This window comes from Ursus maritimus, unplaced genomic scaffold, assembly GCF_017311325.1.
Source record: "Ursus maritimus isolate PB19 unplaced genomic scaffold, ASM1731132v1 scaffold_23, whole genome shotgun sequence".
In the NCBI taxonomy this organism is placed as follows: domain Eukaryota; kingdom Metazoa; phylum Chordata; class Mammalia; order Carnivora; family Ursidae; genus Ursus; species Ursus maritimus.
The window spans coordinates 38,486,149-38,630,327 of record NW_024424786.1 but is presented as its reverse complement, the minus strand read 5'-3'; the positions used below and the strand labels follow the sequence as shown (position 1 = coordinate 38,630,327).

The following is a 144,179-nucleotide window of genomic DNA, read 5'->3' as shown; positions in this document are numbered from 1 at the left end:
GACCTACCGTCTTCTGTTCCCACCAAAACTGCAGTAAAGATGCCGGGCCGCGCATTCACCTCTCTGCTTCCTGAATGACCCTGGTGCTCTCCACATGGCCCTGTCTGGACTGTCATGCCTTCTCTTTCTAGGGATCTGTGGGTATAAACTTCCTTCATGACAATCATTTCCAAGTGTGCCTGTCTCGCCGTACCTGATTAAAACTAATCTCTGGGTACATTTTAAACACACTTTCTTTGCAAGGTAATGATTTAAAAGTTATCATAAAATACTGGTATGATCATGGAGGTTATAATTGTTGATAAGCTTATTGGAGGGGTGGGAAGTTTTGTGGTGGAGGATACATAATGGGACCCTCTAGAGTTTTAGAGTTTTTTCTGATATTTTCCTCTGGGTGATGGTTATGTAGTCACATATGGAAATATTAATTGAGCTGCACTTTACTGTTTATAATTGTACCTCAGTTGAAATGAAAATGAACAAGGGAAGGAACTTAAAGTGAGGTCTGTCCTTGATTGAAGATCTCAGCATCATCTCCAGTGACGAGCCTCATAGGGCCCCGTGATAGAACTCCTCATTATGCAATTTGTTTTGTGTTGGTCTTTTCATTACCTGTTTTCTACCTCCAAACAGCAATTACCTTTGTGGCTTCCTCACATTTTATTTCAAATCTGTCTCTAGAGCATGTTGTATCCTCTGAAATAACAGACAGAAAAATATCTCCAGTATTTGAACATTCCTGCAAAGCCTACCTCACAGAGGACAGGGCACAGATTCCTTTATGCAGGTTGAATGCGTGGACCGAGTCACACATGGAAGGTTTTATCTTTGCTGCCTCCAGGTCCTTCTGCATCTCACAACCTTCAACGACAACAGCAAGAAATCACTCAGTTTTCACAAAAGGTAGGCATCGCGAGGTCCATAATAGAGGATAAGACAGATGGCTTATTTTTCTATATCCTGCAAAATACAGCCATTAAAGACACATTGATAAGTGTAAAAGTGCTATGAAAGGTGAATTGGGGGGTTAGAGGGGACTGAGGGAAATTATGTAGTGACAATGACATTTTAATGTGAGACTCTGGTGGGCTGCAGGGCCTCAGAACGGGTGTATAGGATAGAGATTTAGATCGGGATGGGGACCAAATGAAGAGTAACTAGGATTATGGTCCAATGCTTCATTTTTATCAAATAGGCGTGACAACTGGGCTTGGTTCTCAGTTGACTGCTTTTAGTAAAAAAAAAAAAAAAAGTTTATTTCAGGAAAGAGGATAATTTCCCGAGAGCCTATATTTTGGTTCTTGGGTTTACCTCTTGCAGAGAAATCTTGGCATGCTGTGCTCCATGAATGAGATGGCTAGAATTAAATCTGAGAAAGAGATCAGGGGAGAGCTAGGTGTAGTATGATTTACACCCAGATTTTATAACCTGGCCTTATATGATGGCTCTACAACATGCTAGGTATATACCTTGAGGAAAGTAACAGGACATCTCTAAGCCTCAGCTTCCTTGTCACTAAAAAGATGAATAAGAAGGGATGCGAGAATGCTTTCATATCGCCAAATCAATCAGCATGATACATCACTTTAACAAAGTGAAAGATAAAAACCATATGATTATCTCGGTAGATGCAGAAGCATTTGACGGAATTCAACATTCTTTCATGATAAACATTCTCAGCAAACAAATCCACAGCTAACATCTGTTGCATTTCTGTGCACTAATAATGAAGTAGCAGAAGGAGATATTTAAAAAACAATCCATTTACAATTGTACCAAAAAGAATAAAATACCTTGGAATAAATTTAACAAAGGAAGTGAAAAACTTATACTCTGAAATCTACAGGACATTGATGAAAGAAATTGAAGATGACATAAACAAATGGAAAGATGTATCATGCTCACAGATTGGAAGAATTAATATTGTTAAAATGTCCATACTACACAAAGCAATCCACAGATTCAATGCAATCCCTATCAAAATACCAACCATTTTTCACAGAACTAGAACAAATAATCCTAAAATTTGTATGGAACCACAAAAGACCCCGAGTAGCCAAAGCAATCTTGAGAAAGAAGAACAAAGCTGGAGGTATCACAATCTCGGATTTCAAGATATATTACAAAGATGTAGTAATCAAAACAGTATAGCACAAATATAGACACATAGATCAATAGAACAGAATAGAGAGCTAGAAATAAACCCATGCTTGTCTGGTGAATTCATCTATGACAGATGAAGCAAGAATATACAGTGGGGAAAAGACAGTCTTTTCAATAAATGGTGTTGGGAAAAGATATAAAGAACTCATACAACTCAACATCAAAAAAGCCCCCAAATAATCCAATTAAAAATGGGCAGAAAACATGAACAGGCATTTCTCCAAAGAAGACATCCAGATGGCCAAAAGAAACATGACAAGATGCTCAACACCACTCATCACCGGGGAAATGCAAATCAAAATCACAGTGAGATATCAGCTCACACCTGTCAGAAAGGCTAGTATCAAAAAGATAAGAAATAACAAGTGTTGGCGAGGATGTAGAGAAAACAGAACTCCATGCACTCTTGGTGGGAATGTCAATCAGTGCAACCACTGTGGGAGACAGTGTGAAGTTTCCTCAAAAAATGAAAAATAGAAATACCGTATGCTCCAGTAATTCCACTACTGGGTATTTACCCAAAGAAAACAAAAACACTAATTTGAAAAGATATATGTGCTCCTATGCTCATTGAAGCATTATTTACAACAGGCAAGGTATAAAAGCATCCCAAGTGTCCATCAATAAATGAATGAATAAAGAAGATGTGATATATGTGAGTTATGGAATATTACATATTTCCAGAGATAGAACAAAAGCTGCCATAGGTAGACACTCACTACATATACCATAAATGAGAGTGTGTGGATGAATGAACAAATAGGGAACACTCTTATGCTCTCTTCTATGCAGTCACTAATTCTTCCTTCTACCGGCTTTACTGTTCTGAAAAAATGGCTGCCATACCATTAGTTGGAAAGGCATGGATTAGTTTTTATTACTTTTTCTTACACATAGTGAGACCAATATACACTCTTTAGAATTGTTAATACTCAGTGCTTCCTGCCTCCATTGAGCCAAATGTGTGTTCAATACTTTCAGCAACAGCGTATTCCCTTCTAACATTAACCCACGCGATATTGACACCCATTGAGAACCAGGAAAGTGAGCTTGGAAGACCTGTGAAGGTCCAAGGAAGACCTTCCATTCCCCTTGTGGATAATAACTAATATAGACATCAGGTTATGTCTTCCCATAACCCATATCCAGCTCTCTTCCTCCTCACGCCCATGGCCAGGGCATCACCAGCATTCTACCTTCCATTCCTGCGTGCAGCTTTTCTAAGTTTCTTTAAGCCCTCCTCAGGTTCTTTGGTGATCATCAGCCACAGAGAAGACTCTGTCACCCACCTGAGCAAAGAAGACAGAGGTGCAGCCAATTCTCATGTGCCCATTTTTCACGTATTCTTTGTCTTGAGATGTAGAGGCCCTCAGAACATACCACCCCAAATATGCTGCTCTGGCTTATTGATTATTTTGAGCTGAAGGCACGTGAGAAACAGCAGATGCAGGAAGAGCTCCAACCTCCCTCTTTCTACCTAAAAGTAGGTCGTGAAATTTCCCATGACAAAGATGTCCTTTCTGTGCCAGGAAAAGAAGAACATTTTTATCAGTAGAGACTGGGAGTTGATGCTGAAAAGGACCTGTACAAACTTAATAAAACAAGTCATAATAAAATGACTTTTCCCCTTAGTTTTCCCATACATTTTCTACTCGCTGTCTCACAAATTGCTGCCTCCAGTCCCAGGCCCTTTGTTTTGTCTCATCCCTTACAGTTTACTGTTTGTTTATGTGTGTGTGCATGTGTGCATGTGTGCGTGTGTGTGTGTGCGTGTGTGAAAAAGGTATATAAGCCTTTAGGGCTAATGGCTTCTTTGCATTTTCATTTCCCTTCTTTCTTCTTTTTCTTTTCTTTTCTTTTTTCTTTCTTTCTTTCTTTCTTTCTTTCTCTCTTTCTTTTTTTGCTTTCTTCTTCTTTTTTCTCCTTTTTTCCTTAATTTTTTCTTTTTTTTTCATTTTCCTTCTGAAGACTCCTGTGCACTTGTAAAAATATGAAATGAATTTGTATGTATTTCTCCTGCTCATCTGTCGTATGTCAGTTTAATTCTTAGGCTACCCACAGAACCTAAAAGAGTAGAAGGAAATTTTCTTCCCCTGCAGATAGATGCCTTTCCTCTCCCATCTAATACCCATTGCTGTTCAGTTATACCAGAAAACATTTCATCTTCTTCTTCTTGTACCATAACTAGGAAAATATGAGGATGACCCCCTCCATGCAGTGCACCTTCACTGCCTGGAGTACTGACTTGGAGTTATATTGGTTCCCCTTTTATTTGGGGGAGGTGCCAATTTTAGCAAATATAAGTACAGTGTGCCCAGATTAATTTGTATTCAAATGAACGGTGAACTTTAGTATAACTATGTTCTATGCAATACTTTGGACATACTTACAATAAAATATTCTTTGTTATGTATCAGAAATTTGAATTTAATGGGACATCCTGTATTTTATCCAGGTAGCACATAAAAATACGGAACCTCAAACAAGTAGAAATGTCACACAAGCAAAGAAAAATTTTCAGAGTGACTATGTGCCATGAACCATTTGAGATATTATTATAAAAAATTGTTGTTTGCCTGAAATTCAAATTTAATTTAGTGTCCAGAGATATTACCTGGCAACCCTGTCCGTTCGGCTTCTCAAATCACACAGATCAGTAAAGCACATGCTCTGGTGTTGACCAAGAACAAAACAGAATCCACATACCCTGGCTCCATGCATCTTTCATTCCAGGATCCTCTAAGACTGAGAGCTTATTCCTTAAAGACAGAAAGATGACAAATAATGTCACAGAAACCACCAGCTGGAAAGTACACCAGCCTTGAATGGCAAAAGCCAGACCTCATAAGTTTAAATGTCCGAAACCACTGATACAGATTACCGGAGTCATTCCAGGGCTTGGAATCGGGGCGCTGTCCATTCTACAACTGAAAAAAAAAAAAAAAACACGAAAACACAAACAGGACTCGAAGTTCAAACAAAGGCGGGATGTCAAAGTCAGAGTCAAGGCTTGGAAAGTGCACAAGGCCAAAAGTGTTGACTTACTGAGCATAACACTGTTTGCAAAAATGGTCATGATAGAAAGTCCAGCCAAGAACTGCAGTGAGCAGGAAATGAGGAAGGCGAGCTGGGGGAAACATCGCATGAGAAGTAACCTCCCCAACCTGGGGGACAGGTACAGGTTAGATTATGGGAATAATAACAGCCTTTGGCAAAAAAATAAGTGTGAAGAAAGGGCAGGCTTTGGAATTTAGGTAACGTTTTATCCAGTGAAATTTGACACTTGAAACTTTAAAGAATCAACAGTGAATCAGCAGCTGATCTTCCCAGAAGCCACCCTCCTGTTCATACAGATACTGAGTATAAAAAGTTTCTTCCCCAATCTGTTACCAGGAGATCTTTGACACCAGTTGAAACCAAATAAGAAACAAGTTGCAATAATGGAATTTTAGCCCATAATAAATACTTCTTGTATAAAGAGATGCAGTTAGCACAGGACAAAGTCTGTACAGTGGCTGGCACACAGCAGATCCATATCTGTACTGGGGTCTCTGGGACCCCGCAAGCTAGGGGCTAAGCTGATGCAAACAGTTTCCTTCTGTTACTGATTTCTAGTCTCACACCACTGTGGTCTTGATATGCATTCGATCTTCTCGTACTTGTTTTGTATCCTAACATATGATCTATGCTGGAGAGCATTCCGTATGTGCTTGAGAAGAATGTGTTTTCTGCTGCTGTTGATGGAATGTTCTCCATATGTCTATAAAATACTTAGGTCCATTTTGTATGAAGTATACTCTAAGTTCAATATTTCTTTATTGATTTTCAATCTGGATGATCAACCCATTGTTGAAAATGGGGTGTTTTCACCCCCTGCTATTATGGTATTGTTGTCTTCTTCTCCCTTTGTATTCGTTAGTATTTGCTTAAGATATTTAGGTACTATGATGATTGGCGCATATTTTTTTCCTAGTTTTATTGAGATTTAATTGACAAACAGCACTGTATAAGTTTAAGGTATGTAGCATAAAGACTTGAATTTCATACATTGTGAAATGATTGCCACAATAAATTTAGTTAACAGCAATCATTTCATACAGATACAAAAAGAAAAAAATTTTCTTGGGTTGAGAACCTTTAGGATCTATTTTCTTAGCAACTTTCAAATACATCATACAGCAGTGTTAACTCTAGTCATCCTGTTGTACTTATGTACCCCCAGTACTTATTTATCTTATAACTGGAAATTGTTCCCTTTGACCACCTCCATCCAGTCCCTCCCACTGCCCCACATCTGATAACCACAAATCTGATTTCTTTTTCTATGGGTGTCTTTCTGTTTTGTTTTGTTTTGTTTTGTTTAGAGCCCACATTAAGTGAGATCGTACAGTATTTGTCTTTCCCTGTCTGACTTATTTCACTTAACATAATGCTCTCGATGTCCATTTACATTGTGGTAAATGGTGGGGTTTCCTTCTTTTTTTCCGGCTGAATGGTATTCCATTCAACTTCGTTATCCATTCATCCATTTATTGTGTCTTTGTTTCCTTCAGCTATATACCCAGAAGTAGAATATTTAGATCATATGGTAGTTTTATTTTTAATTTTTTGAGGAATCTCTTTTGCCTCTCTGTATAAACTTTAGAATTAGTGTTGATATTTACAAAATAATTGGCATAGATTTTGATTTTGATGCATTGGGTCTATAGATGAAGTTGGGAAGAACTGACATCTTGAGGGTCCTTTTAATATTGTGTAGGAATAGGGAAGGGCTGTTGTTACCGACATTATGCAGTCTCCAGTAAACTGTTTCTAGTCTGTGACAGTGAGCATGGCTCATTATTTTCTTCTCTTTACCCAATTATTTATTGCTTCTATGATCCTAAAGGGGGCGTGGCAAATAATAATCTGGATGACATTGTATATGACTCAAGGTCAATGTCTCTGATCAGGGTTCATAATAAAATTTTTAATCATCATCAAAAGACTTGAATGCGTCACCAATGATTTCCTTTCTCCAAACTCTGAGATGTAGTGTCTTTCCAGTCAGGAATATGTAGAGTGACCATAAAATTTTCATCCTCAGTGGGATACTTTTTTTTTTTAAAGATTTTATTTATTTATTTGACAGAGAGAGAGACAGCCAGCGAGAGAGGGAACACAAGCAGGGGGAGTGGGAGAGGAAGAAGCAGGCTCATAGCGGAGGAGCCTGATGTGGGGCTCGATCCCATAATGCCGGGATCATGCCCTGAGCCGAAGGCAGACGCTTAACCGCTGTGCCACCCAGGCACCCCGCTCAGTGGGATACTTTTGACATCAAAAGGGGATGTTATTAATTACTAGGCAAATAATTAGGCAAACAGGATTACTGGTCACTCAAAGAATAAAGGAATTCGGGCTATTGCATTAGATATGCAAAGAGAAAGGATTCAAGGAACCGACGCTGAGTGGGTTTGTCTAGGTTCAGACTAGTGTTTAAGTGGCACAAAACTGTGATCGCTAGAGTAGTTGTCTGAGTCCCAGAAGCCCATGTCCACACCCTGAGTCACCCTCACCAGGGTGTTTTAAAACTTGTTTCTACGAGGGCACCAGCATGCGTCTAGTTCCAGCAATGGAGTGAAGGTGGGGTCTGGCTTGTTTGAGGGATTTAAACCATGAAATTTTTAATGGCTTTGTTTCTATCTAAACATTTAACTACTCAACATTTTAAAGAAATGAGAGAAGTATGAGACTACACATTTTTGAATGTTGGATGAAGGGGATGTATTCTGCTGCTGTTGGGTGGAATGTTCTAGTCTACTAGGTCCATTTGTTGTAGAGTGCGGTTCAATTCCAATATTTTCTTGTTGATGTTCTTTTTTTTTTTTTAAGATTTTATTTATTTATTTGACAGAGAGAGAGACAGCCAGCGAGAGAGGGAACACAAGCAGGGGGAGTGGGAGAGGAAGAAGCAGGCTCCCAGCAGAGGAGCCTGATGTGGCGCTCGATCCCAGGCGCCCCTCTTGTTGATGTTCTGTCTGGCTGACCTGTCCCTTGCTGATAGTGGGTTATTGAAAATCTATAGTTACTGTATTGTTGTCTGTTTCTCCCTTAAGACCCGTTATTGTTTCATGTATTTCAATGCTTAGGTGTTGGAAGCGTATATATTTATGATTATTATATCTTCTTGATGTATTGATCCCTTTGATATCATATAATAGCACTTTTTTGGTCTTTTTTTTACCTCTTTGGCTTGAATTCTATTTTGTTTGATATAAGTGTGGCTACACCTGCCTTCTGGTTTCCACTTGCTCAGAATATCATCTTCCACACTTTCACTCTTGCAGGCAGTATACATTTGGGTATTATTTTTTTTAAATCCATTCAGCCACTCTGTGCCTTTTGATTTGTGAGTTCAATCCATTTCATCTAGGGTAATTATCAATAGGTAAGAATTTACTACTGCCATTTCATCTTTTGCTTTCTGGTTATTTTGTTTCTCCCATGTTTCTTTTTCTTGTTTTTGTCTACTTTAGTAAGTTCGTGGTTTTCCATGGCGATTCGTTCAGTTTCCCCTTTTATTTATGTTTTGGGTCTCTGCTCTAGATTTTTGCTTTGTGGTTACCGTGAAGTCCACATAAAACATCTCATAAAATAATCCTTTTTCTGTTGATAGCAATTTAATCTTCATTTACTTATCAAGTTTCCTTCCCTTCACCCTTCCTCTTTTATGTTTTTGATGTCATGGTCATGTCTTTTTTTTTTGAGGGGGGAGGGGCAGAAGGAGAGAGAGAATTTTAAGCAGGCACCATGCCCATCGTGGAGCCCAATGCTGGGTTCGATCTCAGAACCCTAAAATCACCACTGGAGCTGAAACCAGGAGTCTGACACTTACCCTCCTGAGCCATCCAGGCACCTCTCATTTCCTCTTTGTATCCAAGGTTACCAGCAATACTGCTTCGTAACTGTTATATGCTGAATAAATGATTGCTGAATTAATTAAAGATTTTTAGAGCTCTTTATAATGACACCATTCAATGTTTTAAGCAGTTCTACAGCATGTGTTATTTTATAATTCTGCCATTAATTAACAAATTTCTATTTACAAATCTTTGCTCTTTTGGAAAATAGAAGTTGGTATTTTATTTTAGTTTGAATGTCTTTAAATTCCAGTGGTTTTGTACAGTTTTGCATTATTATGAGACTTTTCTTTTGAAAATTATATGCTCCTGTCTTTTGACTATTTAATATTGAATTATGTATTCTTTTCATGAATGTTTATTAGATATACATATTAATATAGAACCATTTTGAAAATTTTTAATTTGGCTTTTGCAATTTTTTAGAGTAGGGAAGGGGCAGAAGGAGAGGGAGAATCTTAAGCAGGCTCCACGCCTAGCTCAGAGCCTGACGCAGGGCTCAATCTCACAACCCTGAGATCATAACCTGAACTGAAATCAAGAGTCGTACGCTTAACTAACTGAGCTACCAGGTGCCCTGCAATTTATTTTTGATGATTCCTTATCATGTTTTAAAATATTGCATTATTCTTTTTAAGCTTAGAATACAGAGACTTATAAAAAAAAAGAAAATAAAAATCTCATAAAGGTACACCATTAGAAGTTAACAGCTTTAATCATTTTTATGAATATTCGTCTAGATTTCTCCTATTTCTCTAGGGCTGGTCCAACAGAGGTTTTAAATGAGCGTTTAGTCCAATCTATCTCTACTTACATTTCTGGCGTTTGCTTTACTATTCAGAACAGGTTTGTAATTCCAAGATTTTATAGCCAGGTTTCATATTGAATAACATGGTTTAATTGTTCTAATATCTTTTCAATCACATGAAGTATCTTTTTTTTTTGGTTCAGAGAATGAAGTTAAATTATTAAGCATTTATTTATAAAGTCAGTTAATGGTACTTATTATGTAATTATTTATTTCTACCACTGATTTATGATGCCCTAAGTATCAAACTTCAAGTGCCCAACATGCTACCATATCATTCTTTTTTTTTTAAAGATTTTATTTATTTATTTGACAGAGACAGCCAGTGAGAGAGGGAACACAAGCAGGGGGAGTGGGAGGAAGAAGCAGGCTCCCAGCAGAGGAACCTGATGTGGGGCTCGATCCCATAACGCCGGGATCACGCCCTGAACCGAAGGCAGACACTTAACGCCTGCGCCACCCAGGCGCCCCTACCATATCATTCTGGACTTATTTGGATTTGTAAATACATCTGCTCTTCATGTTTTAGACCTATTGTCTCTCATTCTAGCATATGCTGCCCCAAAAACCTGCCCCACCCTCCCTCCATGAACCTCATTTTTCTGAATCATTTAGTCTATTATTAATTTGTAGATACATGTGGAACTCTTTTTCGAGTTGTCCCAAAAGAATGGGGTTTTCCATTGTAATAACTCCATCAATTACTCTACCAATTAATTGGGGCAGAATCGAAGTTTTTTAATTCTATTCTACCTTTCTATCCAAAAACATGCTAGAGGTCTACAATTTTACACATATCTTACTATGATTCCTTTTAAAATATTAGGACTTTTAATGTATAGAATTGTCAAGTCACTATGCGGTACACCTGAAACTAATAACATTGTATGTCAAAGAGACTTCGAGAATAAAAAAATGTTTTCAAGTATTATGGCTTTTCTCAAACTTCTCATTATGATTAATTGTAGATATTTTATATATATATTAGTACTGCAATTGTGAATAAGATCCATGATTCCATTATATCTTTTTATTTTATTTATTTTCAGATCTTTCCAATATCTGGGGATGATCCTGATTTTCCTTCCTCTGTCTTGCTCTCTGATTGGCAGTTAGTTCCTGGAACTCCTTAAAACTGTGTCACTTTCATGAAGGTATCTTCTTTCTTTGCTTTGCTTAGACCTTCTCTCCTGGTAAAATACAATGAGACCAACAAACAAGCACAAAAATGAGAAGACATCAAATCAGCATCTACGTGCTGCATTCTTTAGAGAAAACTGATCCTTGACCCATCAGTTTTGATAAAAACCATGACCCCTGCCCCAAGGATTTGAGTTAGTTTTGGGAAGGCAGCTTCCATAGTTTGAACTCTCACTCTCATGTTCGGAGGTCAAGGGATCTGGATGCCAAAGGATTTGGAAGAGGCAAAGGTGATACAAAAAAGTTTAAAAATCCTTTCCAATTCTTAATCATTTAAAAATGGCTATATTTTCTTTCTTCCTTTCTTTCTTTCTTTCTTTCTTTCTTTCTTTCTTTCTTTCTCTCTCTCTCTCTCTCTCTCTCTCTCTCTCTCTCTCTCTCTCTCTCTCTCTCTCTCTCTCTCTCTCTCTCTCTCTCTCTCTCTTTCTTTCTTTCTTTCTTTCTTTCTTTCTTTCTTTCTTTTCGAGTAGGCTCCATGCCCAACATGGAGCCCAATGTGGGGCTTGAACTCATGACCCTGAGATCAAGACCTGAGCTGAGATCAAGAGTGAGATGTTTAACTGATTGAGCCACCCAGGCACCCTTCCACCCTTCCTTCCTTCCTTCCTTCCTTCCTTCCTTCCTTCCTTCCTTCCTTCTTTCCTTCCTCCCTCCCTCCCTTCTTTTCTTTCGTCCTTCCTTCCTTCCTTCCTTCCTTCCTTCCTTTTTTTCTGGAGTAGGCTCCATGCCCCCAAAATACCTATATATATATTTTTAAATTATTTATTTATTTGACAGAGAGAGAGACAGCCAGCGAGAGAGGAAACACAAGCAAGGGGAGTGGGAGGGGAAGAAGCAGGCTCCCAGCGGAAGAGCCTGATGTGGGGCTCGATCCCAGGACTCTGGGATCACGCCCTGAGCCGAAGGCAGACGCTTAACGACTGAGCCACCCAGGCGCCCCAAAATACCTATATTTTAAATTGGGCATTCTTCAGCATCCCAAAAGGTTAAGCAAACCCAAAAAGAAATGTGCATCACGTGTGCTATATCACAAACTATGTTTTCGAGAGCATCTGAAATCTTGTTTGTACATGTATCTTGGTCATCTAGCGCCTACCATTGATCTACAAACCAAGAAAATTCATGGTCTTACCATTTTTAAAAACTCAAAAATTAAGACGTCCAGAAGAAAATTTCAAAGTTAGATATTACCATGTATATGAAAGAACAAGAAAACAAACTCTTTCTAATACTCTTAATATACTGGAGAAATTGTTTCTCTCACTCTCGGGTTTCCATTTAACCTTACAGGTGAAAGACTTTGTTGAACTTCATAACATAACGACTGTTAAAGTGAAAATGTCAAGTAAAAGGGAAGCCCTCCATCTGAAAAAAGACTGAACAATGATGCCCTCAACCTTAAAGGCTTTAAACCTGCCCAGAAATCCACCTCACTAGGTGACGTTTCCCTCTGCCTCCTCCTGATTAAGCTTGCTATTTGTTTGAATGCACGAGGATTCAAGATAATACAATTTCTTGTTCTGTGTAAAACCAAACAACCTATATTTACTCCTCCTTTCCCTCTTTTCTCAGCAGTTGCATTCCCAGTGGGAACCAGCCGGTCTGGATCTCAGAGGCAGCCCAAGGGGACTGCATTGTGCGTAGATTCCAGGACTCCGGGGATGATGACCGCCTGAAGGCAGATGAGACGCACTGCCACCTGGGGGAGGGGCTCCTGTCGACTCCCTGATCCCGTTCAGATCCTTCAGTGACCAGGGAAGTCCTCCGCAGCTCTGGGGAACTTACTGCACTCCCCCACACTCCCCCAGCTGGGGGCTGCCGGGATCTGAGGGGTGACAGTCTGGTGTCTGGGTCTGTATGTGTCTGTGAAATACCTCCAGGGTGTGTTTGTCACATGAAGGCACCTATTTTTTTCACTAACCTACTGATGAGGGCTGGGCAGAGCCGGTCTGTGTGACCTAGGGAGATGCGGGGGAGTCTGAGGTCGGTGGGAGGGGAGGGGAGGCTGTAGCTAAATCATGCCCTGACCACGTGGCCTATGTTTAGGTCTAAATCTTTCCCTGGGAGGGGCAGCGGCTGGCTCCATCCGTAGGGAGGGCCACTTGGTCTTGGGTCATGAGTTCAAGCCCCACATTGGGCATATAGCTCACAAAAAAAAAAAAAAAAAAAAAAAAATCATGGGGGCGCCTGGGTGGCTCAGATGGTTGGACATCTGCCTTCAGCTCCGGTCATCATCTCAGAGTACTGGGAGCGAGCCCCACGTCCGGTTTCCGGCTGGGCAGGAAGTCCGCTTCTCCCTCTCCCTCTGCCTCTCCCCCTGCTGGTGTTCTCTCTCTCTCTCTCTCTCAAATGAATAAATAAAAATTTTTTAAAATTCATTAATCTTTCCCAGGGGAATGGTGTCTTGCTTTCTTCATCAGAGGGCTTACTCACTCCTTTTCCACATCCTGGATGAAGTCAGGCAGAGGCTGATTCCTGGTTTCAGGAAGGAGGAAAACAGCAAGGCCAGAGAGGATGGGGAAGACGCCATACAGGATCCAGGGCAGGTGGGGAGAATACACGGTTAGGATCATCAAGAGGGTGGCCAGGGCTGCCCCAGTATTAGCAGCGATTCCCAGGATTCCTGCAGCTGTTGCCCTTGGAGTGCAAACAATACAAAAATAATTTGGTCTAAATCCACGCAGGTAATTTGTGATTTATTATTTTGCGTCGATTATGGGAGATGTCACAACAGTGTTTAGATCCATGAAGGTTGACCATATATATACTCTTACATTTCAAATGTGCTCTCTTATTTGCTGGCAATTTCTTTCAAGTGCACAAGTGCATTAAGACATACTTCCGTTATTAAAAAAAATACTCTTATCCCTAGCACCTACCATTGAGTGGTTCTGTAGATTATGTGAGGTGATATGTTAAAAAATAACACAGTGCCTTGCCAAAGTCAGATTTTAATAAATTTGGCTCTAATTTTTGTTCCTATTAATACTATTATAATTGGTGCTTTTGATATCACTCCTCAGTGTTCTTCCCACTGTGAGTGTTAATTAGCTGGGAAAGGTCTGTTTTGACCCTCCTAGAGCTTCCATGCGATTTGTACCTGATTATGGTAGGGATTAGCTCATTTCCATGGGCAGAAGAACACATGATCGCTGCTGAACAAACTCCTACTCCCACAGTGGACAAAGTAACGCGCAGGGTCTGCATTTCTGGAAAGGAAGACCAGTGGGACTCAGGAAATCAGAGCTAAAGGAATCACCAGCCGCCAAATTACAAGTGAAAAAGAAGAATTGGAGATGTTTGCATGTGTTAAATACATTGTAGAGAACGTGCACAGAGGCAGAGAACAGTGTAGTGACGAGTAGCTAAGAAATGTGACTTACCTGTATGTTACAACTTAACAGAGAATAAAAAACCTGAGTCATTTTATTACCTCTCCCTTCTACATCAGAGATTTGCCGAAGACGAAGAGGGAAACTTGAGTTTGCTTTCATTTATTTTGTCCAGTGTCTCCTCTGCCTTTCATGTATAAAGTAGGACTCCATGTGAACAGTTACCGGGGGACGTAAAACTCATTGATGCCCTTGAGAAGTTTAAAACCTGAGTGCGTACACGATATCGACGTGGGGCTAGTACTGTGGCAGAGAGTAATAAAACCGTTGTCTTAGGTTATGGGTAAGCTGGACGGTAGCTTGATCTAGAGTAATATTTGAAGATCTAAGAATAAAGACCTGTATCAGGCAAAAAGTGTTGGACTTTGGAAACCTCTGAGGGAAATCTCAGAGTCAGTTTTCTACTCAATAATTAAAAAAAAAAAAATCTCACGAGAGCGTTACAACATTGGAGTATGCTCTGTGGTAAAGGAGGAAACATGCACCCTTTCTGACATCCGAGATGAGGGCAGAGCTACCAGTCTGGGATGCTGTAAGAGACACAGCTATGCTGGGAGTTAAGCAAAGCATGGAACCACCTCTTCATTACATAGGATCATTTAATTTAGTAAAACTGACTCTGAGAGAGGCTTTAACTGCTTCACTCCTTGTTCCTATTGCATACTTCTCTGCTTGAAGACAAGATAGTTTTATTTTCTTGAAATCAAGAAGTCTTCCCTAAACCACGATTGCAGTTACGGTGACCTAATACAAGACACACAAGTGAATATATGTAGACATCAGGAGTAAATTGTCACTGAAGGTGTAGTAATAAGAAAGCAAATGGACCGAGGAAACGACGGTATTGTGTTCTCAGGTGAGATGCAATTAACATATATCGGACACAATACTGTCATTTACAAGTGTGGTTAGGCAAAGCCAAAAGGGCAAGTGATCAATTGCTCTCCTAGAGAAACTTTTAGGAAGAAACGGCACGAGGTACTTCTCAGATGTGATGAGGAAAGCCCTAGAGCTGAACAAGCTTTTACTGAGCTTAGACTCTTTCCCAGCTGCTTAGTGGTAAAATCTGTCCTAAATCTTCAGATCAGTGTCGGGGAATCATTAGAACCATATTCTCACTTTCCTTGTGTGAGTCCAGTCCCCGAGTCCCTGAGATATTTCCTTTTTTTCAACCTGTGCTCTTTTCTCACCTTCAGGGAGAAATGTGGCGGTCAGAATGGAGATTGCAAGTAAGGACACGAAAATCATCTGGCTTACTCGACGGCCCATATGATTCAGTGCCAGAAGTGCAACATAATTGGCGGGGAGGTTGACCATGTTAAAGAGAAACTGGAACAAGAAAACATTGTTCCCAATCTGCTGGAGGTGGAGAAGCAGGCCATAAAAGGGCATGTAGATTGCAAATCTGCAGCGAACAAAAGAAGGATAGATGTCATTACATTTAGACCCTAGCCGCTATAAACGACAATCATAAATATCGTCAGACAGGCGGCCAGTGGTTGGTGTTCAAGTACAAAAGGCATGATCTGTTTTGTAGAATATTCTACCTGGTGATGATTTAAAAACTGTCATTAAATATTGCATAATGATGGAGGTCATAATGGTTACCTTTTTTGGTGGGTGGGGGGTATTGTTCTTAAGAATACATAATGAGGGGGGCGCCTGGGGGGCTCAGTCAGTTAAGCATCTGCCTTCAGCTCAGGTCATGATCCTGGAGTCCCTGGATCGAGCCCCGCATCAGGCTCCATGCTCAGCAGGGAGTCTGCTTCTCCCTCTGCCCCTTACCCTGTTTGTGCTCCCTCTCTCTCTCGATTTCTCTCTCTCAAATAAATAAATAAAATATTTAAAAAAAAAAAAGAATATACTGAGGCCATCTAGGGTTTTAGAGTTTTTTCTATATCCTGATTTGGGTGATGGTTGCATATTTACATATGTAAATATTCATCAAGCTATATACGTTGGTGCACTTAAACAATTTTTTTAAAATTTATTTAATTACGTGATCTTCACACCCAATGTGGAGCTCAAACTCGCAACCCTGAGATCAAGAGTCACATGCTCTTCTGGGGCGCCTGGGTGGCACAGCGGTTAAGCGTCTGCCTTCGGCTCAGGGCGTGATCCCGGCGTTATGGGATCAAGCCCCACATCAGGCTCCTCCATTGTGAGCCTGCTTCTTCCTCTCCCACTCCCCCTGCTTGTGTTCCCTCTCTCACTGGCTGTCTCTATCTCTGTCAAATAAATAAATAAAATCTTTAAAAAAAAAAAAAAAGGAGTCACATGCTCTTCTGACTGAGCCAGCCAGGCGCCCCAACTGCTTGTAATTTTATCTCAGTTGAAGTGGAAACAAACAAGTGAAGAAACTTAAGCGAAAATCTCTACTGTGATTGAAGTTCACAGCCTCCATTTCCAGGTGCTGAGCCTGGTAAGGTGACATAATAAAGAAAACTCATTGCACAATTAGTTCTGGGTCAGTCTTTCTGTAACGAAAAAACGCAATTATCTTTCTGGCTTCCTCATGTTGCATCTCCAAATCTGTCCCTCCAACACGGTGTATCCTTTGACAGGAATAGATTCATGTCTCCACGATCTTAATATTCTTCACGCACGGTGTGAAGCCTACCTCACGAAGGACAGTAAGCAGATCCTTCTGCGCAGGACAGGTGTGCGGAACAAGTCAGGCACGGAAGGTTTTTTCTGTGCTGCCTCCAGCTCCTCCTGCATGACGGTTCTCAAAACCTTCAACAACAACCACCACAAGAAACTGTTGAGTTGTCACGCAATGTGCGCACTGGGAGGTCCCCACGGAGGATGCTCTAGACCACTTGCTGTCATAGTTAGTAGCAAATCGAGACAGCAAAAATGCACTGACATGTGAAAGGTGAATTAGGGAGTTAAAGGAGCCTCAGGAAAATTATGTAGCAGCAAGGACTTTTTAAACACAAGATCTGAGTGGGCTGCAGGGCATCAGAAAGGGTGTGTATGTTCGATATTCAGATCAGGAAGGGAATCAAACGTGAGTTACTTGGATTCAGGTCCAAAGCCCCATTTATGCTAGAGAGACCCGGCAGCTAAGCTTGGTTCCCAGCCAGCCGTCCTTTGCAAAGAAACTGTTTATTTCAGGAAAAATGACATCTCCTGAGAGCCTTTATTTTGGTTCTTCATTCAGTCTCTTGGAGCGAAATCCTGGCATATTGTGCCTCCATGAAGGAGAGGCCTAGAATTCAATCTGAAGATAAAACCAGGGTGGGATCTTGATGTAGAATTATTTATACTCCAGTTGGTTATAATCTGGAGTTACTTAATGGTCCTGCAACATGCTAAGCGCATACCTTGCAGATGGTGATTATTTCTAAACCCCAATTTCCCCATCATAGAAGGAGGAGGAGGAGGAGGAGGAGGAGGAGGAGGAGGAGGAGGGAGGTGGAGGAGGAGGAGATGGAGGGGGAGAAGAAATACATAGAGAAAAATAATAGCACCTTTTTCATGAAGACTTTCTAGCCATACATGAGGTTGTAAATACGCAGACGGAGTTATATCCAGCACGCCTCAGCTACTTATTAATTATTCCAATAATATTGACTTAATTCTCATCCCACCTTTACAAATGAAACAACACCATGGAATCCACTGGAAAAATTCCATGAGGAAGGGACTTTAGAGAAATGTAAGGTCACCTAAGTGAGGACATACCAGATCAAGAGTGTCTTACAGGTGCAGAGCCAGCTCAAGCAGCAAAATGCTGGACTTATGTTTTTGGAAGAGAAGAGTCAAGACAGCATCTCCTTCCTAAAACTAACACCAGAAACCCATGACCAGGGGCCATTGTTATGGGTAGTATTCTAAGAACGGGCTCCAAGGATACCTTAAACACGGGCCAGAGGAGGTCTCCCATGCCTATGAGACTGGCCTCAAATCATATCCAATATCAGGGGAACATTTGGGAGATGCTGAGGTTATTTCACACTGGCCATTCATTCTTGGTGAGCAGGGATGTGAGTTGCATTTCCAGAAGAATTTAGTGAGGTGATACCAGGTCATTTATGGGAACTCAAGGAGCTCCCCCTACCTGCTAAAATTATTATTCAAGGAAGAGGAGGCCTATATTCAAGTTTCCCAGACAAACAAAGCTTTAAAAGTTCGTCAGCACGAGAGGCACCTGGGTGGCACAGTCAGTTAAGTGTCTGACTCTTGGTTTCAGCTCAGGTCATGATCTCAGGGTCATGAGATCGAGCCCTGTGTGAGGCTCTGTGCTCAGTGCAGAGTCTGCTTAAGATTCTCCCTTCCTCTCCTTCTGCCCTCCCCTGCACATGTGCACGCACTCTCTCTCTAAAAGTAATTAATCTTTTTTTTTTTTAAGTTCATCACCATTAAACTGGCCTTGTGAGAAATGTTAAAGGGACTTCTTTAAGTGGAAAAGGAAAGGCCATAGAGGTGAGAAAATTCTGGAAGGAAAAAAATTTCATGAGTAAAACCAAACATACAGTAAAGGCAGTAGAGTGATCACTTACAAAGCTAGTACGAAGGTTAAAAGATAAAAGTAGTAAAATCAATTATATGTAAAGAATCAGTTATGGGGGCTCGCACAGTAATTAGATGGAAAATACGGCAATATGTACATAAAATGGGGAGAGGTAAATAAAAATGAAATTCTTTTAGAATGTGTTCAAACGTAGGTGATCATCACCTTAATACAGACTACTGTATCTTTAGGGGCTATACACGAACCCCACGAAAACCATACACCAAAACCCTGTACTAGATACACAAAAAATAAAGAGAAAGAAAGCCAAGCACATTTAAAAAAAGTCCTCTATTACAAGGAAAGAGAACCAAAGAAGGAGAAAGGAACAGAGAAGGACTACAAAACAACCAGAAAACAATGAACAAAATGGCAATAAGTACGTATCTATCAATAATTACTTTAAATGTGAATGAACTAAATGCTCCAATCAGAAGACGTGGGGGCAGAATGGATCAAGAAAAAAAAAAAAAGGCCCATCCGTATGCTGCTTACAAGAGACTCACTTCAGACCTCAAGAAGCGTGCAGACTGAAAGTGAAAGGATGGAAAAATATTCCATGCAAATGGAAGGGAAAAAAAAAAAGCTGGGGTAGCAATACTTAGATCAGACAAAATAGACTTAAAAACAAAGACTGTAGCAAGGGACAGAGAAGAGCATTACCTAATGGTAAAAGGGGTTCAATGAGAGGATATAACACTGTTAGTGGGAATGTAAATTGGTGCAGAAAACAGCATACAGGTTCCTCACAAATTAAAAATAGAAGGGCACCTGGGTGACTCAGTCAGTAGAGCGTCTGACTCTTGATTTCAGTTCAGAGCATGATTTTAGGGTCCTGGGATTAAGCCCCACATTTGGCTCCATGTTCAGCAGGGAGTCTGCTTGAGGATTTCCCTCCCTCTCCCTCTGCCCCTGCTCTCGCTCACGTGCACCCTCTCTCTCTCTCTCTCTCTCTCAAATAAATAAATAAATAAATAAATCTTTTTTAAAAAATTAAAAGTAGAAATACCATAGGATCCAGTAATTCTACTACTAGATATTTATCCAAAGAAAACAAAAAACACTAATTCAAAAGGATACGCTCCCCTATGTTTATTGCAGCATTATTTACAATAGCCACGATATGGAAGCAACATACTATCCACTGATAGATGAATGGATAAAGAAGATGTGGTGTGTGTATAATATATGTATGTATATAATGTATATCTATAACGGGATATTACTCAGCCATCAAAAAAGAACGAGATCTTGCCATTTGTGGCAATCTGGATGAACCTAGAGGATATTGTGCTAAGTGAAATAAGTCAGACAAAGACAAATACCATACACTTTCACTGACATGTGAAATCTAAATAACCAAACAAAAAGAGAAACAGATCAATAAATACAGAGAAAAAACTGGTGGTTGTCAGAGGAGTGAGAGGTGGGGGGATGGGCAAAATGGAAGAAGGGGAGTGGGAGGTATAGGTTCCCAGTTATGGAATGAATAAGTCATGAAGTAGAAAAGTACAACATGGGGAATATAGTCAATGGTGGTGTACTAGCATCGTGTGGAGACAGTAGCTACACTCGTGAACATAGCATAACGTATAGAGTTGTTGATTCACTATGTTGTATACCTGAAACTAATGTAATGTTGTGTGTCAAATAGTCCTCAATAAAAGAAAGAAAAAGCAAGCACTGGTTGTTATACGCAACTGATAAATTATTGACTACATCTGAAACTAATGATGTACTATATGTTGCCTAATTGAATTTAAATTTAAAAAAGACCATGAGAGACTATGGACTCTGGGAAACAAACTGAGGGCTTCAGAGGGGCGGGGGGTGGGAGAATGGGATAGGCTGGTGATGGGTATCAAGGAGGGCACGTATTGCATGGTGCACTGGGTGTTATATGCAAGTAATGAATCATGGAACTTTATATCAAAAACTAGGGATGTACTGTATGGTGACTAACATAATATAATAAAAAATATTATTATAAAAAATTTAAATAAATAAATTTAAAAAAGAAAGAAAAAGCAATCCTAAAGTTCTTATGGAAACACAGAAGACCCTTACAATCAAAGAATTTTTGAACAGGAACAAAGCTGGAGGCATCACATGTTTTGATGGCAAAATATATTACAAAGCTACAGGATGGTACTGGTATAAAAACAGACATAGCCCAATGGAGCAGAATAGCAATAAACGCAGCACACACAGTCACTTGATCTTGGACAGTGGTGCCAAGAAGTCACAGTGGGGACAGGATAGTGTCTTCCATGAGTGGTGTTTTGGAAAACTAGATATTGACATGTAAAAGAATGAAACCGGGAACTTATCTTATGCTGTACACAAAAATCAACTCACAAAGGGTTAAAGACTAAGATGTAAGACCTGAAACAAGCAGAGAACAGAATGGTATCTGCCAGATGCTGGGGGGTGTGGGAAATGGAGACATATTTGTCAAAGAGTATGAGGTTTCAGTTATATGAGGTCAATCAGTCCTAGGGATCTACTGTATAGCATGGTGTCTATAGTTAGAATACTGTACTATATATTGAAAATTTGCTATTAGTGGGTTTTCTATTGAGTGTTATCACAAAATAATGAATAAAGAGGGCAGGAGGAAGTTTTAGGAGATGATGGATACGTTTTATAGCGTAGGTTGTGGTGCTGACGTTTGGATGGGTACTTATCAGATACATCAACTTGTCTATATTAAATATGTACAGCTCTTTGTATGTTAATCATACCTCAATAAAAATTTTTTTAGATTTTATTTAAATTCAAGTTAGTTAACGTATACTGTATTATTAGTTTCAATGGTAGAATTCCATGATTCATCACTTGCATAAAGTTGTTTCAAGAAAAATCCTTCAGATGTGCCATTGAACATGTTTCCGGAGATGTTTTATTGCTCCTCCTTGACTGTCTAGACCCTAATCCTCTCCTTTTTCAATTAAACAAGGGAGATGATTTTTCCTTGTCTCTATGAGAATCCTTTCCATCTCCCTATCATCGCAAACAGAAAAGTTAAACCCCAAAGAATTATAAACAGGATCTTGAGATATTTGCACCCACGTGTTCACTGCAACACGATTCACAATAGCCAAACCATGGACACAAACTAAATGTCCATCAGTGGATGAATGCATAAAGAAAATGCGGCATATACATACAACAGGATATGATTCATCCATAAACAGAGGAAATCCTGCTAGATGTTACAACAGATGAATCTTGAGGACATTTTGTTATATGAAATAAGGCAGTCACAGAAGGACAAATATTGCATGATTCCATTTATATGAAGTATATAAAATAATAAAACAATAAATTGAATGGTGGTTACCAGGGACCAGGGAGAAGGAATATGGGAGATTGCTGTTCAATGGGTATAGAGTTTTAGTCATGCAAGATGAAAAAGTTTTAGAGATCATTGTACTTATAGTTAATGATACTGTATCGTACAGTTAAAAATTTAAGAAGATAGGGGCGCCTGGGTGGCACAGCGGTTAAGCGTCTGCCTTCAGCTCAGGGCGTGATCCCGGCGTTATGGGATCGAGCCCCACATCAGGCTCCTCCGCTGGGAGCCTGCTTCTTCCTCTCCCACTCCCCCTGCTTGTGTTCCGTCTCTCGCTGGCTGTCTCTATCTCTGTCGAATAAATAAATAAATAAATAAATAAATAAACTTTAAAAAAAAATTTGAGAAGATAGAGCTCATGTGTTAATTTTAAGATGTCTTGATTTTTCTCTTATTAATACTAAAGTTCCTTGAAACGTGGAATTCTGACCCATACTGCCATGCACGGTCAAGCACCATGACTGACACATTATAATTTTTTGATAAATAATGTATATGTTTATGACATGATGAATGCTTTACTTAATGATCCACAGCAGTATCTGCCTTCCAGACCCCGGGCGGGGGGGTTGGGGAGAGGCATTTCCACTCAGTCATGCTCTTGGAACTTGTAATAAGTAGAATGTAAACTCCACAAAGCAGAGATTTGGACTCTTGTGGCCAATACAGTATTTCCTGGAGAGAACAGAAGGGGCCCCGGGAGTCACGCGTAAATACCATTAACGGAAGACTGTATGACCAAGTTAACACACTCTATTCGGCACAGTCCCTAAGCCTCCCTTCTACTGGTCTTACTATACTTGAAAAAGGCCATCAGGATATGAATGGAAAGAAATGGCTTCGTTTGGATTACTTCCTCTAACACATACACAATTTTTTTTTTTGATGTAGTGTTCCATGACTCATTGTTTACGTGTAACACCCAGTGCTCCTGCAATACGTGCCCTCCTTAATACCCATCACTGGGCTAGCCCCTCCTCCACCCCCTCCCCTCTGAAACCCTCAGTTTGTTTCCCGGAGTCCATACACAATCTTTACAATCGTAAACCCTAAGAGCTATCTGCTCCTGTTGAGTAAAAATATCTGTGTTCAGTTCCCAGCAACAGGATATCCTCCCTTTATATTAACTCAGACAACGTGGACAGCCATTGACAACCAGAACAATGAAGTAAGAAGACCCATAGCCAGACTCGTGTCCCCACCCTTTATTCACCTTATGGACACCAACGAATGCCTATGTCAGGTCACAGGTTCCCTACATCCCATAACCCACTCCCATTCCTGTTCACCTCCATGGTGAGGGCTTCTCCCGCATTCTTCCTTCCATTCCTGTGTGCAGCTTTTCTCAGGACCTTTAAGCCCTCCTCGAATTTGTTGGTGGTAACCAGCCATCGAGCAGACTCCACCAGCCACCTGATCAAAGAAGACAGAGGTGCAGCCAAATCTCTCATGAGTCCATATTCTTTGTCCTGAAATGCCTCTCCCCTCCCATCTAATACCTACCTCTTGTTCTGATATACCAGAAAATACAAACTTCTGATCTCTCGTACCCTAACTAGAAAACTGGGAGGATGACCTCTCCCCATGAGGTACATTTCCACTACTGGCGATATAAAGCAGGAGTCACATTGCCCCTTCAGTCTTATGCTGGGGAATATTTCCAGGTTTGGCAAATAAAAATAATGTGCCCAGTTAAATCTGAATTTAAATAAGCAGTGAATAGGAGTAATTCTTGAGCATAACTATGTCCCGTGCGATATTTTGGACCTTCTCCCACTGAAAAAGTATTTGTTGTTTCTTTGAAATTTTACTTGAATGAGACACCCTGTATTCTATCAGGCTAGTAAATAAAAATACAGAACTCTCAGATAAATAGAAATTTCCTATAAACTACGAATAATTTTTAGTGTAGCTATGTGCCATGCAATATTTGGAATAATATACACCAAAAACTGTTGTTTACCTGAAATTCAAACTTAACTGAGTGTCCTTGATATTATCTGGCAACCCTACCTGTTCAGCTTCTTGAGTTGTACATAGGACACTTATTAGGAGAGCATGTGTTCAAGTTCTTCACTAAGAACCAAACAGAATTCTTAGGACCTGACTCCATGGACCTTGCATCCCAGGATCCGCTAAGATAAAGGACAAAAGAAAGCTTATACCTTGACAAAAGAAAAGAGGCAAATAATGGTACAGAAACCACCAGCTGAAGGGTGCGCCAGTCTCGAATGGCAAAAGCCAGTCCTCCCAGGATGATCTGTCCTATGCAAGAAGTACAGATTGCCACTGTTATTCCCAAGGCTTGGAATCGGGGCATGGTCCATTCCACAGCTGAAAGAAAACACAAACAGGATTTTGATGTCAAAGTTGGAATCTCATAATGCTAAGCAAAATAAGTCAAGCAGAGAAAGACAATTATCATAGGGTTTCACTCATTTATGGAACATAAGAAGTAGGAAGATTGGTAGGAGAAGAAAGGGAAGAAGAAAGGGGGGGTAAACAGAAGGGGGAATGAACCATGAGAGACTATGGACTCTGAGAAACAAACTGAGGGCTACAGAGGGGAGGGGGCTGGGGGAATGGGATAGGCCGGTGATGGGTATTAAGGAGGGCACATATTGCATGGTGCACTGGGTGTTATACACAAGTAATGAATCATGGAACATTACATCAAAAACTAGGGATGTACTGTACGGTGACTAACATAATATAATAAAAAATTATTATAAAAAACTTTTTAAAAAAGTTGGAATCTCAAAGTCAAAGTCACGGCTTGGAAAATGTCAAAGATGCAAAGCGCTTACTTACTCAGCATAATAGTGTTGGTTATGATGTTCATGGCAGAGCAGCCAGCCAAGAAACGTAGCACGCAGTAAATGACGAAGGTCGGAGCAAGGACAGTGCAGGTGTCAGCAACGGCCAGCTGGAGGAAACACCAACGGAGAATGAACTTCCTCCCAAACCTGAGGAACGGGAACAGGTTAGATGGGGGGGTAAGAACAACCTGATAGGAAAATTAACAAAAAGAAGGCACACTGGGAAAGTGAGTGCATGTTTCAATGAGGGAACTTTGACCTTGACATTTGAAAGAATCGACAGCTAGTCAACAGGAGATCTTCCCAGAAGCAACCTTCCTGTTTGTAAATAGGTACCAAGTATGTCAATACTTCTTCCCCAGCCTGTCACCAGATCTTTGAGACCAACAGAAGCCGTATGAGACGGGTTGCAATCCTGGAAATTTGAACACATCACAAAGGTCCGTTGTACTAACACAGGCACTTAACACAGCAGAGTCTGTGCAGTGTCTAGAACACGAGGGAGCTGCTATGGGCTGAGCTGCATCCCCTGCCCCCACCCCAATTCATATATTGAAGATCTAATACCCAGTGAAATGGTATTTGGAGATGGGCTTCGAGGGAGCTAATTTGGTTTTGATGAGGTCATGAGGGTGGGGTCCTTATGATGGGGTTAGTGCCCTTTTACGAAGAGCAATTGCTCTCCTCTTTCTGCCATGTGAGGCTATCACAAAAAGACAGCTGCCTTGAAGCCAGGAAGACAGCTCTCACCAGACACCAAATCTCTCTGCACCTAGATCGTGGACCTCCCAGCTTCCAGAACTTGAGAAAAGAAACTTCTGTTGTTTAAGCCATCTGGTCTCCGGTGTTTCATTGTGGTAGCCTGAGCTGACTAAGATAAGCTCTAACTCTGTACTTGGGACTCTGGGACCATGTGGGTCCTGGATAAGTGATATGAAAGGAACACCCAAGGAACAATACAGCAAAGTTGCTGATGGGTTACATTAGAGCCCCTCTCTGCGATGTCTGGCTTTATAGGCCTGGAACAACACACTTCCCTAAAATAAGAACGGAGCCACAACTCGGAGAACTTTGAGTGAGTTCTCAGAGGAGAGGATTCGGTAAGATGAGCATAAAGAAACAGAGAAGGAGAGGGTATTTTTATTTTATTTTTTGAAAGATTTTATTTATTTATTTGAGAGAGAGAGAGAGAGCAAGCAGGGGAAGTGGCAGGTGGAGGAGAAAGGAGAAGCAGACTCCCTGCTGATCAGGGAGCCCAACATGGGGCTCGAGTCTAGGACCCCGGGATCATGACCTAAGCCAAAGGCAGATGCTTAACCAGCTGAGCCACCCAGGCACCCCAGTGAGACGGTATTTTTGAAAAGGAAGGAGGATTCTGTGTTTCACAGTTTTCTGGAAGAGAGGACCTTTCTCTGGACAATGAGGATGAGACACCTGTGCCGATTCTGTTTGACCAGTAGTAGACAAACAGTGGGATTGGACAAAAACCCTGCAATCCTTGCTATGCTTGCAGAATATTTCCATTATAATGCAGTGTTAAATCTTTTATATTCTGAGTATTTATATTAGACACATTTGTAGTTCCACTCAAAATGGAATAAAATCTAGGTAAAGAAATGCTATGATTAATGAAATGACATAATAACAATTATTGGGGAGTCTGGTCCATCACAATGAAAGGCAGCTGTAAGAGGCATCATGCACTGGTATCTCGGGGGCGCCTGGGTGGCTCAGTCAGTTAAGCGTCTGCCTTCAGCTCCAGATCATGATCTTGGGGTCCTGGGATCGAGGCCCGCCATCGGGCTCCCTGCTCAGCAGGGAGTCTGCTTTTCCCTCACCCCCTGCTGGTGCTCTCTCTCTCCCTCAAATAAATAAACAAAATAAAAATCTTTAAAATGTAGTGATATTTAGAGCCACAGGCATTTGGCAACAATCTGGTTGTCCATCACCAAAAAATGAATGAAGAGCTTTGTCATGGATCTTCACTGTGGACACCGTGTAGCAATTAGAAGAATGAACTAGAAGTACACATAGGAACGTATATGCACCTCAAAAAACATTGCATTGGGTGTACCAAAAAAAAGAATGAGATAATAACACATTTACATACATATGTGAATTAAAATATATGTAAACCAATGTCATTTATTTTGAAAAAACACATATGAATTTAAAGAAATATAGCTAGTGAGTTATAATGACCCCTATAGGGAAGAAGGAATTGGGATTGGGGCATAAGGAAAAAATGAAACAGATACATACATACATGAAAGGAATTAGTGGCCAAACTAATGAGGACGCTGTCTCATGAAATGAGTATAGTTCAACCATCTGTGGTTTATAGTCAAAGGAAGAGAAATTTGTGCTGTGCAAAATATTAAGACTATTGTCTCATTAATTATTAATTGTGCAATTTGGCTGTATGTTCACCATTGCTTTTTTTTCTTTTTCCAGATGCAGAGGAAGATGACTCTTCCCAGCCTTATATTTAAGTCAGAGTCATACATCTGCATTCTGACCATGAATTGAGGACAGAAGTGACCAAGGCCACTTCCAGACCTGTCCATACAAGGTCCACTTGGGTCCTGCTCATTCTCTCTGACAACATGGCTGGAAACAAAAAAAAGTGCAGATGAAAAAGTCACACAATGGAAGATTCTGGTTCTCTGAGCCACAACTCAGAGGATGGGGGCCACATGACCCACACCACACTGTGAGGACAGTGAGAATCATGATTTTATTAAAATCCCAATTTTGTGTCTGGGATTCTTACTGTAACTAGCTACCTTGGCCAACACGAGAATGTTTGAATAATTGTGTTTGATAAAGATAACTGGAGAAGCTTCATATGTTTTCTTTTTTGGTATAGGTTTCTCAAATTTATTTTGAGAATAAAAATAAAAAGTATTTTATTTGAGGGGTGCCTGGATGGCTTAGGCAGTTAAGTGTCCCACTCTTGATTTTGGCTCAGTTCATGGTCTCAGAGTCGTGAGATTGAGCCCCAAGTCAGGCTCTCTGCTGGGTGTGGAGTCTGCTTAAGATTCTTTTTCTCCCTCTTCCTCTGCCCCTCCTCCCGAGACTCTGTCTAAAAAAAATTTTTTTTAATTGGAAAAGAAAACATCATGTAGAACTATAAACATATGTATAAAAAGAGGTTACAAAATTACATATGGACTTTTACCAGTTTTATTTAAAACACATATTTCTGATGTATGTGGCTCCCACTTGAGTGGACTTGTTCTTAGCTCTATTTTGAAAGTTGTCAAATATGAAAGTTTAAATGAATACTATAACGGACACTGCTATAAATCTCAAACAGATGCACCACTAGATAGCATTTTGCTATATTTGCTTTATTTCTTTGCCTTTGTGAATACACACACACACACACACACACACACACACCACACACGAACTCTTTTCTGTTGAGCCATCTGAATGGCAGCCACAAATCACGTGACACATCACTTCCATTTTTTTTTTAGCATGCATGTATAAAAAATACAAGTAGTTTCTAGGGGTGCCTGGCTGGCTCAGTTGGTTAAGTGTTCGACTCTTGATTTTGGCTCAGCTCATGATTTCAGGTTCTCGAGATCAAGCCCTGTGGCAGTCTCCGTGCTCATCGGGGAGTCTGCTTGAGATTCTCTATTTCCCTCTCCACCTGCCCTTCCCCCCCCAACTAAATAAATAAATAAATATTTAGCATCTCCTTGCTTGGCCATGTATTACCCTTTAATGGGAGGGTCATGGGAAGAAGGCAGCTTGGGTATTTATTAGCTGAGCGTAATCTTGGCTAGGGGGTTATATTTGGGACAGATTGTTTTCAAGCAGGTCCATACTCAACACTGTTTTCCTCTACTTGAGATCTCCTGCTGCCTGACTAACAGGCACTTCCAGGTTATTACTGTATGTGCTTCATTTCCTATTTTCCTTCATCTCCCTAAATGGTATCAGTGTGTATCCATTTGCTCTGGATGAAGATACAGATACTCCCATCATCTTTCCTAAGGATTATTTTGATAGCCTCTTAGATGCTTTTCCTACCACCACTCTGGCTCTCCCTCCCACTTAATCATCAATGAAGCATCAGGAATGAGGTTTAAAAGATCCTATCATAATAATCATCTTAAAAGGCTCAGATGGGTACATTTCAGGTTCCAGGAGTAAGGTCTTAAACCCTACTGCTTGCCTTTCGCTCCATCAGCAAAGACACATGTACAGAACACAAAAAGCAACTAGCTGAGCTCAGTTGAGAGTGAAGATAGATTGTGGCGGGGAGTGTTTTCTCTCTCCGAAGAGGGCAGATGGACACCAATACAAGGAAGATCCTATTTCCACAGCTATTATCCTGAAGTGAGGTGCAATTCACACGGTAAGTGAAGGGAGTGGCATATATCTTGTGATCTGTGGAACCAGGTTACAGATGGTGGGAAACTGGGAACATCGAAGAGAGTGAGGGTCCCAGCAAGGGAAAGTGACAAAGAGAGCATCCTTAAACTGTGTCTACCACGCATCCCCTAAATAGCCCCTGGAGCATGCATCTGCAGAAAGCAGGTCAATATAGATAAAGATCTGAACTGAGCTTGGAGCTTCTGCATAAGAAATAGATTCCAGGGGCCCCTGGGTGGCTCAGTCGGTTAAGCGTCTGCCTTCGGTTCAGGTCACGATCTCAGGGTCCTTGGATCAAGTCCCGCATCAGGCTCCTTGTTCAGCAGGGAGTCTGCTTCTCCCTCTTCCTCTCCCCCCACTTCTCTCAAATAAATAAATAAATAAATAAATAAATAAATAAAATCTCAAAAAAAAGCCCAAAAATAGATTTTAGTTCAGTCTGAGGCTTGAAAATTATCTGCTAAAATGAAGGAATCAGTATGACTGATGAGTAATAATGGAAAATGGAATCTTCACAACTTCATATTTATAATATTCAAGATATAATTCGTAATATCCCGCTATGTGAAGGACCAAGAAAATGGAACTCCATTTCCTAGAGAATGGAAATCTTTTGGCTCTTCTGCCAAAAGTAGACAAAGTTTGGGACTAAGCAGCAAGGATTTTCAAGTGGTACTATAACTATCCTCAAAGAGAGAAATCAACTATGATTTTAACGTATGAAATTCAAAGCTTAGAAATGGGCTTTCTCAGAGAGACGGCAACACAGGTAAGCTAAAGTTATTGAAATTCAAGAGCTGAAAAAGCAGTTTCTAGTACGAAAATTTACTGGATGGACTTAACAATCCTGTGGACACAAGAGAGAGACCACTTGAAGATAGATCAATAGAGGCTGCAGAAGATGAAGAAGAGAAAGAAATGATGGTTTAAGAAAGTGAAAAAAGAGCCTCAGAGCGCTGTTACACCAGGAGGCGGGACATAGTTCCTGTAAAGAGCCAGGTAATTAGCATTTTAGAAGTTGTAACCCACGTTTTCTTATTTGTCTGTCTTTTTTAAACTACTTTTTGTATTTCTTTTTTTCAGATAGACTATTTTTAGAGCAGTTTTAAGTTGGCTGCAACATTGAGCAGAAAGTACAGAGATTTCCCATATTTCCTGCTCCCATGTACGCACAGCATCCCTACCTATCAATATCCTGCACCAAGTGAGACATTTGATACAATGGAGCCTACAGTGATGCATCATTATCCCCCAAAGTCCATAGTTTACATTGGGGTACATTCTTGGTGTTGTACATTCTATGGTTTTTGACAAATGTATAATGACATGTACCCACCATTACAGTATCCTGCAGAGTAGTTTCACTGCCCTAAAATCTCTGTGATGTGCCTATTAATTTCTCTCTCCCTGCCCACCACTCATCTTTTTACTGTCTGCACAGTTTTTCCTTTTCCAGAATATCATATCGTTGGAATCATGCAGTGTGTAGCTTTTTCCGATTGGCTTTTGCTTGGTATGCATCCAAGATTCCCCCATGCCTTTTCATAGCTAGATTGTTCATTTATTTTTAGCGCTGAACAATATTCCATTGTCTGGATGTATTACGGTTTACTTATGCGTTCACCTACTGAAGGAAATGTTGGTTGCTTCCAAGGTTTGGCAATTATGAAGAAATCTGCCTTTTCAACTACTTTCTTATTTTATCAACTCTTTGTTTTTAAGTCTTTTTTTACTTTCATTTTTACATTTACATATTATAGATATATTTTTCATTTTTGGCTTCCTTTCACTGTATTCAATTTTATTTTTGTATATATATATATATAAATTTTGCTTTCTTTACAATTTTGGGGTTTAGGGTCTTCTAACAAACAGACCAAAATACACCCAGGACCAAGTGGATAACCCTGTTTTGTCCACCTGGGAGATTATATTCTCTCTTTTTCCCCTTTGTTTGTTTGCTTGTTTCTGATCTCTTCGGATTTGTCTAGTGTATATTTCCCTTGGGTTGTGGTTGATATTTTTGATTTTGTTCTCTCATCGATCCATTCTTCTCTGGGCAAAATGACTAGGAGGAATTCACAACAAAAGAAAGAACCAGAGGTAATACTCTCTGCCACAGATGTAATTGATATGGATATAAGTAAAATGTCAGAGCTGGAATTCAGGATAACAATTATAAAGTTACTATCTGGATATGAAAAAAGCATAAAAGACTTTAGGGAATCTCTTAGTGCAGAAGTAAAATCTAATCAGGCCAAAATTTAAAGTGATTTAACTGAGATGCAGTCTAAATTGGATGCTCTAACAGCTAGGGTAAATGAGGCAGAAGAGAGAGTCAGTGACATAGAAGACTAGATAATGGAAAGGAACGAAGCTGAGGAAAATACAGAAAAACAACTAATGGACCATGAGGGGAGGCTTTGAGAAACCAGCAATACCATAAAGCGAAACAATATTAGAATTATTGGGGTCCCAGAGGAAGAAGAGAGGAGGAGAAGGTATAGTTGAGCAAATCATAGCTAAGAACTTCCCTAATCTGGGGAAGGAAACAGGCATTCAAGTCCAAGAGGTAGAGAGAATGCCTGCCAAATCAATAAAATCAATAAAAATAGAAAAATAGAAAAAAGAAAAAAGAAACTAAACAGACCCACAAGAAATATTAAAGGGGATCCTGTAAGTGAAGAGAGCCCCAAAGTAACATAGACCAGAAACAGAAACAATCTACAGAAACAGAGACTTTACACGTAATACAATGGCACTAAATTCATATCTTTCGATAGTTACTCTGAATGTAAATGCACTAAATGCTCCAATCAAAAGACACAGGATATCAGATTGGATAAAAGAGCAAGACCCAGCCATATGCTGTCTACAAGAGACTCATTTTAGACCTAAACACACCTCCAGATTGAAAGTGAGGGGGTGGAAATCCATTTATCATGCCAATGGACATCAAAAGAAAGCTGAGGTACAAATCTTCATCTCAGACAAATTAGATTTTAAACCAAAGACTGTAGTAAGGGATGAATTGGGACTCTATCTCACACTAAAGGGTTTATCCAACAAGCTCTAACAATTATAAATATTTATGCTCCTAAATTGGGAGCAGCCAATTATATAAACCAATTAATAACCAAATTAAAGAAATACATTGATAATAATACAAAAATAGTAGGGGACTTTAATACTCCACTCACAGCAAAGGACAGATTATCTAAGCAGAAGATGAATAAGGAAACAAGGGCTTTGAATGACACACCAGACCAGACGGACTTCACAGATATATACAGAACATTCCATCCCAAAGCAACAGAATACACGTTCTTCTCAAGTGCACATGAAACATTCCCCAGACTAGATCACATACTGGGTCACAAATCAGGTCTCAACAGGTACCAAAAGATTGGGATTATTCCCTGCATATTTTCAGACCACAATGCTTTGAAACTTGAACTCAATCACAAGAGGACATTTGGAAAGAACTCAAACACTTGGAGGTTAAAGAGCATCTTGCTAAAGAACGAATGGGTCAACCAGGAAATTAAAGAAGAATTTTTTTAAATTCATGGAAACAAATTAAAATGAAAAACACAACTGTTCAAAATGTTTGGGATACAGCAAAGGTGGTCCTAAGATGGAAGTATCTAACACTACAAGCCTTTCTCAAGAAACAAGAAAGGTCTCAAATATGCAACCTAACCCTACACCCAAAGGAGTTGGAGAAAAAATAGCAAATAAAGCCTAAACCCAGCGGGAGAAGAGAAATAATAAAGATTGAGCAGACATCAATGAAATAGAAACCATAAGACCACTAGAACAGACCAATGAAACTAGAAGCTGGTTCTCTGAATTAATAAGATCGATAAGCCTCTAGCCAGACTTATCAAAAAGAAAAGAGAAAGGACCCAAATTAACAAAATCATGAATGAAAGAGGAGAGATCACGACCAACACCAAAGAAATACAAACAACGTTAAGAACATATTGTGAGCAACTATATACCAACAAATTAGGTCAACTAGATATTTCATACAAATGAATACAATATCTGTCCTCTTTTGTCTGTCTTATTTTACTCTGCCTAACATTTTCATGGCTCATCCATATTATAGTATGGGCCAAAACTCTATTTCTTTTTATGGCTGAAAAGCATTCCATTGGATGTACAGATCCTATTTTATCCCTCCATCCATTGATGGATACTTGGGTTGTTTCTACTTTCCGGCTGTTGTCAATAGTGCTGCAATGACATTGTTGGATAATTATCTGTTTGAGTCCCTTTTTCAATTCTTTTGGTTTTATACCTAGCAATGGAATTGCTAGGTCATATGGTTACTCTACATTTAACTTTTTAAAGAATTTCCAAAGTATTTTTCACAGTGATTGCACCATCTTACCCTCCTGTCAGTAGACTTCCAATTTCTCTACATCCTTGTGAATGCATGTTATTTTCTGTCTTGTTTTTGTTGTTGTTGTTTTTTGTTTGTTTGTTTATTGTTGTTTTAATATTTTACTTATTTATTTATTTATTTGTTTGAGAGAGCGAGAGAGAGAAAAGAGAGCACAGAGGGAGAGTGAGAAGTGGATTCCCCACTGAGCAGAGAGCCCGACATGGGACTCAATCCCAGGACCCTGGGATCATAAACTAAGCTGAAGGCAGACGCTTAACCAACTGAGCTACCCAGGTGCCCCCATCTTTTTATCGTATTATGGCCGTTCTAGTAGGTATGAAGTGTATTTGACTGTGGCTTTGACTTACATTGCTTTCAATATCATGTTGAACATTTTTTTCGTGTGCTCTCATGCACCATTTGTCCATCTTTTTTAAAGAAATGTATATTTAAGTCCTTTGTTCATTTAAAAATTGGGTTTTTGTCAGTTTGTTGTTGAGGGTGGGGGTTCTTCATATATACTGAATATTAAACCCATTCCATTGGTCTGTTTTCCTATTTTTTGGATTATATATAATTTACAAATATTTTCTCCCCATTACATAAGTTATCATTCTCTTTCTTGATAATGTGCTTTGAAGTACAAAAGTTTTTAATTTTTGATGAAGACTAATCTATCTATCAATTTTTTCATCACTTGTGCTTTTGGTGACATATCAAAGAATTCATTGCCAAACGCAAAGTTATATAGATTCACCCCCCTCCCATTTTCTTTTAAGAGTTTTATGGTTTTAGCTCTTGTATTTAAGTCATTAACCCATTTTTTGTTAATATTTATTATGGCTTTAGGTAAGGATCCAACTTTATTATTTTGCATGTGGATACCCAGTTATCACATTGTCATTTGTGGAAAGGGCTATATTTTACCAACTGAAAGATCTTGGCACCCTTTTCAAAAAATGAATCAGCCACGGAGATATGATATGGCTTTATTTTTATTTCTGTAAGTGGGTGGTTCTGTGTTACGGAACTGTTAGAAATGGACACTCTGACTCGGAACACTTTTATAAGCTACATTTACTGTCATACCTTCAGAGTTCACAGTTTTGAGCTGACATAACAGATGGCATTGTGCTGGTAGGCGGTAAGGGAACCTTAATTCTCCATAACCCCCAGAGGAGACCGGCCTGGTGTTGGCATTTGGCTTTCTAATTTCTAAGTGGTATTGTCAGGCACAAGATACTCCAATTTCTAACACCACAAATGGTGACAGCAGTCGTCATTAGATTAATTACATGGTTGAAAACTTACCTTCAAAGCCCTGTTTTGATGAAAACAAAAATCAAGGTCACTGGAAACATGTTTTCTATACACCATCACGACACGTTGCTATGGACACAACAGTTTAGTAGGAATGTCTGCCCATCACACTTGGGAAACAGGGACATGGTGACCAGGCTCTGGAAATCCATAAGCATTCAGCTCACAGAGGCCAGGAGGGACAGAACACGGCCCCCTGGCCAAAGTCTGAAACACTGTTTTACGTATCTCCGTCTTCAAATACACTGAATCTTATGTCGTGAAACATCCTCTCTGTTCCCATAGGTAACTTTTCCCCATCTTCCTAAACAACGTGCTGTGTCACCTCCTCTCTAAACCCTGTCCTAAAATGTCCCCATGTCTGATGGAGATGCTGTTTCTGTGTCCTGTACATGGATGGCACTCACAGCTGACAAAACAGCACTCGCTACGCTGACTATGATGTCCATGTGTTTCTAGATCCCTGGGGACCAAGAAAGCCCCAAGACAGTGTAATTGACAATAAGTGTGTCTTCATGGAAGAATGATGTGTTAGTTCAACAAAATACCCCAGTGATCCAGAGACACTCACCTGTCTGATAAATGGCCAAATATGATGCCTCCCACCAGCATTCCAGCCATGAATAAGAATTTGGCTATTGATTTCAGTGACTGAGATTCACATATCAGGTCCCACTGGAAGAGAAGAAAACCACCAAAGGAACACTGCATAGCGGCTTATAACCCCTCAGTGGAAACCTGATTGAAAGAACTTGAATGACTTGAAGTTTCTTTATGTCAGGCCCCCTTCTTCCTCTCCAGCTTCCTTTCCTTTGTTTTCTTTTCTTTTTTTTTCTTTCTTTCTTTCTTTTTTTTTTTTTTTTTGCATTAGCTGGCCTTTATCATTCAGCTATCAGCTTAAATACAACTTCCTCCAGGAAGACTCATCTAAACCTGTTGGCTACATTAATGCCTTGCTTTATTTCGTATGAAGTGATTCTCAACCTTGGCCACAGAATGCAATCATCTGAGAAGCTTTAAACATTTCCTGATGGCAGAGTCTTACCGCAGATCTACGGCTGCTCAGGGGCACAGTCTGTGCTAGGAAGTTTTGATCAATATCCTGATGTTTCTAATTCACGAGCGTAACATTTTTAACACATTACATAAATTACTTGCTTAAACTTTGGTCTTCCTAAGAATAAAAGCCATATAATTGCAAGGCCACATCTACTTTTTAGTTCTTGGACTCATTAAATACATAGATTAATGGCATTTAATAAAGACATAGAGAACACTTGCTGAAATAATGAAAAATGACCACCTATATAGTGATTAAAGCCTTGAAGGATGTTCATTATTTGTCTGCCTCTAAACACCCAGACTGTGGACTCACAAGAGGTAAACAGGACCTGTTACCTTAGTCACGATGGTGGAGGGAAAAGAGCTTTGATCGTACACCCAGCCATCCACACAGGGCTCCGTGTCCAGCTCACTTGTGTTGGGGAAGGTCCCATTCAGGTGAAGGAGCTGCCACTGGGGATGGATGAAGCGACGGCATTTCTCTGGCTTCAGGTGTGAGTCCAGTGGGATGGAGATTCTCAGGAGGGCATCTTGGCGGAGGATCCCAGTGCCGTTAGCAGAGACAGTGTCATTGTCGAGGATGTGGACCCAGCAGCGGTGACCAGGGACGGCTGCCGTGAAGTTCTCCAGTGAAACATGAGGGTACACCAAGAGGTTGGAGAGACAAAGGAAAACCATCTGAAGGATCTGGAATCTTCCCAGGCCTCCAACTTGTTCCAGGAGATCCTGAAAGGCCATCAAGGCTGGACAGGCGATCCCCAGTGAAAGGCGAAATGACTTTATTTAGAACAATTCAAAGGGAGAAGGGTCTCCATTCACTACGTCACACCAAGCGTGTGTTGATCCTGACCCCACTTCTTCCTCAATGGGCCCCGCTTCACCTCTACCAGGACCACTGAAGCTGATTCTCCAAATTGTTTGGGGATCAGGTGGGTAGCCGTTTTCTTTAAAGTCCCAGAGAAGTATTTTGCTGAGATGTTTCTAGCAGTTGACCAGCAGCACTGTTTAAAGGTGTACTTTGTGAAAATTCTTTTCGTCAGCAGTGCCCTGAAATGGCACTGGACTTTGACCCCCACATCTGTAAATAACATAAAATAAACCTCCCAGTTCTTTGCAGACCGTGTTGCTAGTGAGACTCAAAAGGGAACCGTTTTTTGATTTTCCTGTGAAAAGTACTGAAGGTTCAGTGCTTGGCTTGTGTAGTACTGAATTTTGATGGAAAGAGTTAATGAAAATGACCCCGAGTAAACGAAAGCACGCGACGTATGGTGCAATCCTTCCCTTGTGGAAAGTGGCATTCTGCTTCACCTCAAATCAGACCACAAATTCACATTAAAAATAAGTTAACTCGAAATGTGGGCAGAGTGGGGCGTGACTGAGGACAGAGGCTAAGCCAGTGGCAAGCTCCTAAAGAAATTGATTTTCACAGGCTTATTGATTCCTTCAGGTAACATATGTGAGGACCTTTTCTGTGCTAGGAATCCAGCAGTGGATAAGACCCTGTCCTGGTCTTATCCTGTGGTGGATGACAGAGGAACAGAAATAATGACCCTCCGACAGACATTATGAAACCTACATGTGGCTATTGGACTCTGGAGGAATTGAAGAGAAAATACCGAAACAGTCATGCTTCTTGGTATTTACCCAAATAAGGTAGAAACTTATGTCCACTCAAAACCCTGCACACGGATGTGCATAGCAGCTTTCTTCCTCACTGCCAAAATCTGGACCCAACCAAGACGTCCTCCAGTGGGCGAAGGGGTAAATAAACTGTGGTCCATCCAGACAAGTGGCTATCACCCTAAAAGAGAAGAAAAGGGGAAAAAATGAGCTATCAAGAGAGGGAAAGATGTCAAACAGAGAAAGACAATTATCATATGGTTTCTTTCATCTATGGAACATAAGAACTAGGAAGATCGGTAGGAGAAGAAAGGGATAAAGAAAGGGGGGGTAATCAGAGGGGGGAATGAAGCATGAGAGACTATGGACTCTGAGAAACAAACTGAGGGCTTCAGAGGGGAGGGGGGTGGGGGAATGGGATGGACTGGTGATGGGTAGTAAGGAGGGCACGTATTGCATGGTGCACTGGGTGTTATACGCGACTAATGAATCATCAAACTTTACATCAAAAACCAGGGATGTACTGTATGGTGACTAACATAAAATAATAAAAAAATATTTTGAAAAAATAAAATAAAATAATTTTTAAAATAATAAATAAATAAATAAATAAATAAATAAATAAATAAATAAATAATACAATTTTGGGGGAAAAAAAAGAGAGGGAAAGACGTGGATGAGCCCTCAATGTAAATTATTACATCAAAGAAGCCAATCTGGAAAGGCTACATTCTGTTCCTTAAAGGCCATTGCGCTGTCTTGGAGAATCCGCCAGCGTGTTTTCTTTCTGCTCGTCCTGTGGCATAAACCCTCGTGCCCCAGCTTCACGGTCGAGGCTTCTGTTTTGCTGCCATTTCAAACCTACCATTGAGATACTTGGTGGGTTTAACACTTCAGCAACTGTACATTCCAAGTCACGCGTTCTCTCTACTGAGACATCCTCTTAAAGAAGTCATTGTTCCCATGTCTGTCTTTCATTCTCAGACGTATTTTGTGAACATATTTAATAGCTGCTTTGGAGTATTTTTTTCTCCTAAGCCTAATATCTGGGAAAACTCAGAAACCATAATGATTACCTCATTTTAGAACATTTTCATCACCTCCCAAAAGAAAGAGTTCTATCGACTATTAACATGCAATCCCTATTACGAGCACCCAAACTCTGGCAACAATGGTATAATTTCTGCCTGGATGCATGTGTCTCTTTTTGAAAGAAATCAATCTCCTTAAGGCCTTTCCACTGTTTTTGATATGGTGTTTGTCCTTAATTTGGGAAGATGTTCAGTCACAGTTACTTTTAAGTTTCTCCTTGTCCTTTCCCTCATTCTTCTCCCTGACATTCCCATTACAAGAATATTACACTATTTGCTGCTGTCTCACAGTTACCTATTTTGTTACATTTTAAAGTTCTATCTTCACTTTGCATCTAAGTTTGGAACGTTTCCACTAACCAGCCTTCGAGCTTAGGGATTTTTTTTAATCAATTAGTTAACATATAGTGTATTATTACTTTCAGAGGTATTATTACTTTTCAGTGATTCATCAGTTGCATATAACACCCAGTGCTCATTCCATCATGTGCCTCCTTAATGCCCATCACCCGGTTACCCCATCCCCCACCTACCTCCCCTCCAGCAACCTTCAGTTTGTTTCCTAGAGTTAAGAGTCTCTCATGGTTGGGGTGCCTGGGTGGCTCAGTCGTAAGCATCTGCCTTCAGCCCAGCACGTGATTCCAGGGTCCTGGGATCGAGCCCTGCATTGGGCTCCCTGCTCTGCTGGGAGCCTGCTTCCTCCTCTCCCACTCCCCCTGCTTGTGTTCCCTCTCTCACTGGCTGTCTCTCTCTGTCAAATAAATAAAATAATAATAATAATAAATAAAATCTTAAAAAAAAAAAAAGAGTCTCTTATGGTGTGCTTTCCTCTCTGATTTCGTCTTATTTCATTCTTCACTTCGCCATGTCCAGGCTGCTGTTGAGCCCATCAAAGGCATTCATCTTTTCCATTACAGAGTTTCTGATTTCTAGCATTTCCATTCCATTGCTTCTTAGAGTTTCCAGCTCTCTGCTGTTATTAGCTGTCTGTTCTAGCCTATTGCCTGCTTTTTTCATTAGAGCCCTTAGCATGTTAATCTCAGTTATTTTACATTCCTGGTCTGATCATTCCAAAAATCTATGCCCTGTCTGAGACTGTCTCTGAGGTTCGCTGTGTCTCTGATCCATCGGGTGGTCAGATTGAGAAAAATAGGCTTTCAGTGTGAGGTTTAATGTCAATCCAGCTAGATGATAGGCTGTGTTTAGTGTTTTCTGTATCTTATGTGCCTGAGGCTTCAATCTGCTCTAGTGTACTTGGTTTTTTTCAGCTTTGTTCTTCTCTCTTATTGCCTTTGGGTCTTCTTATATGGAATCTTCTAGAAACTCCTTATATGGAATCTGTGTCATGCAGCTCTCTCCCTGGTAATCCACTGTTTCTTGGCCCAGAGCCCTGTTGATGTGATGCTTGGATGCTGGGGAGGGAGAACATTATACAATATTATGAATACATTTATTTATTTATTTTTCTTTGGAGGGAGGGCAGTAAGAGTCCCTGTGCTGTGATCTTCAGATGAGTTTCATTATTGGTTGTTTTCTTTCTTCCTTTCTTTCTTTCTTTCTTTCTTTCTTTCTTTCTTTCTTTCTTTCTTTCTTTCTTTCTTTCTTCTTTCTTCTTTCTCCTTTTATATGAGATAGAAAGGCTAGAAGGGCTGAAGCTGATTGATGGCCTTTCTCCACATCAGATAAAGCTTTGGTAACCTAGTTTCTCTTTGGAACCCTCCTTCTTTACCGAGAGTAGAGCCAAGAGCAGTCACTCTGGCTCTGGGTAGATTTCAAAATGTTTACTTTGTTTCTCTTCCTCTTGGAAAGAAAAGGCATTTTATTTTGATCTGCACAAGGAGAACTTGGTGGGGCTCCATGAATCTGTGGGAGCCTCGCAGTCCCAGAGCATTTAAATCCCAAATTGGTTTTACACTGTGGTGATTTTTCAATTAGGGTGTAAATGTTCCTACCAACTCCAGCAGGGAGCTCCTGCTCCTGATAGGTTGTGATTCTGTGTAGCTTTCTGTCTCTCCAGGTTGGGCAAATGGTGGGTGCCTTTGGACTTCAACATTCTCATGGATCCGAGAATAGTTGTTTTTGGTTTATGCAGTTGTTCTTTTCCTTTTTGTGAGGATACAAATGGCATCTTTCGTACCCTTTATAAGCCAGAGCAGAAACCTGAAGCCCTTTCTCTAATTTTGCTAGCCTGAGTTCCAAAAGCACAGTAAAAAACAAAACAAGGCAAAAAACGAAACAAAAAAACACACCAGCCTGTGTGAAATTCAGAGTTGACAACTGTAATGTATTTTGTTCAACAACACAAATAGTAGATTTGGTAATTTTGCAATTTATTTAAAGTAAATGCAATTGTTTGCTCTGTGACATTGAAATCAATCTGACGCTAATCGCCCTATTTAGACAAAATGTTTCTACTAGCTTTTTAGAGATGATTAACATCAGTGCCGTATGTATTTGAAAAGTCAAATAGTTCGTAAGTTTGTAATATTAGATGATTCATTATTACCTCTAAGAATACTTCCTACAACATAAACTCCCAAATGCCTGTAATAGCATTCATGTGAAAATAGTCCTCTATACAGAAACAATCCAGTTTCTCTACCGTGTAAGGTTATGATTAAGTCATCTTAATAGATAACTGAGAAAAAATCGTAGTGCATTAGAAATTGATATATAACTTCAGTTTGTAAGATTTAAATGCGTGCTTTTAGAAAATTAGCCAGAATACATAACATTCTGTGCAAAGAAAACTAGAAAATCTCTGGATGGTCCTAAGAGATCACCCCACAATACATAGAATGAAACTGTGTTATTCAAAGTTACTTTCTACTTCATTCATTCCTTTGACAACATTAATTTGTGAACCAAAGATTAGATTCTGTTCAGCTGCCACCAGTTATATTTAAAAAATATTTATTTTACAGCTGGAAGTATATTTTCTTTATTTATTGCTTACTTATTTTATATCTAGAAGTTTGCTCTTTTTAAGGCAAGCTCGACTTTTCACAAATGTCTATAATCGAGGCACAGAATAAGCCATTGCAACCCCACATTGCTGATTATTGGATGCAGGCAGTGCCCCTGGGGTGTAACGTTGAACAATACACCTTCCTTTGACCGAGGGCAATTCCAGGGGCTGAATCCCGCCATGAGTCATCACCTGCCCAAACTCCCCGCGGGTGGGGGTATCTAGGTGATGTACCGTAACTACCCACACAGTCTATCTCTTGTGCTGGGTCAATGCATATGATTTATGTAATAAATTCGATCACCATGGAATAACTTCAGGGAAAACTTACAAAAGGAAATTAGTCTGTGAACTACAGATCCCATCAATACAGCTAATCTCAGGTCTGTGAGTGTTATTTCTCTCTCTCTCTGCTATAACGTATTCTAGGTACTCCTTACAGTCCTGGCCTGCGAGTCATACCAGGAGCAGTGGCCTAATCTTTGAGAGGTCAGACTTTCTACACACCATGCTCTTTCCAGGGGCTGGCAAGTTCCCATGTCCCTTTACCATCAAAGTTGGGCAGAGAGGTACCACGAGACACACCACAATGGAACAACTCTGGAGGAAAAGAATATGTAGGCATTCTAGAAAGATCAGCTGTACCTCCTGCTGATGTTGAGGGTTTATTAATCAGTTGATGATTCCTTTCTTTGACTTCTGGCCTCTTAGCCCAGGAAATGGACGTGGCAGTGGGGTAGGCATAATTTAATATATGATGCTCTTCCTGTGTTTCCCGGTGGAAATGTTCCCATTCTGGATACCAGGACTTCCATGCTCATATGCATAGCCTGATTTGTGGGGACCAAGGGAACAAAATCCCCAAGTGCAGTACTAGGGGTTTGGTAAATGGGTCTTTTTCAACTTGTACCATTTTGTTCCCAGAACTATTTATTCTACCTCTGGGGAATGAAGAACCATACAGTGGTTATCGATTTAGAGGATGTAATTCAATTTGGAAATAATTTCCAGTTTTTGCATACTATCATCTCCTAGCTGGCTCCTCAGTGTCCTTTAAATTGAACAAAGCCAACCCACTGCTCGACGATCGTGGCAGCTTTTGCGTGGCAGAGTGTGAATTTCAACAAGGGGATCTAGTGGTCATGAACCCACTGCCATGCCTTTTCTTCACACCACATGTCTTCTGTGGCTCAATGAGGTGTTGTGAATAAGTTTATGCTGGTGCATCAAGTGCTCCTCTGGGCCTTTGAACATTTCCTCTAGCTGAGTTGTAAAGGCATGGAAGAGAAATACTTAGCCAGAGTCTGGGTTGACTCTAGTCAGGATGAATCACTGCCCTTTGGTCTTGACAGAGATCTAGTGTGACCAATTTGGCGTCCGGGTTCTCGTTGGTCTCCTGGAGAAATGGCATCGTGTCGTTCATGCAGCATTTTGACACTTAGCTGTGACAGTAGCTAATTCAGACTTAGTCAGTGGGGGCCTGTGTTGTTGGGTTATGTGTAACTTCTATCCCTACTGTTCTTTGTCCTGGGTACTGGTACAGGTTTGGGTACTGTTATATGGGGTCCTACCTCTCGGGAACAAATACCTAAAAACATAGAAGTAAGTGGCCTTAAAACCTAGTAATGGGTAGACGCTGGAAAGGTTTTGGAGTACATGCTAGAAAATGCCTAGATTGCCCTGAAGACCCTGTTGGTAGAAATATGTATGTTAAAGGCAGTCCTTTTGAGACATCAGGAAGAAAAAGAGAGAGAGCTTTCGAGAAAGTTTTTTTGATCTTAGAGAAGACATACACCATCATGAATAGAGTATCAGTAGACACATGACCGTTAAAGATGCTTCTGATGAGGTTTCAGATGGACAGAACGTGTTACTGGAAATTGGAGGAGAAATAACACCTGTGTTATAAAATAGTAATGAATTTGATTGTATCGTATTCAAGTGTTCTGTGAAAAGTAGGACTAGTAAGTGATGAACTTGAATATTTAACTGAGGAGATTTCTTTTTTTTTTTTTTTAAGATTTTATTTATTTATTTGACAGAGTGAGACAGCCAGTGAGAGAGGGAGCACAAGCAGGGGGAGTGGGAGAGGAAGAAGCAGGCTCCCAGCGGAGAAGCCCGATGTGGGGCTCGATGTAGGGCTCGATCCCAGAACGCTGGGATCACGCCCTGAGCTGAAGCAGACGCTTAACCACTGCACCACCCAGGTGCCCCTAACTGAGGAGGTTTCTAGGCAAAGTGTTGAAGGTGTGACCTGGCTCCTATTTGCTTCTTAGAGTGAGAAGAAAGGAAGAGAGAGATACATAGAAGAAGTAGTAAGCCAACAGTAACCAGAACTTGACTACTTGGAAAATTCTTAGCATACACATATGGCAAAAAATGAGAAAGAATGTTCTGGAAAGAACATCAGAAGTGTGGCTGGGCCACCATTTGCTAAAGTGATTTTAAGTGTGACCCATAAAATCAATCACCATCACTGCAGGGGGGGGGGGGGGGGAGATATGGCTAACAGGGAAAGATCTGGGTAGGACGGGTTGTCAAATGGCTTGGGCTCCTGCAAATTGCATGGGAGGCCAACACATTTTTATTTATTTATTTATTTTTATTTTTTTTAAAGATTATTTATTTATTTATTTATTCGACAGAGATAGAGACAGTCAGCGAGAGAGGGAACACAAGCAGGGGGAGTGGGAGAAGAAGAAGCAGGCTCACAGCGGAAGAGCCTGATGTGGGGCTCCATCCCATAACGCTGGGATCACGCCCTGAGCCGAAGGCAGACACTTAACCGCTGTGCCACCCAGGCGCCCCATCAACACATTTTTAAAGAGCGTTATGCTAGAAGAAACATTGCCAGCCTGGACTGAAGACACAAGAAAGAGGGAGAAAAGAAGGAATGCTGTTAGACTTCTGGGATTCTACAGGACGGGTCAATAAAACTCTCTGGCTATGAACATGCATTATACTTAAAGGAAAGGGGAGAATGCCCTGAACTCAGTTCAGAGCCTGGTGGTAGATACGTCTTCTGCTTGCTCATGCCCACAGAGGGCGAATTCCCCCAGCAGAGAATAGACTTTGAGTGTATTTCACAACTCTAAGCAGAGCCAACTATTAGGTAAATTAACTATGATTTTTCTCAAGGTCTTGTTGCATTAGTTCACGGGTGGGACATGTGAGTAGCAACCCGCGTCCAAGCGTGGGCTGCCATATAAAGGTGCCAGGCAGTACCCTTAGAAGGAGAAGAGGAAGACCCCTCTTCCCTGACTGCTGTGTGGGTGGGCTACACGAGGACTCAGAGTCCTGACCAGTATGGTAGGGACACCCTGGTTGGGGAAGGCATGGCTCCTCACAAAGGCGAGTGCAGACTGGGTCTGAAGTCCCTCCGTTGCTATAGACCTTGCTGCTGTCACACCTCAGTCCCCACCCCAGCCCTATGGGATAATACCAGTCCCACTTCCGGGGCATGGTGGCACAAGAGCTCATGGCCCGAGCTATGAATGGCTTGAACACCTGGTGCCGGTATCTAAAACACCCAAGGAAGTTACCATGCTCCCCACAAAATGTACACCGCCCACCCCTTTGTCGTGGTTGTCACTGCAAAGGCTCAAAGCCAATGGAAGACACTAGGGAGGCCCAACGCCTACTCCATAAGATTGGTACGCTCCAGTGGGCTTCTCATTTTTTGGAACATAGCAACCCAGCTGATCTGGATTTTACATCTAATTCTAAAGAGACCCCACAAATCAACCCCAAATCCAGAGGATTCTTCTTACAGGGACCCCTCCTCCCCCTGCAATTACAAGTCTGGGCTCTTTCACTTCATAGGGCCTCCTATTCCATTCAGCAGTCTTGGAGGGAATATACATGTGGTCTGCCGTGAAGGAAACACACAAACTCCCAGAGTTTACAGTGCACACACAGGGAGCCCACAACCCCAATGCCAGCCCTTGGGTGCCGGGTCTTGCAACGCTCCTTGTAGAATACCCTTCCCACTTCCTGGTCCCAGAACCCCATGCTTACCCTATTGGGAAGCATCTTAATCACTTAAGATGATTCTAAACAGCAGAGTGCCTTATTGGTGTTTCTAATGATCTTATATCTGGACGGCCCTGGTGCAAACTCTTCCCCTTAAAACAAACAGTTACCTCACTACAGAACCCAATTTCAATGGCCCAAGGTCTCAAGGTCCCCTCTGTCCCAATAAACGTCCCCAACTGTGGCTTAGCAGTTCCCCAGAACATTACCCCTAGGAACTCAGTGGCCTCCTGGAGCTTGCCCCACTCCTAGGGGCAAACACCCATTTACAACTCTGGTGGTCCTATTAGCCATAGGAGCTCAAGTCATGATAATTCCAAATAACCCTTCTCAATTCCCCAAGCAAACTTCTTACCGTCTACAAGGCACAGCAGGTCAAACTATGAAGGGAGTGAATATTAATCTACATGTGTCTACTGGCACCATATTTCTAGAACAGATGTCAGCGGTGGTGGCCCCCTAGCTCTCTTTCTTCCCATGAGAGGTACAAAGGCCCTCACTCAGTGACATGTCTGGGAATAAACCCAAAGTCCTGGCCTTTCTCTTGGAAGCTGCCCAATGAGAACCCGTCCAGCTGCCTCGTCTAGTGAAAATGTCAAATACACCAAAGTATCGGCTGAAGCAAAGTACAGAAGGCCTTTGGCCCTTCATTAGAGATATGCTTGACCCTGGGGTCATCAGGCCTACCATCTCACCCTTTAAGAGCCCTGGACACTGTTAAAACCGACCGCCACTGAATGGAGACTCAGAATTGACTATCCAACCTTAAACGCACAGGCTCCTGCCATTAAGGCCCCCTTCCCAGTGTTGTAGAAATAACAGCTGGTACGCAAAGGTGCAGGGCCTCTCTCTGCTGTCCTAGCTGTAGCCAACATGATTTATCGGGTTCCAGTTACCGAAGACTCGCAGTCTCCATTTGCTTTCACTTTTGAGGCCACCCAGTATCCCTTTCCTCGGCTGCCCAAGGGGATCTGAATAGCCCTCCGTCGCCATAGCCTCTGCAGACAAGACCCAAATCCACTCTCACTAATCCACTGCCACCTTCGACATCATACAGATGACCTTCTACCACGGGGGTGCTCGGAGAATGCCACTCGGGAAGACCACACTGTCGAGCCTCCTGCTTAAGCAAGCACAACACGCGTGAGGCCTCTTCACCTTTGGGGGGCCACACATTCCACACATGTCCATTCTACGTAGGCCCATTGATGGCCTTGCAAGCAAATCAGCCTCTTTCCGTCGGGGAGAACCTTAGTCGGCTGCCTTACCACAGGCCCTGCCATTAGTCCCTCTGAGCTCAGACTTTGGAGTTGAATTCCTGGCAACACCTGATTATACCCACTGGGTTGCCCATGGGTTCTGGACCAACCGTCTGCCCTAGACAGCAGCCTGGTACGCACCACGCGAGCACCAAATCTTGGCAGCCTACTGGGCCCTTTCACAGAGGCGTTAACGTGCTCGCAGTTCGTACTGCTTCACGCACGGGTGCTATCCTGCTTTGGGTCAGAGACTCAACCCAGCAGAGGCGTGGCACGGCCTCTGCAGCCCACTGGGCCCTTCAGGAAAGGGCTAACCCTCATGTTAAGGGCCTTTCCAATTTACAGGAGGATGTGGCTTCCCCCATGCTGGGCCCTTTGCCCACTGGCACTGAGGTGCGGCCAGCGCCACCCCCACTGCCAGCCTCTGGGGAGCCCACGGGCACCAACTGTCTAAAGCGGAAAGGGACTTGGCGTGTTTCACTGAGAGCAACAGCATCCTTGTAGGCAAGGCAGGCCGCTGGAAGACTGCAGCGTATCACCCTGCTAGTGGCCGATCCCTAGTCAGGGGGGCCGTCCTGGCTCGGTCCAACGAGCAGAACCAGGAACGATGTGCCTGGCTCGACGCAGGCCACAAAAAGGAGACTCCCAAGGACACTCTTTTTTACAGACTTCGGAGCCGTAGCCAAGGGCTCATCGTCTGGCCTAGACCATGGCAGAAGGGCAATGTCATGATGGAGGGAAAGCCTATCTGGAGTGCCTCCATTTGGAGACAAAGAACCAACTCACACGAGCTGATTATGGTCATTCGTGTCTGCGCACACACACACACACACACACACACACACACACACACGTCGCAGACATCAGAAACATTTTATAACTACATTGCAGATCCTTATCCAAAAGATATGCGTGTTTCCAGACCCCACACGAACGACCTCCCAGAGCACCAGACGTTGCTCCAGACATGAGTCTGGCATACCCACTAGGGGAGTGGGCCCATATTACATCAGGCCACTGGGGACTGACAGCCCTCTCTGACTGGGTGTGCAGACACGCCCGTACAGAGCCAAAGTGCTGGTAGATAATTACTTCCTTTGTTCCCAAACAAAACCCTGAAGGTCTCCCAAGTGGAGACTTGGGCCCCAGGGTAACAGACACTGCTAGAAATGGCTGGGGCGCCTGGGTGGCACAGCGGTTAAGCGTCTGCCTTCGGCTCAGGGCGTGATCCCGGCGTTATGGGATCGAGCCCCACATCAGGCTCCTCCGCTATGAGCCTGCTTCTTCCTCTCCCACTCCCCCTGCTTGTGTTCCCTCTCTCGCTGGCTGTCTCTATCGCTGTCGAATAAATAAATAAAATCTTTAAAAAAAAAAAAATGGCAAAGGTGTTTCATTGGGCCACTGCTGCCCCCTGCCGGACCTGGTAGGTATGCACCCACCACCACGAATACCTTACCCAGACTCCTGCGGCAGCTCTCTCCAGCATGCTGCCTCCCATCACGTGATCTCCTTCTTCACCAGATATGTGTTCATCCCCTTCGACCCACCAGACATTATAGATTCAGATCAAGTGTTCAGTCGTGGACTCTAGAACATAGAATCTCATGAAATGTCCACCTAGTTTCTAGGCCCCCCATGGCCAGACATAGACAGACACAATGGCCTACTCAGAGACATGCTCCTCAAGCTTTTGTTTTTTTTTTTTTTTAGAGATTTTATTTATTTATTTATTTGAGAGAGAGAGAGAGCGAGAGCGAGCATGAGCAAGGGGGAGAGCAGAGGGAGAGGGAGAAGCAGACTCCCCGCTGAGCGGGGAGCCCGACACAGGGCTCAATCCCAGGACCCTGAGATCAGGACCTGAGCCAGTCAGACACTTCACCGACTGAGCCATGCAGGTGTCCCTCCTCAAGCTTTTAAACAATAAGTGGTTCTCCAAATGGGCAGAAATTTTACCCCAGTCTCTAATGCTGCCTAAGTCCTACATTATCAAATCTCCTCCAAGGCTTCGTGTTCGTAACCCCCACAGCTTTGACCTCAGAGAAGACATCATTCACATCTGCTCACCACATGAATGTTTCCTTACCATTTTGATTTTTTGACCATCTTGCCACCTTCCACACGCAGGCGTCCTGATCGAGGGCAGAGTGTACGATATGACCCTCCTATAATGGAGAGCCCAAGGGGACAAAGCCCTCCGCCATTGCTTAGAGAGCATGATTACATATATGTTATTGGCCTAGAGGAGGCGAACGCTACCAGCTTTGCCTCACTATTCAGGTTACAAAGGTTAGTTAATTAAAATAAGCTCATCGAAAATTCGGCAGGAGATTAAAATCAGAGCTCCAGGGCCCACTAGTGGAATTGTGTGGCTCTCAGAGAGAGGAAAAGTGGCCCCTCCCCTAGTGGATGCCAGTCACCTTCGAAAATGAAATCCAAGACAGATTTCCAGGATCCAGCGGCCCCCATCGGCAGGGCTGGATGCCGCCCTGTCACCCACTGGGTTTGGCCGAGCTGCCTGCAGGGAGCTGACGCCAGCCCCTCACGCAAGTGCGTGCCTAGATCCCAGCCCCAGAGTCCAGGCGAACGCAAGTTCCTGCCATGGCTTCCAACCGCTCTTGTCATCCACGGTCTCCCCTGCCTCCCAGCACCAACATGCCTTATGCGCCCCTTCAATAAGACCCCCCCATGGGGCTTCTTACCAAAACCCCACTCTTTTGGTCCTCATTCACAAATGCAGCCCTAGCCCAGGGAACCCCAAAGCACGCCACCCACACACCCTAATAAAGGCGTGGGCCCAAGTCTTGTTGCTCTTTCTGTCTGCACCCTGCCTTGCCCTCCCCAGGCTGCCCTTCGAGGTATGCTCCAGATAAGACTGGTACTTTGAACCGGTGCTACAATAAGGGTGAGGACTTCGGGAATCTTGAAAGGAATGAGAATGTGGCTCGGAAAGAGATGGTTGACAGAACCTCCTTTAAGGGGCTGTCTGTGACCATGTCCAGGAATAATCTCTAACACTACAATTAGGACAGAGAATTTGCCATAATTTCTAGCATCTCTCCATTGTTTTCTGATGTCACCATCCATTCCCCAAGTTGTTTTTCTTTTTATAAAAATCCTTTCAAGAATTACTACAAGGGGCACCTGGGTGGCTCAGTCGGTTAAGTGTCTGCCTTCGGCTCAGGTCATGATCTTAAGGTCCTGGGATCGAGCCCCGCATTGAGCTCCCTGTTCATCGGGGAGCCTGCCTCTCCCCCTGCTTGTGCTCTCTCTCTCTCTTTTACTCTCTCTCTCTCTCAAATAAATCAATAAAATCTTTTAAAAAATAGAATTACTATAAAACACAAAGTAAATGAAGCGTGTTTACTGGTAATCCTACTGCCAAGTGACCACTGTGCGAAAACATGACCGGGTGTCCACAGGACACTTCTGCTGCTCGGGGTCAAAGTGGTAGAAAACCGGCCCCACTCTCTCTCCACAGCATTTTTTACTTTGTGTTATTTCAATCCTTGACTATATCTAAAGGCTTCTTTAATGGGCTAATCTGTAATCTATTCTGGAGAACGCTTCATGTGAGAAGCATTTTGACGAGAAGAATATTATGATGTGTCAGGGAAAGTGTTCTATATTCGTTAACTCTGGTGGGTCTATGGGATTATGTCTTCCATGCTCCTGCTGGTATTCAGCCTAAGCGTTCTCTCTGTTACATAAAGTGGGTTATGGAAGCTTCCAACTGTTACTGTTGCATTTTCTGTTTCTGCCTTTGATCCTGTCGGTTTTTGCTTCATGTGTTTTAGGGTTCATGCTGATTAATAATTATCGATACGGTTGGAATCACATCAACTATTTTGCTTTTCTTTCTCTTTATGCCTCCTGACTCTTTTGTTTCTTGGTCCTCTTTCAAAATCACCTTTCGTTTCAAGTGAATGTGTCTCAGGGTATCATTAAATCCATGCAAGGATTTTTAACCATGTTTTTCTCAGTGGTTGCTCAGAGGTCCCACTAGAGCTTACCGCGCATGTCATAACCTATCTGAAACGATTTTATGTTTCTACTCACTGGGCTCCAATGTGATATAGAAACTTCACTTTGCTGTAACTCTATTTCTTCCCTTAACCATTTTTGTGCTATTATTATTGGGCACACCAATATGGTTTTTAAAAGACGTTATTTATTTATTTATTTGAGGGGGGAGGGGCAGAGGGAGAGGGAGACAGAGAATTTCAAGCAGGTTCCATGCCCAATGTGGAGCCCAACGCGGGGCTTAATCTCACAACCCTGAGATCACGACCTGAGCCGAAATCAAGAGTTCGATGCCTAACTGACTGAGCCACCCAGGCGCCCCTAGGCATACTACTATGTTAGTAGAATTTACTTTTCAGTATACTGAAAATAGTTACTCCGTGCCTTTGAACATATTTGAGCATATTTTCATATTCACTGGTGTCTTGCATTTCTCTCAGTAATTGTTCAGTGATGTTCCTTGTGCACTTTCTTTAATCCAATATTTGTTATACTTGTTGCCTTGAAAGAGCTCACGATACGGGCTCATTAGTAATAGTTTCTTATAGATGTTACAAATAGCTTTCTCATTAATTGTTGGCTTTTCATTGTTGCACTATTTTATTTCACAAAATGTGAAATGCTGATGTGCCGTATTATGTGGATGGTTTTGCAAATAGTGAGCCATCCTTGAGTCCTGGGGATAAATCCCACTTGACTGGGATGCGTGATTGTTTTAATGTATTGTTGAATTTGATTTGCTAACATTTTGTTGAGAATTTTCACATCTATATTCATCAGATTAAATCCCTGGCAGTGATTTCTTCCTCTTCTTTCTTTTGGGGTGAATTCCTCCATCTTATCATTTTGTCTCAGCCACTGTGTGTGTTAGGAAAGCCTGTTATGTTCCCACTCCTGAGAGTAACGGCTGTATGAAGAAGAGGTCCTGGGGCGCCTGGGTGGCTCAGTTGTTAAGCGTCTGCCTTCAGCCCAGAGCCTGATCCCAGGGTCCCAGGATCAAGCCCAGCATCGGGCTCCCTGCTCCATGGAAGCCAGCTTCTTCCTCTGCCACTCCCCCAGCTTGTGTTCCCTCTCTCGTTGGTTGTCTCTCTCTCTATCAAATAAATAAATAAAATATTTAAAGAAGAAGAAGAAGAAGAAGAAGAAGAAGAAGAAGAAGAAGAAGGGGAGGAGGTAGTCCTATACTGTCTTGGGCCTGGTGCTTCAGGAAGTGTTTCAGAGCATGCACTCTGCTCTTGTGTTTTGCCTGCTCCTTCCCTCTAGTCAGTCCTCTGCAGAGTTTCTGCTTGCCTATAGTGGCGAGTGTTTAGACCTTGTCCACTGTGTGGCAAGTTTTAACCAGGTCCGTTTTGGTCCACTTGTTAAAAGAAGCTAGATCCTACTTGCCCTAAAGCTGAAGCTTTGCAGCAGTGCTCTAAGACCCATAGACTTAGTGTCTGCAGGGGGTTCGCGCTGGTCTTCTAGGGGAGGGGCCTGCTGCACGGCTGACTTGCCCTAGTAAAGATGCACCTGCAGGGCACGGGTGTCAGCAGCTATGGCCTCCACTGGGGGCGCTGTGCTGCTCACTGAAGTCCGGTCTGTGTTGATTGGTGGGCGGTGGGATTGGCCTCACCCTGCTCTCCAGGAGCAGAGAGTTCCCATTCGCTGCTGTCCGGGAAGCCCTCCCAGAAGAGCGAACCATCTTCCCTCTTGTGTCCCCAGCTTTCTGCAGATCCTTGCCTTCACCCTGTCTGTGTCTGAGCTGTCTGCCCACCAGGCGGCACTGTTCTCCTGTGTTTTATGTCAGGTGCCCGGCTGGGTTTCAAAACTCCACATTTTGGGGCCCTGATGTGGTGCAGACTGGCACTGATCCTCGGGGAGAGGGTCTCCCCACACTGTGGCTAGTGCCAGTTTGTCCCAGAAAAGCGGTTGCACAACCATGCAGGGCTAGGAGTTTATGGGAAACTGCAGCCAAAGGCTGGCTTCCAGGTGAGCTGCCTTCAGCGGTGCCTCCGAGGCTATGCGAATTAACAGGGCCCCTCCAGGGCGCCTGCCATCTCTTTTGTCCCCTGAGGGGCAGTGCCACTCTCCCAAATGCACTCCGAGAAGGGGAACTGTTTTTCCCCGTGGGATCCAGGGGATCCTCAGAGCACGCTGTCCACTCCCGGGTCTCTGAGCTCCTTCCTCACTGGAGCACCACTAGGCCTGCCAGTCAGGACCCCGAAACTTCTAAAACTTCAAATTTTGAGCTCCGCTGCTTCTAAGGACTTGTGGTAGTCAGCCCCCCTCCTTTTCCTAGTCAATGGTTTCGGGGAAGAGTTTTTCTTGTGCAATCCCCTGCGCGTTCTCTCTCTCTCTCTCTCTCTCTCCTCCCGCGCCCCTCTCTCCATGATGAGGGCTCCCTCCCCCTACAGCACCCGCAATTCTGTTCGCCCCCAAATCAACTCTCCGCAGCTCCTACCTTCTGATGTAGCCGTTTCCCCTCCTCTAGCTGGACAGTGTGTTCTCAGTCTTCACATCAATTTCTTGGGGTGTTAAGAAGAATTTGACATTTATCTGGCTGTGTTTGAGGGACGAGGCAAGCATAGGATTCCCCTACTACTCTGCCATCTGAACTTGAAACCCAAACCTATATTCATTGGAGATATTGGCTTGCATTTCTCTCGGTCTCTCTCTCTCTCTCATTGTGGTGTCTTTATGTGGTTTTGGTATCAAGGTGATACTGGCTTCATTGAATGAATTTGCAAGTTTTCTTCCTTCTTCTGTTTTTGTAAATAGTTTGATAATGGCGTTAAGTCTTCTTTAAATGTTTGGTAGAGTTCACCTGTGAACTCTGGTCCCAGACTTTTGTTTGTTGAGGAGTTTTTTGATTATTGATTCAATTTCATCGCTGGTAATCAGTCAGTTCAAATTTTCTATTTCTTCCTGCTGTAGTTTTAGTAAAGCGTACGCTTCTAGGAATTTATCCATTTCTTCTAAGTTGTTGAATTTGTTGGCATATAGGTTTTCATAATATTCAATTACAACTGTTGTATTTCTGTGGTGTTGGTTATTTCTCCTCTTTCATTAGTGATTTTGTTTATTTGGGTCCTCTCTTCTTTTGATGAGTCTGGCTACAGGTTTATCAATTTTGTTGATCTTTTCAAATAACCAGCTCCTGGTTTCCTTGGTCTGTTCTACTGTTTTGTTTGGATTTTTTTTTTTAGATTCTATGTTATTTATTTCTGCTCTGATCTGTATTATTTCTTTCCTTTTGCTGGGTTTAGATTTTGTTTGTTTATTTGTTTTCTAGCTCCTTTAGGTGTAAGGTTAGGTTTTCAGTTTGAGATTTTTCTTGTTTCTTGAGATAGGCTTGTATTACTATAAACCTTCCTCTTAGAACCATTTTTGCTGCATCCCAAAGATTTGGGACCACTATGTTTTCATTTTCGTTCTCATGTAATTTTTTATTTCTTCTTCAATTTCTTGGTCGACCCATTCATTTTCTAGTAGCATGTTACTTAACCTCCAGCTATTTGTGCTCTTTCCAGATTTTTTCTTGTGGTTGATTTCTAGTTTCATAGCATTGTGATCAGAAAAGATGCATGGCACGACTTCAGTTTTGTTTTTTTTTTAATTTATTGAAACTTGTTCCATGTGCACTTGAAAAGAATGTGTATTCTGCTGTTTTAGGATGGAATATTCTGAATATTTCTGTTAAAGCCACCTGGTCCAGTGTATCATTCAAAGCCACTATTTCCTTGTTGATTTTCCACTTAGATGATCTGTCCATCAACCTAAGTGTGTTATTAAAGTTCCCTACTGTTATTGTATTAGTATCCACTATTTCCTTTATGTTTGTCATTAGCTGTTTTATGTTTCGGATGCTCCCATATTGGGTGTGTGTTTACAATTTTTATATCCTCTTGTTGGATTGTCCCCTTTATTATTATATAGTATCTTTCTTTGTCTCTTGTTACAGTCTTTGTTCTGAAGTCTATTTTGTCCAATATAAGTATTGCTACCCTGGCTTTCTTTCGATGTCCATTTGCATGATAAATATTTCTCCATCCCCTCATTTTCAATCTTCAGGTGTCTTTCCATCTGAAATGAGTCTCTTTTAGGCAGCGTATAGATGGATCACTTTTTTTTAACCCAACCTGTCACCCTACGTCTTTTGACTGGAGCATTTTAGTCCGTTTACATCCAAAGTAATTATTGATACGTGTGTATTTATTGCCATTTTGTTACTTGTTTTGTTGCTTGTTTGATACTTGTTTCTATAGACTTTCTCTGATCCTTTCTTCTCGTGCTCTCTTTCATAGCTTGTTGGCTTTCTATAGTGATATACTTTAATTCCTTTCTCTTTATTCTTTGCATATCTATTACTGGTTTTCAAATGGTGGTTATCAGTAGCTCTGTGTATAACATCTTCTGCCTACAGCAGTGTGTATTTTTTTTAAAGATTTGATTTTATTTATTCGACAGAGGGAGAGACAGCCAGCAAGAGAGGGAAACAAGCAGGGGGAGTGGGAGAGGAAGAAGCAGGCTCATAGCAGAGGAGCCTGATGTGGGGCTCGATCCCAGAACACCGGGATCACGCCCTGAGCCGAAGGCAGACGCTTAACCGCTGTGCCACCCAGGCGCCCCCAGCAGTGTGTATTAAGTTGCTGATTGCTTAAATTTGAACCCATTCTTAACTCCCTCTGCCTGCCCTGACCTACATTTTAAGTATATCATGTCATATTTTGCAACCTTCTGTTTTATACATCTTTTGATTGATTTTTGCAGAAATACTTGTTTTTACTGCTTTTGTGTTTATTTACTTTTCATAATCTCACTTATGGTCTTCCCTTTCCACTCAAAGAGTCCCCTTTAATATTTCTTGCAGGGCCGGTTTAGTGGTCATGGGCTCCTTTAGTTTTTGTTTGTCTGGGAAACTTTTTATCACTCCCTCTATTCTGATTGATAACCTCGCTGGATACAGTATTCTTGGCTGCAGATTTTTTCCTTTCAGTACTTTGAGTATATCATGCCACCCTTTTCTGACCTGCAAAGTTTCTGCTGAAAAATCTACTGATGACCTGATGGGGTTTCCCTTGTAGGTAACTATCTTCTTTTTGTTCTGCTGCTTTAATTTTTTTTTTCTTTATCACTACTTTTGGCCTATTTAATTACTATGTGTGTTGGTGTGAACCTCCTGGATTGAGTTTGGGGTGGGGGGTGGGGTAGAAATTTCTGTGCCTCCTGGATCTGGATATCTGTTTCAGATTTGAGAAGTTTTTAGCTATTATTTTTTCAAATAAATTTTCTGCTGCCTTTTCTTTTTTTTCCCCCATGTTTTTATTTAAATTCCAATTAGTTAACATACAGTGTGATATTAGTTTCAGGTGTCCAATACAGTGATCCAACACTTCCATACAACACCCAGTGCTCATCACAAGTGCCCTCCTGAATCCCCATCACCCATGTAATCCCTTTTCTCTCTCTCTCAGCCAGCTACATCTTCATTCCATGGTTTTCCTTTGTTTCTGAATCATCTTGTGTATTAATAATTTACCAATAAATTTGAAATTTTCAACTACTTTCCAAAAATATTAGAGTGTTCATCGAATTACATGTTCTCACAAATTACTTCTTTAACTGCAAATTAATGCAATAATTGTAATTGAGATTCATTTTCCAGTACAGTTTCTTGCTAGTTTGTAGATATAAAAGGAAATTCCTGTGTTTTATCTTTCTTTCATAGTTTTCTTCTCCTCACCAGTCAGCTCATGAAAACACCTTAAATTTTTGTCACTCTTACGGAGGAATTTATTTCATTTACTTTTCTTGAGACTTCTTTGCTGGAAAAACAAAACAGAAACAACCAATCAATGAACCAGTCGTCAAAAAAAAGCAAACATTTAAAAAAAAGAAAATATAAAAATAAGTTTGTGTGTTTTCCATGCACAAGTGCAAATTGATCCTCCAACTACTGGTTTTTTATCATCCAATAAAATTCAGGGCACATTGATATTAATGTTGGAAAAGCCCTCTGCTGCCTGTGCAGATCCAAGAAATTCCTGCAATAAAACCGAAGAAAGCAGTTTTAAAGTTGCTACTCTCAATGCACAAAGAGTGTTACAATAGTGCATATTTATGCAAGTTACCTATTCTTTCTTTATAATAATTTTCTAAAAATGCAACTCTACATCTAAAGTGATCTGTATTTGACATTTTTAATCTGTGTCCAGACTGGTCTCCAGAAATGTTTATTGACTTATACTCTCAACTCAGTAATATATGATATTTTCTGGGTTTGTATATCCTTCCCAACACCCACTACTATCAAACGTTTTTATATTTGTCATCTGACTTCATTGGTACTTAAGTTAACATTGTTGGATTACTAGTGGAGTTGTACGTATTTGTATGTTTACTGCTATTTGTATTTCAGTCTTTACTTGCCCTTGCACACATGGTGTTATTTCCTTTATTCATAATTAGGATATATATACAAGAAATTTTGAAAATCTTTTAAAGAATTGGTTACAAATTTTTTTAATCATTTTGTTTGGATTTTAACCTTGTTCATGCTGCTAAAAATTTTGAAGTAGGCAACTCTTATAAACATTTTTACTTAGGGTGTTTGAATTTAGGTTCATATAGTGCACATTGTTTCTAGTTCAGGATTATAAAAATATGCACCTAAATATTATTATACTATCACTTTTCTTTTTTACATTTAATTGATTTGTTCATTTGAAATTTATTTTGATGTCAAATGAGACAATGTTTTCCAACCAACTTTTCTTCTAAATGGCTAGTCAGTCCTTCCAGCACTGCTTCTGTTTTTTCCTCTGGTTGAACATCACCGAATTCTGCTAAATAAATATATTTTCCTAGTAAAAAAATAAATAAATAAAATAAAAGTTGCTACTCTCACTTGGTCTTTTCAGACCTCTGGCCAGTGACACCTTTGGAAAGTCAAGAAGTGGATTGACAGTCTTCAAGGAACTTCCCATTTGTTTGGGTTGAATTGTGTTCCTCCCTCCCCAAAAACATACATTGAAGTTTTAACTCTCGGTATCTCAGAATGTGAAATTATTACATGCAGATGTAGTTATTGAAGATATAATTAGTTAAGATGAGGTCATGCTGGAGTAGGGCAGGCCCCTAATCAATATGACGGGCATCACAAAAGGGAAAATCTCAACACAGAGGCACGTCCGGGAGAATGCCATGTGAAGATTGGAGTTATGTTGCCACAAGCCAGAGATACACCAGAAAAAAGAGAGGCCTGGAACAAACCCTTCCCTAAGGCCTTCAGAGGGAGTGTGGCCCTGCTGACACTTGAGCTCAGACTCCCAGCTTCCAGAACGGTGAGGAAATAAATTTCTGTGTTTAAGTCACTCAGTTTGTGGAACTTGATTATGGAAGCCCTAGGAAACAAGTATACCATTTTTCTCATTTAAAATATTTTGCTAGTTTCTTATTTTCTCTTTCTTCAATCTTCCCATTACTTGTGGCAGTAAAATTGTCTGAATACCAAGGCTCCTAAACAAGATTTCTTTCTTTTATTATCTTTTCAAAAAAATTTTAACTCTATATGATCTTCCTAACATTATTCCTTTACGGGCCGTGGCATTCCTTTCCCTTTCCTGTCTGAGCTCCTATGGATCTCAGACTCATGAAATACCATCATGAACGTGTATCTCTTATGAAGGCAGCTAGTATGTGCCATGACAGCAGAGCTAATTTTCATCTCTTCACCACTGAAACTACTGATGAGCTCTAGGCAGAGGGGATTTCTGCAATCTAGATTGGAACTCACAGGGGATAGAAGTGACCCTGCCACTAATGAAAGGCAGTGGCCTGAGAGGGAAGTATTCCAGGCAAAGCTGAACCTTCTCAGTGATCTGAAGGACTCATGTGGTGTTCTGCCTTTCTCACCCACAGACCTAAGGCACACAGTTCCTCCCAGGAGATGGCTGGAAGGTTTACTCACTTCTTTTTCATATCGTGGATGGTGTCAAGCAGAGGAAGATCCCTTGTTTCAGGTAAGAAGAGGACAACAAGACCAGCAATGATGGGAAAGACTCCATAGATGATCCAGGGCAATGTGGGAAGATATACCATTAGGGTCATCAAGAGGGGAGCTACTGTTGGCCCACACCTACCAGCCACTGTGTCTAATCCTAAAGCTCTTGCCCTGAGGGGTAAACAACAATACATAATAATCTGGTAAAAATCTGCACATGTAACTTGAGATACATTATTTTGACTTAATAAAAGATGGAAAGTGCTAGAACACAATTGTTAAATACACGGGCTTTGATGACAAACACTTGTTTTTTAGATTTGTTCTATTATTTTCTAGCTGTCTTTGTCAGGCTCAAAGTGTGTTAAGACTCATTTTCGTAATTTGACACAAACTCTTATACATTGCGCCTACCCCGATGAGTTGTTACAAAGATTAATGAGATGATGCTTTAAAGTACTGCTCAGCACAGTGCATGGCACAAAGTCAGTTTTCAATAAACTTTGGCTAAAATGTTGTTAGCATATTATTACTGTTATAATTACAAATGATTGCTTTTATAATAAACAGGTCTTTTTTTGAGAGAGAGAAAGAGAGAATGAGGGGAGACGGGCAGAGGGAGGGAGAGAGAGAATCTCAAGCAGGCTCCACACTTAGCATGGAGCCCTATGCAGGGCTCTATCTTACAACCCTGAGATCATGACCTGAGCCAAAATCAAGAGTCAGATAAGCAACCAACTGAGTCACCCAGGCGCCCCTATAATAACTAGGTCTTATTGTGTTTATTCCTGCAACAAGTGCCAATTAGCTGAGAATGTTCTGTTTGATGCCCTAGCAAAACATCCATAAACTCATACCTGAGGACGGTGGGGATGAGCTCAAGGAGGTGGACAGAAAAACCAGTGAAAGAAGCAGCAGCAAAGCTGATTCCCATGCTTGCCAAAGCCACACGCAGGGTCTGCATTTCTGGAGACAGAAAGACAAGTGAGACTAAGAAATCTGGGCTGAAGGAATCAGCATCCAGCAAATTTAGCCAGAAAAAAAGACCTTGTAGGTTATTGGTTTGTTTGAGCCATACTGTAGAACATTTTATAGTGTCAGAGAGCACAGAGTGGTCGATATGCTGAGAAAAGTAGAATTGTAGCACATAGGTTCTAAAAAGCACATAAATTTATCTGGGTTAATTGCAGCAAGTCTGTCTCTCCATATCTCAGATTTTCTAAAGAAGGAGACGAAGAGGTGAATCTGGCAGAAATTTGCTTTTACTTTTTTTTTTTTTTTTTTTTGATGACAGACTTGAAATTAGGCTTTTAATCTTAGGATGATTTTTGTACATTTATTTTTTTATAATAATATTTTTTATTATATTATGTTAGTCACCATACAGTACATCCCTGGTTTTTGATGTAAAGTTCCATGATTCATTAGTTGTGCTTTTACTGATTCTGTCCAGTATTATATCCCTATTGTAGAAGGTGGGACAGTCATGTGGACAGTTACTGAGGTTAGGACTCAGCTCTAAGTTTGTCGACTTTACAGTTGTCTACACTTCAAAATTAAAGTGCAGAATTTAAAGTGACAAGTCATCCTGGTTTTCCTGGGAATTGGGGGTTTTAGCAACAGGGATTTTCATTGATAAAACCAGGAAAATCCCAGGTAAGGCTGGATGTGTCCGTCAAGCTTGTATAGATATCGCATTGTCATGGGGCGGGTATGGCATGATAGAATAGTAAAAAACAGGACCACTCTATGAGTCGACAGGCAAGAGAAGCCACATCTAGAAGAATGTTAGACATAAGAAACTAAGAATGGAAACTTCTATTTAGGAAAAAAATGTCAGAATTTGGGAACCAATAAAGAAAAGTTGCAGATAATTGATTTTCTGCCCGATATAAAAAGAAATCTAATTATAGCTTTATAATATTGGAAAAGACTCTGTTGTAAGGGAGTAAGCCTGTATCATTAATGATATTCTGAGGAGTAGAGTTACACAAACCTGTAATGCTATAAGATACATGCCTGCACTGGGACATAGCTGAGTTATAGTGCCCACTAATGTTCTCCTGGTCATTACATACCATCATTCTGTTAATTTACAAAGTCATCTAACTGGAATGGACTAGGCTTTTAATCTACTTAATTCCTTGTTTCTATTGTACACTCCTTCGCTACTTGAAAAAAGGGGGAAATTTTCATTTCCTAGAAGTCAAGAAGACTCCCATACGCAAGGGCTATTGTCATGGTGACTTAACACCACACTGACAGCTGGATACAGAGCAATCAGGAAGTAGACAAGTCATCAAAGCTGGTAATGAAGAGCCCAAACAGAGCAAGTGACCACATTGTGTCCTCACATGAGATATAATTGCAAAACCTAGGCCCTTCGTGCTTGTTACTAAAAATGTTAAAGGCCAAAAGGCAGGTGATCAATTGCTATCCTAAAGAAACTGTCAGGAATAAATGACACCAGTTTCTAGATACTTTCAGGATGTGATGAAGAGAAATACATGTCTGAGCTGCTCCTTGTGGACCTTTGGCTCTTTTCCCAACAACATCTTAGCAGGATTTGCTTTAAACCCTCAGACTGGTTTTGGGGAATACTTAGCTCTTAATTGGCACTTCTCTTTACTCCCAGCTTCAGACAAATGTGACCAATACAATCCCTAAAGGATGGGGAAAAGACACCTCTTTCCCCCAAAGTCCAGCCTTCTCTCACCTTGAGGCACAAACGTGTTGACCAAAACAGAAAGTCCCACCAGGAACATGAAAAGTGTCTGGGTTGTTCGACGGCCCATATGATTCTGTACTAAAAGAGGAAGACTTCGGACTATGGCAGTGAGAGCTCCAAAGACTACCTGGAATAGGAAAATATTGCTCCCAAAATGCTGTAGATTGATTATGACGCCATAAAAGGGTACTGTGATTCCAAATCTGTAATGAACAAAGGAAGAAAGACACGTGCCGTCAGATTGAAAGCCTACATGCTGCAGTTGATGACTATATCAACCCAGACAGCTAGCGGTCAGTGTTCAAGAATAAAGGCCCAGTCTGATTTGTATAATGCATTATTTTAAGGTATAATTTTAAAGTTACTATAAATAATTTCCTGGCAATACATAAAAACAATACTCCTTCTGTCATTCTTTCATCTGAGTCCCTAAGCAAAGAGTTGGCAATGACTGGGAAACATAACCTGTCCCAATCACCAAACTAGATGATATAGAGAATGATTAAAACCTGCGGGGAAGAATTTCTATTTTGAGGGGTGTCCGTATGCTGTGAGTCCTTCTTCTCCTTCAACCACAATACTGTGAAGCGCTCAACCAGGTCTTGCTCAACTTGCTCAACTAGTGACTGAAGCTGCAAAGAGACTACCTGAGTCCCTTTTATCTGGGGGCACCATGTCCTGAGGTCTGACACAGCTCTAGGGAATTTAAGGTTCATATATGATTTTCTAGGGCTAAGAGAAAAATGTCAGAATTCAAGCAAATGTGCACCAACTGTACCATAGGAAATATAATCAGAGGTTCCCACTGGGGATCTACAATTTACCCAGAAATTATCTAAGGGAGAGGAGTCCACTTTAATGATCTGCTATACCCAGAGAGAGCTACATTTAGACATTAAAGCCCAAGAAACCACCACAGATCACAGCAATTCTAAGCAAGTAAGTCCTTTCTTGACAATTATCTCTACTTTTTTTTTCAGCTCAGGTTGTCTAGGACTCAGAAACTTGAGCCTGTGACCTAGTTGATAAGAGAAAAGTAAAAAGTCACAATCCAAAGAAATGAAGACACGGTCTCCCAGGATATGCCTGGAAAGAGGTAAACAGTAAAATTCAATAGTTACTTTCTTAAGCTTGGCAGGGGGTATATGTTGTTCTATATGCTTTTTTGGGGGGGGGGTAAATCTTCAAAAATTCAGAATTTAATTTAAAATCCCCCCCAACCCTGTCAAAATAAGTACTTATATCCTTCTAGAGATAAAGTACAAGATTTTCTAAGAAAGTCCTAGTGGTAACACCCCAAATTGGAAACAAGTACAAGTTCAGCGATATGGAAGTACATCACGAAATTGTAGGGTGTTCGTCTAATGGGTGGATCTTACATAAATAAGCTTGAGGAGAGGGGGCTGTCACGAAACCATTTTATGGTTTATATTATGTGAAAGTCAACTAGGCAACACTCCTCTGTGGTGATGGAGAGCAGCACAGTCGGTAAGTTTTATGTGGTGGACAGTGAGGAAGGAATGCGAGTTGAGCCAGTGTAACGGTGGTTCTCACTGTAGGGGATCCATAAGGGGACCTTCTGGGGAATTAGGATTTTCTGTCTTGATCTAGGTGCTGGTTACATTTTTACAAGTTGAAATGTTTATCAAGTTGTATATATTCACTATCCCTTCATATTACTGTTAGTAAGATTTTATTGCACCGTCTGTTAACTAACTAGAATTTAAATAAAAATTTGAAAAAGAAATTGAAAGAAAAAAAACGAAGGAAACTAAATGCCAGAATCTGTATTGTGGTGGAAGTCCCAGCATCAATCTCCAAGGATGAGACGATGGAGCAATATGACACAATTAACTCATCATACGGTGAGTCTTTTTATAACCCTTTGCGCATCTCCCAGCACAGCAGTATTCAGTCTGTTTTCCTCATCTTTTATCTCCATATCAGCACACCCACCCCCACAACACTGTTAGAACCTTTGAAATAAATAGATTCATGTCTCCCCCTTTTTAAGGTTGCCAATGCACTATGTGGAGCGCACCTCACAAATAGCAGGAGACAGGTTCTCTTACGCAGGCTGGGGACACGGAACAAGTCCAACTCAGTAGTTTTGATCTGTGCTGCCTCCAGCTCGTCCTGCATGATGGATCTCAAACCCTTAAACAGCAACAAACATGTTTCATTTGCCAACACGGTGCCAGGCATTGTGGCGAGACCTCCACCCAACAGGACAGGAGAGATATGCTCCCTTTCTTTCCAGCATAACTTATTATACATACAATCACAGGTGTGAAAGGGATATGCAAGAAGATGTAGAGAGTTAAAGGAGACTCGGGGATATTAAACCACAAAAATGATATTTTTTATTAGTTTCATGGGTAGAATTCAGTGATTGATCAGGTGTCTAGAACACCCAGTGCTCATTACGTCAAGTGCCCTCCTTAATGCCCTTCATCCAGTTATCCCTTCCCCCCACCCACCTCCCCTCCAGCGACCCTCCATTTGTTTCCTAGGGTTCAGTGTCTCTTATGGTTTGCCTCCCTCTCAATTTTCATCTTATCTTAGTTTTCCTTCCCTTCCCCTATGTTCATCTGTTTTGTTTCTTAAATTCCACATATGAGTGAAATCATATGGTATTTGTCTTTCTCTGACTGACTTATTTCATTTAGCATACTACCCTCTAGTTCCTTCCACATCCTTGTAAATAACAAGATTTCAATAAAAACAGACACATAGATCAGTGGAACAGAATAGAGAGCCCAGGAATGAAACCTCAACTCTGCGGTCAACTAATCTTTGACAAAGCAGGAAAAAGAACAGTCTCTTCAATAAATGGTGCTGGGAAACTTGGACAGCCACATGCAGAAGAATGAAATTGGACCATTCTCTTACACCATACACAAAAATAAACTCAAAATGGATGGAAGACCTAAATGTGAGACAGGAATCCAACAAAATCCTAGAGGAGAACACAGGCAGCAACCTATTTGACCTCGGCAGCAAAAATGATATTAAGAAGGGCATTTGTTTTGTTGAACACTGGGTGTCATATGAGTCAGTAAATTGCACTCCTAAAACCAACATTACACTATATGTTAACTAACCAGAATTTAAATAAAAATTGGAAAAAATGAAAAGAAAGAAAATGAGGCCATGGAAGGTGCAGGCCATCCACAAGAGTTATAGGTTAAAGATTCAGATCAGGAAGCAAACTAAAGGAAGAGGTGGTTGCACAGTGCTCAAAATGGGGCTTCTGTGTAAGGTGGCCATGAAAGACTAGGGACCTAAGCTCACCTTCTTGGCTGCCCTTTTTAGGAAAACAGTCTGTCTATCTCAACAAGAAGGCGGAGTCAGCTTATGTCTTCCCTCTAACCCAGTAACCATCTTCCATTTCCTGCTCACCTCCATGGTCAGGGCATCTCCAGCATTCTGCATTCCATTTATGTGTGCAACTTTTCTAAGTGCCTTCAAGCCCTCCTCTGGTTTATTGTTGACAATCAGCCACCGAGCAGATTCCACCAGCCACCTGATGGAGGAAGGGCACACAAGTGTAGTCAGTTCTCTTGCTTCTTTGTCATATGATTGTTGACTACAGATGCTTTTTGCCTTCCATCTAATATCCACCATTTATTGGGTTAGGAATAGAAACTCAAGTTTTATTTCACAAATACTAGGAAAATGTAAGAAAGACCAATCCAGGGGCCCCTACGTGGCTCAGTCGTTAAGCGTCCACCTTAGGCTCAGGGCGTGATCCCAGCGATCTGGGATGGAGCCCGGCATCAGGCTCCTCCGCTGGGAGCTTGCTTCTTCCTCTCCCCCTCCCCCTGCTTGTGTTCCCTCTCTCTGGCTGTCTCTCTGTCTGTCAAATAAATAAATAAAATCGAAAGAAAGAAAGAAAGAAAGAAAGAAAGAAAGAAAGAAAGAAAGAAAGAAAGAAAGAAAGAAAGAAAGAAAGAAAGAAAAAAGAAAAAAGAAAAAAAGAAAGAAAAAAAGAAAGAAAGAAAGAACCAATCCATTGCAGTACATCTTCACGGTCAGGAACATAGACTCTGGAGGCCACACGCCTCTCTGCTTACTCAGCAGATTTTCGAAGAAGCTTATGAAATTTAAGCTTGAGAGTTCCTCAAGCAAAATCCCTCCCAAACCTTGGCATGGGTTCTATCAAATTTGTGCTCATGATATATAGTCTTTAAATAAAGAAGTCCCCAAATTATGTAAGCTTAAAGCCCAACAAAGATTAGAAGTACTCCTGCCACTACCAGCTATGTTGGTAACTTACTACATAAGTCAGTCACTTATGCCTCAGTTTTCTCACCAATAAAATGGAGACACTAGTACTCTCTTCCTTGTAGGATTATTAGGAGGACATAATGACATAATGGATGAGTCTGGCATGGATTACACTCTCTTCTCTCTCTGAACTCATCTCATTGTATTAAATCTGTAAGTGTGTCTCCATGATGAACTAAACTTGACTCTCCTTTAGATGGTTTTAAGTACAGGGATGAAGTTATCCATAAAGAAATGTCTGTTAAAATTATTTACAGGAAAAGGGAGCCCTGAATACATGCTGTCCATCATCCAACCTGCATGCCAGTATTTAGTACTGAAGAAGCCATGCTGCTCCTTTCTGAATAAATTTGCTGCCTCTTCCTTTTATCCAACTTCACCTACAAAAATGAAAATCTGAAAACTACCATAACCTGATTCATTCCAAAGCCAAAAAAAGAATTTAAAGTATTTCTTTTTGAGCTATTTAAGTCTATATTTTATATTAAGGAAAATAATATGGGAATAACTCTATGACTGCTCTAACTGGGTAAGATTTAAAGCAAAACAAAACAAAAAATACCTAGGACTCCCAGACAGAAAGGTCATTACTACTTCCTGTTCTGTTTATCAAATTGCACAGACTGAACAGATGAGAGGCATGGGTTTTAGGTCCAGGCAACAAGAAAGGGTCCAGGAAATAAGAAAATCAGTATATCCCAATTCGGTCCTCATTCTCACCCCAGGTTCCCATAAGGCAAAATGTGAAAGAAGGCTCATACCTTGAGGAGAGAAAGAAGACAAGGAAAGGTACAGACACCACCAGTTGCAGAGTGCGCCACTCTCGAAAGACAAATGCCAGTCCTCCCAGGACTATCTGTCCCACACTTAAGGCACAGAATATCACTGTTATCGCCATGACTTTAGATGGGGGCCTTACCCACTCTATGACTGAAAGAAAAACCGATTGGGATATTAATGTCAGATAACGGTGAAAGTTCAAGGTCAAATTCAAGGCTTGGAAAACGGAGAAGATCAAAATCGTTGACTTACTGAGCATCATGCCATTTGTCAGGATGATGATGGAAGAACAACCTGACAAGAAGCGTAGTGAGCAGTAAATGAGGAAGGTGTGAACAAAAGCTGCACTCGTCCCAAAGATGGTAAGCAGTAGGAGACACCACCTGAGAATCAACTTTCTTCCAAACCTAAGAAACAGAGAGTCAGATGAGATTATGAGAGCAATAAGACTTTGTGGGAAAAAAACAAAAACAAACTTAAGAAGACCAAAAATATACTCTGAAATTTAGAGGATATTTTAACAAGTGATTCTTCGTACCTGAGAGTTTGACAAATCAAGAACTAAAACAACAGAAATCTCAAAAATAATATCTGTGCTTATAATGTAGACAAACAGTAACAAAACGATCATCCAATCACCAGGAGGCCTCCGACACCACGTGATACCATATACAAAAGAATAAAATATTGGAAATTGTAAAATACTATGGGCATCGTTGTACTACCATCTGTATTTAGCATAGTAGAGAGGGTGTATAGTGTCTAGAACACAGGAGAGCTGACTGTGTACTAGGGTCTCTAAGACCATACAGGTTAACGTTAAACTGATACACAACCGATTGTTTCATCAGTGGAACAATCAAAGTTGCTTAAGGGGTGTGTAAGAGGGCCTCTCTGTTGAATCTGGACTTACAGGCCCCAAGCCACGTGCTTTATTTACAACAGAATGTAAGAGTGCCACAGCCCAGACAGAGAAAATTATAGAAATTTCTCAGAGGAAAGAATTGCATAAGGTGAAGAGTGAAGGGAGAAAGGTGAAGGCCAAATAGGGAGAAGGAAACTCCGTGGATCGTTGGGCACCAGGAAAAGGGGGCTTAGTGGGGACAAGTGGGACTAAATAAAACGTGCTAATCTACACGCTCAGGAGGAGAAACAAATGGAAAATGTTTAGGATTGGGAATTGCCCTGCAATATTTGAAACAGAATTCTAAAAATATTCAAATAATTCCCCAGAAGACAAAAGGTGTGAAACATAGGAACAAAAACAACAAATGAGCCCACAACGTGATCATTACCATCATCCAGGAAATAAGATAGAAAAAAAATAATAAAATGGTAGACTGAAACAAAACCATAGCAACAATCACAATTAATCAAATTAATTGCTAATAGCCCAAACACTCTATCAAATAACAGAGATTACCAGAATAGGTTAAAAAAAGAAACTATATGCTGTCAATAGTCATACTTAAAATACTATAGTAAAGTGATAGAAAAAGATATGCAATTCATATAGTAAAAAGAACAACTGCAGTCTTTATATTAATATCAAATAAAATAAATTTCAAAACAGAATACATTTCCAGAAATAATGCTGAAAATGTCAAATGTATATACACTCGAAAAATTACAAAACACATGAATCAAAACTGACAAAATTAGAAACACGATTCACAAAGATAGTTGTGACAAACTGTCACAATGAAAGTTTTGAATATATTTACTGTGGTAAGATATATATATATATAATACGATGCAAAATTTGCCATTTTAATCATTTGTAGACGTACAATTCAGTGGTTAATTACATTCATCATGTTTCACAATCATCACTACTATTTCCATTTTCATCACCCCAGACAAAAACTCTATAACCGTTAAGCGATAACTCCTCATTCTCCCCTTCCCTCTTATCCTTCTAATAATCTCTAATCTACCTTCTGTCTCCATTAATTTGCCTAGTCTAGATATTTCATAGAAGGCGATGGATACATATGGATACATATGTCCTTCTGTGTCAGTCTTATTTCATTTAGCATAATTGTTCTGAGGTTTGTTTGTGTTGTACGATGTGCCATTTTTTTTCTGAATGAATAATATTCCATTCTGTATATATACCATATTTGTTTATCCATTAATCTGTTGATGGATACTTGGATTGTTTCACCTTTGGCTATTATAAATAATGCTGTCATGAACGTCAATGTACAACTACCTGTTGAAGTCCCTGTTTTCAATTTTTTTATAGTATGCACCTAAGCAGGGAATTGCTGGTTCATATGGCAACTCTGTTTAGATTTTTGAAGAACTGCCAAACTGTTTTCCACAGTGACTGCACCACTTTCTATTCTCACCATCAATGCGCAAATGTTTCAATTTCTCCACAAATCCATTCAAGTTCTTTGATGATTTTTTTTATGGCTTATCATCTTGTTGAGTTGTAGGAGCTCTTTATATATTCTGGATATTAAGCCCTTTTTAGATATATGATTTGCAAACATTTTCACCCCTTGTCTTTTGATTTTCTTGATAATGATAATGTTCATTTGTATGAAATCCAATCTACCTATTTTTCTTTTGTTGTTTGTGCTTTTGGGGTCTAAGAATCATTGCCAAATACAAGGTTGTAAACGTTTACTTTTCTTTTAAGAGTTTTACATATCATTGATTCATTTTGAGTTAATTTTTGCATAGAATATCAGGTAGGGGTACCCCTCATTCTATTTTATGTGAAAATTTAGTTGTTCAACACCATTTGCTGAAGAGCCTGTTCTTTCCCACGTTGAATGCTCTTGGCACCCTTGTTCGAAAGTCAGTTGGCTATAAATGTATGAGTTTACTTCTGGACTCTCAGTTCTATTATAGTGGCTTATATGTCTATCCGTATGCCAAAACCATAGTAATTATTTACTGTATCTTGGTAGTAATTCTGAAACCAGGAAGCATAAGTCCTCTGAATTTATTCTTTTTCAACATTGTTTAACTATTTGGAGCCCCTTGTAATTTCATCTGAATCTGAGGTTCAGCTTTTCCATTTCTGCAAAAAAACAATGTAGGGATTTCATTAAAACTATAGATTGGATTAAGTACTACCAACTTAGTGCTAATACTACATTTTCCTACCTCATTAACATGGGATATCTTTCCATTTATTTAGGTCTTCCCTAATTTCTTTTTTGTTTCTTTTTAGAGAGGGAGAGGGAGAGAATCTTAAGCAGGCTCCATGCCCAGCACGGACCCCAATGCAGGGCTCAGCCTCACAACCCTGAGATCATGACCTGAGCCAAAATCAAGAGTCAGATGCTTAACTGACTGAGCCACCCAGGTGACCCAACCTACCTTCATTGTTAAAAACTTCTTTTCGCCTTTTGCTGTTCAGCTTGGGTGCTTTCCATTACCCTGTCTTCCAGATCACTGGTATGTTCTTCTGTATCCACTGATCTACTGTTGATTCCCTCTCGTGTGTTTTTTATTTCAGTTATTGTATTCTTCAACTCTGGTTCTTTTTTTAATTTAAATTCAATTAACCAACTTATAGTACATCTTTAGTTTCAGATGTAGTGTTCAATAATTTATCAGTTCCGTGTAACACCCAGGGTTCATCACATCAGGTGCCCTCCTTAATGCCCATCACCCCATTACCCTATCCCCATACCCACCTCCCCTCCAGCAGTCTCCAGTTTGTTTCCAATAGTTAAGGGTCTCTCATGGTTTTTCTCCCTCCCTGATGACTTCCCATTCTCTTTTCCCTCCCTTTCCCTATGGTCCTTTGCCCTGTTTCTTATAGTCCACATGTAAGTGAAACCATATGATAATTGTCTTTCTCTGATTGACTTATTTTGCTCAGCATAATACCCTCCAGACTGGTCCTTTTTTATATTTTCTAGCTCTTTATTGAAAGTATCACTGAGTTCTTCCACTCTTCTCTCCAGTCTGTATCTTTACTATCATTATTTTAAATTCTTTATCAGGCATATTGCTTATTTCCATTTAATTTTGTTCTTTTTCTGATCTTTTCCCTTGTTTTTTTTTCTTTTAGAGCATATTTTTCTGTCTCTCTATTTTGTTTGATTTTCTGTGTTCATTTTTATGGATCTGGCAGAAGAGCTACTTCTCCTAAACTTGAAGGAATAGCCTTGTGAACGGTTGTCCCCAGTGTAGACTGTGTGTGCCTGGTGACTTTTTCTGGCTGTCTAGACCTGTGGCTGGTGTGAGCTGAGGGTCCTGCTACATTTCCATGTAGCAGACACCCTGTCAAAACAGCTAAAGCTGAAGCAGATGCAAGCCAACTAAAGCCAAAGTGGTGTGGGCCTAGAGTGTTCTGGGGCACATTGTCCCCATGTCCCCTTGGCACAAAGGCTGGGGCTGTAGTGAGCACTAATCAGGAGTGTCCCAGTGTGCACTGCCCTGTGGCCACCTTGGTGGGATGCCTGGGGCTGATGTGAGCTAGGGACCCAGGTCTCACTGAGGTAGCATGGCAGTTAGGGCACCCAGGCTGTGCTCCGATCTGATCTGTGCTTCCAAGGTAGAGGGGAAGTGTGGACAATGTCCATTAGCCCCACCCACCTGAAAAGCATTCTAGCAGCTCCCCTCCACCCTGTTTGGCAAAATTCTAGGCCTGGCTCTTTGATATGCTAGTTGCTTTTTTAAACCATGACTTTTTAAAGACAAAAGGAAGGGGGGGCGGAAAGAAGAAGAAAGGGAAGAAAACCAAAAACCAAAACCTGCAGCTTATTTTCTGTGCTCCAGCTCGACCAGGGCTGGTATGGGTTTGTGGACCCAGGGCTCTCTGAGGCAGCAAGCCAGTTATGGCATTCAGACCTGCTCTGGTGTGGGCTTTTAAAGTGGACGGGGAGCATCAACCATTTCGTTCTCCAGTCCCTCCGACCTGAAGTGTTCCCACAGCTCCTCCCCCATTTGGCTGGTGGAATTCTAGTGCTGTCTCTTTTTTATGCTAGCAGCTCTTTTATTTTCTTATTATTTTTATTTTTTTTTCAAATTTTTATTTAAATTCCAGTTAGTTACCATACAGTGTAATATTAGTTGCTTTTTTTTCTGCGCCCAGTGACAGAGGAAGCTGTTCCAGTCCTTCAGCACTATTCCTCACAGCGCGGGGGTGGAGATTGCCTTTGTTACCATGTTTCAATCTCTCCTGCTGTTCTGTTTGCTGTTGTGTCTCCTGTTGTCCAGAAGCTGTTCAGTGGCCTTCATTTCTTCCTCAGGAGGAGCTGTTCTATATATAGGTGTTCTTTGGTGTGTTCCATGCGGGGTGATTTCAGGGTCTTCCTATGTCACCACGATGGACCAGAACCCCCCCACAAACACTTTTATAAACTTTCATGTTGTTGGTTAGTGCCATTTTGTTTCAACTTGCAGAAATCCCTCCAGCACTTGTTAGGCATTCTAGTGGGGACACGTTCCCTCAGTTTTTCTTTGTCTAGGAAAGTCTTTATTTCTCTTTCGTTCTTTTTTTTTTCAGGTTTTATTTGTTTTTTATCTTATTCATTCATTCGTTCATTCATTTTTAACTTTTTAAATTCCGGGATGCTTAACTTGTGTTAGTTTCAGGTATACGATATAGTGATTCAATTCTATATGTTAGTCAGTGCTCAGCACGACACGTGCACTCCTTGATCCCCACAACCTATTTCTCCCATCCCCCCAACCACCTCCATTCTGGGAACCATCAGGTCATTCTCTATAGATAAGAGTACATTTTTTTATCTCTTTTTTTTCCTTTGTTCGTTTGTTTTGTGTCCTAAATTTCACATGTGAATGAAATCATATGGTATAAAGAGAGAGTTTTGCCAGATAAAGTGTTCTTGGTTGGCAGGTTTTTCTTTCAATATTTTGAATATATCATCCCACTCTCTTCTGCACTGCAGGGTTTCTGAGAAATCTGCTGATAGCCTTCTGGGAGCTCCCTTGTCTTTGACAAATCACTTTCTCTTTGCTGCTTTACAAATTCTCTCTTTAACTTTTGATTATGTGATTATTTAGTTCGACTGGACTTGGCATTGAGTTTTGATTCTACCTATCTGAGAACTTTGGGGCTTCATAAATCAAGATGCCCATTTCTGGCCCTAGATTTGGGGAGTTCTTAGCCATTATTTCTTTAAATAAGCTTTTTGCCCTTTTCTCTCTCTCTCTTCTCCTTCTAGGACACCCATAATGCATTCATTCTCTTACCGGATTTGGTCCCATAAGTCTCATATGCTTTCTGAACTCTTTTTCAATTTTTTTTTCTTTCTGTTCCTCTAACAGGATAATTTCAAAAGACCTCTCCTGGAGTTCACTTATTTTTTCTTCTGCGTGATCAAGTCTGATGTTGAAGCTCTCTATTGAATTTTTCAATTCAGTGACTGGATTCTTCAGTTCCAGGATTCTATTTGGTTCTTTTTTTATGTATTTTGTTTCTTTATTACACTTCTCCTTTCGTCCCTGTACTGTTTTCCTGATTTCATTTAGTTGTCCATCTGTGCTCTCCTATATTTCACTGAGCTTTTTTAAGATAATTATTTTGAATTCTTTCTCAAGAATTTGATGGATCTCCATTTCTTTAGGGGCAGTTACTGGGGCTTTATTAGTTTCTTTTGGTGGTGTCATGTTTGCCTGATTCTTGATGATTGTGTAGCCTTGCATTGGTGTCTCTGCATTTGAAGGAGCAGACACTTCTCGACTCTATAGACTGGTTTTGGCAGGTAAAGACCTTCTCCTCCTGAGTCCCCAGACTGTTAGGACTGCCTCCAGGATCATGGTTGGGTTAGGCTGGAGCTGGGTCATGTGGCTGCTGTGGTTCCATGGTCAGGCCCAATTAGTGGGCCTTTTACTGGTGGTATGGGCTGGTGTGGCTCTTGCCAGGCCCCTGGCCTGGCAAGACTGCCTTGAACCTTGGTGTGCAGGATCACAGGGCCACTTTAAGGTCTGTGGTAAGGTCTGAGATCAGCGGGTCTGTAATCAAGGTCACCAATGAGCATGGCATTTTCTGGGTCACTTGGTGGATGGGGCTTGTGGCAGAGTCACAGAAAAGTTGGATTGGCACTGGATATGCAGGGGGCATGTTCCTTCCAAGTCCACAGCTAAGACCACAATCAGTGAACCTGCTACTACAATGCTTCTCAAGACCGCCCTTCTCAATCTTAACCTCTACTGAGCTTTTGAAACCTCTGACCTGAATCCCAAGGTTCCCACAAAGGCATTTTTGTCTGTGGATGATCACTAAACCATTGTTGCAATATGAGGATAAGGCTGGGGACCACCTATTCTGCCCTCTTGCTGACTTCATTACCCTTCTTTTTCCTCTTTTAATGTAGGTATTTAAAGCTATACATTTCCCACTGAGCATTGTCTTCAGTACATACCATAAATTTTGGTATGTTGACTTTTTATTAAATTGATCTCTGAGTATTTTCTTTTATTATTTTTATTATTATTATGATATTATGTTAGTCACCATACAGTACATCCCTGGTTTCTGATGTAAAGTTCGATGATTCATTAGTTGCGTATAACACCCAGTGCCCCATGCGATACGTGATCTCTGAGTATTTTCTAATCCCCTTTGTGATTGCTTCTTTGACCCATTGGTTGCAAGTGTGCGGTTTGATTTCCATGCGTTTGAATTTTCCAGTTTTGCTTCTGCTATTGATTTCTAGTTTCACCCTATTGTCATCAGAGAAAATATTTTATATAATTTTGATCTTTTGAACTCTATTGATTCCTGGTTTTGAGCCTTATAATGCAGTCTAGTCTAAATAACGTTCCATGTACCCTTGAAAAGTATGTATATTCTGCTATTGTTGGGTGGAGAGTTCTGCACATGTCTGTCAGCCATCCTAGTTTATGCTCAAATCCTCTATCTCCTTACTGTTCTTCTGTCTAGATGTTTACTCCGTTATTAAAACTGAGGCATTGACTATGGAAAACAGTATGGAGGCACCTCAAAAAGTTGAAAATAGAGCTACCCTATGACCCAGCAATTGCACTACTGGGTATTTACCCCAAAGATACAAATGTTGTAATCCGAAGGGGCACCTGCACCCCAATGTTTATAGCAGCAATGTCCACAATAGCCAAACTATGGAAAAAGCCCAGATGTCCATCAGCAGATTAATGGATAAAGAAGAAGTGATATATATGTGTATATATATATACACACACACACACACACACACACACACACAATGGAATGTTACACAGCCATCGAAAAAAATGAAATCTTGCCATTTGCAACAGCGTGGATGGAACTAGAGGGTATTATGCTAAGTGAAGTAAGTCAATCAGAGAAAGGCAATTATCATATGATCTCACTGATATGTGGAATTTAAGAAACAAGGCAGAGGATCATAGGGGAAGAGAGGGAAAAAATGAAACAAGATGAAACCAGAGAAGGAGACAAACCATAAGAGACTCTTAATCTCAGGAAACAAACTGAGGGTTGCTGCAGTGGAGGGGGGCGGGAGGGATGGGATGACTGAGTGATGGACATTGAAGAGGGTATGTGTTGTGGTGAGTGCTGTGTATTGCGTAGACTGATGAGTCACAGACCTGTACCCCTGAAACAAATAATATATTATATGTTAATAATAAAAAGAGGAAAGAAAATAAATAAATAAATAAATAAATAAATAAATAAATAAATAAATAAATATGTTTGCAGTAAAAAAAAAATTTAACTTAAAATGGATTAAAGACATAAACATTAGACCTGAAACCATAAAGCTCCTAGAAACAACAACAACAACAGAGAAAAAGCTCCTTGACATTGGTCTTGGCAACAAATTTTTGAATATAATAACCATTCAAACTGTTGTAAGATTGTATTTCATTGCAGTTTTGATTTCCATTTCCTTGATGGTCAGTAATATTAAGCACCTTTTCATATACCAATTGTCTATGCCCATGTCTTCTTCGGAGAAATATCTGTTGAGTTCCTTTGCCCATTTTTTAATCAAGTTATTTGTTTTGTTTTTGTTTTTCCTTTTGATTGTAGTGGTTTCCTTTATATTCTAGATATTAACCCTTTATCAAATATGTGGATTGCAAATATTTTTTCCATTCTGTAGATTTTCTTTTTATTTTGATTTTTTCTGTTGTTGTTCAGAAGCTTTTTAGTTTGATGTAATCTCACTTGTCTATTTTTGCTTTCATTGCCTGTGCTTTTGGTGCCAAGACCATTGTTCAGAAGCTTTTTACCTACGTTTTATTCAAAATCTGTAGCTTAGCTATAAGGCTCAGTCTTCTTCACCAAATTTTCTACTCTCCTATCCTGTCATATCCACTTTCTATACACACACACACACAGACACACACACACACACACACACACATACACACATCTCCTACCCTATGCTCATATAAACTCATCAATCAGCATTTTATGGTGAATTATCAAAAAGGACTCAGTCACAAGATTGGTCAATATCAATACTTTGACTCTGTAATTTTTTATGAATTACATTTAGGGTGATATACTCAGAGTTCCCAATTTTCAGCTGAAAAATTAAATGAAGTTTTTCTAATAGATGATAAGAGATACTCTAAGTCTCCCATTTCTTCCATGGGAGACCTGAGTGTGTGCCTACCATGGGTGGCTGCCACTTCATGATGGGCATTGCCAGGCACAGGATACCCCAAACTTCTCACAACACAAATCATGACACAATTAATTACTTCATATGGTTGCAAAAATTTACCTCTAACAAGTCTCACCCCCCCTTTTTTTCTACAAAATCAAACAGCTAGATTTAGCCACAATTATTTCTTAATATAACTTCAATACCACCTCATTGTGTTTTATACAAATGTCTACTAATTACAGTGGGGCGACCATGGCATGATGATCAGTCTGAAACTCACAAGCACTTAATTCACTGGGTCCAGTAAGGACTTAACACAGAAGCCCCGGCGAAGGCTTCCAAAGCTATTCTCCATATCTGTGTCTTTAAACAAGCTGAACCCCCTCTCTTGGAGTACCTTTCTCTCCCTGCCCATAGGTACTTCTCATCTTTCTAAATGATGTATTATAGTACCTCCTTTTAAATACTGTTCTGAAATCTCCACGGGTTTTATGGAGATGTCATTTCTGTATCCTGTACAAAGATATGTGTGGCATCAAAATGGCATTTATCATGCAGATTCTAATTCTCCATTTCCATCTCTAGCTCCGTGGGAACCCAAGGCAACCCACAACAGCATAAATTGCATATTGGAACCCAATAAAGACTTCTTTTTGAAAGAGTTAATCATCAGCTGATGAAAACACCATAGAATAAGGGCAGTAATGATCTGGAGACACTCACCTGTCTGAGAGATGACCACCTATGAGGCCTCCCACCAGCATTCCAGCCATGAATAGGGATTGAACAATTGATTTCTGTGACTGATAATTACATACTAGGTCCCACTGAAAGAGAAGGAAATCAGCACAGAGGAGTTTCACAGTCGCTTACAATCCCTCAGTGTTCACTTGCTGCAACAGTTATCACTCTCTCCAGCCTCCCTTTCCTATATTTACTTGCAACTAGGCTGAGAACAAATGACCAAAAAATAACTTTTCACACATTATATCAAGTACTTACTTGTCTAATCATTAGTATTCACACTATATTTAGTGTAATTCATGTCTAGTTGGTTGATTTCACTGGCCTCAAATTCATTGTAAGTGCTTGGCAGTTAAGAAGGCAAATACCATATGATCTCACTCATAGGTGGAATGTAAGAAACAAAACAGATGAACATATGGGAAAGGGGAAAAAGAAAAAAACGAGAGAGGGAAACAAGCCATCAGTGACACTTAACTATAGAGAACAAACTGAGGGTTGATGGAGGGAGGTGGGCTAGATGGATGATGGGTATTAAGGAGGACACTTGTTGTGATGAACACTAGGTATTGTATGTAAGTGACGAACCACTGAATTCTACTCCAGAAGCTAATATTGCACTATATGTTAGCTACCTAAAATTTAAATGAAAAAAAAAAAAAAGATAAAGCAATCGCTATTTGCTGAAAGACTGAAAGAGAGCTGACTACAGTATCTACACAATAACTGAAGACTTGAACCATGTTTATCCTGTTTTTCTAAACACCCAGGGCACCTGGGTGGCTCAGTCAGTTAAGTGTCTGCCTTTGGCTCAGGTCATGATTCCGGAGTCCTGGGATCTAGCCCCACTTCGGGCTCCATGCTCAGCGGGGAGCCTGCTTCTCCCTCTCCCTCTGCTCCTCCCCCTGTTTGTGCTTTCTCTCTTTCTTTCTCTCTCTGTTAAATAAATATATACAATCTTTAAAAAAAAGAAATTCTATGAATTAATAAACAAACAAACGAAGAAATAAACAACCAGACTGTATACTCAAAAGAGGTAAATGGGGCCTCTTACCTCAGTCACGATGGTGGAGGGGAAGGAGCTTTGGTCATAGACCCAGCCATCCAGACAGGTCTCCTTGTCTGGCTCAGTCATGTTGGTGAAGGTTCCATTCAGATGAAGAAGTTGCCACTGGGGATGGATAAAGCGATGACATTTCTCCAGCCTCAAGTCTGAGTCCAGTGGGATGGAGATTCTCAGGAGGGCGTCAGGGCTAAGGATGCCAGTATCATTATCAGAAACTGTGTCGTTGTCAAGGAGGGGCACCCAGCAGCGATGACCAGGAATGGCTGCAGTGAAGTTCTCCAACAATATTTGACATATTATCATCATCGCAAAGGGAAGAATTAAAACCATCTGAAGGACCTGGAATTTCCCGAGGCCACCAACTTGATCCAGGAGCTCCTGAAAGGCCATTGAGTGTGAACAGGTGATCCTCAAGAGGATACTTTATGGAGAGAAGTTCAAAGGGAGAAAACGGTTTCCTTTTATTAATTCACACAAAGTCAGTGCCAGTTTCTTATCAATCATTCCTACAAGAGAGCAGCAGAAGCAGTATCCCCAGTCCTTCTGGAATCAGGAGATGTTAATTTTTTAGTAAACTCACAGAGAAAATAATTTACCAGAGACACTTCTAACTGTTGACAAAGAAATCTGTTTAAAATTTTAATCTCTGAATGCGCTTGTCCTCAGTGATCTTCTGAATGAGCGTTGGACTTTGGCATGTACACAACTGTCCAAATAAACTAAAATAAGCTTGCCATGCAATCTTCGATCATTTCCAAAGTATAGAGTTTGAGAGACAAAACGTAAATGGTTGTGTGATTTTTCTGTGGAAAGAACAAAAAGCAAGTGTTTTTCTTGCTTGGTACTGAATTTAGATTAAAATAGTTAAGATATACAATCCTTTGTTTTTAATTAGAACAAAGTGAAACGTGGTGCAATTACTATCTTTTGGTGACTGATACTGTGCTTCTGTTTAAATCACACCAGGACCTCATGATAATTTTAAGACTCCTTGCAATGTAGATACAGGAGGAAGGACGTGGTAAGTCCACGCAAGGGTTTATTTTCTCAGGTTTATTTATTCACTTACGTAGTATATTTGAGGATCTTTTCTGTGCTTGTGTTTAGAATCCTTAACTGGTGGTTTCATCATTATGAATGAGGCTCCTTTATCTCTGATAGAGTTGCTGGCCTGCAAGCATGTGTTTTCTCATGCTAATATAGCCATTCCAAGTTTCTTGTACCTACAGTTTGTATGGTATAAACTTCTAATCCTTTAGGTAGTTTTTAATTGACATATTTATTAAGATTATTGTAGAACCATATGCAGTTGTAAGAAATAAGGAGAAGCTCTGTGCAGCCCCCTAGATTCCCCCAATAGTAATAGTTTGCAAAACTATAGTATAATATCACAACTGGGATATTGATACTTATCAAATCCACTAATATTCAGATTTCCTCAGTTTCACCTGTACTTCTGTGTGTGTGTGTGTGTGTGTGTGTGTTTAGTACTATATGGTTTTATCACATGTGCAGCTTAGTGTTCCCACAACCTCAATTAAAATACCAAACAGTTCTATCTCCACTGGCATCCCTCATGTAATGTTATAAGTATATTCACCTCCTTCCTACTCCTGTCATTTTCTTTTCTACCTTTGGTAACTACTAAACTATCTTCCATTTTTTTAACTTCTGCTACTTAAAAATTGTTGTATACAAAGAATAATATGGGGGAGTGACATCATCTAGATGGTAACAAAGTTGTTCTTACCTTCAGTCCGTCTCAAAAGAAGACCAACTAGCAACTGTCTATAGCAAGACACCACTGTGGAAATCCCAGAACCCAGAAGTCAGGCTGAAGCAACCCTTGAACCACAGGGACTGACAGGATCACATTAGAAGAGCAAGAGGAGTGGCTACACTCTGACCATATTGTCCCTCCTCCATGCCAACACAACACTACACTGAGAAGCCTCCACCCCAAGCCTACAGTTTCTCCAGTGAGAAAAAGAGAACTCGAGGTAGACATCAGTTCCCCCAGCACTGGGAGTTGCTTCCCAGAAGGCCAAGTCAGGTCTCACCTCATGGGGATTACTGGGGAAAATTGCAGGCCTCAACCACTGAGAATCAGATCGAGATGAAGAAGGGGCAAAGCTTAAATTAACCAGTGCTTGTATCTCTTTTTTCCAATTTTTTATTTAAATTCTGATTAGTTAACATAGTGTAATAGTGGTTTCAGGAGTAGAATTTAGTGATTCATCACTTACATATAATACCCAGTACTCATTACATCAAGTGCCCTCCTTAACACCCATCACCCATTTAGCCCATCCCCTGACCACCTCCCTCCATCAACCCTCAGTTTGTTCTCTATGTAAGAGTCTCTTATAGTTTGCTTTTCTCTCTCTCTTTTTTTTCCTTTCCATATGTTCATCTTTTTTGTCTCTTAAATTTCACATATGAGTGAGATCATATGGTATTTGTCTTACTCTGGTTGGCTTATTTTGCTTAGCATAATACATTCTAGCTCCATCCACATCATTGCAAATGGCAAGATTTCATTCTTTTTTATGGCTGAGTAATAGTCTATGCATATATATACACCACATCTTCTTTTTTCTTTTTCTTTTTTTTAAGATTTTTTAAAATTTATTTACCTGAGAGACAGAGTGAGAGTGAGACAAAGAACAGAGCTGAGCAGGGAGCCTGATGCAAGGCTTGATCCCAGGACCCTGAGATCATGACCTGAGCCAAGGCAGCTGCTTAACCAACTGAGCCACCAGGTGCCCCATACCACATCTTCTTTATCCATTCACCATTCAATGGACATTTGGGTTCTTTCCATAATTTGGCTATTGTTGATAATGCTGCTATAAACATTGGGGCTCATGTGCCTCTTCTAATCTGTATTTTTTTATCCTTTGGATAAATACCTAGTAGTACTTAGATCTTGAGAGAACTTATTCCTGCTTGCAGTGGCACCAAGAAGAGAAGCCAGCCAGTGGCTCTGCCCATCTGCAGAGCTGAGCTGGTGGCCCCACCTTGACAGGGAGCTCAGTTGGCAGTTCTGCCTGATTTGGGTCCTCAGCCAACATACTATACCAGCCATGGAGCTGGTTATATGGCCTTGTCCAGGCAGGGAAGCAAATTCACAGTCCTACCTAACTGCTAGTTGTAGCCTCCATTCCCACTCAACCGGGAAGCCTAACAAGGGAACCCAGATAGCCATGGAGCCCATCCAATGGCCCCACTTGGACAGGGATCTAAGTCCAAGTCTTTCCCAACTGTTAAGAATAACCTCTGGTCCCAAGAAACTAGAGACCCTAGGCAGCCTCAGAGCATGGACTACAGTACCAAAGAGCACAGAAAACAGTCCACCCCACAGTAGAGCCCAGCCTGTGGCTTTGCCTCATGTAGGCCTTATCTAGTGACCTCACCCAATTGTGGAGCATAGCCTGTAGCCCCACATAACAAGGAGGCCCAGACAGCAAACCTGCCCAACCATGGTGCACAACCTCTAATCCCATCCAACTGTGGGATACACCTGGTGGCTCCCCCACAACCAGAGATGCAGCCAGCAATCTTGTCCAACAGGAGACCAAAGTCAGTGGCCTATTTGATCATGAAGTCCGGCCTGTGGACCCACCCAACTTTGGGCATAGCTGACAGCCATGCTTAATCATAGAACAGAGCCAGAGGCCTCATCCAACTGTGAAGCTATGCCTAGGGCCCACTTGAACACAGAGTCCACCCAACAACACCATCCAGTTGGGGAGCACAGCCTAAGAACCCAACAACAGGGAGCAACGGCAGAACTTATTTTAGAGCCCTGCCCAAACACAGAGTCCAGTTAGCAGCACTGTACTACCAAGGAACAGTCTGTGCCTCACCCAAACAGAGATGATTACAGAACACAGCTAGTGACCTCACAGAGCAAATCCCACTCCCTCACCCGATAGGAATCCCACAAAGGATTCCCACTTGTAGGTGGATCCCAGCCAGCAAGCCAACCCAACTGTGGAACGGAACCAGAAGAAGCCCTGCCTCAAACTCAGAGAATAGTCAGTGGTCTTGCCAACTGGAGATCCCAATAACAGGTCCTAGCTGCCCATGTGTGCTATCAACTGACCCATCTAGTACCCCAAGCTAAGCTGACTGATAAAGATCTTTTCTTGTCAAAGTAAAGCTTTCCCTTAAGATCAGGAACACGACAAGGATGCCCACTCTCGCCACCATTATTCAACATAGTACTAGAAGTCCTTGCAACAGCAATCAGACAACAAAAAGGGATCAAAGGTATCCAAATCAGCAAAGAAGAAGTCAAAACGTCTCTCTTCGAAGATGACATGATACTCTATATGGAAAACCCAAAAGAATCCACTCCCAAACTATTAGACGTTATAGAGCAATTCAGTAATGTGGCGGGATACAAAATCAATGCTCAGAAATCAGTAGCATTTCTATACACGAACAATGAGACTGAAGAAAGAGAAATTAGAGAATCCATCCCATTTACAATAGCACCAAAAACCATACGTTACCTTGGAATTAACTTAACCAGAGACGTAAAGGACCTATATTCTAGAAACTATAAATCACTCTTGAAAGACATTGAAGAAGACACAAAAAGATGGAAAAATATTCCATGCTCATGGATCGGAAGAATTAACATAGTTAAAATGTCCATGCTACCCAGAGCAATCTACACTTTCAATGCTATCCCGATCAAAATACCAAGGACATTTTTCAAAGAACTGGAACAAATAGTCCTTAAATTTGTATGGAACCAGAAAAGGCCCCGAATCTCCAAGGAACTGTTGAAAAGGAAAAACAAAGCTGGGGGCATCACAATGCCGGATTTCGAGCTGTACTACAAAGCTGTGATCACAAAGACAGCATGGTACTGGCACAAAAACAGACACATAGACCAATGGAACAGAATAGAGAACCCAGAAATGGACCCTCGGCTCTTTGGGCAACTAATCTTTGATAAAGCAGGAAAAAACATCCGGTGGGAAAAAGACAATCTCTTCAATAAATGGTGCTGGGAAAATTGGACAGCTACATGCAAAAGAATGAAACTTGACCACTCTCTCACACCATACACAAAAATAAACTCCAAATGGATGAAAGACCTCGATGTGAGACAGGAATCCATCAAAATTCTAGAGGAGAACATAGGCAGCAACCTCTACGACATCGGCCAAAGCAACCTTTTTCATGACACATCCCCAAAGGCAAGAGAAACAAAAGATAAAATGAATTTATGGGACTTCATCAAGATTAAAAGTTTCTGCACAGCCAAGGAAACAGTCAGAAAAACTAAGAGGCAGCCCACGGAATGGGAGAAGATATTTGCAAATGACACTACAGATAAAGGACTGGTATCCAAGATCTACAAAGAACTTCTCAAACTCAATACACGAGAAACAAATAAACAAATCAAAAAATGGGCAGAAGATATGAACAGACACTTTTCCAATGAAGACATACAAATGGCTAACAGACACATGAAAAAATGTTCAAAATCATTAGCCATCAAGGAAATTCAAATCAAAACCACACTGAGATACCACCTTACGCCAGTTAGAATGGCAAAAATAGACAAGGCAAGAAACAACAATTGTTGGAGAGGATGTGGAGAAAGGGGATCCCTCCTACATTGTTGGTGGGAATGCAGGTTGGTACAGCTTACTCTGGGAAAACAGTGTGGAGGTCCCTTAAAAGTTAAAAATTGAGTTACCCTATGACCCAGCCATTGCAATACTGGGTATTTACCCCAAAGATACAGACGTAGTGAAGAAGCGCTAAGGATGCCAATGTTCATAGCAGCATTGTCCACAATAGCTAAATCATAGAAGGAACTGAGATGCCCTTCGACAGATGACTGGATTAAGAAGTTGTGGTCCATATATACAATGGAATATTACTCAGCTATCAGAAAGAACGAGTTGTCAACATTTGCTGCAACATGGACGGCACTGGAGGAGATAATGCTAAGTGAAATAAGTCAAGCAGAGAAAGACAATTATCATATGATTTCTCTCATCTATGGAACATAAGAACTAGGAAGATCGGTAGGGGAAGAAAGGGATAAAGAAAGGGGGGGTAATCAGAAGGGGAAATGAAGCATGAGAGACTATGGACTCTGAGAAACAAACTGAGGGCTTCAGAGGGGAGGGGGTGGGGGAATGGGATAGACTGGTGATGGGTAGTAAGAAGGGCACGTATTGCATGGTGCACTGGGTATTATACGCAACTAATGAATCATCGAACTTTACATCAGAAACCAGGGATGTACTGTATGGTAACTAACATAATATAATTAAAAAAAAATTTTTTTTAAAGATATCAAACCCCCCAAAAAAAAGGTAAACCTATAAATCTTGAAGAGACGAAATTCAACAAAGAAATAGAAACCACCAAAGAAACCAAACAAAAATCCTAGAGCTAAAAATATAATGAGTGAACTAAAGAATTAAATAGAAAATTTCAACAGAACACTCAACCATACAGAAGAAAGAATCAAAAAACTAGAAAATGAGCCCCGTCAAAAAAAGAAAAGAGAATGAAAAAGAGTAAAGAAAGCCTATGGGACTTATGGTACATAACCAAGGAAATAATATATGCATTATGGGAATCCAAGAAGGAGAAGACAAAAGGACAAAAGTTAACTTAATGAAACAATGGCTGAAAACTTCCCAAACTTGAGGAGAGAAATGGACATCAGATTCATGAGACCCAGCAGACCCCAAATAGGTTAAACCTGAAAAGAGCTTCACTGGAATACATTATAATGAAATTGTTAAGAATCCAACACAAAGAGAGAATTTTGAAAGCAGCAAGAGAAAATGACTCATCCCGTACAAGGGAGCTGCCATAACACTATGACCAGAGACCTAAACTGACACCCTGCTGGCCAGGGAGAGTAAGATCATATGGTCAAAATAATGAAAGAAAAATATTAACCAAGATCACTGTACTCAGCAAAACTGTCCTTCACAGATGAAGGAGATAAGGACTTTCCAAAACTAACATAAACTGAGGGATTTCAACATCACTAAACCTGCCTTACAGGGAATGTTATGTGTATCAATACTGGCTTCTTTTTATTGCTAAATACATGGAATGTATAACAAAATTTGGTTTAACCATTTACCTGGTGAAGGCCATCTGGATTGTTTCTAGTTTTTGTTTGTTTTTCTTTTATTGATGTATAACTGACATATAATACCTATAAACAGGTGTAGGTCCTGTTGATTTGATACATTTATATACTGCAAAATGATTACCACCTCATTCATATCACAAAAGTATGATTACTTATTTGCGTTAAGAACATTTAAAATCCAGTCTCTCACCAAGGTTAAAATCTGTAATGCAGTGTTTGCTGTAAGCATTTCGATGTGCATTAGAGCTCCAGAACTTATCTATCTACTGCTTGGAAGTGTGTATCCTTAAACAACATCTCTCCAATTCCCCCACCACCCAGCCCCTGATAATCCCATTCTACTCTGAGTTTCTAAGAGTTTGGCTTTTTGAATTTAACATACAAGTTATATACAATATCTACCATCCTCTGGGATGCCTGGGTGGCTCTGTTAGTTAAGCATCTGCCTTCAGCTCAGGTCATGATCCCAGGGTCCTGAAATCAAGTCCCGCATCAGGCTCCTTGCTCACCAGGGAGCCTGCTTCTTCCTCTGCCTGCTGCTCCCCCTGGTTGTGCACTCTCTCTCTCTCTCTCTTTCTGACAAATAAATAAATAAAATCTTAAAAAAAAATATCTACCATCCTCTGAAATATCACTTGGCATAATGTCCTCAAGTTTCATCCTTGTTGCCTCAAATGGCAGAATTTTCTTCTTTCTAATGACTGAATAATATTCTATTGATATATATATATATCACATCTTCTTTATCCATTCATCCATTGATGAACACTTAGGTTCCTCATCTTGGCTATTTTGAATCATGCTGTAATAAACATGGGAGTGCAGACATCTTTTCAATATCCTGATCTCATTTCTTTTGGATATATGCCCAGAAGTGGGATTGCTGGATATGGCACTTCTATTTTTAACTTTTTCCAGGAACTTCATTATTGTTTTCCATTGTAGCTGCAATTTACATGCCCACCAACAGTTCACAAGTGTTCCCTTTTCCCTCCCACCTCACAGCATTTATAGCTTGTCTTCTTCATCATAGCCATTCTAACAAGTGTGAGGTGATACCCCATAGTGGCTTCGATTTGCATTTCCTGATGATTAGTGACATAGAGCATCTTTTCAGTACTTTTTGGGCATTTGGATATTCTTTTTTAAAAGTGTCTGTTTAGGGGGCACCTGGGTGGCTCAGTCGTTAAGCATCTGCCTTCGGCTCAGGGCGTGATCCCAGGGGTCTGGGATCGAGCCCCACATCAGGCTCCTCCGCTGGGAGCCTGCTTCTTCCTCTCCCACTCCCCCTGCTTGTGTTCCCTCTCTCGCTGGCTGTCTCTATCTCTGTCAAATAAATAAAATCTTCAAAAAAAATGTCTGTTTAGTTTCACTGCCCATTTTTAAATCTGCTTTTTTGTTATTGAGTTATATGAGTTCCTTACATATTTTGGATATTAATGTTTTATCCAATATAAAATTTGCAAATATTTTCTCCTGTTCCATAGGTTGCCTTTTCATTTTGTTTAATGTTTCTTTTGCTGTGAAGAAGATTGTCAGTTTGAGTAGTCCTACTTGTTTATTTCTGCTTATGTGCTTGTGCTTTTGTTGTGATATCCAAATAATCATTGCCAAGACCTATGTCAAGGAGCTTCTTCTCTGTGATCCCTTCTAAGGGTTTTAAATGATCGTGTCTTATATTTAAGTCTTTGCTCCATTTGAGTTAATTTTTGTGAGTGGTATATGGGTCCCTTCTTTTTTTTTTTTTTTTTTTTGCATTTGGCTATTTAGCACCATTTGTTGAAGAGATTCTCTTCCACCATTGAGTATTCTTGGTTTCCTTGTCAAATATCAGTCGACCATGTATGTAAGAGCTTATTTCTGGGCACTCTATTCTATTTCACTGTACTGCATGTCCATTTTTATGCCAGTACCATACTATTTTAATTACTCTATCTCTGTAGTATAGTTTGGTATCAGGAAATGTGATGCCTCCAGCTTTGTTCTCCTCAGAATTTCTTTGGCTATTTAGGGTCCTTTGTAGTTCCATATGAGTGTTTTTCTGCATCCTTAATACCATTTGATGTTGTCATTATATTTTATTTTACCTCTTCTCATAGATGTGTGGTGTTACCTGTATCCCACCTCCCCTCTGGCAACCACCAGTTTGTTTTGTATATTTAAGAGTCTTTTTTTGTTTGTCTCTTTTTTTCTTTCATTTTTGTTTGTTTTGTTTCTTTATTTTTTTTTTTAAGAAATAGAGAACAGGTGGGGGAAGGGCAGAGAGACAGAGAGAGAATCCTAAGCAGGCTCTAGACTCAGTGCAGAGCCTGATATGGGCCTCAATCTCACAGCCTTGACATTATGACCTGAGCCAAAACCAAGAGTCGAATGCTTAACTGACTGAGCCCCTCACTTGTTTTGTTTCTTAAATTCCATATGAGTGACATCACATGGTATTTGTCTTTTTCTGACTTATTTCACTTAACATTACACCCTCTGGATCCATGCATGTTGTTGCAAATGACCAGATATCATTATTTTTATGGCAGAGTAATATTCCATTGTATATATACGTCACATCTTCTTTATCCATTCATCTGTGAATTGACGCTTGGATTGCTTCCATATCCTAGATTTTGCAAATCCTGCAGTAAATGTAGGAATGCATACATCTTTCTGAATTAGTGTTTTTGTTTTCTTTTTTTAAATTTAAATTCAATCAGCCAACATATAGTACATCATTATTTTCAGATGTAGAGTTCAATAATTCATCGGTTGCATGTAACACACAGTGCTCATCACATCACATGCCCTCCTTAATGCCCATCACCCAGTTACCCCAGCCTCCCACCCACCTCCCCTCCAGCAACCCTCAGTTTGTTTCCTATAGTTAAGAGTCTCTCATGGTTTGTCTCTCTCTCTGATTTCTTTCCATTCTGTTTTCCCTCCCTTCCCCTATGATCCTCTGTGCTGTTTCTTATATTCCACATATGAGTAAAACCATATGATAATTGTTTTTCTCTGGTTGACTTATTTTACTCAGCATAATACCCTCCAGTTCCATCCATGTCAATGTAAATGGTAAGTATTCATTCTTTCTGATGGATGAGTAATTTGAGCAAATGCCCAGTAGTGGAATTACTGGATCATATGGTAGTTCTATTTTAATTTTTTGAGGAACTTCCATATTGTTTTCCAAGTGGCTGCACCAGTTTGCATTCCCACCAACAGTGCACGAAGGTTCCCTTTTCTCCACATCCTCCTCAACACTTGTTATTTCTTGTGTTTTTTATTTTAACCATTGAAATGATATCTCATCTTGATTTTGATTTGCATTTCCCTGATGATTAGTTATGTTGAGCAACTTTTCATATACCTACTATCCATTTCTATGTTGTCTTGGAGAAATGTTTTATTCAGGTCCTTTGCTTATTTTTAATTTGGGTTATTTGGGGGGGGTTGCTATTGAGTTATATGAGTTCCTTATATATTTTGGATATTAGCCCCTTATCAGATACATGATTTGCAAATATTTTTCCATCCATACTATATAATACTATTCAGCAATAAAAAGAAATAAAATACTGATACAAACAAAAATATGCATGAATCTCACATATACTGTACTGAGAAAAAAAAAACAAGCAAAATTAGTTCCTAATAAAATTTATAGTGGAGAAGTGAGGGCTAGGGGACACCTTGACTGAGGAGTAAGCACAAAAAAAAATTCTGGGATGATACAACTGATCTGTCTGTTGATAGGATTGTGGTTTTACACTAGTATCTGAATTTATCCAGATACATTGAATTTTAAATTTGATCTTAGGGTCATGAGTTCAGGCTCCACACCCAGTGTGGAGCCCACTGAAATAAATAAATAAATAAATAAACAAACAAACAAACAAACAAACCTATCTTCTCCCATTATTGCCCTGTATATTCTTTAGCTTCTAGCTTTTGAATATCTTGTAAGTGCATAAGTATTACTTAACTTTTACTGTAATTGTGTGCTTATTATTCTCTAAATGGCTAGAAACTTTTTTCCCCAAATATTCAGCCACTGCTTTATTGTCTCAAGTATCTTCCTTCAAGAGTATTTAAAAATTCACTTCTATAAAGATCATTACCCTGGCCCATGGCACCTCCCGGACTCATTAAACATTGCCTTTTTAAGTTTTTCACAGCACATTGTGTATCTTCTTTATACTTACCTTACAGTATTGCAGTATAATTATTTGTGTGTCTGTCTCTTATTAACTGGATTATGAGACCTTGAAACATTGACCTCATGTTTCACTTATAAATATAAATAAATATATAATATACAAATACATGTAGACACATGACACTGTTCTATTCATAGCAATAGCAGGGAAAGTTAGTCCCAAATGGTATTTGGATGACTCAATAAATCTGGTAAAATAAACTACTACAGAATAATATTTCCTTTCTCCATTTTGAAATTTCCTCATTTTGAAAATCTTAAAATCACTGTTACGGTATGATCTGAACTGAAGCAGAACTTCAGTTACCAAAAGTTAGCATTTATTCACAACATTCCAGTTTGATTTAATTTAACTAAGGATTGTTTTCATTAACCTTTAACCAAAAATCAGTGTTAACGAAGAAAAATCCCTTTGCACAGAAACATCACAAAGCAATTCACTTTTGAATATTCACACATCCCTTTTCTGAAAATAAAAGCAGATCATCAAACAGGTGTATTTCCACCTAAAGTCTACTGACTTCTCAGGAGCCTGTAAAGTCAGGATCATTCACTGAGTAATCTTTTAAGCAAGTTTAGTTGTCAGCAACTAACTCTTTTGCCAAATAATTACATCTGTGACTTTATTGAAACTATCTACCTGCCTCAAAAGATTTGAGGGCAGAGTCCAAGATGGTGGAGGAGTAGGAGACCTTAATTTTGTCTGGTCCTAGGAATTTGGCTAGATAGCTATCTACTCATTCTGAACACCTGTGAACTCAACCAGAGATCTAAGAAAAGAACAGCTTCAACTCTACAAATAGAAAAGCAACCATTTTCTGCAAGGTAGGAGGTGCAGAGAAGTGAATCCAAAGCAATATATGGGAAGATAGACTGCGGGGGGAGGGAGCCTCCATCAGCTGGCTACAGGCAAGTGATACAGCAGCAGGGCATAAAAATGGAACTTTGGGAAGTCTGCTCTGGTGAGGGACGGCACTCAGGCTGCTAGGCAGGGACAGAACCCTAGCTGGGACAGTGTGCTCTCGGGATCCTCAGCGTCACAGGAAGACCTGGGATGCTGAGTGTAGCAGAGCTCCCAGGTATCAGAGCGTGGAAGCTGGCTGCAAAGAGTGAGCCCAGGAGTGGGCTCAGGGTTGCCATAAACCAGGAACTGTGGCACAGTCGGGGACTGCTCTCTGAGCAGGGGCCCAACAAGCAGCAGAACTGGGGAGACCTCCCTTTCTCCCCCGGGGAGGAGCAGCTGGGGAGCACACCGCAGGGGTCTGCTGAGTTTGGAGACTCCAAACGGGGTCTTGTGCCTGAGATAGAAATACTCAGTCACAGGCCAGTGAGCATGGAGTAGGGCTGGAGACCAGGGAGACAGGAGTGACTGACCGCTTTTCTCTGATGGCGCACTGAGAAGTGGGGCCCTGAGCTTTCAGCTCCGGGTAAGAGATTGGGAGGCGGCCATTTTCATTCTCATCCTCTAAAGCTGTGTGGAAAGCCTTCAGGGAACAAAAGCTACAGAGAGCAAACCCAAGCAGATTACTTAGCCTGGCCTCTGGCAAGGGTGGTGCAATTCCATCTGAGGCAAAGATGCTTGAGAATCAATGCAACAGGCCCCTCCCCCAGAAGATAGCAAAAACATCCAGGCAAGACCAAGTTTACTGATCAATGAGAACTGCAAAACTCCAGTGCTAGGGGAATACAGTACATTGAACTCATGGCTTTTTTCCCATGATTCTTTAGTCTTTTAACTATTTTTTTAATTTTCTTTTTCTTTTTCTTTTTTTCTTTGAATTTTTCTTCTTTCCTTTTTCAACCAGCTTCTCATTTTATCAACTTCTTTTTAAAATCTTTTTTAATTTTCATTTTTACATTACATTCTATCCCTTCATTGTATTTAATCTTATTTTTGTATATATTTTTTTTTCTTTCTTTAATATTTTGGGATGCAGTTTCATCTAACAGACCAAAATACATCCAAAATCTAAGGTGTGGTTCTGTTACATTCACCCATCTGATCATATTCTCTTTTTTCTTTCTTCTTTTTTTTTTGTTCTTTTTTGTTTTGTTAAAGTCTTTTATTTTAAGTTTTCATCTTTACAGTTACATTCTATCCTTTCAATGTATTTAATTTTATTTTTATATATATAAGTTTTTTCTTTCTTTATAATTTTGAGATGTAGCTTCCTCTAACAAACTGACCAAAATACACTCAAGAGAGTGTATTGCTCTGTTCTGTTCACCTGTCTGTTTATATCCCTTCCTTTTTGTTGTTGCTGTTGTTGTTTCTTTCTCTTTTGTTTTTTCTTGTCTTTTAATTTTCATTTTTACAGTTACATTCTATCCTTTCACCGTACTTAATTTTATTTTTGTACATCTATAAGTTTTTCTTTCTTCACAATTTTGGGATCTAGTTTTCTAAAAAACAGACAAAAATACACATATAATCCAGTATATTGCTCAATTCTGCTCACCAGTCTGTTTATATTCTTTTTTCTTTTCTTTTTTCTTTTTTCTTTTTTCTCTCTTTCTTATTGTTTTTATCTTTTTTCTCTCTCTTTTGATTTCTCTCTCTCTCTCTTTTTTGGCCAGTTTCAGCTCTCTTCTAATGTGTTTAGTGTATATTTCTCTGGTGTCATTGTTGCCATTTTAGTGTTTTGTTCTCTTGTTCATCTATTCTTCTCTGGACAGAAAGACAAGATGGAAAAACTCACCTCAAAAAAGAGAACAAGAAGCAGTACTGGCTGCAAGGTACCTAATCAGTATGGACATAAGTAAGATGTTGGAACTAGAGCTCAGAATAATGATTATAAAGATACTAGTAGAAGAGATCAATGAAACTAGGAGCTGGTTCTTTGAAAGAAGGAATAAGATTGATAAACCCCTGGCCAGATTTATCAAAAAGAAAAGAAAAAGGACCCAAATAAATAAAATCATGAATGAAAGAGGAGAGATGACAACCAACACTGAAGAAATACAATCATGAGAACATATTATGAGCAACTATATGCCAACAAATTAGGCAATGTGGAAGAAATAGATGCATTCCTAGAGACGTATAAACTACCAAAACTGAACCAGGAAGAAATAGAAAACCTGAACAGACCCATAACCAGCAAGGAAATTGAAGTGGTCATCAAAAATCTCCCAACAAACCAGAGCCCAGGGCCAGATGGCTTCCCAGGGGAATTCTACCAAACATTTAAAGAAGAATTAATACCTACTCTTCTTTTTTTTTTTTTTAAGATTTTATTTATTTATTCGACAGAGATAGAGACAGCCAGCGAGAGAGGGAACACAAGCAGGGGGAGTGGGAGAGGAAGAAGCAGGCTCCTAGCGGAGGAGCCTAATGTGGGGCTCGAACCCAGAACGCTGGGATCACGCCCTGAGCCGAAGGCAGACGCTTAACCGCTGTGCCACCCAGGCGCCCCAATACCTATTCTTCTAAAGCTGCTTCAAAAAATAGAAATGGAGGGAAAACTTCCAAACTCTTTCTATGAGGCCAACATTACCTTGATCCCAAACCTGACAAAGACCCCACCAAAAGGATAATTACAGACCAATATCTCTGGTGAACATGGATGCAAAAATTCTTACCAAAATACTAGCCAATAGGATCCAACTGTACATTAAAAGGATTATTCACCACGACCAAGTGGTATTTATTCCTGGGCTGCAAGGGTGGTTCAACATCTGCAAATCAATCAATGTGATACACTCCACAAATAAAAGACAAGAACCATATGATCCTCTCAATAGATTCAGAAAAAGCATCTGACAAAGTACAGCATCCTTTCTTGATTGAAGCTCTTCACAGTGAAGGGATAGAGGCTACGTACCGCAATATCATAAAAGCCATCTATGAAAAATCCACAGTGAATATCATTCTCAATGGGGAAAAACTGACAGCTTTTCCCCTAAGGTCAGGGACACAGCAGGGATGTCCACTATCACCACTGCTATTCAACATAGTACTAGAAGTCCTAGCCTCAGCAATCAGATAACAAAAAGAAATAAAAGGCATCTGATTTGGCAAAGAAGAAGTCAAACTCTCACTGTTTGCAGATGACGTGATACTCTATGTGGAAAACCCAAAAGACTCCACCACAAAACTGCCAGGACTCATACAGGAATTCAGTAAAGTGGCAGGATATAAAAATCAGTGCACAGAAATCAGTTGCATTTCTATACATTAAAAATGAGACAGAAGAAAGAAATTAAGGAGTTGATCCCATTTACAATTGCACCTAAAACCATAAGATACCTAGGAATAAACCTAACCAAAGAGGCAAAGGCCCTGTACTCAGAAAACTATAGAATACTCATGAAAGAAATTGAGGAAGATACAAAGAAATGGAAAAACATTCCATGCTCATGGATTGGAAGAACAAATATTGTTAAAATATCTATGCTACCTAGACCAATCTACACATTCGATGCAATCCTTATCAAAATACCATCAACGTTTTTCACAGAAATGGAACAAATAATCCTAAAATTTGTATGGAACCAGAAAAGACCCCAAATAACCAAAGGAATGTTGAAAAAGAAAACCAAAACTGTTGGCATCACAATTCTAGACTGCAACTCTATTACAAAGCTGTAATCATGAAGACAGTATGGTACTGGCACAAAAACAGACACACAGATCAATGGAACAGAATAAAGAACCCAGAAACAGATCTTCAACTTTATGGTCAACTAATCTTTGACAAAGCAGGAAAGAATAGCCAATGGAAAAAAGTCTCTTCAACAGAGGGTATTGGGAAAATTGGACAGCCATATGCAGAAGAATGAAAATTGACCATTTCCTTACACCATACATGAAAATAGACTCAAAATGGATGAAAGACCTAAATGTGAGACAGGAATCCATCAAAATCCTAGAGGAGAACACAGGCAGCAACCTCTTCAACCTCAGCCACAGTAATTTCTTGCTAGACACGTTTCCAAAGGCAAGGGAAACAAAGGCAAAAATGAATTATTGGAACTTCATTAAGATAGAAAGCTTTTGCACAGCAAAGGAAACAGTCAAAAAAACCAAGACAACCAACAGAATTGGAGAATATATTTGCAAATGACATATCAGATAAAGAGCTAGTATCCAAAATCTATAAAGAACTTACCAAACTCAACACCCGAGGAACAAATAATCCAATCAAGAAATGGGCAGAAGACATGAACAGACATTTCTCCAAAGAAGACATTCAAGTGGCCAACAGACACACGAAAAAGTGCTCAACATCACTCGGCATCAGGGAAATACAAATCAAAACCACAATGAGATACCACCTCATGCCAGTCAGAATGGCTAAAATTAACAAGTCAGGAAATGACAGATGTTCATGAGGATGTGGAGAAAGGGAAACTCTCCTACACTTGGTGAGAATGCAAGCTGGTGCAGCCACTCTGGAAAACAGTATGGAGGTTCCTCAAAAAGTTGAAAATAGAGCTACCCTATGACCCAGCAATTGCACTACTGGGTGTTTACCCCAAAGATACAAATGTCATAATCTGAAGGGACACCTGCACCCCAATGTTTATAGCAGCAATGTCCACAATAGCCAAACTATGGAAAGAGCCTAGATGTCCATTAGCAGATGAATGGATAAAGAAGAAGTGGTGTATATATATATACAATGGAATATTACACAGCCATCAAAAAATGAAATCTTGTCATTTGCAATGACGTGGACGGAACTAGAGGGTATTACGCTAAGCGAAATAAGTCAATTAGAGAAAGGCAATTATCATATGATCTCACTGATATGTGGAATTTAAGAAACAAGGCAGAAGAGGATCATAGGGAAGAAAGGAAAAAATGAAACAAGACAAAACCACAGGGGGAGACAAACCATGAGAGACTTAGTCATAGGAAACAAACTGAGGGTGCTAGAGTGTAGGAGTGTGGAAGGATGGGGTAACTGGGTGATAGACATTAGGAAGGGTATGTGTTGTAAAGAGCACTGGATATCATATAAGACTGGATATGTATAAGATGACTCACAGACCTGTATTCCTGAAACAAATAATACATTATATGCTAATTCAATTTAAATAAATTTTTAAAAATATATTTAAGGGCAAGTCCTCCCACTGCTCTTCTGTATTGGTCAACAAGGCCCACTAAGGAGAAAGTGGGGTCAGGATCAACATGCACTTAATGTGATTTAGTGAAAGGAAATAATTTCTTCCTTTGAACTTGTTTCATTAAAATCATTGTGCCTCCTCTTGGGGATCAGCTCTTCCGCCTTGATGGCCTTTCGACCTCTTGGATCAAGTTGGAGGCCTGGGGGGAGATTCCAGATCCTTCAGATGGTTTTCCTTTATATCTCCAGCCTCATAGTGTACACTCATATTCTATTGGAGAATGTCACTGCAGCTGTCCCGGTCACTATTGCTGGGTCCACGTCCTCGACAATGACACTGTCTCTGCTAACGGCACTGGGATCCTCCACCAAGATGCCCTCCTGAGAATCTCCAATCCCACTGGATTCGAACCTGAGGCCAGAGAAATGTCGTCTCTTCCTCCATCCCCAGTGGCAGCTCCTTCACCCGAATGGGACCTTCCCCAACACAAGGGAGCCAGACACAGAACCCTGTGTGGAGAGCTGGGTGTATGACCAAAGCTCCTTCCCCTCCACCATCATGATTGAGGTAAGAGGTCCCATTTAAATTTTCCACTTACATGATCAAAGTGTTTAGAGTTAACACAAAAGATAGACTTGCTTTATACATTTAATCCCCACACTGGACGTTGAAGTGAGCCTTTTCTTCATTCCTTCATAGTAATTGCTTATCTATACTATGACAGTCAAGAGTATTGTTATCAAAGTTAACAAACACACTAAAGATTAGTTTGAATGATGACCTCATTCAAGCTAGTGAGAGAGACCTATAATTTAAAAAGTAATGCTATGCCAGGTCAGTGGTTCTGAATACTCATTGAAAACCAGTTTCCAGACTAAAATAAATCAGACCTTCTGGGCAAAGGATCCAGGCATCAGTATTTTGGAAGCTTTTCAAGTGATTAGATGTATGGCCAAAGATAAGAATTACTGTAGTAGGTGAATACAGACTGCTAAGTGAAGTCAAAGGCGGGGACGCTGTATTACCTGTAGGAGGAGGGTAGGTTTCTTGAAAGAATTATGAGATAGCACCTGAAGATGTACGGGAGTTAATGCAGCAAAGAGAATCAGTGGTCTAAGAGGAAAATGAATAAAGATATACGGGCACACGGATGCAGATCATTTGGAGGATACAAGCACGAGAGAGTGAGTCAGCCTCATTTAAAGTGCTGAATTAAGCTCAGTATTTTAGCTGGGAGACACCCGGGGAGAGTGGTTGAAGAGGAAGGCAGGACCACAATTGAGGATCACATGAGTTTGGAGTCAGGGTCCACTAAAGGGTTTAAACTCTTCTATAACTGCTGTGCTGCTTTTTTTTCTCTTCCAGTGGGACCTGGTATGTGAACCTCAGTCACTAAAATCAGTGACTCAATTCCTACTTATGGCTGGGGCACTGCTGGGAAGTCTGATATATGGCCATTTTTCAGACAGGTCAGAGTTACCTAACTTACTTTCTTATCAGCTGTTGTATTCACTCCTTTACTTTAGAAACCTTTACTGAGCTCTAACTAGGTTCTGCCTTGTGCTGTATGCTAACCTCTGTCTCTGACTCCAGGGAGCCACAACCTGATAAGAGTGGTTGATAAATTACGGTGTGGTGTGATAAATGTGTTCATTGTATTGCATGAAGGACAGAAAACAAAACATCTAAATCAGATTCAAAGAAGTTTCAGGGAGGGATTTTCAAAGCTGATGCCAGGATACAAGGTTTATGACTAGACTTAATTCAATCCAGGGAGAGGATGGGGTTTTGAGACAGAAAGTACCTACATGTTTGGAAGTGCAAATTTGTGAAACATTATCATCACCATCATCATCATCATCATCATCATCACTGGCCTTGGTGTTGTTCTGAACTACCTAGCCCAGTAAGATAAATGGTTGTGGACACTTCCAGGCTGGTCATCACCGCATATCTGAAATGCAGGCACCCATGTACAATGAGTACTCATCATTACACACCCTGGGGTTGTATAGCAATGTGGCACAGATGGTATGGGAAGATATTGCACTTGTCACTTCGGTGCTGATCTTTGTGAAATGGCTTTAATAGACAATACTTGTAACCATATAAAGTAAATAATATTAAGAACCTAGGATTTCATGGCTTGGGGGAAAGAGAAGTTTGAGACTTCCTGAGTCTTGGCACAGTTCCTTCTGAAGGAGGCAATCAACCATTACTGTCACCCATGAGGGCACTAAGAGGACTTTATACACCCCTGGACATGTTTCCACCCAATGCCATCTGGTAGCTAAAAAATGTGGCCTCTGAGTTGATCTGAGTTAAATATTACCTATGTAGATGTTTGGATCAGAGTCTAGCCTCCAGGCCAGTCTATATCACTTTCCCCAGGGATTTTGATTTCAATACCTGTGGCTCAGATTTATAACATAATCTTACCAGATCTTAAATAGTAAAGGATATTTTAGAAGATATTAAAGGAACCTTAAAGTTATTGCGTTCATCCCCCTATCAGATGAAAGTAGCTCTGTACTTCTGATGAATAACCACCTAAGTTCTCTTACAAAACTTTTGAGAATGGATAGCCCACTCCTTTAAAAGGCACCACCCGCAAGTATCTGACTGTTGTTAATGTTACACATGTCATCCATTTACCAGGTTTATCTGAATTCTCAAGCTTGAACTTTTTTCTGCCATTCTTACCCCAGAACCCAGGTGACACTCCAGTGATATTCCAATATACCTAGAATAAAATCCAAGTTTCTTACTAAGTCTTGCCAGGCATGAGATCTGGCCCCTGCATCCCTTTCTCGCCTCATCTCCTGCCACCTTCTCCAATTCCCTGCTAATCATCAGAACAAGCTGGTTTCCACCTCATAGCTTCTACACTTGCTATTCCTTCTGCCCCAAATACTCTCTTCCCTGTACATTGCTCATCCTATACCTTCTAATTTCTCAAACTCAAATATTACATCCTCAAAAATCTCTTCCATGACTCCTTATTTAGGACCATCTTGGAGACTACTGAACTAGTCCAGAAAACAAATGATAGGGGAGCACATCTAAGAGGTGTCTGTGAAGATGGTAAGATGTAGCCAGATTGGGGAAATGTTTTAGAGGAAGAAGCAATAAGACTTGTTAGTGGTTTAGATTATTTTTTACTGTTGGGGGTTTTCCAGTGAGAGAAATAGATGCATCCAAGGGGATATAAGCTTCTGGCCCGAACAAATGAGTAAGTTCTGATGCCATTATACAAGATGGAAGAAGACTAGGGTAGAAGCAATTGGGAAAGATAATCAGGATGTCTGTTTTGACTTCCTGAGTTGGAGTTCCCTAACAGACATACATATGGAGATTCAGGCAGATAGGTATATTTATGGATATTAAGGTCACAGAAGAGGTCAAGGCTGGATATTAACTTGGATGTTATTAACATATAAATACTTGTATAATTATGAGGATGGGAGAGGTAACTCAGAAAAGAAATGCAGCTAGATACCAAGTAAATTCAACTGCACGCAAAGCAATAATTCACCATGTGATCACTATTTTACATCACCATAACTGGAGATGTCATTCCCTTACCTGGTGACTCAAGTTTTCCAGGCTTGACCTCTTTCTGTCAGATTTTAAATCTACCCAAAGTCATTCATGATGTTTCAGGTGTCCATCTGTGCCTTCATTCTTTTTACTAGCATTCCCTTTTCCCTTGGCTGAAGGTCTCATCATTAAATCATATCAAGACCAACTCACCTTTTTCATCCTCAATGTTCTCCTTGCTTCCTCTTCTTCCTCCTCCTCCAATCAAAAATGCATCTGAAGTTTCTCTACTTCCCTTCATCCAAAAGCATGTTCATCATAGCTCTGCCATATTAGTCATGGTAGTTTGCTACCCCAAATCTCAATCGGTTACCATAATAAAAGGATGCCCGCTGATGTTTCAGTCAGATATGGTAGGGTGACCCTCTTGAGAATTCACCTTCCAGGCAGTGGCTCAGGGAACCAGCTGCAACCATTGTAGGACATCTGTGAGAAACCTTTAATGCCCAGGCCTGGAATTGGTATACCTCTTTTTGCCACATTAATTGACCCAGTTATAGGGCTCCATAGTAACTACAATCAATCTGGGAAAATGATGTCTTCCTGTATGCCCTGGAAGAACGAAAGGGATGGCAGAACTCTAGCAGAACTCTCAGCCAACTGTATTTTTTAAATTATTATTATGATATGTTAGTCACCATACAGTATATCATTAGTTTTTGATGTAGTGTTCCATGATTCATTGTTTGCGTATAACACCCAGTGCTCCATGCAATACATGCCCTTCACCGAGCTAGCCCATGCCCCCACCACCACCCCTAAAACCCTCAGTTTGTTTTCCAGAGTCCATAATCAAAACCACATTGAGATACCACCTTACACCAGCTAGAATGGCAAACATTGACAAGGCAAGAAAAAAACAAATTTTTTTTGGAGAGGATGTGGAGTAAGAGGAACCCTCTTACACTGTTGGTGGGAATACAAGTTGGTACAGCCACTTTGGAAAACAGTGTGGAAGTTCCTTTAAAAATTAAAAATAGAACTACCCTATGACCCAGCAATTGCACTACTGGGTATTTACCCCAACGATACAGATGTATCTAGTAAAAAGAAGGGCCATATGGACCCCAATGTTCATAGCAGCATTGTCCATCAACTGTATTTTTAATGAATCCAAAAAGTTCATTAAGGTGTGCCTGGGTGGCTCAGTCAGTTAAGCATCCCATTCTTGGTTTTGGCTCAGGTCTTGATCTCAGGGTCCTGGGACTGAGCCCTGTGTCAGACTCTGTGCTCAGCAAGGAGTCTGCTTGAGGATTCTCTTCCTCTCCTTCTGCCCTTCCCCACCTCAAATATATTAAAAAATCTTTTTTAAAAAGTTCAGTTAAGGTGCACCTGGGTGGCTCAGTCTTTAAGCATCTGCCTTCGGCTCAGGGCCTAATCCCAGGGTCCTGGGATTGAGCCCCACATCGGGCTCCCTGCTCTACTGGGAGCCTGCTTCTTCCTCTCCCATTCCCCCTGATTGTGTTCCCTCTCTCACTGGCTGTCTCTCTGTCAAATAAATAAATAAAATCTTTTTTTAAAAAAGTTCAGTTAGTAATTCTCCTCATTTATGATGAAGTACCCTCATTAGTTTGGGCAAGGCCTCTTTCTTATATGCATGTCTGTACATGTGTTTTTCCATTTGTCTCCATTCCCATCCTTCACCAGAGAGACCATTCTCATGTGCTTACTAGTTAGTTAACCTCCTTATTTGTATATGTTATTATAAATGTGTGATATCATTGGGTTTAGGTATTTTAATTTACATAAAAGGTATATGTTATTTATCCAATCTCTTTCTTACTTTTTATTATCCACCAATAAGTTTTTGAGATCTGTGTACATTCTCATTTGTATACCCAGTCTGTTGCTTCCTGCTACTCCACAGCTCTCTGTGGTGAGCCCCAATCTTTTTTCCCTATTCTCTTTCCCAGTAATAGACTCCCTGATTGCTACAACATCCCTAACAGCATCCCTATCTCTAATCTTGATATACGTCCCTTTACCATGAGAATTTTTTTACTAATAGGCTTTAATTTTTAGAGCAATTCTAGGTCACAGAAATATTAAGTAGAAAGTACAGAGTTCTCATTTCCCCCTCACTCATACTTGCCCATATTGTTAATGTTTGCATTAACATGGTCCATTTGCTACAATTGATAGACCAATATTGATACCTTATTGAATAAGTTCATGGGCTAATAGGCACAGTCTTCATGTTGTACAGTCTTAGGAACAAATGTATAATGTTATATATCCACCATCAGTATCTCTCTAAAAATGCACACACCTAGTTATCCCTCTCTCTGATCCTCTGGCAACTAGTACCATAAGAATTTATTTAGGATCTATAGACTCTTATTATAGTTACTGTATTTCTATTTCTCAGTTTTCCAATGATTGCCTTGCCATCATGTCTTCAATCATAGCTCTTTTTAAAAAGATGGCTTTAGAGACGTCTGAGTGGCACAGTTGGTTAAGCGTCAGACTCTTGGTTTGGGCTGGGGTCCTGATCTTGGGGTCGTGGGATCTAGCCTCATGTCAGACCCCACCCTCAACGTGGAATCTGCTTGAGACTTTCCTTCCCTCTGCCCCTCCCCCACCCTGTGCACACTCTCTCTCTCTCAAATAAATAAATAATTAAATAAATATGTTTTTAAAAATTAAAAAATAAAAATATAAAAATACAAAAACAGTTCTATCACAAGTTCTCTGATGCAAATGCAATAATAAAATACATATTGTAAAAATATTCAAACAGTAACACATTTACAAGACTTATAATGACTTAAACACACTACCAAAGCAACAAACGTTTCAGAGCAGATATCCAAAACTAAGAATTGTCCATATGATAATACTGTCAGGAATTTTGTATCAGCTCATGTAATTTTGTCCAAGCTGACTCCAGAATGAACCCATTTCTTGCCCCTCCCTGACATTCAGAATTTTCTTCTTTTTGTTTATCTTCCCTTTTTTGTTCCTTATTCTCTGTCTCCACTGTGTACTTTTTATCACATCCTGCACTGAAAGAAATGGTTTGGGGGCTATCTTCTGTTTGATCTGAAACTTATTTCTCAAGGTCTTTAAACCCAGACATAGCTGAGTGGCTCTTATGCAATCAATCTGCAACCTGGATTTATTGTAATCCCCCATTCCTTTCAAATAAGTTTAGTCTTTACCTTGATAATACAGACTCAAGTACAAATCTCTTTTTCATAGGTCTTTTTTTTTTAATTGAAGTATAGTTGACATACAATATTATTAGATTCAAGGGTACAATATAGTGACTTGACAATTCTATACATTATGGAATGCTCAACACATTAAATGTAGTTACCGGGTGGGGGAAGGGATAATTGGGTGATGGGCATTAAGCAGGGCACTTGATATAATGAGCACTAGGTGTTATATGCAACTGATGAATCACTAAATTCTACCTCTGAAACTAATTAAAAAATTAAATAAATAAATGTAGTTACCACCTGTCACCATATAAAATTATTACAATATTATTGACTAGATTCCCTATGCTGTATTTTTCATCCTCATGGCTTGTATATCTTAAACTGGGAGTTTGTAACTCTTAATCCCCTTCACCTTTTTCACCTATCCCTCAGTTTCCCCTCCTCTGGCAACTACCAGTTTATTCTCTGTATTTCTGATTTCTATTTCTCTTTTTTATTTTTTTTAATTGTTTTGTTTTCAGACTAGTGAAATTGTATTTAGATAAGTGAAATCATATGGTATTTGTCTTTTTCTGTCTGACTTATTTAATTTAGCATTGTACCATCTAGGTCCATCCAAGTTGTCATAAATGCCAAAGTCTCATTCTTTTTTATGGCTAATATTCCATTTTTATGGCTAATATTCCATTCCATTATACCATGGATGGTATAATGAGACCTTGCATTATATTTATATACCTCATCTTCTTTATCCATTCATCCATCATTGGGCATGTGGGCTGCTTCCATATCTTGGCTAATGTAAATAACGCTGCTATAAACATAGGAGTGTATGTATCTTTTCAAATTAGTGTCTGCATTTTCTTTGGGTAAATACCCAGAAGTGAAATTACTGAATCATATGGTAATTCCATTTTTAATTTTTTGTGTTTTTTTAAGTTTTTATTTTACTTTCAGTTAACATACAGTGTTATACTAGTTTCAGGTGTACAATATAGTTTAATTTTGTAAGTTAAAAATAACTCAATAGTGTTTTCCATAGTGGCAGCACCAATTCACATTCCCACCAACAGTGCATGAGGGTTCCCTTTTCTCCATATCTTCACCAACATTTGTTATTTCTTGTCTCTTTGGTACTAGCCATTCTGACAAGTGTGAGGAGATATCTCATTGCAGTTTGATTTCCACTTCCCTGATAATTACTGATGTTGAGCATCTTTTAATATGTCTCTTGGCCATCTGTATGTCTTCTTTGGAAAAATGCCTTTTCGGGTACTAGGCTCATTTTTAAGTGTATTGTTTATGGGGTTTTTTTGGTGTTGAGTTTTATGGGTTCTTTTTTTTTTTTTTTAAGATTTTATTTATTTGACAGAGATAGAGACAGCCAGCAAGAGAGGGAACACAAGCAGGGGGAGTGGGAGAGGAAGAAGCAGGCTCATAGTGGAGGAGCCTGATGTGGGGCTCGATCCCAGAACGCTGGGATCACGCCTTGGGCCGAAGGCAGACGCTTAATGATTGTGCCACCCAGGCGCCCCTATGGGTTCTTTATATATTTTGGATATTAATTCCTTTTTTTAAGATTTTATTTATTTATTTGAGAGAGAGCATGAGCAGGGGTGAGGGACAGACAGAGAAGCAGACTCCCCACCAAGCAGGAAGCCCGGTGTGGAGCTCCATCCCAGCACCCTGGGTTCATGACCTGAACTGAAGGCAGGCGCTTAACTGACTGAGCCACTCAGGTGCCCCTGGATATTAATTCTTATTTGCAAATATCTTCTCCCATTTAGTAGGTTCTCTTTCCATTTTGTTGATGGTTTCCTTCACTGTAAAAGAGGTTTTTAGTTTGATGTAGTCTCAATAGTTTATTTTTGCCTTTGTTTCCCTTGCCTGAAGGGACAGATCCAGAAAAATATTGCTAAGACCAAAGTCCAAGAGATTTCTATGTATGTTTTCTTTTTTTTTATTGTTTTATTTAAATTCAAGTTAGTTAACATATAGTGTATTATTGGTTTCAGGGGTAGAATTTAGTGATTCATCAATTGCATATAACACACATTGCTGAGAGAGAACCAGATTCAAGTGCTTTTACAACTAAAACAAAAACAAAAACAAAACAAAACAAAAACCAAGAAACAAAAAACAAAAAACCTCACACGCAGTGCCCATTACATCAAGTGCCCTCCTTAATGCCCATCACCCAATTCCCTCATCCCCCCACCCACCTCTCCTCCAGCAACCCTCAGTTTGCTCCCGATAGTTAGGAGTCTCTTATGGTTTTGCCTCCCTCTCTGTTTTTGTTTTATTTTATTTTTCCTTCCCTTCCCCTATGTTCATCAGTTTTGTTTCTTAGATGTGGTATTATATATGATGCAATATTACTCAACCATCAAAAAGAATAAAATCTTGCCATTTGCAACAACATGGATGGAACTACAGTGTATTATGCTAAGCAAAATATTCAGTCAGAGAAAGACAAACACCATATGATTTCACTCATATGTGGAATTTAAGAAACAAAACTGCCTATGTTTTCTTTGAGGAGTTTTATGGTGTCAGGTCTTACATTTAGGTCTTTAATTCATTTTGAGTTTATTTTCATGAATGGTGTTAGAAAGTGATGCAGTTTCATTCTTTGGCATGTAGCTGTCCAGTTATTCCAACATCATTTATTGAAGAGATTTTCTCATTACAATTGTATATTCTTGCCTTTTTTGTCATAGATCAGCTGACCATATAAGCTGTGTTCCTGGGCTTTCTATTCTGTTCCATTGATTTGTGTATCAATTTTTGTTCCAGTACCATACTTTTTTTATTACTAAATCTTGGTAGTACATCTTGAAATCTGGGATTGTGATACTTCCAGCTTTGTTCTTTTTCACGATTGCTTGGGCTATTTGGGGTCTTTTGTGGTTCCATACAAATTTTAGAATTATTTGTTCTAGTTCTGTGAAAAATGTTGTTGGTGTTTTGATAGGGATGGCGTTAAATCTGTAGATTGCTTTGGGTAGTACAGATATTTTAACAATGTAAATTCTTAAAAGCAAAACAAAACAACACAAAAACAATGTAAATTCTTCCATGAGCATGGTATAGCTTTCCATTTGTTTCTGTTGTCTTCAATTTCTTTCATCAGTGGCATAGTTTTCAGAGTATGAATCTTTCAATACCTTTGTTAAATTTATTCCTAGGCATTTTATTCTTTTTGATACAATTATAAATGTATGAATGGGATTGTTTTCTTAATATCTCTTTCTGTTACTCCATTATTCATGTACAAAAATTTCTTTTTAAAAAATATTTTATTGATTTATTCAAGAGAAAGAGAGAACAAGTGGGGGAGGGGCAGACAGAGAGGGAGAAACAGACTCTCCACTGAGCAGGGAGCCTGACTCAGGGCTCAATCCCAGGACCCTGGGATCATGACCTGAGCAGAAAGTAGACACTTAACCGACTGAGCCACCCAGGCACCCCTCATGTATAAAAATTTCAACAGACCACTGTGTATTAATTTTGTATCTGGCAACTTTATCAAATTCATTTATTAGTTCTAATAGTTTTTTTATGGAATCTTTAGGATTTTCTATATACAGTATCATGTCATCCGCAAATAGTGACAGTTTTACTTCTTTCTTACCAATTTGGATGCTTTTATTTCTTTTTCATGCCTGATTGTTATGGCTGGGAATTCTGGTACTATGTTGAATAGTGTGGAGAATATAGTCAATAGTATTATAATAACATTGTGTGGTGACAGATGGTAGCTACACTTGTGGTGAGCATAGCATAACATATAGAGTTGTTGAGTCTCTATGTTATACACCTGAAACTAATATAATGTTGTATGTCAACTATACTCAATTTTTTTTAAAAAGTGGTGACAGTGGACATACTTGGCTTATTCCTGACCTTGAAGGAAAAGCTTTCAGCTCTTTCCCACCATTGAGTATGACATTAGCTATTCTTTTGTCATATATGGTCTTTATTATGTTGAGGTATGTTCCCTCTCAACCCACTTTGTTGGGAGTCTTTATCATGAAAGGATATTGAATTTTGTCAAATGTTTTTGCATGTATGGAGATGATCATGTGGTTTTTATCCTTAAGTTTGTTAATGCAGTGTATTTGATTGATTTGTGAATATTAAAACATCCTTGCATCCCTGGAATAAATCCCACTTGATTGTGGTGAATAATCCTTTTAATACATTGTTGAATTAGGTTTACTAATATTTTGTTAAGAATTTTTGCATCTATGTTCATCAGGCATATTGGCTTGTAATTCCCCCCCCACCTTTGTTAATTGTTTTCTGTATATTTTTGCAGTTTTTCTCTGTTCTCTTGCTCTCTTCCCTTGTGATTGATGACTATCTTTCATGTTATGCTTGGATTCCTTTCTCCTTATTTTTTGTGTACCCATGGTTACCATGAATTTCATATATAACATCCTAAAGATACCAGGATATATTAAGTGGATGATCCCTTAAGTTCAAACATATTCTAAAAGTATTACACTTTTACTCTTCCCTTCCACATTTTATGTATATGATGGCATATTCTATATCTTTTTATATTGTGAATCCCTTAACTAATTTTTTAGATATAATTGATTTCACTACCTTTGTGTTTTAACCTTCATACTAGCTGTATACGTGATCAATCTACTACTTTACTATGTTTGCTTTTATCTATGAAATTTTTTCCTTTTATAATTTTCTTCCTTCTAGTCATGGCCTTTTCCACTTAAAGAAAGACATTTAACATTTCTTGTAAGACCAGTTTAGTAGTGATGAACTCCTTTAACTTTCATTTGATTGGTAAACTCTATCTCTCCTTCAATTCTGAATGATAACCTTGGCAGGTAGAGTATTCTTGGTTGTGGGTTGTTTTCTTTCAGGACGTTGAGTATATTATACCACTTTCCTCTGGTCTGCAAAGTTTCTGCTGAAAAATCAGTTGATAGCCTTATGGGGTTTTCCTTGTATATAACAAGATGCTTTTCTCTTGCTGCTTTTAAGATTCTTTCTTTACCTTTAATTTGTGACATTTTAATTATTATGTGTCTTGGTGTGGACCTCCTTGAGGTCATCTTGTTTGGGGCTCTCTGTGCCTCCTGCACCTGGATGTCTGTTTCCTTCCCTAGATTAGGGGAATCTTCAGCTATTATTTCTTCAAATCGGTTTTCTCACCCTTTTTTTCTCTTTTCCCCTTCTGAGATTCCCTAATATAATGCAAATGATAGTACATTTGATATTGTCCCAGAGGTTCTTTAACCTCTCATCACTTTTTAAGTTTATTTTTATTTTAGCTGTTAGCTTGAGTGCTTTCCATTACCCTGTCTTCCAGATTGCTGATCCATTCTACTGCATCCTCTAATCTGCCATTGAATCTCCCTGGTGTCTTTTTCACTTCAATTATTTCATTCTTCAACTGTGGTTAGTTATCTTTTGTATTTCCTATCTCTTTGTTGAAGTTCTCACTAAGGGTATTCACTTTTCTCTTAAGTCTGGTGAGCATCTTTACCACCACTGCCATGAATTCTTTATCAAGCAGATTGCTTATCTCCATTTCATTTAGTTATTTTTCTAAAGTTTTGTCTCGTTCTTTCCTTGCAGCATATTCTTCTGTCTCCTCATTTTGGTTGACTTTCTGTATTTGTGTCTACGAATTAGGCAACACAGTTACTTCTACCACTCTTGAAAGAGTGTCCTTGTATAGGAAAATCGCCTGTAGACTACATGAGACTGGTGGCTTTGGCTGGCTAACTGGAGCTGGAGCAGGTGTGGGTCAGGTTGACCCCGGGCACTCAGCACTGGGGCTACCCTGGCAAAATGGCTGGAGCTGAAGCAGATGTGGGCCAAGGTATTCTACACAGCAGACCAAGTACAGAACTCTTTATTGCACTTATCAATGCTCTAAACACAACACACAAATCCACTCTCCTAAATGCATGCATTCTACAATAAACATTTGTGACAACTTCCCATATTTCATCTTTTTCCTAATTTTAATTTAAATTCCAGTTAGTTAACATACAGTGTAATATTAGTCTCAGGTATAGAATTTAGTGATTCATCACTTACATACAATACCTGGTGCTCATCAAAACAAGTGCCCTCTTTAATACCCATCACCCATTTAACCCATCACCCTGCTCACCTCCCCTCCAGTAACCATCAGTCTGTTCTCTATAGTGAAGAGTCTGTTTCTTGATTTGCCTCTCTTTTTTCTTCCCTCTATGTTCATTTGTTCATCTTCTTTTATATGGTTTCACCAGCATTAAGAGACCTTCTGGTGATAGACTGATGAGAGAGTTTTGACAACAGTCTCATATTGACAAATGGGGAAGGTTACATCTGTGATTTCTGCTGTTGATGAATATAATTATTCTTCCAGGTCTCAAGTGCAATGTTTCACGTATTAAACATTTATTCTAAATTTCAAAATGTGTCCATTTTTATAGTTTTCCACATACTTTGGGGGGTTCCTAAATAATCTTACCTGGTTCAGTATTTCTTAGGTTTGGATGAAAGATGTTCAAATGGTGTTTGCTTCAGCTCACCATTGCTGACACCTGTGCAGCCTTTGCTCCACCTTGCTTGTTTACTGTGTACTATGCTTCTTGGCAGGGTTCTGTACCATGACCATTATTGCAAATGCATTAGCTCTCAGTAAGTCAATATTTTAAGCCTTTTACTATCTCCATACATTTAACTGACCTTGAAATTGCCCTTTATCTGAAATTATTATCTATGCTTTCTTCCAGTGTCAGAGTAGACAACGTCCCAATCACAAGCTCTGGTAATTGTTAAAGTATTAAGTTCCTGTAGTATTGGACAGATACTTTTGGAAGGATTGGCTTTTGTCATTGGAGACTGGCATACATTGCAACTGACAATGTCTGTACCCTTGTTTTTCTTCTTCTTGCTCTCCATGTATGGATAATCTCCGTATTCATTGCCTACAAGGAATGCAATGTTGAGAACAGAGAGGAGAATGTTGACATTTGGGATCTGTTTGGTCCCTGGTCTAGTCCTGAGCCATGGTCCTGATTAGTATCCACTGTGCCACTTGAGGGGGAAAAGAGAGAGAATACAATGATACACTACCTAGGAGGCTGGCATATTTCAATCATTATTGTGGTATAATAGACACAGAATTATCTCAAAATCATTTTATTAATAGAAAATAACATACTCACCTATTTATGAAGCAAATATGCTATACTATTTCTTTAACTTTGGAAAGTATTCTGTCGTGGAGATGATTTGAGGGCTTTTTGTCATTGTAAGTGAGATTGGATAAATGTAGAAGACAAATTACTTTCCATAACTATTTAAATTAAAAGCATGTTTTCTGCTGCACTGAAAATTGGCATGAGGGTGATTTCAGCAAAAATGACATAATAAGGGTGAGGGAACAGAAGGCAAGCTGAGGACAACGCAGAAACTGACACCCTGCAAACCGCCCCCCTCCATGTATGCAACATTCCTTGGCACTCCTGGCTTCCCTAAAACTAAGGAAAGGACAAAACAAATGGTTAACTGACAGAGATCACAGTCCTGCAAGACCCATAATTCTCTCTCAGTTTACACATGTCCTAGTGAGTTACAAGGAAGAAGCTTTCTTATCAATAGCCTAACTTCCAGAGACCCATAATTCAGTTTCCTGAAGCCCTAGCATTACCATCCCCTCCATAAAATTGAGGGAAGCTGAGGCAGAAGGAAATGTAAATAAAATGGAATTTCTTTTAAACCTGAAGCCCATTGACAAGGACTTGTGATCATTCCTCTGGGAGACTCCAAACTGTCTTCATGTTAGTGCCTCATTAGAGGAAGGGACAGCCTTGGCTTGACAATAGCAAGGCCTGCGATAGCCTGTGAGTCTTCTTTAACATATGAAAGTGCTTTCTCAGCCTCCCCTCTTTCCTCACCTCCCCCAACCCCATGGTATATAATCAGCCACCCCTCACAACCCTGGACAGCAGCTCTTTCTGCCCACGGGTCCTGTCCCCGTGCTTTAATAAACCACCAATTTTGCACCAAAGATGCCTCAAGAATTCTTTCTTGGTCATCGGCTCCAGACTCCACCCCACTGAACCTCACCTATATCCCACAACCTCATCATATGGAGCCCGAACGTGAGACTTTGAGTCTTTACATCCGGACTCTGAGCTTCGGTGCAAACTTGGTGAGTATTTTCTCTACTCTTCCTTTCCTCTTATTTCTGGGGCTCTTCAAGGAGTATGGTCTTATTGGAACACTTTCATGTCACTAGGTTAGGCTGTAATCCTCTAGCCCATGGCTACTCTATGGGGTGGAAAAAGCCCGCCTTTTGGCTGGAAATTAGTACCCTGGCCAGGATGGTAATAAGACCCAGAAACTTGATGCCCTCTCTTTATTGCTGTCCTTATACAAAGTCGTCTGCCAATCTTAAGACTCCCGTGTGAGGTTTCCTCCTGATTGATCTAATGTGATACCTTTCACATCCCTGGTCTAGCCACTTCTGGCTGTGGGACCTCCACTTGGAGCCGGCCAAAACCAGAACCCGATGGAATTACAACCCAACCGGGGACTGTTTCCTAGGGAAGTTGGCTGTAAAGACCACCTGTGTTGGAATGTCGCTTAGACCATGATGGATTTCTTTCTTTACTGTTTTCTGTCAATGTCCTCTACTAATTACTTAGGCTAAAAAAATTGGTAATTCCCCCTTGTTAAATTTTTCTAGTTTTCTCCATGAGTTAAAAACAGCTGGTTCTTCAAGGCAAAGTAAAATATTTTCAAGGCAAGACAAAATAAGGTGTGACCTTCACGGCGCGACCTTCAAGGCATGGTATTTCAGTCCATTCACCAGGCACCCATCGGCAGCCTAGGATGCGATGGGGTAGGGGAGGGACGCCAGCATCCCTCCTATGGACCTTTTACGGCAGGAATGACTTCACAGTAAGGCAGGATTGTGATCAATAGCGATGTCTTGTTTGAGGGACGCCTCCGGTTGCTTTTGACACACGGGAACCTCTGACATATCCTGCGTGGGACGCCACCCGGGAGTCAGGGGGGATTTGGTAATGGACCTTCTTTACTTTTCTGAGCATGGCCTCAGTAGGCTGCTTCTTTGTTTCCCAAGGATTCTTCTCCCTTGGGATGCCTTTTAACCCATTGGAAACAATTCGGATTGCAAAATTTAGGAAAGGACTGAGCTCCTGTAACACTGCATGGCCTCAGTGGGATCTATTGGTTAGATCTCTTCTGTAAGGAACAGAGCAAATGGACCTAGGCTACCTTCATTTCTCGTACCTAGGCCTTCATTGCTCTACACCAGGACTCTGACCTAAGGGCCCCTTACAGAATGTGTTTGCCCAAAATGGGTCAGCTAGTAAACTCTCTCCTGACATATTGGATGATAATTATCTAAATAGGCCTCCTCCGAATAAACCCAGGTTGCTGGAGGAAACACAGGCCATCCCAGACAAGGGGGACTCTTGACTCTCTTCTCTCGCTGTTCCTTCTAACAGATGTGGGGGCATCTCCCTCACTCATTTCCTGGGTTAATGGCTATAACTGGAGCAATCTGTGGTTAGTCTACCTCGGGACGGGGACTTTAAGGAATATTCCCAAGCAGCTGCCGAAACTCCCTTTGTTTTGGGGAAATTCCCTGTCTTCTCTGGCCAGACATAGACTGCCTATTCCCCCTTGTTGGTGGGAAAACATGGCATCTGCTCCTGCTGGAGCTGAAGCTGATGAGCTCTAAAACCGGAAACCCTTTCTCTGCCCTCTGGCAGCACTTTGTCTCCTCTGTCTCCCCCTCCCCCTTCTTTCTGCACCACCTGGGGTGCAGCCTTCATAACTGGCTTCTGTACCATCCTCGGTGCCTCAGGCACCATGGCTGCTCCTTCCCTCACCATCAAGGAGGAAGAAGAGCACCCCCTGGACTTAACACCATGCACTCCAGGTTTCCCCACCAGTGTCTCAGGTAAAAATTGACAATGGGGAGGATCCAGGTGGAACATAATTCAATATTTAAGTTAAGCTTGTTGGTTTAATTAAGATAGACATGTCTTTCAAGCTCTCAGCACTAAACGTGAAACTTATTCTATCGAAGTTTACTAAAGGTCAAACAAACTTGTGTTATCTCTGTTGCGAGTTGTTAGTAAAAAGACAAAAATAATTGTCTGTCTCAAAGTTTTCATGGGTAGTTGTTAAAATAGCTTTTGAAGTCTTTGGTAACCTGAATCTTTAAAGTTTTGCTTGGATGAATTCATTGGACATCTAGGTCTTTTTAAAATGGGATACAGTGCTAAAGCATTGAGTACTGGATGTAGGTTTGTGCTTTTGACTTCTTATTGCAAAGAACCTAAGGATATTTAAATCTGTTGGTAAACAAGTTTTGTGTTTAATTGATTCATAAATTTGCCATCTAAACGTTTTGGTGTAACAGTTCACAGTTGGTTACTACTTAGTTTTCACTGGAGACTAAGGTTTCTAAGAAAACTCTACTAAATGTAATGAAGGCTCATGAAAATAAGGGAAGCAACTTTGTATGTAGAAAAGGAGAGGGGCGCCTGGGTGGCACAGTGGTTAATCGTCTGCCTTCGGCTCAGGGCGTGATCCCGGCATTACGGGATCGAGTCCCACATCAGGCTCTTCCGCTATGAGCCTGCTTCTTCCTCTCCCACTCCCCCTGCTTGTGTTCCCTCTCTCGCTGGCTGTCTTTCTCTGTTGAAGAAATAAATAAAATCTTTAAAAAGAAAAGAAAAGAAAAGAAAAGAAAAGTAGGAGAATACGGAATGCATTTTTTGTTGAAGGTAATATTGTCCTAAATAAGATGGTTGTTTGGAAAGATAGCATGGGATAAAATCTGAATGCAAAGAAAGCTGTAGAAGGAAAATCTTTGGAAAGGAACTTCAGGTGTGGTCAGGACTGACTAAGCGTGAAGTGAATTTTTAAAGTACAGTGGTTTAATAAGATTTGTGTCTGCTTTCTCTCTGTTCAAAAGTTCAAAGGTTTCTTGAATTGTTCAACAGCTCTGGATAAGAAAATGTAAACAGTTTTCTTTGTCCAAAAACAAAATTTGTTTTGTCATTAACAGGTCTTGGATCACTTAGTTAACTTCTCAGTATTAAAGGAGCTAAGTTTTGCTAACAACTATAGAACCCTGCATATTTGCCTTTCAAATCTGTTATTGTCACCTTGGTTTCATAAAAATAGTTTTGTAGTGATCTGTAATCCTATTCAGGCATGTGCTATAATTCTAAGGTTTTAACAAATTTTACCAAGATTTAAATTGTAAATGAAGTCTCTTTAACTCATTAGGCCTTTTTCTTTGGTATGCTGAGTTACTCTGGAAGCACTGTTAAACAAATGATAAGCCTTAGGTTGTATTTGGGTAAATGCTGTAACTCTTCTAGAGATAATATGCAATTCCTAAAGTTTTAATGTTTTAATGTAAGGTCATCACCACTCGATATTCTGGCTATCGAAGTATTCTGTGTTACAGAAATAACCTGACTTCCTTGCCAGCTATATTGTAAACTCATCAGATTCTAACCATGTCCATTCTGTGTTTTTGTTATTTATAATTGTTCTTATTGTCTTGCAAAATGAGTTTCATCTTCAAGGAGATTCATATAAAGGACTTTTAGGACAGACACAGGTATTCAATATCTTTATACAATCTTAAAACTGACATGGGCAGGAATTTTCAGAAACTAACTAAAGCTGCATTCAAACTAAACAAGAATTAGTAACATGGTTGGGTAATGTCAATAAGATGCAGAAGAGAAAACCCCAACTCTCAACACCTCGATAGACACAGGATAAGTAACTTGCTCGTGCAGGAAGTTTCCAGCATACGTGGTAGAAACAGAAGTTCAAAGTTTGTAGGGCAGAAACTTACCATAATTCGGAGGCCCTCCTTCAGGAAAGAAATGATAGAAATAATGAAAACAATTTCCTATGACTCCTCTGACGTCCTTGAAAGGGACCTATAAAAATGAGAGAACTTCATTGGGGCACCTGGGTAGCGCAGTCGTTAAAGCGTCTGCCTTCCGCTCAGGGCGTGACCCTGGCGATCTGGGATCGAGTCCCACATCAGGCTCTTCCGCTATGAGCCTGCTTCTTCCTCTCCCACTCCCCCTGCTGTGTTCCCTCTCTCGCTGGCTCTCTCTCTGGCACATAAATAAATAAAATCTTTAAAAAAAAAAATGAGAGAACTTCAAAATCATCGTCATGTGCTTTTTGATAAATCAAATCGTATCTAGAGAAAACTGGTGGTGCTGATCCAGCTGACTCCACAGTCTGCAATCCTAGTCATGCTCCATATACCGCCTAAGGAGGTCTCCAATATTTCCCAGCTGTCAATTTGTTTTTCCTAATGAGAACATGAGTTTCTATCCAAGGGTAAAGCCTGAGCATTGGTCTGTAGCAAATGGAAGGGGAAAGGAACCTTAGGTTAAAGGTTATGTGAAAGATAAGCAATTATTTACTGCCCTCGTGTCATCTTCTTTCATCAGGAGGCTGGTGGAATCTGCAAGGTGGCTGATTATTGTCAACCAGTAGATGAAAGCTTACAGGAAATTAGAAGAGTTGCACACATAAATGGTATTTTGATAGGGATTGCATTAAATCTATAGATTGCTTTGGGTAGTGTGGACTTTTTTTAAGATTTTATTTATTTATTTTAGAGAAAGAGCATGAGTGGGGTGAGGGGCAAAGGGAGAAGCAGACTCCCTGCTGAGCAGGGAGTCCTAAGCGGGGCTCGAACCCAAGACTCTGGGATCATGACTTGAACAGAAGGAAGACACTTAACTGACTGAGCCATCCAGATGCCCCTTTTTTTCTTTTTTTAAGATTTTATAGTGTGGACTTTGAACAACATTTGTTCTGCCAATCCATGAGCATGGAATATCTTTCCATTTGTTGGTGTCATCTTCAATTTCTTTCATCAGTGTTTTACAGTTTTCAGAGTACAGCTCTTTCACCTCCTTGGTTAAGTTTATTCTGAGGTATTTTATTACCTTTGGTGTAATTGTAAATGGGATTATTTTCTTAATTTCTCTTTCTGCTTCTTCGTTATTAGTGTATAGAAATGCAACAGATTTCTGTACCTCAATTTTGTATCGTGTGACCTTACTGAATTCATTTATCAGTTCTAGTAGTTTTTTGGTGGAGTCTTCAGGGCTTTCTCTATGTATTATCATGCCATATGCAAATAGTGAAAGTTTTACTTCTTCTTTACCAGTTTGGATGCTTTTTATTCCTTTTCTTTGTCTAATTGCTGTGACTAGGACTTCCAGTACCATACTGAATAAAAGTGGTGAGAGTGGACATCCTTGTCTTGTTTCTGACCTTAGGGGAAAAGCCCTCAGTTTCCACCATTGAGTACAATGTCAGCTGTGGTTTTCTCCTTACATGACCTTTACTATGTTGAGGCATGTTCCCTCTAAAACTTGCATACCAGTTTTTGGTTTTATCACTCCCAAACCTTCGATTATACCTTTCCTTTCTACATTGATATTTATGCACAAGTAATATGTAGTATTCTTTCATATTTTTAAAAAATGTATGTATAAATTGTATCATGGTCTATTATTTTTCTAAAACTTATTTTTTTACTTAAATTTTGTCTGTGACTATTATCACAATAATTCATATTAATTAATCAAAATACAGATAGTCATATTTTTTAAAAAAAGCATAATCCTCACCTCATACTTCCACACCCTTCTTCTTAAACTTGCTCTGTGTTTCTTNCCCTATCTCTGGAGGAACCACATACAGTAATAAAAACCCCCATCCTTTCACTCACAAGAATATCTTCATTTTAGTAACTAATATTTCAGCCAAGAACAAAAATCAAGCCTGAGACCTTAGTTCAGAGTTATAGCTTCACTATCTTCCTAGTTCCGGCCTGTCTTGGAAGACTTACGGGCTGATAGGCAATGGGGTAAAGATACTGTTGATTATTTCTCCATTTAGTTGTGCTGTGCTTCCTCTCCTCCTCTCTAATCTATGGGTCAGGATTCTGAATTCCACATACTCAGAGTTTGGGGAAGAAGAGTTGATGGGAAGGACAGGTGCGAGTATTGGTAAGTGTCAGAAGCTGGACATGGTGGATGATCAAAGCAGACTCCTTTCCTTGGGGTACTTTCATGTAGGTTCTCTAGAGCTTTCCATTGGAACCGTTTGGCGTTTTACCCCATCTCCTACCACGTAAGAAATCCATTTTCCTCGGCTCTTGCATACATCTTCCCTCTAGGCCCTGCAAATTTGGCTATGTATTGCCCTATTATTGGTCACTTTGCCCACTCCAACTCCCTTTCCCTTCCTCTCTTCCCACACAAGAATTAATATGACTCCAGACCAGCTCTCCCTTCCAGAGCCTAAACTAATCTATTAGCAAATTCATGTATCCTTGCCTATGTTGCTGCAAATACAGTGAGATGCCCGTTCGAGCTGATTGCCGATTGTTTCTAGTTCTTAGATTACTTAGAAGTATCATGCCACTGTACTCTTAAATTCAGGAAACACACATCAAGCTCTCCCCTACAGTATCCTTGTAGCTTCACTCACTCAGATTAAGGTGAAGAAGGACTCTATACTGGGGAACAAAAGAAAAAAGATTCACACTCAGGACACCTGGGTGGCTCAGTCGGTTAAGCATCTGCCTTTGGCTCAGGTCATGATCCCAGGGTCCTGGGATCAAGTCCTGCTCGGGCTCCCTGCTCAGCAGGGAGTCTGCTTCTCCCTCTGCCTGCCGCTCCCCCTGCTTGTGAGTGTGTTCTCTCTCTGTCTCTCTCTGATAAATAAATAAAATCTTTAAAAAAAAAGAAAAGAAAAGAAAAAGATTCACACGATGCTGAACCTCTGCAAAGAAACTATTTCCTTACTTTCAATATCTAGCCCTATCATTTTCACCACGCTGTACCATCCAATTGAGTGATGAGCTCAGATTTCATATTACTTTTTTCTGCCTACGTGGTTTTATAACTTCACTAGAATATGTACATTTTTACGATCCCTTCTTGGGGGACCTTGGTAGAAACTATAATCATAAAGAGTCCATTTTTACATGATGTTCCATAATAATTTTATGTTAATGTAAGATCATTGTATTAAAAATATAAGTTCTGGGGCACCTGGGTGGCTCAGTCATTGGGCGTCTGCCTTCGGCTCAGGGCGTGATCCCAGGGTTCTGGGATCGAGCCCCACGTCGGGCTCCTCTGCTGTGAGCCTGCTTCTTCCTCTCCCACTCCCCCTGACTGTGTTCCCTCTCTCGCTGGCTGTTTCTCTCTCTGTCAAATAAATAAATAAAATATTTAAAAAATATATATATATAAGTTCTGTGAAAATTAATAAAGGGAACTCTCACTAAAGTGGATTCAGGATGCTGATTCAGAAGGGGAGGCTGGAAGGGGGAGCTATACCACTCGATGTCAATTACAGACCCCTTAACGGAAGAATATCAACAGGAAAGAATCACCAATTACAGGCCCCAACAGGGAAAGATGTACATTGCATCTTCTATAAATTGACCACCTCTTCAACTCAGCCAATGAGAAACCATCATCACCCTGAACTCTTGCTTCTCTTCAATGGACTTTGTTCTAAACAACCTCTCTCCACTTCCTCCTTTTTCTCCGTAAGATAACATTCCTCTCCTTTATTTGTTGAACTTACCGTTTTGCCATAGATTGCTTGTCCCAGATTGCAGTCCTCTGTTATCCTTGAGCAAACCCATTCTTGCTGTAAAACAACTGCCAGTTTTATCTTCAAGTTCTATGAAACAGGATGAGCCTCTTTCTTGAACACTGACCGTAAACCGCCTGGGCCAACGTTGTCATCAATTGTAAGACTTGTCTCAGAAATCTTAGGGAATGTTTGTTAGGCTCTAAATCTTATGAAACATATCTTTACTCCTTTTACTCACTGCAGATTGGCACTTGCTCAACACTTTCACACCCTGATGCTCAACCTACAGCATCTGGGGAACAGTATTTTCCTGCTCCAGGTTCTCTTTGGAGTTTTCAACCCTCACACCCAGATATGTTGCTCTTTTGACAACAAATCATATGGGTCATTGAATAAGCCAGAGAGTGTTCATGTCTCTGATGGGAATTTCCATTCTGGTCAACATCTTTTTGCCCCAAGGTTTTTGAGAGAGGTAGGAGTTTGGGGAGAAGTGGTTTCCCTCCATTCCTCAGGGACTACATTGATCTTACTTGCCTGATGCTAAAATAATGGCATTTTCCGCTGAAAGCCAAGGGATTTGCTGAAGTCAGTAGGACGGTGTTCAGAACTGATTCTGACAAAAAATTGTCAGCAGGACTTGGGCTCTCACAGAACAAATGTCAGCAAGGAGTGAGTCAGACACATGGTCATCTTCATCACATCCAAGATGAATCTAAACGTCCATTCCAGTTACACCTAACAGTTTCTTTAGAACAGTAACTAACTACTTTCCTTTTGGCCAATCACATTTTAATAACAATATGGAGGGGCTGGGCCTTTCCATTATATTCCAAAGTGGGGACATGATGCTCTTACTTCCTGTCTAGGACTCTGTCTGATTTTTAAGGCCTCCATAACCTGTGTACTCCCTCATCCCTGTATACTCACTTTTGAGTCTGGTACTAAGTCACCACAAATGCAACGGCTTTTGGTTTTGTTTTTGCTTTTTTTTTTTTTTTTTTTACACAAGAAGTTTCTTGACTTCAATGAAATAAAAAATCACTTGTCTTCAGGCAGAGAAGTGTGCAATAGAAAAAAGGAAACAGGCTAATCTTAGTATGTCTCTTAATCTGCCCCTAAACAAGGAACAAATTGGCAGGCTAATCCAGGCTCTCTTAGAATCTATCTTATGAAATTAATAGAATGACTATATGCAATGATTATGGAAACTTGAGTGGTCACCGTGCTTCGCCTATCTCCCAGAGCAGAAACAGATCTCGCAGGATCCCAGATTGGCGGGCTCCACTCCTCTTCCTCATGCAAGGTTGCTGCCTTATAGGAGAGTCCTCTCCAGTATTTTTAAGTTTAATTATATTATTTTTATTGAATAAAAATGTGCCTTTTGAAATTTCGGTGTTAAGGGTTCCCAGGATGACATTATTTATTTCCAAACAGAATTCCTAATGCTGGTTTCTTTAATCCTGACTTATTACTCTAGAGCTTATTTCTCTTTACACTGTACCCTCCCCAAAAAAGTCCAGTCCTTTTGTCACCATATGGTGCAATACTTGTCCCTAGTCAAAAATTTTTCCTACACACTTGATTCTAAACAGCTTAAGGCATAGGTCATAAATTCCTCACTTATTATCTCTTTATAGTGTTGTGTCCTACAGAAAGTGCACAGAAAATACTAGACAGAATACATAAATAATTCCTGATGCTCCCTGCCCACTCCTTCACTGGCATTACTCAAATGTGAAAGAGAGTAACTTAGAACTTCTCATTGATTGTTGAAGCCTAAGGTTATTTCTACAGCCCATTTCCCAGCTTATCATCCATTCGATAATCCCTGGCATGTTGCAGTTTGTTTACTGTATGTTTCACCCTTGCAAACCCTCCCGATAGGATCTTTCCACAATTATATGTTGATTGACAGATGTCTTTGGCCAAAATGTTCTGGCTCTCACTGGTCTCCCTCTCTTCAGAAATGCAGACCCTGGGGCGCCTGGGTGGCACAGCGGTTAAGCGTCTGCCTTCGGCTCAGGGCGTGATCCTGGCGTTATGGGATCGAGCCCCACATCAGGCTCTTCCGCTATGAGCCTGCTTCTTCCTCTCCCACTCCTCCTGCTTGCGTTCCCTCTCTCGCTGGCTGTCTCTATCTCTGTCAAATAAATAAAATCTTTAAAAAAAAAAAGAAATGCAGACCCTGCGCAGCGCCTCAGCAATGTTGGGGATTAGTGCTACCTCTGCAGCTCTCGCCAGTTCTTCCCTCCACCAGATGAACTCATGCCCACCATGCTCAGGTGCATGAACTAATAGATCATCTGTCTGGTTTCAAAACAGAATTTCCTTTTTCTCTTCCTCAAGTTTTTATTTAAATTCTCGTTAGTTAACATATAGTGTAATACTGTTTTCAGGAGTAGAATTTACTGATTCATCACTTAGGTAGAACACCCAGTGCTCATCACAAATGCCCTCCTTAATGCCCATCCCCCATCCAGCCCCTCCCCCACCAACCTCCCCTCCAGCAACCCTCAGCTTGTTCTCTGTTTTTAAGTGTCTCCTATGGTTTGTTTCCTTCTCTTTTTTTTCTTTTCCCCTATGTTCATCTGTTTTGTTTCTTAAATTCCACATTTGAGTGAAATCACGTGGTACTGTCTTTCTCTGACTGACTTCTTTTGCTTAGCATAATACACTCTAGCTCCATCCAGGTCACTGCAAATGGCAAAATTTCATTCTTTCTGACAGCTGAGAAATATCCCATTATATCTATATCTATCTATATCTATATATACCACATCTTTACCTATTCATCAGCCAATAAATAGGATTTTCTTGGGGCGCCTGGGTGGCTCAGTCATTAAGCGTCTGCCTTCAGCTCGGGGCGTGATTCTGGCGTTCTGGGATCTAGCCCCACATCGGGCTCCTCCACTGGGAGCCTGCTTCTTCCTCTCCCCCTCCCCCTGCTTGCGTTCCCTCTCTGGCTGCCTGTCTCTCTGTCTGTCAAAAAAATAAATAAAATCTTTAAAAAAAAAAAGGATTTTCTAAACTAATTGACAATTATTGTGGGGATAAAACTGAGACTGCTTAGGTGTCAGACGAATGAATTACAATAGAAATTAAAACAGCAACTGACAGCCAACAATTGTTGAAGCACGGTGCCTAGTCCTTTAATGTCACCATCACATTTAACCTTTAAAAAAAAAAACCACTCTACAGTACTGGTGGGATGGGTGTCCCTATTGTAGTAACGGTGAAACTGAGGTTTGGAGCAGGTACCTCCACGATACTGTTGAACAGTTTAGGAAACAATAGAGGTGAAACTTAGGGCCAAACCCATGTGTTTAACAGCTCTGCTGTATTGTCCCCCATAAGGAAATGAAAATGGCAAATAAGAACTTACATGTACAGATTTTTACAATATTTCCTTTCTATTATTATCTGCACCTTGAGGCTTACAGCTTCAGGAATCAGTATAATGTTCAATGGGCTTGAGGCAGCCCTGGCTCCCCTGTTGATGATCCCACCCATGTATTCTCCCCACTTGCCCCGGATCATCGATGAAGTCCTCCCCATCCTCTCTGGTCTTATCATCCTCCTTCCTCCTGAAACCAGAAATCAGCCTCTTCCTAACACCATCCAAGATGTAGAAAAGAGGTGAGTAAACCCTCTAGCTGCCCCCAGAGAGGAGGTGTGCTCTAGTTTTGTGATAAGAAAGGCAAAGGACAATTTGGAGCCTTCTGTCCTTCATGCAGGCTCAGACCTGGGCTATTTCCAATTGTGTTCATGCCCCTTAGCTCAGTAGTACCTTCACCCCTGTTCACAATGGTGTCACACTCCTCTTGAGGCTCTCTAGGTCCTACAGACCACCTGGCACCAGTACATTTAGTTGGAAAAGGCCAAAATTAGTCCTATTGTGAATGATACATACTTTCCTCCTCTCCCTCATAGGAAACATGGGCTTCTGATGTTTTCTCATAAATCTGCTAAGACTCTATGCCTCATTATCATCCCCATAGTTTAATCACCCATCAGCCCAATGGGTGTCTGATAAATTATGGGGAAGGGAATGAAATTGTCTCATAGGTACAAACCTGGTCATTCCTCAACCAAGAAAGAATGCAGGAACTAGCATAGAGCCTAGAACGAGACGCTTCTTGCAAAGATGACAACGTATTTAAAGTAAGTGGATCTTGTTGGGGTAACTGTAAGATTTAGCTAAGTTTTCTGCCATGAGTAATGGAAGTTTTGAGAAGAGAGAGAAATTAAGGAAATAGGAAACAGAATTTGAAATGAGGAAAAGTAAAAAGATGCCCTTAAAATTTTTAATTCTCCCTTGGATTTTTCTAAGAGGTCATTGGTCAGAGATCTGAAGAGACAATGTTGATAAATAGCAGGGCTCAGAGCTGTCTCCTCGGGTATGCCCAGGTATCAGGGCCTCTTTCAGCATAATATCAACATCTGTGAGGTCTTGGGTTACAAAGCTGGTGGGTAGAGGATCAGCTTGTCTTTGGGCATGCAGTATATGTGCACTTATGCTAGATTTTTGTTTTTTCTGTTTTGTTTTGTTTTGTTTTTCTTTCTTGGATTTCTTTTTCACAGCAACAAAGGAATGGAGAGAAACAAAACAGGAGGATTCTTGCATGAAAGTAACCCAATTTTAAAGTGTTCCCAAAAGCTAATCAAAATCAGAGCAAATATGGGAGAAAAAAATCAAGACTGTTCCTCCAGACCTGAAACACCAGCCGAAAATATAATAGACAGATGGATACTATTTATAATTGTAGCACTAAATAAATCCATTTTCCCCAAATCAACTATGAGTTCAACCAAATAACCACCTGGTTTTGGAAGAAAGTTGCAAAAACCATTCCAGATTCATCTAGATATTAATAATAACTAAAATAAAGATGTGGAAAAGGAGCACCACCAGGTGATGGTGGAGCTTTTGGTCTATGATGAAGCATATGGAAGACTCCGTTGCAAAACTGCAGTCAACACAACAATGACAGCAGCTACAACCACAATTCAAAATAATTCCAGAAACACAACCCAGTGTGCATAAACATTTGATATATGAAATTTTAGTACCAAAATTATTTGCAAACTGAAAGATTATGTAATAAACAGTATTACTTAGCTCCTTAAAAATAAATTCACAAAATTGCATTGTTTTTCCTTTGCATTCTCTCTGGCTTCATATTTTAAACAATTAACATGAATTGTTTTAAAATATTATAAATATTATCAAGTATTAAAGGGCAATTAGCACAATAAATGATTTTAAAATGTAAATGGGGGGCGCCTGGGTAACGCAGTCTTTAAGCATCTGCCTTAGGCTCAGGGCGTGATCTTGGCGTTCCGGGATCGAGTCCCACATCGGGCTCCTCGGCTGGGAGCCTGCTTCTTCCTCTCCCTCTCTCCTGCTGTGTTCCCTCTCTCGCTGGCTGTCTCTCTGTCACATAAATAAATAAAATCTTTTAATAAATAAATAAATAAATAAAATAAAATGTAAATGGGTGTGTATGTGTACACCTTTAATATCATTATAAATAAAATTCTACTTCATTGTAAATAAAATATTATAAATAAAATTCATTATAGATAAATATCATTGTAAATATAATATCATTATATCATCATAAATAAAATTCTACTGCATTATAAATAATTCTATTTCAACACAAATAGTGAGCAAAGAGCAAGAACAAATAATTTTCAGGGAGGAAAATGCACATGAATAATGATCACATGAAAAAATGTTCAAATTAATAGTGATCAAAGAAATATACACTAAAATGAAATGCCAGCTTTCATTTGCCAAAGCTGCAAAGACCAAAATGTGCTATTCGTTTTCGGAATGGGTGAAGTGCAGTGAAATGGACTCTTAGATGATGCTGGGGGGAGTATAAAGTGAAGCATGTGATAGACCTGCTTTAAAAAAAAAGTGGTATGACATTATTTTTTTTAAGATTTATTTATTTGCGAGAGAGAGAGAGAGTGGGGGGGGGTTGCAGAGGGAGAGAATCTTCAAGGAGATTCCCAGCTGAGTGTACAGCCCACAGTGGCACTCAGTCTCAGAACCCATGAGATCATGACCTGAGCTGAAACCAAGAGTCATGCGCCTAACCGACTGAGCTGCCCAGGCGCCCCATGGTATGACATTCCTATCAAAAGCTTCAATACAATCTTTATTCACTCAGCAAACCCTGAGCTTGTACAACCTACTAGGCTGTTCTGCTCATCCACTAATAGTTTCCTTTCATTCCATATGCCCTTTCTTTTTGTTGTCTTATTATCCCCCTGGGAAACTCCAGCACAATATAGAGTACAAGTGAGAGTAGAAATTCTTGCCATGGGGCGCCTGGGTGGTTCAGGCAGTTAAGCGTCTGCCTTCAGCTCAGGTCCTGATCCCGGGGTTGTGGGATCAAGCCCCATGTTGGGCTCCCTGCTCTGTGGGGAGTCTGCTTCTCCCTCTCCCTTTGCCCCGCCCCCAGCTCATGCTCACATTCTCTCTCTCAAATACATAAATAAAATCTTTTGTTTATAAAAGAAGAGGAAGAAAATAAATTCTTGCCTTATTCCTGATCTTCGGGGGGAAAGCATTCGGTATTTACTATGATATTTGTAAATTTTCTCTAGGTTCCCTCTATCAGTTTGAAGAATTCCCTTTTACCCCTACCACGCTGAAAGTTTTTATCAGGAACAGATGTAATTTGCCAGATATGTTAAGATGATCTTTTTTTTTCTTTTTTAGAGTCTTAACATGGAAAATAGTCTTAATATGGAAAATAATAGTGATTCATTTTCAAACGTTAAAGCGCCTTTGTAATTCTGGGATAACCCCCATTCGGTCATGATGCATTATTTTTGCACAATGCTGGATATTGTTTTCTTAAGTTCTATAGAGATCATTCTGCATCAACATTCATGAGGGTATTTCTCTGCAGCTTCCTTTTCTTGCAATATTTTCATCTCGTTTTTGTATCGGAGTAATTCTGGCTTCATAGAATTAGTTTCAAAGTGTTTTTCCCTCTGTGAGACTTTATATAGAATTGAAATTATTCCTTCTTTAAATTTTTTTTTTTTTGTAAAATTCACCCGTGAATATATCTGGCCCCATAGAGTTGCTTTGTTATGTTTTGTTTTGTCTCTTTTTTTTTCTTAAGTAGGCTCCATGCCCAGCGTGGAGCCCAGTGTGGGGATCAGACTCACAACCCTGAGATCAAGACCTGAGCTGAGATCTAGAGTCAGATGCTTAACTGACTGAGCCACCCTGAACCCCTGTTTTGTCTTATATTGTTAAGAGGATAAAAGGAGCTTTTTACTCCAAATTTTACATCTTTCGGAGACACATGAACTATTTCTTCTTCAGTGATTTTTCTCCTCATTAAGGGGCATCTACTCCTGCTTCTTTGTTTGCCTGGTAATTATATAAATAATTATGTAAAACCTACCATGATTTTATTCACTTAGATGCTTGATGTTGCTTCTCGTTCCTACAGACAGTCTCCAACTATTCTGGGATATGCCTCAGCTACTAAGAAGTAGTTCGATTCTCTTAGATCTTTTCTGAATGAAAAAAAAAACATCTTTTATTCTCAAACACCAAGTGGCCTTAGAAATTAACTTAGAAAGTGTTACAGACTTGATAATGATTCTTAATTAGTTCAACCTGAAATTACAAGGTGAAATGATAAATTTACAATTTACAAATTTACCTTACAGGCAGATTTTATACTGTAAAAAATGTGGAATCACTCTAATGACAGCTAACATTGGTCAAATCATATGTCAATCTACTTTAGACACTTCCTGTGTTGTCAAACAGTAAAGCAAGAAGCAAGAACCATATTTCCACATAAATTTGCAGCAAATGTATTTTCTGAGTTCAAACTATAGTTTAGTGACATTTTTCACACCTCATTGAAAGTGCTGAGGAAATTTCTGCTGATTTATTTATTTATTTTGGGAGAGAGCACACACACACACAGACACACACACACACACAGACACACACACACACACACACGGGGCCGGGGGAAGAGGGAGAGGGAGAGAAAGGGTCTTAAGCAGGCTCCACGCCCAGTGTGGAACCCAACACGGAGCTCAATCTCATAACCCAGACATCATGACCTGAGCTGAAATCAAGAGTCAGACACAACCGACTGAGCCACTCAGAAGCCCCATTTATGTTTAAATATCCACTTAACTGTGTGGTTGAGGAGTTCCCATCCAACCTAATACCAAGAAAACACTTGAATAGAATTCTGCAAATGCCTTTCAAGCAATTTACGTTCAACTAAAATCATATGCTCATGGATTAATGTTAGTATTTAGCAGCATATTTTGAGATGAAATATATAAAATCTCATTACAAATCATGGTTAATAAATAACATTTGCAATGATTTTAATGATAGCTAAAACTGACTTTGAGCTCTAATTAAATAAAATGTTATCTCAAAAAAAGAGAGAATCTTATTCTCATGAGTAGACTTGTTTTGCAAACACTCGTACTCAATTACTATTATATTTTGAACTTTGTCAATCAAAAAATTTGGAAATTTGTTTTATCCCTTGGTATATAAGTACCTATATAATATTTTCAATTTTGCCTCTTGGCCTATAAATCCTAAACCAGTTACTATGTAAAGGTATACTTGCTACACCTTACAAGAGACATTTGCCAACCCATAGTCTAGAGCAAGTGACACTTCAACTTTGAGCTTTGAAACTTCTACTTCAGAATAATTAACTGAACAAAATCTTCTTTACAACTTGTCCCACAGGTGACTATTATGAAACTAAGGAACGAGAGCTTCTGATAAGCATGATAAAGTTCAATTCTTTTATTGATTTTTTTAAACTCTTGTGTTTATTTTAAGATTTTATTTATTTATTTGACAGAGAGAGAGAGAGAGCACAAGCAGGGGGAGGTGCAGAGGGAGAAGGAGAAGCAGACTCCCCACTGAGCAGGGAGCCCAATGCAGGGTTCAATCCCTGGACTCTGGGATCATGACCTGAGCCGAAGGCAGATGCTTAACCGACTGAGCCACCCAGGTGCCCCTCTTCCGCGCGTTTCTTAACTGCAGTATTTGTTTTGGGGGCGTTGAGTTTGATAAGTTCCTTATATATTTTGGATCTCACTTTTTATCAGATACGTCATTGGCAAATATCTTCTCCCATTCCATAGGCTGCCTTTTAGTTTTGTGGACTGTTTCCTTTGCTGTGCAGAGGGTTTTTTTTATCTTAATGAAGTCCCAAGAGCGCATGTGTGCTTTTGTTTCCCTTGCTTCTGAGGAAGCATCACCATCTCCTCCACCTCCGTTGGCAACTCCTTCATCTGAATGGGATCTTCACAAACATCAACAAGAGAGATCAGTTAAATAAGAAACTGGGCATGGACTCAAGGATTTGGATTTTTGAAATTTACCCGGGAAATTGAAATATGCCAAAGTTAAGAATCATTGTGCTACATGACAAATAGAATGTAAAATGAAAATGTAGCAGGGTTCCTAATACAATCTACAGAGACTGGGATGGCTCCCTGCGAAGACGTATGTTTAAGCTGACACTTGAAAGATATTTGTCAGTTACTGAAGTATTGAGAGTTGGTAGGGTAGTAATTAATGGAAATGTTACTCAGCTAAGAGAAGCACATTGTTTTAAGAGTCACAGGTGGGAGATAGCCGGGGCATTTGAAGAGCTGGCACAAGTCAGTATGTTTAGAGTGTGGGATGCCAAGAGAGTGACTGGAGTTGGAGCTAGGGAAAGAGAAGAGGTTGTGTCCGTTTCCTACAACTGTCGTAATAAAGTACTACAAACTTGGTGGCTTAAAAACCATAGACATTTATTCTCTCACAATTTTAGAGACTGGAAGTCCAAATCAAGGTATCAGCAGGGCCGAAGGCTCTAAGGGAGAACCGTCCATTGTCTCTGGTTGTTGCCGGCAATTCTTGGATTTCTATGGTTTGTAGACCCATCAGTCTCTACGACCGTCATCACATGGCATTTTCCCTATGTGCTTCTTTTTTTTTTTTTTTAAGATTTTATTTATTTATTTGACAGAGAGACAGTCAGCGAGAGAGGGAACACAAGCAGGGGGAGTGGGAGAGGAAGAAGCAGGCTCATAGCGGAGGAGCCCGATGTGGGACTCGATCCCGGAACGCCGGGATCACGCCCTGAGCCGAAGGCAGACGCTTAATGACTGCGCTACCCAGGCGCCCCTCCCTATGTGCTTCTGTGTCCCAAATGTCTCTCTTCTCATAAGGACACCAGTTACTGGATTAGGGTCTACCCTATCTCGACTTGATTACATTAGCCAGAAGAAAACAGGAGAAAAACTCCTTGACAACAGCCTTTGGATGTGATACCAAAACACAAGTAACAAAAGAAAAAAATCAACAAGTGGGCTTCTATCAAACTATAAAGCTTCTGAACAGAAAAAGAAACAATCGACGAAATGAAAAGGCAACCTATAGGCTGGAAGAAGATATTTGAAAACCATACATCCAAGGGGTGGATGTCCAAAATACATAAGGAACTCATACAATTCACGTAGCAAACAACCACAACAATCTGTTTAAAAAATGGGCAGAGGACCCAAATAGACATTTTTCCAATGAAAAAAACGTATGTGGACAAGCATATGAAAAATAATGCTCAACGACACTCATCATCAGGGAAACTCAAACCAAAGTCACAATGAGTTGTCACTCACACCTGCTGGGATGGCTATTTTCAAAAAGACAAGACATAATAAAAGCCGGTCAGGACGTGGAGAAACGGGACCACTTATGCACTATTGGTGAGAGAGTAAATTGTGGCCACTATAGAAAACAGTATGAACGTTCCTCAAGAAACGTAAAACAGAAGAACTATATGATCCAGCAATCCCACTTGTGACCATAGTTACCGGTACTGTATTACATACTTCAAAATGGCTGTCAGAGTACAGCTTTAATGTTCTCATCAGAATAAGAGTAATTACACAACAGTAATTACGTGAAGAATATGTTAATCAACCTTATTGTGGTAAACATTTAACAACATATACATATATCCAATCATCACATCGTACACCTTAAACTTACACAATGTCATATGTGAATTATATCTCAATAAAGCTAGTGGGGAGGGTAAGATAGCAGGACATAAGGAAGTGATCCACCCTAAGTTACATGAGGGTGAGGAATAACATATCTGACGTGTCTTCTTTTCTCACAATTTCAATCTCACAATAGGAGAGAGCCTATTCATGCACCTGCCTGCTAGTTTATACAACACAGTCTGTGATCCAAACACCTCTGCCTTCTCAAGGGTTTCTCCCAGGTTTTATTGGAGTTCATCCATGAATCTCTCTCTCTTCTCTGGCACTTCTGGGGCTGGGCTTGAGGAACGATACCAATAGGACATGGTAGTTTCAAATCTTATTTAAAACTGGAAGCCTGCTTTAATTTTCCTCTGTCTCAATTAACACAAAAGCTTTAAAGTATTTGTCTTTTTTAAATGGAACAAAAAGAATTCTGGATGATAAAGTAGAGAAGTTGGTCAAGATCCGATGGGTGAGCTCACGACTTAGTGGATTTCTCACTCAGCTGAATTGCCGGCGATGGTGATGGTTTGGACTGTTTGGAATTTTATTTTTTTATTATTTTTTTTTTAAGATTTTATTTATTTATGTGACAGAGAGACAGCCAGCGAGAGAGGGAACACAGCAGGCGAGTGAGAGAGGAAGAAGCAGGCCCCTAGCGGAGGAGCCCGATGTGGGACTCGATCCCGGAACGCCGGGATCACGCCCTGAGCCGAAGGCAGACGCTTTAACGACTGCGCTACCCAGGCGCCCCTGGACTGTTTGGAATTTTAATTTGTTTGTCCTTAATCATACATTATTTTAATTTATACACATAATTGATTGATGGTCAAGTACGGAAAGCGTTGGAGAAACTGATGTTGAAACACAAGTTAATAAGTAGCATGATAATGATAGTAATTTTGCAAATTCGTTTCAAGATTTTAACTAGATCTTCATGGGAATTATCTAAACAAAATTCTTACATAGCACATAGCCAGATGTCCCAAGTATTCTGAAAACCAATGCTAAGAAAGACAAAATCTAAAATGATTACATCCAATTTGTCTTTTCATTGGCTGAGAATTAATTCTACCCACACCTGCAACGAAGAGAAAAGAGCATCTTGAAACTTTCTTTCTTTCCATCATCTAGAGATGATTTTTTTTACTATTAATATCAGCCAAGTGATTTTTCTAGTGTTACAAAGCAAAAATGTCAGACATCATTTTTGAAATCTTTATGTCCAGCTTGGATGCCCCAAAACCTATTTAAATAAATGTATAAAATGAAATTAATTATAAATTATATTAATAATATCACAAGCCCAGACTATTTTTTAGTTTACTTATTGAAAAACTGCATTTGCTTGTGCACACACACGCACACACACACAGGTCTGGAAGAAAGAAAAAGACTCAAAGATGTCAAAGTCATTCATAGAAAGACGTCCTGATCTTTTACTTGAGAATAGCTGCCAAGGAAAGCTGCCTAACTTACAGCTCTTACTTTTTGAGTGAGCAAGAAAATTTTAGATAATATGAAATCTCTTAAACTTGAAAGTTTTTTGCTAGAACTGCTGGAGTCAACTAAACTAACACAGTTTTCTTCTTGTATCCTTCAGATGGCTCATTATTTTCCTCTAAGATCGCAGAGAAAATTGAATCCAATTTGCTACCAAATACATCATTTGTACTTTTCATTTCTAAAAGCCCTACTTTTTTCACGATTATGCTGTTTTATAGTTTTCTTATCCCTGCGAATATTTTTAATCTTGTTTTTACTTTGTTAGATATAGTAAAGATAATTGTTCTTCTCGTGCGTCTGATAAATTCCAACATCTGAATATTTTTAGATCTCATTTTGTTGAGAGAGGATAAATTTCTTAAGCCAAACTCAGTTACTAGGTTCCTATAATGTGATTTGTGAATATGTATTTGCATGTTTAGTAATTATTTTTAACTGTAGTGAAATATGTATAACATAAAATTAACCACGTTAATCATTTAAAAGTGGACATTCAGTGGCACGAAGTACATTCACGAAGTCGTGTGACCATCATCACTATGTGGTGAGACTATTTCAATCTAAAAAGCTTCTGTGAAGTGAAAAAAAGTCAACAAAATGAAAAGGCAACCTACAGACTAAGAGAAAATATTTGCAAGTCATGTATCTGATAAGGGGTTAATTTCCAAAATATATAAGGAACTCATAAAACTCGATAGCAAAAAGAAGAAAAATCCAATTAAAAAATTGGCAGAAGAATAGACATTTTTCCAAAGAAGATATCCAGATGGCCACGGTCACATGAAAAGATGCTCAACATCACTCATTATCATGGAAAAGTGATTCCAAACCACAATGAGGTATCACTTCACCCCTGTTAGGAACGCTCTAATCAGAAGGCAAGAAGTAATTGTTGGCAAGGACATGGAGCAAAGGTAACCCTTGTGCACTCTTGGTAGAAATGTAACTTGGCACAGTCACAGAAGACAGAGTAAAGGTTTTTCAAAACATTAAAAACGAAACTGCCACATAATCCAGCAATCCCAAGGAAATGAAATCGCTATCAGATATTGAAGAGATATACGGACTCTCTTGTTCATTGCAGTGTTATTTACAATAACAAAACATGGAAACAACCTAAGTGTCCATTGAATATTTTTGAACAACTGATGGGCATATCACAAAACATAAATGCTACATGAGTTCCTAAACTTAAAAAAGGAATATCTTTTCTAGCTTTATCACTAAGAGTAGCCCTGCAACAATGGCCCTTTTGCCCACCACAAACACTCGTGCAAACTTCCTAACCCCGGATTTTAATCAAGAATGCTGGTCTCATGGGGCGCCTGGGTAGCGCAGTCGTCAAAGCGTCTGCCTTCGGCTCAGGGCGTGATCCTGGCGTTATGGGATCGAGTCCCACATCGGGCTCCTCCGCTGTGAGCCTGCTTCTTCCTCTCCCACTCCCCCTGCTGTGTTCCCTCTCTCGCTGGCTGTCTCTCTGTCACATAAATAAATAAAATCTTTAAAAAAAAAAAAAGAATGCTGGTCTCCACTGAAAGGAACCACGGCTTATTGAAAAAAGTTTACATTAAGGAAACAGGAAAAATCCAGAAAAAACACGCTGTTTCCAGAAAGCAATGATGCTGTCAAAATACTAGGGCCATGTTTTACTTTCTTTTCTCTTCTTTTCTTCTCTTTTCTTTTGCTTGGAGAGGGGAAGGAGGAAGGGGCAGAGGGAGTCAAAGAGTGAATTCCCAAGCAGGCTCTACACCCAGCACAGAGCCCAACACGGGCCAGATCTCACAACCATGAGATCATGACCTGAGCCAAAATCGAGAGTCAGACGTTCAGCTGACTGAGCCACACAGGTGCCCCTAGGGCAATGTTTAAAGAATCAAGAAACCAGTTTATAAGGGCTCCCTTTTGCAGTGCTGAAATAATTTTGGCTCAAGAAGCGTAAGAAGGAAGAGGGGAAGAAGGGATGGGATGGAAAGAATAAAGGGGAAGGATGGTTAATTGAAAAAAGTTCAACTTTTGAATGCACGAGTGTAAAATTCCAAGAATTAAAATAACGTTCATATATATAAATAACATTCAAAAGAGAAAGGTTAATACAAAGAGGGAGAGAGGTGCCGGGATAAAAATACCAAAAAAGGGGCATGATTAGTTTTTGTTGATTTTAACAAGTAGAAGAGTATTTACATATTTGAGCCTTTTGTTTCTTCCAGGGTAAGTATATGCCTGTCTGTAAGTAATTAATATGCATTTTTCTCATTTGTGTAAGTAGAGAAGGAAATAAGTCAAATAATCTGGAAAGAGTATGCAGTGTATGAAGAACAGGACAGTCTAATCGGCATCAGTGGTCAATCAGGCAGTTTGGAGCTCCACCAGTGAACCGCCGCCAGCGGTCCCACAAACAGCCAACTGCAAGGCGCGGGTCAACAGCGTTCCAAGGTGATGAATCAGCCAAATGTAAAAAGAAGAGAACTGACCGCTCAGGCTTCACACCTCATGCCCTAGGAGATGAAACTTCCATGTGTCTCCACTAACATATAATAGGATACTAAGAGGGCAAACATCCCAGGACCCTGGGATCACCACCTGAGCCGAAGGCAGACGCTTAACCAACTGAGCCACCCAGGCGCCCCTCGTGGCTTGGATCTGACTCACCTCGGGGGTCCCCACCTCTAGCTACAAATCAGCCCATTTGTAACCCAGATTGCTGCTTTAGCCTCAGCTGGTTTGAGGATTTGTGGTCAAAACTGCCAGTAAGCCTCCCACATCCACTTTCCCCTTCTTCCATATTACAGAATTTTGGCCACTCGGAAAAAAAGGCTATATTTCACAGCCTGTCTTGCAGAAGTGTGGCCATGTGAATCCTTAGCATTGGTGTTTCCTGGACAATGGGATGTGAGTAGAAATAACGTGCATAACCTCTAAACTGTCTTCAAAGAGAAGAGATACGCCCTCTCTTCTCCTTCCAGTTTTGAACCTAGGAAGCCCACCTCCAAAACAAAACAAAAAACAAAACAAAACAAAACAAAACAAAACAAAACAAAACAAAACAAAACAAAACAAAACAGAAAAACCCCTATTTCTGAACCATCATGTTATAATCCATTCCTCTGTCTGCATTCTAGAACCTCACCTGGAAGGGAAGAGATGCGAACAAGAACGGCCTTCAGATCCCAAACTCTTAACACTGTGCTCTCATGCCCTCTAGTGGAAAGATCTGGTACTTGACGTAATGGTTGAGGAACTGCTCTGGCCAGCAGGGCAGTGTGTGAAAACGTCCCGGGGCACCAGGGATCGGGGTGGAACAAGAACATTGTCCGGGTGCCTAAAAGGGTATCAGCAGAACCTAGAAGAATCCTGATCATGCCTTCTACCGCCTGGCTCGGGACTTAACATTTCTTCGGTGGAAAGTCGATGTCAGAACTGGGCACAGAATTACCGAGGTTCCTCGCCTCAATTCATCTATGTCATCATTGTAAACACGTTGGCTGAGCACCCACTGGGTGCCAGGCACGGTTCTGTGTCTCGCGATCAGCACACAGATACGACGCTTGCTCTCAAAGATTTACATTCAAATGGGAGGAGGAGGGGACAGGGACAGGGGAAGGAACAGGCGCTAACAAGTGACAAAGGAAACTGCCAACTATTAATGTTTGCAGCCCTGCTCCTGGGCCCCAGGGAAGCTATTTTTGTACCCAGGTCAGTATGACTTCACCAAACTTCAAAACGTGGGCTCTCTTTCTGCCCTGAGCACACATTGTACATCTGTCTCGTTAGCAAATGACCTAAAACAAACATTTCAGATGAAAGATAAGGGTAAAAAGCTCCCCGAGTTCCATTCTGCACCTCCAAGGTCTGCAATTGTGCACATGCTAATAGCATAAGATAAAGTTTGTCACTGTCTGAAATGTCCTTCATCACGATGATTTGTAACTCTTGAAGTAACAAGAAAAACCGCATGTAACCCTGAATTACACGTTCCTTCTCCATAGCACTCTCTTCTTTGTGAAGATTGTGTATCCCGGGAAGCTGTCCTCACTGGGGCTGGAAGAAAACTCTCTTCCTTTTTGTTTTTTCAGAAATTCTAAAAGTTTTGTTCATTGTGCGTCGACACAAGTAAGAAATGAATTCATACAAATGGTGTCAGATGAAGGTAAACAGGGACCAGACTGTGTAAGACTTTAAACACCAAGGGAAGTGAGGAGAGGTTTTAACGCGAGGTCACATGCTTGGAATCGGGTTTCTAAAACACCACTCTGGCTGCTGGTGGAAAATGGACTGTGGGGAACAAGGATGGAAGGAGGAGGACCGGTCGGAAGATTCCTGCAGAGGTCCCGAGGAGGGAGGAAGGCAGCTTGCCTTAGGAAGAAAGCAGTAAAGGACCAGAGAAGCGGAAGGACCGGACTCCACTGGGGAGATGAAACCAACAGCATTGTTGATGGATTAGATGAGGGGCAGGGGTTGAGGGAAAGGGGGAGAAATCCAGGATTTTTACCTACCTCTCATTTCAGACCACAGCCCTCCTCACTCTCAATATATCCTCTTGTTTTCTTAACAAACTCCGAATTTAAAGAACTCTCCAGGCGACTAGACGGGATCCTGCCTAACACCGAGATAATTGCTGATCCAAGAGTGTGCAAAGCCTGGTAAGAAGCCTTCTTCTGGAACTGGATTATCCCTGCTGCGCAAGCTTATATGGTGCGTGGCCCGGAGCGGCGTAAGGCGACCCAGCTTCTACAGCGTTCCCGCGCCCTCCACCCCTATGGGGGCCCTCTGTCCCTCATCTGAAAAGGCCACTGCCCAAGCGGCTTTAGAGATGCCTTGGAATAAGCCCTCTGCAGGTGTCCTAAGGACATCTCTCCTCCCAGCCCTGGTCAACAGCTCTGGATTCTGTGACAGGAACGCTTGCTGAAGGAAATACCCCTCCAGCCTCTGGACCCTTGTCCCACACCTGAGGACAAAGAAGAGTCCAGGTGGAATGACCGTCACACGTGGAGCCTAATTCAATGTCTCCCATGACTAAAACTGGAACCGCTTTTACCCTGTCAGGCAAACCCTGGAGTCAAAAGTTTTTAGAAACATCAAGCTGCATGAGCAACTTCAAATACGTCCTTTCATTAGGTAAAATGAAAGTAATTTCCCAACTAGTCCAAATGTCCTAAATCTACTCTTTCCAGTCCTGTTCAGAGTCTGTTATGGGTTGAATTGTGTCTCCCCAAAAAAGATACGTGGAAGTCCCAGCCCCCATTACCTCAGAATGTGACTTTATTTGGAAAGAGAGTCACTGCAGATGTATTGAGTCGAGATGAGGTCATACTGGAATTGGGGGGGGGGGTCACCCAGCCCCAGTGACGTCCTCACAAGAAGACACAGACACAACAGGGAGAATGTCACATGAGAATGGAGGATTGGGGTGACGCATCTGAAAGCCAAGGAATGCTGGGAGCCACCACAAGCTAAGAGAGGCGCATAGCACAGACTCTCTAAGAGCCATCAGAAGCAACCAACCCCGCTAACACCTCCATTTTGGACGCGTAGCTTCCAGCGTTGTGAGACAATTTCTGTTGTTTCCACCCACACAACTTGTGGTACTTTGTTACAAGAGCCCTAGGAATCTGATACCAGTCAACTGAGTGGAAGAGAAGCTGACGACCAACAGGCCATTGAGGGCCCCTCATAAAATCCACTCTCCCCTCAAGAAGCATCATGGCCCAGTAGAAAGGGCACATCTAGGGAATGGAACTGAGCAGATCGAGTTTGAATGCTGGCTTGCCAGCTACATTTACTTGAGAAACGGTTTTAACTACTTGAAGCCCTTCCTCGTCTACAAATACAAAGGAAGGAGAGGATAAGTCAGTCTAACTGAAGATCTTGCTGCATTTGATGTCAGTGTAATTGATGATTCGGGAACATAAACATGAGTTTTTAAATGTTTGGGTTAAACAGAAAACAGCAAATGTGATAAGCTGTCATTTCTGGGATTAAGTTATAAAGAGGTTATGGAGGGTGCCTGGGTGGTTCTTTTGGTTCAGGGTCTGACTTTGGCTCAGGTCCTGGTCTCGGGGTCCTGGATCGAGCCCAGTGTCAAGCTCGGTGGGGAGTCTGTGTCTCCCTCTGCCCCCCACTCATACTCTCTCTCTCTCAAACAAATAAATAAAATATTTATAAATAAATACTAAAAAGGCTATGGATTCCGTCTTGAGTCTCTCTCTCTCCCCCTCATCACTCTCTCTGGAGGAAGCCAGCTGCCGTATTGTGAGGTAGCTATGGGGAGAGTCCTACATGGTGAGAGACGGAGGCCTGACAACAGCCACATGGGATCGGATCCCCCGCCCCCAGTAGAGCCTTTAGATAAGACCCTATCCCTAGCCAGCAGCTCGACTGCCTCTTCATAACAGACCTTGAGCCCAAGGCACCCAGCTAAGCCAGGTCCAGAATCCTGACCCACAGAAACTGTGAGCTAATAAACATGTGTTGTTTTAAGCCACTAAGTGTGGGGGCAATTTGTTACACAGTAGTAAGTGACGACTAGAGTAGGTTGCATGGGAATCTGAGTTTGCAGAAGGATCTGGAACATGTATTTTGGAGACTAAAGTTCAGACCTTTTTTCTCCTGATGTAGGATGTACTGAGCATCAGGGCCACTTTCAGTAAAATGACAAAACATGCATTTTGAGTCTGTGTGCTTTCTTCCACTAAGGAAAGTTCCAGAACCACATTCATAACAGCCTTCCAGTGGCTTCTTGACAAACCTTCTCCCCCGTGAAATCTCCTAGAGCCTGCTCACTCACTCACCCATACCCTCTCTTTCCACCTTTACAAAACTGAATGAGATAAATCCAGTTTTCCAAAACCCACTTGTCGTGACCTGAATGACTCCTGGGAAGATAGGTCTACACCCTAATCCTTGAAAACTGTGACTATTGTCTCATATGGTAGGAGTGACTGTTCCCTCAAACAGCAAAAGATATGATTCAGTTAAGGGTTTGAGAGGAAGGGCTTATCTAGACTATCCAGGTGAGCCCAAATTCAATGACAAGTGTCCTTATACAAGTGACACGGGGGATTTCACTGACAGCAGAGGAGGACGCAATGCCACCATGAGGCCGAGAACGGAGTCAGGGAGCTCCAGGAGCCACCAGCAGCTGAAAGAGGCAAAGACCTCGGTCTGCCCTAGAGCCTCCAGAGGCAGTGTGGCCCTTGATTTCAGACTTCCGACCTTCAAAACTGTAAGAGAATTCATTTCTATTGTTTTAGGCCATGCAGTTTGCGGTAATTGTTACAGCAGCCTCTGGAAACTAATACACCACTCTATTTCCACGTATAGACGTCTCTTTTGGTTCCTGTACATATAAGCCAATGTTTGAATCCTCCCAAAACTCCTATGTTTGAAGCCCTAACTCCCATTATGATGGTATTTGTAGGTGAGACCTTCAGGAGATAATTAGGTTTAGTTGGGGTCATGTGGGTCCCACCCCGATTGGTGCCCTTATAGGAAGGTAGGGCCATCTGTCTCTCTCTGTGCACACACTGAAGAAAGGCCATGTAAGCCCACAGCGAGAAGGCCGCTGTCTGCAAGCCAGCAAGTGGGTCCTCACCAGACAGTGAATCTGCCAGCACCTTGACATTGGACTTCCCAGCCTCCAAAACTGTGAGAAATAAATTCCTGTTATTTAAGCCACCCTGTCTATGGTATATTGGTACAGCGGTCCAAGCCAACTAAAACACTGTGGTAGATTGAATATGGTCACAATTCCTTACCCCCACTTTCTTTGCAACTATAGCTTTGTAATGTGATGTGATCTTCCTGTCACGAAGCAGAGTCTGACTTCCAGGTTGGGGAACCAGAACGTTTCCACATGCCGCCATACCAAACCCCTAACTCCATGAAGACAGACGCTCCTTTGTTGCACCTTGCCCTTTGTATCTCTTCATCTGGCTGTTAGTTTGTATCTTTTAATATCCTTTGAAATAAATGGGTAATCAGAGAGGAAGGAGGAGGAGAAGGAGAAGAAGAAGAAGGAGAAGAAGGAGGGGGGGGAGAAGGAGGAGAAGAAGGGGAGGGAGAAGGAAGAGAAGGAGAGGGAGGGGAGGGGGAGGAGAAGGGGAAAAAGAGGAGGGGGGAAGGAAGGAGGAGAGGAGGAGGAAGGGGAAGGAGAGGAAGAAGAGGAGGAGGAGGAAAAGGAGGAAGGAAAAGAAGGAAGAGGAGGAGAGGAGAAGAGGAAGGAGGTGAAGAAGGAGGAGGAGAGGAGAACGAAAGGGGAGAAGAAGTGGGAGAAGGAGAGGAAGAAGGAGGAGGCCAAGGGGAGAAGGGGGAGGATGAAGAGAGGGGAGTCTATTGCTCCACCCCATGACCATGTGACTTGCGTTGGTCAAAGAGATATTACCAATCACGATGCAAGTAGAAGCTTGGAAAGTACTTGCTCGCAGGGCTTTCCTCTCTTGCTGCTCTTTGGCTGTCCAGGCTAGCTTGCTTACAGTGAGAATGAGAGGCTCCTGGAGCTAAAAACGAGCCTCGCATCAGACCAAACCAACCGGCCTGCCAACCAACCCACCAGCTGACCGCATACACATGAGAAAGCCCGGGAGAGATCAGCTGAGCTGGCCCAGACCAGAAGAACCCACAAATTCATGAGCCAAATAAATGATCATTGCTTTAAAAAACGACATTTTGGGGGATTTCTTGTGAGGTTTTTTTAAAGATTTTATTTATTTATTAGAGAAAGAGGGAAAGCACAAATGAAGGGGGGAGAAGCAGCAGGCAGAGGGAGAAGAAGACTCCCCGATGAGCAGGGAGCCCCATGCAGGGCACGATCCCAGGACCCTGAGATCATGACCTGAGCCAAGGGCAGATGCTTAACCAACCGAGCCCCTAAGCAACTACATTGTGGAGTGGTTTGTTACACAGCAATAGCTAGTCGATAGAGCTCCTCCAGATCACCTCAATCCGGTAATAAAGGTTGATATCCAGAGGGTCAAGCTCTGCGTTCAGGAAGGGGATATCACGGGCCACTTCCTGATCTTTCTTATTTTCTGGGGAGAAAAATAATTTGCACAATCTTGCTTCAGATGGGCCTATGCTCTAAGAAGACTTCCAGTCTACCCTGCCATTCCTCCCTGAGTGACCTTGGCCACATCCCTCTCTCTCTGGGTCTTGGTCTTCTCACCTATGCACTTAGGACAATGGGTTTGATAAGCGGTTCTCAAACACTGATTTCTGACATAGTTTGCATCTGTGTGCAGTAAAATAAGAAAAAAATAAGACTGTATATATTCCGATTTCATCTAAAATTCTTCCATTTAAAGGACCCCTCTTTAGTTTCAGATCATATCCTCCCTGTGCTGGTAATGTTAAATTGTCCTTTTAAATAATGAGAAGAAAATGGGGCAGGGGAAGATACAGGTGAAACAAAATTTGCCAAGTGTTGATAAATGTTGAAGCTGAGTGATCTTAGTATACGTTTGAATAATTCCATAAGAAAGTGTTTTAGTAAATGATGGGACAAGTCGGAGCTGGTGTTTGGGCCTGTGTTTGGTAGGTAGTTTAATTCTAAAGTGGCAAAAAATGGCAATTCTAAAAAACAAAACTAGCGAAGGAGGAAAAGGAGGAGGGGGGAGGAGAAGGAGAAGATGGGGAAGAACAGTGGCTGGGAAAAGTCCATGAGTGCAGACAGAGGGCTTAGTTGCGGTAGGAGACACTCAGTGAGTGCCCCTCTGCCCCCACTTCACGCTTCTCCTGCAGTATCCCCCCCACTCCTTCCTTTCTCCACTGGGTGCCAGAAACTTTGCACCCTGACTTCCAAGTGAGCAAAAGTCACATCAGGGATCTCTATTTCAGGGAAGGTCAGATGAGATGGTGGCTGTGAACAGGCTGTGGGAGGGGATGGCGTCTACACCTGCCTCCCCTCCCACCTGCTGAGCAAAGCAGGTGGACTGACTCCTGGGCCTGGCCACGTGCCCCTCCTACGAGTCCTGTGAATACATCAGTGGACAGGACTTTTCTATGCTGCCACCGCACCCTCCTCCCATACCCACAGCTGACTGGCAGAGACTGTTGGCACCTGGACCACAGCCCACTGGCCTTGGCCATTTTAGTTATTGATGGCTGACTACCTATTGCCTTACCAACTGGCTTTGTCTGGCCCCTGGAGCCTGCTTTCCTCAAGCAGGGCAGCCTACAAGTGCAGCAGAATTAACTATTTGCACAACATTCCGTGACCCATGGCTCACCAAAGTTCATGTCAAATAGCCCAGCTCCCTCAGACTGGGTGCAGGAATAACTCAGAGACACACGCTCCACGTGGTCTCCAGCAGTTCCCCAGTGGGATTCAGCTCCAGGTCTCACAGGGGTATCCGGCTTGATGACACACCCTCTATTGGTCCCGCTCCCTTCCCTGTCCCGCTTCCCCACTGCCCTACTGTGTATCCTGGGACGACCTCCTAAATAAACCATTTGCTCATGTCTCAGGCTCAGTATGCTTATGAGAGAGCCCGAACTAAGAAACAGACATCAGAAATTGTGGTAGACAGAATAACGTCCCCCCAGTAGTATCCACATCCTAATCCCTGAACCTGCGAATATGTTACCTTACAGGGCAAAAGGGATTTTGCCAGTCTTGAGATTGCAAGACAATTGCAAGATCAAAGTAATCCTGGATTATCTGGGTGGGACCAATGGTTGAGTCAGAGAAGATGCGATGATGGGAGCAGAAGTTGGAGCAATGTGGTTGCTGGAAGGGGCCACAAGCCAAGGAATGTGGGCAGCCTCTAGAAGCTGGAAAAGGCAAGGAAACAGTCTCCTCTAGAGCCTCTAGAAGGAATGAAGCCCTGCTGGCACCTTGATTTAAGCCCAGGGAGACTCTTTTAGACTGCTACCTCCAGAACTAGAGCAGGATAAATTTGTGTTGCTTTTGTAAGTTTATGGAAATTCACGATGTCATAGCAAACCCATACAGTAATCAATCATCCACTCCTTCCCACCCGACCCAGGCAGTCACAGAATGCTTCCCAACATATGCCCATCGACAGGAATTAGTACACTAGGAATTATCCATGTACCCCCCCTTGTGCAAGGAACGCCTGCCCCCTAGATCCAGACTCTTGGGAGACATCGGAGCCTCCCTCTCCCTTCCCTCACTAGTGAGGGTCCAGCCCTCACTGGCCTGTGTTGGTGGCACATTGTCAATGAGGGCCACCACTTCCCTGACTCTCTGTGTGAAAGATGCTCCCTGGAGCACAACACGGAAAACTCCAGGAATGACGCCCGGTGGCCCTGGGACCCCTCCCGTGCCTGACCTCCCGATGTCGCCGTTTGGGTGTGACACGCTTTGCTGAGGCTGCTTTGGTGCTGCCGTTTTGTTTCAGGGACATTCTGACACAGTCTACAACACACGTCACTGAACAGCGGTGCTTTATTATCAAGCAATGTGGGAAACAGACACCTTGATGCCAAACCCAACCCCTCTCTACCCCACCCCCCAACCCAGGTGGGGATCAGGGATGCCTGTTGCGTTATAACTCGTTGGTGGTTAGGAAATGTTAGATGAAAGCGACTATTTGTCCCCATCTGTTGATCAAGGCCCCAGCTGCCTTATTATCGTCCTTTGCCCCCAGCTGAAGCTGTCCGTAGGGCGGAGGTCAGTCCGGCTTCCTGGAGCTGGCAGGGAGAGAAGCGGCAGTCTCGCCGCCGCTCCCCTCGCGGCCACGGCGTCGCTGTCGAGCCGTCCCGGCCGATCCGGAGCCCGCAGGGCTGTGGGGCCGCGGGGCCGCGGGGCCGCGGGCGCCTCCCACCGCTCAGCAGCTGCGATCCCGCCCCGGGCTGCTGTCCTGGGCCTCGGCTGGGGTCTCCCGCCTCGTGGGCCGCAGCCGCCGCTGCGATCCTTCAGAAGGCGCCCCCCCCTTCCCTGGACGAGGAGCCCCTCTCCACCTTTTGGAAGAGGCTGCCTCCAGGAAGGCTGGCCGAAGAGGCCCCGGTGTCCAGGTGGCCCTGGAGGCTGGGAGACTTGCTGCCTCCCCTCTCTCTCCCTCTGGAAAAGACGCACAGAAAAAATCGCTGGAGGGCGCCCAGACACTGACGGGGAAAAATACAAATTAAAGACAACTTCCTGCCAACCCAGAACACCTCTCCGCAAAAGTAGAAGGGAAAGAACACAGCTTTATTATTAAATAAGCCTTCAAGCAGAATGTGCTTGAACATCACACAACCGGCAGAGAGATGGCAAAGGAAGCCTTCTCTCCTTTTCTAGGGTCAGGCAGATGGTCCAGAACATACAGGACATGTTCTCAAGATAAGCGACAGCCAGCCCTCCAGCAAGAGGACTCGACAGCAAATCACACACTGTTCATGCTAAATGTACCCACTAATTAGGGTGGTCACCTGGGTTTGCTAATTGCCTTCATGCAGAAGGAAAATACCTTCCTCCTCTCTCTGTGACAGGAGGCAGGTTTGCAACGGGGAACCTCGCACCCGCTGAAGTCAGGCTGCTACTCTCCCACAGAAAGGGGGAGACTGGCGCCTTCTTCCTCCGTGATTCCATTTCCCAGAGATGGCCTCCAGGTCCTTCAGGAAACATTCCTGGGATGTAAAGCTGGCAAGAGGCTTCGCCAATGAAAAGATTTACCTACATTTCAAAGAGGCAGAACTTAGAATTGCAAGGTTTCTAAGCTGAATGCTCTAAGAAGAGGGAGGAAATCTCTTCCCTTTTTTTTTCAAGAGGGAGAATCAAACTCGTTTTGTCATGTTTAATTTGTATTTGCCCTTACACCGCCGTGGCAAACACTCGTTCCCCCTCAAAGCCACCACCTCTGCCTGCCCCCACCCCAGACCCTGGAACCTAGCCACCTGTCACACATAGGCGCGTGCACGCACCACCACCACCACGCGCGCGCATGCGCACACACGCACACGCGCACAACCGTGCGTGCACACGGACTCTGACCCCCTCTCTGCTCGTCCTTTGTTTTCTGGACCATTTTCTTTTCCAAGCTGAGCTGACTAAACCCATCAAGACTTTGCCTGCCCCCCGGGCAAACCACAGAGGTGGAAGCAAAAATAAATCATTGCTGTTGTAAGCCCCTGAGTTTTAGGAAATAACTGACCAATACGATAAACCTTGATTTCTTTTTTAGCGCCTGATTTGCAGTTCAGGATCCAGCAGCATGGAAATCAGCCCCTCCCGATGTGCGCGTGCATGCGCGCACACCCACACACACATATTTGTGCACAAACGTGTACACACCCACGCACAG

At 40.9% G+C, this 144,179-nt stretch overlaps 2 protein-coding genes and 1 pseudogene across 4 annotated transcripts; 1 reads left to right on the top strand and 2 right to left on the bottom strand.

The window, feature by feature from the left end:
• Nucleotides 1-10,999: 10,999 nt before the first annotated feature.
• LOC103678212 (solute carrier family 22 member 9-like) lies at nt 11,000-37,383 on the bottom strand. Its single transcript, XM_008707539.1, has 10 exons — nt 36,656-37,383; nt 35,829-35,932; nt 25,148-25,302; nt 24,502-24,670; nt 23,626-23,749; nt 17,083-17,198; nt 15,653-15,867; nt 14,171-14,279; nt 13,504-13,707; nt 11,000-11,060 (listed from the first exon to the last, which is right to left on the bottom strand). Exons 1-10 carry the CDS (start codon nt 37,055-37,057, stop codon nt 11,000-11,002), a joined length of 1,659 nt encoding a protein of 552 aa, XP_008705761.1. The 5' UTR covers nt 37,058-37,383.
• Nucleotides 37,384-56,697: 19,314 nt separating this feature from the next.
• SLC22A10 (solute carrier family 22 member 10) lies at nt 56,698-94,984 on the bottom strand. 3 transcript variants are annotated; one of them, XM_008707534.2, is made up of 11 exons: nt 94,945-94,984; nt 78,465-78,897; nt 77,390-77,493; nt 67,341-67,495; nt 67,070-67,238; nt 65,421-65,544; nt 64,060-64,175; nt 62,007-62,221; nt 60,148-60,256; nt 59,258-59,461; nt 56,698-57,113 (listed from the first exon to the last, which is right to left on the bottom strand). In XM_008707534.2, exons 2-11 carry the CDS (start codon nt 78,864-78,866, stop codon nt 57,053-57,055), a joined length of 1,659 nt encoding a protein of 552 aa, XP_008705756.2. In that variant the 5' UTR covers nt 78,867-78,897; nt 94,945-94,984; the 3' UTR covers nt 56,698-57,052. The 3 variants fall into 3 exon arrangements, with proteins under 3 accessions (XP_008705756.2, XP_040495199.1, XP_040495200.1); XM_040639265.1 differs by lacking the exon at nt 94,945-94,984 and having other exon boundaries at nt 78,465-79,087; XM_040639266.1 differs by lacking the exons at nt 60,148-60,256; nt 64,060-64,175.
• Nucleotides 94,985-96,080: 1,096 nt separating this feature from the next.
• Nucleotides 96,081-116,083, top strand: LOC103678246 (annotated as a pseudogene).
• Nucleotides 116,084-144,179: the final 28,096 nt, after the last annotated feature.

Excerpts from the sequence above, each read along its gene's own strand:
- LOC103678212 (XM_008707539.1), bottom strand. The coding sequence starts at position 37,057 with ATGGCCTTTCAGGATCTCCTGGAACAAGTTGGAGGCCTGGGAAGATTC. Across the intron at positions 24,671-25,147 it reads AACCAACACTATTATGCTGA|CTGTGGAATGGACCATGCCC; the intron begins GTAAGTAAGCGC and ends GTTTTCTTTCAG. Across the intron at positions 23,750-24,501 it reads GCCTCTTTTCTTTTGTCAAG|GTGGCTGGTGGAGTCTGCTC; the intron begins GTATAAGCTTTC and ends TTCTTTGATCAG.
- SLC22A10 (XM_008707534.2), bottom strand. The coding sequence starts at position 78,866 with ATGGCCTTTCAGGAGCTCCTGGATCAAGTTGGTGGCCTCGGGAAATTC. Across the intron at positions 67,496-77,389 it reads GGTGGTCATCTCTCAGACAG|GTTTGGAAGAAAGTTGATTC; the intron begins GTGAGTGTCTCC and ends TCTGTTTCTTAG. Across the intron at positions 64,176-65,420 it reads GAGATGCCCTGACCATGGAG|GGTTTGAGATCCATCATGCA; the intron begins GTGAGCAGGAAA and ends TTGCTGTTTAAG.